Below are 121,896 nucleotides of genomic sequence, written 5' to 3'. Positions count from 1 at the left end.
CCCAGCCCCCATAAGCTGCACCCTCCCCCAGCCAGCTGTCACTCATTGCTTGCCCTTACCCATCCACTGCCCTCAAAGGGAGTTCCTGTTTTGCCTGCAAGGTGAACTCCTCACCATTTTCAAGCTGTGGGTCACACTCAGGTCGTCTGATTAATATTGGTTTCCCTCATTAGACTTTTTAAACTCCACAACAAGCAGGGGCCAGCTCTGCCGAGCCCAGTGCGTCCTCCCCAGTGTCTGAAAAGCAGGAAAGGACGGGCTCGGGAAGCTTCGTCAATACAGTAAGAACTTTTTATTGGTTCTAGAAGGCAGTGGCACCCGTTAAGAGATACATAACCGAAGAGGCTATGGGCAGTTGTGTTTTAGAAAATCATGCTTATTGCTGTGATTGCAGAAGGCAAGACTGGCCCTCAGAAATCCCTCAGAGTAAGCAGGAGTGAGGGGAGCCCGCTGTGAGGCGACATCAGTGAGGTTCACGGGGCACAGGAGGATCTGAGTTTGCAGGAAGTGGTGATCCACGCGGTGCTGTGACTGAGGGCACCTAACCATGACTTCCTCGTTCTGACCTCACTCAGCGGCTGGCGAAAGCTGGAATGAGCACACGCTTTTATACTGCTACGCTTCCCTGTGGATCGACCACCAACTAACCTTTGTTTTTCAATGTATTAGCAGTGCTACAAGAACACCTCGTACGTGGGAAGAGCAATGCACGCATGAATGAATGCAGCCAAAATCCTAATGGGCAATTCTGACCCAGTGAGCGCTGCTACGTAGGACAGCAGCGGACAGCCTACACGTCTCCCGCTCTACACGCTGCCGGGGAAAGCCAGAGGAAACTGGCTGGCCGGCTCCCGGCGGCCTTTTGTGCGACTAGGAAGCGGACAATAAAGTTAATTTGAGCGTCGACGTGCCCGGACGTGGCCCCGCCTCCTCACCCGGAACTCTCATTGGTAGGCACTTGCCGAAGGCCGCCGTTCTGAAGCTCCGATTGGCCAAGGCCGCCGTCACTCCGTAGCGTCGCCGCGCCCGCCCGCCCTCTCGCCGCGTCGCCGGTGCCTGCGCCGCCTGCTTCTCCTCGCTGCTCCTCTCCCGGCCGAGGCCCGGGGGGACCAGAGCGAGAAGCGGGGACCATGTTCCGACGCAAGCTGACGGCTCTGGACTACCACAACCCTGCTGGCTTCAACTGCAAAGGTGAGGCGGCGGCCCCTCCCTGAGCGGCCCCACCCTGCCTCCTCACCGGGACCCGCGGCGGCCTTGGCTGCCCCTGGGTGCCCCGGGCCGCTCCCCGGGCTAAGGAGCCCCCTCGCCCGGCCCGGCCCCGGCGCCGACACTTTCTGCTGCGCCACCCGGCCTTGGCACACCCAACGGGAGGCTTTCGTGTTTTCGCACTTAAGCGGGGGTCGTTAGGCTGTACCTGGGGCACCTGCTGGGGGCCCGCGGCGCGCTGAGTCCTGGGGAGGGTGCAGAGGGGTCCACGGGCTGCAGCGGCCGAGCGCCAAGGCTGGGAGCCCGGCCCAGCCGCAGAGAGAGGGCGCTGCGGCCCGGGCGGGGCGGGGGGCGCGGGCTGGGTGGGGGGTTTGCACGGGGCGTGCACGGAAGTGAGTAGCCCCTAAGCGGGGTGTTGGGGGATGTTGCTGCGTGGAAGTTTTTACAAAGTGGTGATCCTGCTGGCTTTGAAAGGGATCCCCGAGTCCAGCTTGCGGCCCGGTGCTCAGACCACCGCAGGAGGCCAGCTGAAACCGATTTCCAAGCCAACTACGTGCTGTTTTTTTCCGCCTTCCTTAGAAGCGTAGCAAACGGTAGTGGCGTGTTTTCCCACTTTGCATTTTACTTAGCGGACAAGGGTCCGTGGCGCTGTAGCTCAAATATGGGTTTGAACCTTTGCACCCCAGTTTGCTTGTCTGTGAAATGGGGCTATTACCCGTATCGTAAGGGTGTGTTGAAAGGGGGTGGGCTGAAATCGTGTGCGAGGTACACTTAATGTGTGAGTAACGTTACACCTGTTGTCTTCCCTAAGTTTTGTCATTTGATCTGTTATTCTTTATTTCATTTTTCCTTATTAATTCTGTGGCAAAAATTAAGCCTTGCGTAGTCTCCCCTCTTCCCTGAAAGGAACCGGAATATTAATAACATTAAAACAGCGCAGCTCTGTGCTAGACACTTTGTTCGTCTTCACATAAGCTTCCCGGCGATGCCAGATATGTGCTAATATTAGCCCGTGTAGTAGGTGGAAGACTCTGGAGCTTAGAGACTGTAGGTGGTGTCCCCAGATCCACATAACCATAGAACCCAGAATCTGAACCCAGGCTGGGACTTGAACAGTTGACTGTTAATGTGTGGCTCCCGTCTGTACTTCCAACTCGTACTTCTGTCAGCTCCGTGAACTTAGTATCTTGGGGTGGAGAAAAGTCCACGAGACCAGTTATCTGTGGAGGAGGAAGTGTTCTGGGGAGTGCGTGAAAGTATTCTGGTGAATATTTCTGGTGACTTGGTGACTTTTTGTTGCAGATGAAACAGAATTTAGAAACTTTATCGTTTGGCTTGAAGATCAGAAAATCAGACACTACAAGATTGAAGACAGAGGGAACTTAAGAAACATCCACAGCAGTGACTGGCCCAAGTTCTTTGAAAAGGTAATGAGTTAGGGAAGTGAGGAAAAATAGAGCTTTGTGAAAACTGTGTGAAAGCAAGCTTGAGATCACTTGTCCTTTGAAAGTAGTGATCGTTGTTGGAAAAGCTGACTTCAGTGGTTCCGTTTTTTTTCTTATTGTGTTTCTTTTTTTTTTTTTGACAGGCAGAGTGGACAGTGAGAGAGAGAGACAGAGAGAAAGGTCTTCCTTTTGCCGTTGGTTCACCCTCCAATGGCCGCCGCAGCCAGCGCGCTGCGGCCGGCGCACCGCGCTGATCCGATGGCAGGAGCCAGGTACTTATCCTGGTCTCCCATGGGGTGCAGGGCCCAAGCACTTGGGCCATCCTCCACTGCACTCCCTGGCCACAGCAGAGAGCTGGCCTGGAAGAGGGGCAACTGGGACAGGATCGGTGCCCCGACCGGGACTAGAACCCGGTGTGCCGGCGCCGCAAGGCGGAGGATTAGCCTATTGAGCTGCGGCGCCGGCCCTTTTTTTTTTTTTTTTTTTTTTAAGATTTTATTTATTTATTTGAGAGGTAGAGTTAGAGAGAGAGAGAGAGAAAGCTCTTTCATCCATTGATTCACCCCCCCCAAATGGATGCAACAGCCAGAGCTGCGCCGATCTGAAGGCAGGAGCCAGGAGCTTCCTCCTGGTCTCCCATATGGGTGCACGGCCCAAGGACCTGGGCCATCCTCCACTGCACTCCCAGGCCACAGCAGAGAGCTGGACGAGAAGAGGAGCAGCCAGGACTAGAACCTGGCGCTCAAATGGGATGCCAGCGCTGCAGGTGGAGGCTTAACCTACTATGCCACTGCACCAGCCCTGTCTGTGTTTCTTTTGATTCTAGAGAGAATGATATTATCCCTTCCTACCAAGCCTGAATACTACATAGAAATAGTTTCCTCTGGAAATATTGTGAAGCTTCTTAAACAGTGATATGTAGTCTTTGATTTAATGGCCAAAATCAGATTTTTTACATTAGACTAAAAGTGCAGCAATAATACACTTTTTTTTTTAAATTGACAGGTAGAGTTATAGACAGTGAGAGAGACAGAGAGAAAGGCCTTCTTTCCGTTGGTTCACTCCTCAAATGGCCGCTACGGCCAGTGCTGCGCCAGTCTGAAGCCAGGAGCCAGGAGCTTCCTCCTGGTCTCCCACGCAGGTGGAGAGGCCCAAACACTTGGGCCATCCTTCACTGCCTTTCCGGGCCACAGCGGAGAGCTGGACTGGAAGAGGAGCAGCTGGGACTAGAACCCAGCACCCATATGGGATGCCAGTGCCGCAGGTGGAGGATTAACCAAGTGAGCCACAGCGCCAGCCCCATAATACACTTTTAATACCAAATCTTTTGGAATAACAAAACATCATTGATAAACTTGAAAACTAAGACTGCCATGTTCATGCTTTTTTGTTTGTTTGTTTGTTTAAGATTTTATTTATTTGAGAGGCAGAGTACAGAGAGAGAGATGAGCTCTTCTGTTCCCTGGTTCACTTCCCAAATGGCTGCAATGGCCAGAGCTGGTCTGATACAAAGCCAGGAGCCAGGAGCTTCCTCTGGGTCTCCCACATAGGTACAGGGGCCCAAGCAATTGGACCATCTTCTACTGCTTTCCCAGGCCACCGCAGAGAGCTCCATAGAAAAGGAGCAGCCAAGACATGAACAGGCGCCTGCCTGGGATGCCGGCCCCTCAGGCAGAGGCTTAGCCTGCTATGCTGTGCTGCGGGCCATGCTTATTTGTAATGTACGCAGGTGTTCCTATGTGCAGTAGACGTAGTCCTAGGAAGGTCTGTGTGTATGTCATTTTTGTGGCTAAAATTTTTTTCCATTGACTTAGTTTAACATTGTGACATTTTAATAGAAATACTTGTTTTCAAAATAGAATAAAGATCACATTTTACGACTTTTTTTTTTTAAAGATTTATTTATTTATTTGAAAGAATCATAGAGAGGGAGAGACAGAGATCTTCCATCTGTTGGTTCACTCCCCAAATGGCCATAGCAGCCAGGGCTGGGCCAGGCCAAAGCCAGGAGCTTCTACCATGTCTCCCATGTGGGTGCAGGGGCCCACATGCTTGGGCCATCCTCCAGTGCCTTCGCAGGTGCATCAGCAGGGAGCTGGATTGGGAGTGGATCAGGTAGCGTTCGAACCAACCCCCATATGGGATGCTGGCACTGCAGATGGTGGCTTAACCGGCTACGGGGCACCCCATGTTTTACAGCGTCTACCTACATTCAAAAGTTTTCATCATCGGTATTCGATGTGAAAGAGCAAAGTGATTAAACACCCTTCTCCTTATATTCAGTGACTTTTTTGGCGAGTAGATGATAAACCCATGCTGTGAGCCTCAGGAGTGGCTCTGTTGGTGTTGTACCCACATTCTAGAGTGCTTCACAGAGTTCTTAGAAAAGGGAAATTAGAAGGTAATCTGTTTTGGTGGGAACAAATTGAAATCTGTGCCTAAAAGAGATCTGCAAAAAGGTCATAGAAATGTGTATTATGAAAAATAGTGCATGGATTTCAAAAGCATTTTGTGCCGAATATACTTTTAATTCCATTTTTCATGACCTTTTTGAAGTCCCCACTACCTGTTCATGGAAGTGCCTGGTGCGTAGCAAATACTGTGCACTTGTCATAGCTACTGCTGGATTATTTGTGCCTTTGCAAAATACTTTTGCAATTTTCATGGGCTTCTTAAGACTTTGAAATACGTTATCAAAATTTTATATTTCTGTATTTTGTACCTTGTAGCATATTCATGTGTATAAGGCAGTTTTAAGATTTCACATGTAGAAAAGTGTTGGAAGAATATAAAAATTTTTTTCTGATGTAAAACACCAAGAAGTGATAGTAAAGTAGGATAACCTCAAGGCGAATGTGTTAGAACTTTACCAAACAGAGACTTTCAGCTTGGTCTCTTTATTGAGTGGCACTGTCATTGTGTGAGTTTGTTTGGAACTTTTCTTCTAGATTTTTTTACATCATGTGTTACATCTTTTAAATATCCTTAATATAGATAGACCTTTTTTGTTTCTTTTTAAATACTCAGAAGTTTTTTGAGGAGATTAAAATGGTTAAAAATGAGTTATGGCTAAAAATTGATTCATTAATTATCCCTGAAAAGACTTCCAAAAGGGAGTTCCAAGAATTCTGCCTAAGATATTATTGCTGGAATTAATTGAAAGCTCATAAGAGACTTATTTGAAGCATGGCACTCATTTGGTTATACAGCTTCTTAGCTTTATTTAAAATGCATAGTTAGAGGAAGGTATTTGGCGTAGCAGTCAGGACTCCAGGACTCCTGCAGTCCATATCCAGAGTGCATTAGTTCCTGTGCTGGCTCTGCTTCCAATTCCAGCTTCCTGCCAATTCACATCTTTGGAAGCAGCAGGTGATGGCTCAAGCAGTGGCTTCCTGCCACCCACGTGGAAGCCCTGGACAGAGTCCCAGCCCCTGGCTACAACCTGGCCCAACTCTGGCTTTTGTGAGCATTTGTGAAGTGAACCAGTGGAGAAGAAATCTCTGCCTCTCTTTCTCTGTTTTTTAAACAAATAAAATGGATAAGAAACACAAAAAGTTTTTTAAAAGAATACTCAGTTGTGCTTTACATGTATATATTACGAGGCTTATTCTATACACAGGCGTTCCCATAGTATGAAAGTTGTGGTTTAGGTAATTTTTGTATATAAAAATTCTTTAAAGTTGTCTGTTCTATTGAGACCTGTAATCAGAAACTTTAGATTTGAGTCCCAGATCTAATTGTGCAATCATTGGCAAGTGGGAGTCTCTCAGGGCCTCTGTTTTTTCTCATCTGTTAAATGAAGAGCTTATTCTGGATTCCATGTCCTGCCTGAAATCTGCAAAGACAAATTTCAAAAAAGCATCATGAAAATTTTTTTTCTTTTAAAATTTATTTACTTTTTTTTTTGAAAGGCAGTGAAACAGATCACCCTGCTACCAGTTCCCTCAATAGCTAGGGCTGGGCCAGGCCAAAGCCAGGAGCCAGGAGCTCAGTCCAGCTCTCACACTTGGGTGGCAGGGACCTGATGACTGTGCCATCACCCACTGCCCTCCCAGGGTGTGCATTGATAGGAAGCTGAAATGAAGGGCGGAGCCAGAACTTGAATCACCCAAGGTGGCCGGGTAACCTCTGTGCTGAAGGCCTGCCTCCTGCCCCTGGTTTGTTTTTCATTGTTAAAGTGGTACACTTAAATGTTTAACTTCCTTTGGGTTACATAATTGCATTGAAAGTATAGTAACATAAATGTTATAAGAAATTGTTGGAGATCCAAAGTAAGATGTCTTTGAACTCCACAGTTCTTTTGGTTTTTTAACTTTATGGTAATAATGAAACTGGATTTCTTTTTTTTTCCCCTCAGTATCTTAGAGATGTTAACTGTCCTTTCAAGATTCAAGATCGACAGGAAGCAATTGACTGGCTTCTTGGTTTAGCTGTTAGACTTGAATATGGAGATAATGGTATGTTTTGTGGGAATTGTGTGTTTTAGAGAGGAAAGGTGGGAAAGGGAGTGTGAAAGCCCAAGAAACAGAAGTTTCAGCTGTGGTTCATTTTTATCACAAGATGTAAAAGCACTTTATATTGTCCTTCATTGATACTTAAATTGTTCTTTTAGAATTTGGAAATGGTGTTTTCAGGGAGACTAGTTTATTGTCTTTTGACAAAGTAACATTACACAGTAAATGTGCCACCTTTTGCAGTCTGCGCTGTAGTCTTTCCAGGACAATTGTGAGTGTTCCAGAATTGCTGGTGTTCTGGAGTGTTGCTAGCAGCAGGTGATTTCACAAGAGAATGAAACATGTCTTAATAATGTCCGTATGCATTAATATACTACAGGCCAAAATACACAGATACATATATTATTGGAGGCTTTTAAGTATTAGTACCCATAGCAAAAATTTCTATTCAAATTGAATTCTTCTTGTTAGACCATTTCTTTGTAAGGCCTGCCAGCATCTCAGCGCAAGGTGTACTCTTACCTGCATCGTCTGCGTTTTATGTTTTCTATGATACTATTGGTTCCAGTCTCTTAAGCATTCGCTTTTGACGCCTTTTTGGTACTTTGGCTTTTCCCTTTGCCTCTCCTCCTGCCCCCGTTGATCTTCTCTGGTGTCTGTGGTGTCTTGTCTGTTTCCCTGCCATCACTCTAATTCAGGCTCTTGGCACTTTCTGCAGGGATGATTATACTGTCTTCCCAGCTGGTCTCCTCTTAGGTGTCACCCCTGTTCTCAACTGGTTAGCCCATCAAGCTGACTTCCCAAAATGTAAATCTGTTTAAGAATGCTACTTAATCCGAGTTTCCAAAGAATAGCTCCAGTTACATATTCAGAAACATCACTAGTAACCCATTTTGTATTAAAAAGCAAACAAACAAACAAAAAACCTGTACATTCCTTAGCCTGGTATTTAAGACCTTTGATGAGTGTTGTCAGCCAGTATTCACCCACTGGACAGCCAAACAAGAGTAACACCGTTTACCTGCTTTACATCCTTATTTTCTCACTTGGCTGCTGTTACTATTTTATCTGCACAGGTCTAAATCCTGCCCATCCTTTTAGGATCCAGCTCCAGTGCTACCTTAGCAGTAATATTTCCTTCTGGTCTTTCATAGCTTAGAACTCTATTATAGCTTTTAAGTCATTTGCCACTTGGAATTTTGCTTCTCTTTCTTGTCCTAGCAACTTGTAAGCTGACACTCAGCTTTGTTTTCTGCCTAGCACTTTTGTTAGTCTCTCTTATTACTGCTATAACAAATCACCACAAACTTGATAACTTAAAACACAAGCTGTTATCTTATTTTGGATCAGAAGTCTGACATCAGTCTCATGGGCTAAAGTCAAGTTGTCAGCAGGACGGGTTTAGTTTGGGGAATGATGGGAAAATCCATTTCTTTGCTGTCATCTTAGTGCCTCCTGCGTCCTTGCCTCTGGCCCCTTCCTCCATCATCCACTGTGACAGCATACTATCTGCTCTCGTCTCTCTCAGACTCTGCTTCCATTGTCACTTGTTCTGTGGCTCTGATCCCATGCCTCCCTCTTAGGAGGACATTATGGTTACTTTGGGCCCACCTGGAGCATCCAGGATAATCCCCACATCTCCTTTATGTAACCATTAAGAAAAGGTCCCTTTTCTGGTGCGAAGTGACACCTGCACAGGTCCCGGGGATTGGAGGGTCTTGGTACCTGACATAGTTTCCTGCAGGCCAGAGACACCTAGCCATGTCAGTAACCGGCAGATGCAGGTGGTGATGTTTGTGTGTGCTGATTTGATTAGTTGTTATTTCATTCTTATCTCAGGCTTCCATTTCAGAAGCCAGATGGCAAAATATTTTAAGGAAATTTCTTAAACTGAGACTTCTTTACTTTCAGTTTACAAAGAAAATACGTGGGCTTTTCTTTAGAAAGTCAATGTCATAATCAAGCCTTGTGGCCTTGGCAGTATTGATTGTTAGGATGTTTAACATCAATTTACTCTGTTAAATCTTTGTTTATTCCAGTGGTTCCATTTCTGTAATCTTTCCACTTTGGCTAGTAGGTGCAACATGATCGTGTATCCTCACACTTGATAACAAGTACATATATTCTCAATAATAGCATTGTCTTTTTTTTTTTTTTTTTTTTGACAGAGTGGATAGTGAGAGAGACAGAGAGAAAGGTCTTCCTTTTGCCGTTGGTTTACCCTCCAATGGCCGCTGTGGCCGGCGCATCGTGCTGATCCGAAGCCAGGAGCTTCTCCTGGTCTCCCATGCGGGTGCAGGGCCCAAACACTTGGGCCATCCTCCACTGCCTTCCCGGGCCATAGCAGAGAGCTGGCCTGGAAGAGGGGCAACCGGGATAGAATCCGGCACCCCAACCGGGACTAGAACCTGGTGTGCCGGCGCCGCAAGGCGGAGGATTAGCCTATTAAGCCATGGCGCCGGCCAGCATTGTCTTTTATAATGAATTTAAAGAGCTTGTTAATTTTTTGATAACAATTAAATGAACACATATTTGAAACGTTATCAAAAGTGTATTAGAAGTATAACTAGGAAACGTGTTTTCTTTTTTTTATTTTATTTTATTTTTTTATTTTTGACAGGCAGAGTGGACAGTGAGAGAGAGACAGAGAAAAAGGTCTTCCTTTTGCTGTTGGTTCACCCTCCAATGGCCGCCACGGTAGCGCGCTGCGGCCGGCGCACTGCGCTGATCCGATGGCAGGAGCCAGGTGCTTCTCCTGGTCTCCCATGGGGTGCAGGGCCCAAGGACTTGGGCCATCCTCCACTGCACTCCCTGGCCACAGCAGAGAGCTGGCCTGGAAGAGGGGCAACTGGGACAGGATCGGTGCCCCGACCGGAACCCGGTGTGCCGGCGCCGCAAGGCGGAGGATTAGCCTAGTGAGCCGCGGCGCTGGCCACGTGTTTTCTTTTTTTTTTTTTTAAAAAAGATTTATTTGAAAGATTTACAGAGAAATTTTTTTTTAGATTTATTTTTATTTATCTGAAAGGCAGAGTGACAGAATCAAATTTTCTATCCTCTGGTTCACACCCCAGATGGCTACAATAGGCCGAGGCTGGGCCAGGCTGAAACCAGAAGCTTCTTCCTAGTCTCCCACGTGGATACAGGGACCCAAGGACTTGGGCCATCTTCTGCTGCTTCCCCAGGCACATTAGCAAGGAGCTGGATTGGAGGTGGAGCAGCCAGGACTTAAACTGGTGCCCGTATGGGATGCTGGCATTGCAGGTGGCAACTTAACCCCTTATGCCACAACACCGGCCCCTTCTACTATCTTAAAATTGAGAATTGTAAGAACAAAAACTTTTTGAGTTGGTTAAAGTAGTAATACTGTTCCTTATCAGTAGTCGGCGCTGGTGTACTTCTGTGGTTTTACATTAATAGGTTGCCTTCTAATTTTCTGCTACTTATTTTAAATTTGCCTATACTACGCTCACCAGGGCTTGGTCATCTCCTTGTGGTCCTGACCTGTCCTCCGTGAGCAAGAGAGACAGGACTGGTTTGGGGGTGCCCTGTCTGAGTGGACATGGGACACCATGGTTTTCAGTACGACAAGTGGCGTTAGGTCCGTGCGAGTCCTGCAGGAAGAGGGTGTGTTGCTGCTGGAATTGGCCACCGTGCGGTACGCCCGTCGGTGGGAAGCGCTCCAAGGTGTCTCTTGGTGGAAATGTTTTTGAAATCATACACATGAGTATAATGGAAATCCTATGCATGGTTTTCAAAAACTTTTGAAAGCAAAATAAACTTTTAATTCTATTGTCAAAAAAAAAAAAAATTGCCTATACCATTGTGCGTTTTAATTTGTGCCTTACCATTTTTCTTTCAATACTCATTAAAATTGGACTTGATTTTTTTTTTTTTTTACTTCAGCTTTTTTCTAAATCATTTTCTAGAATTGCAGGTGATTCTCTTTACTGTTGAATACTTCATGTGCATTTTCTGTGATACTGTCTTTTATAACCACAATACTTTGATCAAAATCAGGAAGTGAACTTTGATGCAGTACTATGATCTGTAGATGTTGCATTTCACCAGCCAGCCCAGTCATGTTCTTTAGTCTGCCCCTTCCCACCCTTAACAGGAGCAGAAGGCAGTCCCAGGGTATACACTGCTTTCAGGTGTTCTCTGGTTAGTTGCCTGTAATCCGGAACATTTCCTAGTTACTTATTTGCACTCAGTGACACTGACATTGATTTTGTAGAGAGAGTGTCCTTCAATCGGGGTTTGTAAGAAATTTCCTTTTGGTTCTCTTCATGGTTTATACTTTGCTTAAGAACACCACTGAGGTGATCTGACTAGTCCTGGGAACCTGGGGCACTTGGTGCAGGTTGCTGCGCTGGGAATATCCCCTCTGTCATCCGTGTGCTGTTCCGCGGGGAGATGCTCTGCGGCTGTGTCAGAGGTTCTGCTCGAACCTTCCCCTCCTTGGGGCGTCCTTCTGAGAGGGTCTTCTGAATCAAGTATTCTGTCGCCCGCTAACAGGTGGTTTTCCAGTTTTTCCACTTCACCGTTCCTTCTGCAATTACTTATTAGCTTTCTTGTGTAAGGAGAAGCTTTCCCTTCTCAATTCGTTTCTTCGTGTAAGGCAGTTTAGATGCTTGGATTCTTCCTTCATGTGGTGGGTCATAATCCTTTTTGTCAGTGTAATGTCTTTCCAGACTGGGCTAGTGGGAGCCCCTTTAACTCCTGTCTGACCTAAGTTTTAATGCTTTTATTTTTCCCTCTCGTTTCATGAGCAATCAAATAAGCATGATAAGATTTTGCGCATTTAGTTGAGTGAATCATTAAGTGTTTTTATTCATAACTTCTTGTTTTTGAAATGAAAGTTGTAAAATCTACCTTTGTAATTTTGAATATCAAGTTTCCATAAAAAAGTTTTAGGTTAGTATATGATGCTGTGTTTGTGAGTTGCTTCTCTTTTTAGAAAGCAGGGTTTTCAGACTTTACATACAGCATTCAGAAGGCTGGGGGAAGGCTCAGTTTTCAGTCATCTCTCCTTAGCTCCCTGTTACAGAGGAGGCTGTATAAGGACACTCTTCCTTCCTAAAATTCAGTATTAAAATCATTATCTTTAATCATTTTAGCTTAGCATATGTATAGACACATTATCTTTTGTTAGATATTCTGGGCAAAAAATTTTTATTTGATGAGTTGCCTTATGAATACTTTGGTTAAGTGATACAGCTGATAAGCATTGTTTACTTTTAAGAGTTAAAAGTCTACAAATTACATTTTTGCCTATTTTTTATAGCTGAAAAATACAAGGACTTAGTACCTGATAATACAAAAAATGCTGACAATGCAACTAAAAATGCAGAGCCACTGATCAATTTGGATGGTGAGTATATAAATATGTAAAATTGAACGTCAACATTTTTACTTCCTAAAGTATAGGTTTATATGGTTTTAGTAAATTAAGAATACTTTAGATAACATTTATGTTGCATAGTCCTTATACTGTTTTTCATTGTTTGATATAATATGCTTTCTCTTCCCCTTGCAGTTGAATACCATGTGTGAAAATGCCATTCCTTGATTTACTGCTAGTAATCTGGGGTTTTACTTTGTATTAATCATGGAGGTCCTTTTTATGCCTTCCTGGGTATATAGACTTTATTTTAAAAAAATATTTGAAAGGCAGTTATAGAGAGTCAGAAGCAGGGAGAGATCGATCTTCTATCTGCTGGTTCACTCCCCAAATGGCTGCAACGGCCAGAGCTGGGCCAGTCTGAAGCCAGGAGCTTCTACTGGGTCTCCCATATGGGTGCAGGGCCGCAAGGATTTGGGCCATCTACTGCCTTCCCAGGCCATAGCAGAGAGCTGGATAGGAAGAGGAGCAGGCAGGACTCGAACTGACGCCCATATGGGATGCCGGCACTGCAGGCAGCCGCTTTACCCACTGCACCGCAGCACCAGCCCCTAGAAATTTTTTAATTCAATGATACTGTAAGTCCTAACGTTTTTCATCGTTCTCAACTGTCTTCCAGTAATTCTTTCCCCTTTTAAAAGTGTGGCAGTTCTAATTACCTAGATTAAATTATGTTAAATACTTTTTTGCTGGCTGATTTCCTTGTGACCTATAATTGATGAGTTATGCTTACAAATGAGGAAGCTTCTTGGACACTCCAGGGCCACTGCCTAGAGAAAACTGCCCATTGAAGGGATCTGTGTGTGAAAATTAATAGCCTTGGGAAGAAATGTTAATTAAAAATGCTACATGAGTGGGCCTTGTAGAAAAAGTTTCAGAACAAACCTAATAGTTTAATTAGTCAGTTTGGCTGATAAAATATGAAATGATGAAATAGGAAGAACTAGCTCATAAATCTAATTGTTGATATTTAACTGCCTTATGTTTTATCTTTTTCAGTACTATTAAAAGTTAAAGAGAATTGTTACGGGGAAATTTTTAAACATTTTTGTAAGTGTGTATATTCACCGATTTGTCACTATTATGATTGTGGAGCTGAAAGGTGTTCTTTTGTTTGTTCACTTTTAATCTTTTATAGTAAATAATCCTGATTTTAAGGCTGGTGTAATGGCTTTGGCTAACCTGCTTCAGATTCAGCGTCATGACGATTACCTGGTAATGCTTAAGGTCAGTTTCATGTTCTTGATTCTTGGCGGAAACTCTGTATATAGAAAACAACTCTTCATCTTCTAAATATGAGCTGTTGATACTGAAACCTAGGGTTGAGTGACTAAACTACAGGGGAAGAATGTAGGGCATCAAGTAGTTCTCACTAGATTGCCCAGTACCTAATACCAAAGAGTTAACTCTGCTGTCACCGTGCTAAGTTTCTTACAAAGATCTCTGTCCATCCTCTCAACAATTGTGGAGGCAAGGCTACTCTCTTATTCAGAAAATAATGCATGTGAAGAAATGAGACTTGAAGGAGGATAAATGATGTCTAAGGTGACACAAAGTGATAGAGCCAGGGTTTAGTATAAAAACTCAGATCAATCCTGGGGCTCATCTTTTCCCTGCTTTTTAGGGACTTAAAGTTTGTATTCACCAAGAGAGTGGAAGATACAGAATCAGTAATGGTGAATTTGGTCAGAACCATAGACCCCAGAATGAATGAACTGAGAGATGACTGTGTTTGCCTTGTGAGCGCTGCATCCTGGGTGGGCCACACAGTCCGCACCTTCACTGTGGAGGGAGCCTGGTAGTCCGCAAGTGGTCCCTGTTTTCTGGGAGAAACCAGAGGCTCACACTTGAAGATTTATTCCCAGTGGTGGCGCAGGAACAGTGGCAGGAAGCAGGGTAGTGGACTTGGGATACCAGACTTAGGGGGGGTTGTTACTGCTTTTACAGGCGTGAAGAGCTTTGGGCTCTGTGCCTGTAAATTATTTTAAACTTTGCACTTTTTCACTAAGATGACCGATTAAATTTCACTCAGAAAAGATTAAGCCAGAATTTATACTTTTTAGGAGTGTAAATAGTAAATGTAAGTTTATACAAGGGAAAGATTGATTTCCTAGATTATTAAAATTCTCTACACTGAATCTGAATGTTATCTGGATTTTCTTAACCCAGATTGGATGCCACAAGACAAAAGTTGTTTTTTATTGAAATTTAGCTGTTTCAAAGTCTTATTCTTCCCTTATTATGTAAATCGCCTTGGAACAGTTCTGTGGTGACCTTGGCAGCTTTATTCATCAAACTGCGAGGAGCAACAGATATATATAGCATGTTTGGAGTTCTTTTTAGACTTTGAAAACCCAATGGGAAAAAGTATAAATCAACTATAGCAGAAAGTTTTAAAAAATTTCGGTTCTGGCTGCATGTTTATCTCCTGAGTTACCTTAAGAGGCTTTCAGACAATACGTGGTAATAAGGAAAACATCTTAGTAGGTTTGTCCATTGTAAACATCAGTATATTAACTATGGGACAACCAGTGTTTACTACATTTGCAACCACAAATATGTGTAAAAGGTCATAAGAGTAAGGAGATTGTTCTCTAGACAAAGAAAATACGGTACACAGTTTATCAAAAGTAAGCACACTATTTTGGGGTTTCTTAGGCAATTCGCATTTTGGTTCAGGAGCGCCTGACACAGGATGCAGTTGCTAAAGCAAATCAAACAAAAGAGGTACGTATGCTTTTATTAAATCTGTAAGTTATTAATGACTGTTTCTTCTTGCCACAAATTACATTTTGTGTGCTTAAGACAGATGTCAGTTCTGTGTAGGTCGGCCCTGACAAAGGATAGCTTGCTTCAGTGGTTTGGTTCTGAGGCAAAGTGAACGTGTCTAGTTTCTGGGCGTCACTTTTGAGTGAAAAGAAATCAGTGTGTGTATCTTACTCCGGGCACCTACCAGTAACCGTCTACAGCATACAAGCCCCGCGCCTTTGCCCAGCTGAAGGTGATCTGAGACGGTTTTACCCTTGTGAAATGATGATGATGATGATTCGTGCTGGAAAACGAAGGACATGGCTTTTCTTTGCTGCTATTTTTCATTTTTTTCTATCTAAATCCTGTCCCTCCCTGTTTTGTTTTTTCCTTCAGAATAAATTGTTTTGATCAGTTCTGGCATGAAACATGACGAGAAAGCAACTCTGCTAAAGCCACCTCGTAGATCGAGGTTGAGCTCAGGCCACGTGCGTCCAGAGCCTGGATGGTGGCTGAGGAGCAGTGGTCCACGTGGAGGCCTGCATGAGCCTGCTCGGCTGCCTCCTGAAAGGGAAGGCTGCAGAGCACGGATGCACTGAGAAGTCTGCCCCAAGATAACTCCCATGAAGGATAAAAAAAGTATTTCTGAGATATTTTTAATTTAACTATATCAGAAACTCCTAATAGAAGGGATTTTCAAAAAGGTTTTGAAAAAGTTTGCATCTAAATAAACTTAATTCCATTTTCCTATCAACTTCTTCACATACCTTCAAATTGCTCGTCTCACTGGCCGTGAGACAGCACTGAGAGTGTTGAAAGGGTTCGTGGCAGCAGGTGTCTGATCATGCCCCGCTCCCTGCTCCACAGAACTTAGAGTGAATGCCTCGGGCACAGCCACCATTCTGGGATTTGGTCCCTCTTTTGTCATCTTTCCTTTGACTCCCGTTAGCAGGGCCTAGCAGTGTGAAAGGTTCCTAATGTCAGGGCCGTGCCATCCCCCTGAAACTGAAATAGTTTTCTTCTCTTTAGAAGTATGCATGAGTTGGGCTAATGGAAATAGGTTAAAGATCAGCTTATTTCTTCCACTGTATAGAACAGACAGTATATTGTTCTAGTTGAACAAAGTCATTCATTCATTTAGCAAAACAAAGTCTGTGGTGTGGAAGGCAGTGCAAGTAAGAGCATAGCTGAATCTCTTCGCTCATTTGTGTAGAAAAATTGAGTTTCCTTTAATGTTCCAAGTCTTCGTGTTATGTCAGAAGACAACAGCCTGTAATGCGGTCGAGACGTCCTCACAGTGTACTGTTGCTGTTTGTGACTGTGCGTAGCTGGTATTTGGGGCACGTGCGAATGTTGAGAGGTGGCTATTGTGTGGTGGTCTCTTGACAGACAGTGGGGATGACTAACCTCAGCATCCACTCCTCAGTTTTGCTGTCATATCCTTTGGTGTCCTAGCTTGTGTAACTTACTAGCTACTTGAAAGCAGATGGAACCAAGGTAGATTTACATGAATAGATTAGGCAGGAATAAAGTGGTAACTAAAACATTTGTGTAGTGACAGCTCATATGTGGGTGTCCCCTAAGATTGTATCACCGTGTGCTGTGGTAGCCATCTGGGTTTATGTAAGTACACTGGAGTGTTTCCACCGCGACAAGGTCACCTAAAAACAGGGTAGGTTCTGAGAAAGGTGTTCAGCGGTGCCTGACTGGATATTTATGTATTTTGTTATACCATGTAAGCCACTTTGCCATCATCATAGTCACTCTCTGGGGTATGTCTCTGTGCAGGTGCTGACTGGTTAGCTAAATGGGCAAAGGCTCTTCTTTCTTAACCGGTTGTTATAGATGTAGTGTTACCACAAAGCAGATTTCAACAGTAGAGTTACCTGCTTTTCACAGTTTCAGCTGAAAACAATGTTACTAACTGTAGTCTCATTTTGTCCTTCCCCCCTTTTAAGGGCTTGCCTGTTGCTTTAGACAAACACATTCTTGGTTTTGACACAGGAGGTAAGTGATTTTAATTAACTTAGACTAGAGAGATGTAGAATGCAGAGGGTACTTCAGAAACTGTTGCGAAAGAAAAGTTGATCCGGGTGCTTCTGAAGGCCTCATTAATGCAACGTTTTTTCTTATGAAACAGATGCAGTTCTTAACGAAGCTGCGCAGATTCTGCGATTGCTGCATATAGAAGAGCTGAGAGAGCTCCAGACAAAAATCAACGAAGCCATAGTAGCTGTGCAGGCGATTATCGCCGACCCAAAGACAGACCACAGACTGGGCAAAGTGGGGAGATGAACACTCAGGTTCCACGTCTCCCCTCTTAGCACTTGGGAACCACGTACACTTCTGGCATGTGTTTGTCACGGGAGGCATCCCAGGAAATTGACTCTGTCCTAGAGATTTACCACCACTCTTTTCTTTAATAAAGTTGGGGAAAGTGGAATTTTTTTTTTTATAATCGGTTTCTTTTCATTTAAGGTACATGCATACAGACTATTAATATAGATCCTTAAGTCATAGGCAAATTTAGAATGCTTTATTGGAGTAATCTAGAAAATGAACTGTTACATCTTTGGCATTTATAGATGCAGCACTCTCTCGGGTGGGTCAACAGAGGCACTTAATTGAATTGTTGTAGCACCTTTTGATAGAAATGCACGGATGCAGAGGTAAGAAACCATAACTTGTTGGGAAACTGAGTCCTTCCCATGCATAACCTCTCTGTTCAAGGTTTATGATCTTTACGATACTATTTTTATTCTGATCACATGTGCTTTTAATTTCTTGGCCAGAAAGACTGTATAGCAGAAACCAGATATAAACTCTAATTCAAGTGAATTTGGCCTCTTAAATATTATATAAATGTTTATAAAAAGCTGCTTTACTAAGCAACAATTCTGTTACCTTTTTTAACTTGCAGTAACGACCTTTGTTCTTAAAAATACAGTAGTAAAGATTGAGGTATAAGCTTTTCACAAAATATACTTAGTCTTTGCAGTAAAAATGTTCATTTGTATGTCCAGGAACTTGTAACCGCGCCAATTCTTTTTTTTTTCTTTTTTTGCAGCAAATGTTCGTTAGGGTCAGGATTCAGTTTGTAAACTCCCCAAGTCCTCCTCTGTTGCAGTATTTACTTTGCTCCTGTGAGGGAAGTGGGGGGACCAAGGGTGAGTATCTTGTAACCAAGTCACAACAGCAGGTTCGTTACTTGGTTTATAGTTGGCAAACTGCAAAGGAGTAAAGACGAGCCTCCCTGTGTGAGAGTCTCGGCCTTAACTTTTCCAGTTCAGAGTAGCACCCACTAGTGGCAGGAATGGTGCTCTGGTGGTGGCAGCTGGGGTACCGCACCCGGCTTTACCTCAGGGGCAGTAGGGGAAGACGGCAGTGATCCCGTAGAGATGATCGCGCTGCTTGGGGAGATGCACGTCAGTGACCTCCCCAGCGTATGCATCCACCGATATGATGGCGTCCCTGGGGACAAAAAGCAAACGTGAACCCACTGCACCTCCGAAGTCGGACACACAAAGTCAGTTTCAGTGGAAACTGCCAGCTTTCTAGAATGTTTTTTAATCAACTGAGTTGTGAGTCATTTACCCATCAAAGAATTACTAGCAGTTAAGGTGGTTCCCAGAGCACTGTCACTCATGTATTTGTTAGAAATGCCACCACCAGGCCCACCAAGACCAATTCTGGGGCACTTCAGTGTGTCGCAGGCTATCAGGAGGACAATGATGCCACCATGAAGTTTGAGAACCTCTGGTCTCAGCTGAGCATGCCCAACCCTAGCTGCATGTTAAAATCACAGGATGATGTGTTAAAATACTGAAACCGGGGCCTGGGGCCAGACCAACTAAACCACAGCTGTAGTGGGTAGACTAAATGGGCTGAGCTGACAACTAGCGTAAGCTTTCCTATTTTTCATTCTCTCAGGTAGGCAACTGATGTCCACATTGTTATTCTTTTTAAAAAGTCAACTTGAGCCCTATACCTAATACACCTGCTGGGTCATCTTAATAGCTACAGTACAGGTTTGGACTAACGTGCTTCCTCTTCAGACAGCTTTGCTACTTTGAAAGCTACTTCTGAGTGTTAACATTAAGTTTCTGGGTGAAGTAAAAGCATTTCAAAGGCACTAACTCTTGACGAGTGTTACTATTGAGTGGACAATGAAAGGAAACTCAGCAGGGGACGGAACTGCTTGGGTCACTCGCTCAGTACAGCCTGCAAGAGGCCTTACTTCCTCCAGTCGGTGTAGTAGAAGTGGTCGATGTAGCTGATCACGCTGAAGGGATGGTTGAGGTTACTGTGAATGACCTGCCGTCCAGTTCCATCACGTAGTGTACACTCCAGTTTTCTGGTTCCTTTTAAAACATCAACAGGAGAGAATGAGGTGCTCCTGTCATGGAGCAGGGCAAAAAGCTGCTTTCCCAATCAATTGTTTGAGGAGTCTGCTACCAGGGCAGAGTAGGAACACATGCAAATTAGCAACTGTAAAATTTCCCACTATTACTAATTTATTGGGTACCATTCTAGTTTTTTTTTAAAGCTCAAACTTTAAAGTCCCTTTTTTGAAGGAAGAATTGCATGTTCAGAAATGTGCCAACAAGTTTTGTCATTTGTGCAATTTTATGCCATAGCTTATAAAGTACTATAGACACATCCTCTGGATAAAAACTTCCCCTTTGTAACCAGTCTGTTAATTGCCCAGGGGTTCTTATAAATATTCAGAGAATTTATTGGAGGGGAAAAAGCAACTAGAATGACAACATGGCTCATAGTTTTCAACGTAAAGGACTTGGTCTATTTGTGTTAAAAAAAAAAAAAATTCAAACATAGCAGATTTGACAGCTGGGTTGTAAAAGTGACCCATGTTGTAGAACCAGATACACAGAATCTTACTCATGCTTATACTGAAGAGCACACCACAGAAATATACCCGGGTGTTAGTGAGGGAGGCTTTCCTGCCACTTCACTTCTCAGGTGCTCTCGGTGTCACAGTGCTAACTGAAGTAACATGCTTACGCAGAAGCTACCATCCTGGCCAAAAACCAGTGACTAATCTTTCATTCTTAGGTAAACCAGGTGCTCATGCTGGGGCCAGGGAACAGTACGGAATTACTGCCCCGTTCAGCCTTCCCTTCTCTGTAAACCTCAGGACGTTCATGGAAAACCATTACAAAATTTGGGTCTATAAACCTTTCAACAGGAGTAATTATGTGTTGCGCTGTTATAAGTCTCAGTCCAAAGGAAAATTAGGGGATTTGGTTTGTTGTCTAACCTTCCAGTGCGTACACACACCAAAACGAAGGCGTAACTGTCTGCGCCATTAGTATTACCTGCATCTACCCAGCAGAGCCTTTCCGTGACAGGGTCAAAGTTTAAGCCATTAGGTAATCCAAGGTCGTTGCCAATCAGAATTCTTCTACCGGTTCCAGCTAAAGAACTTGTTTCAATTTTAGGAGCGTCTCTGTTCCAGTCTGTCCAGTACAAGTTACTGTAAATTTTAAAAAGATTGTAAAAGAAGAGCTTTGCATCCTGTGGCTGGTTCAGGTTTAAGTCTTGAATTTGGGCTGGATTTAGTGTCCTGCTTTGGGTGTGGGGCATATGACAGACACTATGCAATATCACCTTCAGTAGTAAGTTTCAGAAATCTAGCTGCTCTCCTGGGTGCCTCATCTATGGTTGCACTCTGCCTGTGAACTGGCTGGTAGGGTATGGTTTGAGGCAGTTTGTTCAGCAGCACTGGGTAATTACTCCACAGCCATATTCGACTTCCACCAGCCTCACAAGGTTTTCTGACTCTTACCTGCCTAGAGGGGGCGTTATCTTCAGAGTCCCATCACAGTCCTTGCCTGCCTGGCCCAACTAGCTGCCCTGAACTCTTGGATCTGTTCAAGTCTTGGATCGCACTCTGATGGAAACCCTTCACGTGAGGTGCTGCACCTTTTAAGTGGCCTTGTTAAAAATGTAAAGTAACAATAATACGGCCCTGTTCACTCGAAAAAGGTTTTAGGTAGGGAACTAGGCTTACAGTTAAAGCAGAAGGAAGTGTGAAACCACTTTTATAAAAGCTGCAGATGTTTGGAATGACTCGCGAGCAGCTGAGAAGGCGAGGAAGAGATCATGGAAACTTCATCCCCTTATGAAGGCGGGAGAGCCGAGAGCCAAGGCCAGAAAGGGTGTCCCCTCCCTGCTGAGGCCGAGGTGGTAGGAGGGCAGGGCCTGCACGTCGCTGCTTTGTCCCTTACAAGCCCAGAACAAGCTCCTGCAGAATCTCCACATCTCGTGTAAATTACTACTGAGCTGCTCACAGAAGAAACCTGTTAGGTATTCACGCTCTGGATTTTACCCTAAGAAAGTGTAACCACTCCACTATGCAGTGCAGGAAGCTTGGGTTACATGTGTCATAGCCAAACCTGGCTCAAGGTGTTTGAGGGTTATTAATTCTTGAGGCTAAGTCAACTGGAATAGAAAAAGATACACTTTGTCCAACATGGGGAACCCAAGGTTCAGAGCTGAGCTTCCATTACTCTGACCAGTCAAAGGTGGTCAGCCCTGCTGTGTCTTCACTCTGGTTCTGGACATGCTGCTCAAGAGGCCCACTTCACTTCCAAAAGTAGCCAAGCCCTTGTCACAAACGCTCTTTCTCTATCCCCTCACAGAGCATTTGTCTTCACTGTCTTGTTTCCTTCTGAGAGGATGTAGGCACTGGGAAAGAACAGACCCTAGCCTTTGCCTAGAACAGTCCCTGGAGTAAACTGGCTTAAATTATTGGACGACCCTTCCCCTGCTGTACTTATATCCAAGGGCTGCACGTCAGGATCTACAGGTAAGAGGAGAGGAGGGAACCCCAGCTGACCCGCCGACTGGATCCACAGTGATGGCGCGGGGATTCACCAGATCCACGTAGAAGAGGACAGTTTTCTCAGAGCCGTCCAGGTTGCTCCTAACTATCTGATTCAGGCCACTGTCCGTCCAGTACATTGTCCTGTGGATAAAGTCGACAGCAAGTCCTTCGGGTCTCAAGAGCCCTGGAATAGAGCAAGGGCAGCACTTGAGTATCTGCAGTTAAGAATGGTGAACCTGAAGCCGAGACGCCTGCTATGTCTCAACAGGGGGAAGAAACCAAAGCCCGAGAGGCTCTTAAGCCCCATGATAATAGCGAAAGATCCTTTTGTCATGTTTCCTACCATGATTTCCTGTAGACCAACAGACCTACCAGCCTGATGGTACCAGGCACCTGCAGTGCTGGGGCAAAGCAGAGTCAACCCTCTCCCACCTGTAAGTCACCCATTCAGTCTGTGGAACGTAACCTCCCCTGTTGGAATACAGGAGAGACTGCTTTGACAAGTGACTTGGGCGCAAACGAAATGCAAAGCCTGCAGGAGGCAGCTGCTGACCTGAACTGATGATGACCTCGGGCTCTGCTCCTGGCTGCACACCAATGCGGCCGATCACCCGTTGGTAGGCGTCTGTCCAGTACACCTTCCTCTCCCGGCAGTCATAGTCAAGCCCGACAATGATGGAGCCCTTTGTGGAACAAATCACAAAATTGCGAGAATCAGCAGCCCAACTCCAACTTGACATGCGCAGCTGCAGTGAACAGCCTTGCCCTGTGGTCTTGCCAGAGATGGGGCAGTGGGTGGACCTCGGGGCAGTGAGGCCTGCCTGGGGTCAGCGGCCAGGCCCCGCCACTGTCCAGCAGTGTAGCTTTGGTATTGAACCTCACTTTGCCTTGTTTTCTTCAGTTACAGTGATGGTAAACCACAGTCCCAACTGCACATGGCTGCTACCAAAAAAGTACTGTAAATGCTTGTGAAAATCACCCACTGGCACAGAGTCAACCCCCAGTAAGTGGTGCAACTGTTGGTAGCAAAAGAACAGTCACCTCCGGAGAAGCAGCCCTTGATCTGGGGACAGTATACAGTAAGCCTTATTTACATATTCTTGGGCACAACCTGAATCCTGTCCAGTGTTGTCCATACGTTTTGAAAGAGCCTCTCAAATTCACCAGCACGTACAGGCACAGCAGGCTGTCTACCCTGTGAGCACAGGAGCTTCCCGGCCCGAGGAGCCGCCGCCGTTCTGCCGGACTCGGGCCACAGGAAGCCGCTTGCTCTCTACAGCAAAGGCTAGGACAGGATGGGTAAGAAGCTGGGGGCTGATGGTCACACAGCTCTGGCTGGCGAGGGCCCCCTCCCTCCCGCCACACAAATGACAGTCTTCAAATGTTGCGACCGCCTCAGCCTGCAGCGCCTGCTCGCAGGGGTGTGGCAGCTGTGCCCTGGCCAGGCTTCACTGAGGCCCCGGGAAGAGAGGTCGGCAGAGACGCATGGAACCGGGCAGGACTTGGCCACCTGGGGAGAGCAGACGGCTGAGATGGGGGACCCACTGTCCACGGCACTCCCAGCCAGGAGTACACGTGCCCACGGGCGTCTGTCAGTCCCAGGTCACGGGGCTCCTAAGCCCGTGTGACGTCTGCCAGGTTTGGGAGGAAGTCCCAGTTCAATTTCCCTGAGAGGACCTAAGTGGGTAGGGAAGTCTTTTGGGCTCCAGGGCCATAGGCCGTCCATGCGGGCCTTGTGCCAGGGACCAAAGGGGATTCTGGGGGCAGGACTTCAGATCTGCCCTGTGCCCCTGGCTCATGAGGCTTCAGACACGTGGGAGGGGTCTTTCAGAGTTGAGAATACAGACACGAGGGAAAACACTCTGTTAGCCCCAGTCCCAGCCCAGAACCTAGAAGCCGAAGGGCCAAGCAGGCCTTGTCCCAGGGTGTAGCTCCTGGGACAGCCGCGGGCTGCCTCACTACCGCAGCCCCAACCCCTGCCAAACTTCTGACCCCTGGAACAGAGATGATCCGGGGAGCAAGGTGCTGGGGCAGGAGTGGCTGCTGCCTCCTGGGCTGTGGCCCCCCTACTGCCAAGGTAACCCCACTTTGGGGAGACCAATGCCCTGCGATGGGGAAAAGTGGTTCCCCAGCAAGGCGCCCCAACACACGGTGGGGAAGACTCCTCTGCCTCCAACTCTGAACTTGACACTCCGGGGCCGACACGGCCATGAGCACCAACAGCACGGGCTTCGTGCCAACACTCGCTCCTGCTAATCAATCAGCTTGGTGCTCCCCAAATAGCTCAGCAGCTGTGCTCAGGAAATCCCTTGTCAAAGCTGCCCCATGGGGGTCGAGGCTGGCAAGCAGCCATCGCTTCCTGCCAAGACTCTGCCCGCCTCCTCACCCTGATCAGTAGGCCAGGGCCTGGCCGATGTGGGGTGCTCGTGGGTGCCAGTGGGGAGCTGAAGGAGACACGAGACGAGGCTTCTCCAGGCCCGGCCCGCCCCGCCCCCTTCCCCAGGGGAAGTGCACCTTACTTTCATCGACCGCAGGGTCTTGTCCTGCTTCTTCAAAAGCTGGGTGCCCTTGAGGGGCAATTGGCCGAGGCGCTCCTTCTGGCCGTAGACCAGGAAGCTGCCCTCGAGAGGAGGAGGGTCCTCAGGCCGGGGCATGGCTCCAATCGGGGAAGGAACAGCCTCAGGGAGACCTGCGTGGAGAGAGGGGCAGTGAGGGGGTGGGTGAGGACGGCACAGTGGGCGCAGAGCGTCTGCACACAGCCCGCTGTGCCCCACATGGTATCCAAAGGACACACTCCTTTCCAGGGTTTGTATTTTTCAAGGATCGATTATGCAAATCACGGCCAAGGACCTGGAGGAAGTCAGCAAATCAATGCCCACAGAACATAGTAGCAGAAGGGGGGGTGGGGGTCGGGTGGCTTTTTTTTTTTTTTTTTTTTAAGAGAAAACCACAGGCTGGCGGTGGGGATAAACTGCCGTCTGTGGTGCTGACAAAGGTTCGAGTCCCAGCCACTCCACTACCTATCCAGCTCCTGCTAATGGCCTGGGAAAGCAGCAGCTGATGGCCGAAGTGCTTGGGCCCCTGTACCATGTGGGAGACCCAGAAGAAGCTCCTGGCTCCGGCCTAGCCCAGCCCTGGCCAAGGAGGCGTTTGGGGTGTGAACCAGCAGATCACCACGGGTGGGGAGTCATCCCCTGGGGCCCAGAGTCCCAGTTGCCTGCATTACGGACACTGCTAAGGACAAAGCCCAGACCAAGTCCCAACAGTCAGGGGCTGACCCAGCATCTCAGTGACTTCACTGGGCCTGGGGGAGCCCCTCCCCCTCCCTGGGAAAGCTCCCACTGGGCGTGCGCGAGGGTAGCCCCAGAGCTTACACGTGGGAGTGACGCCCGGCTGGGTGCGGGTGCCCACCACCTCTCGGCCGTCTTTGTCCACACACCAGCAGAAGTCGCTCTTCCCGTGACACTGCAGGGGCACGAAGCGGCCCAGGTCGTCGCACTGTGGCACGTACTGGTCGTCCCGCGCGGTGCCCCCGTAGTGCTCTAGCAGGCTTTCCTTCCAGCGCTCGCACATGGTGCGTGGCCTCTTAGTGGGCCCTGGGCAGGTGGGAAGAAGAGCCATTGAACGGGAGCTCAGGACAGCACGCGGTGGCTCCAGACCCCCACCCCGTGGCCTCCTGGCCTCCCTCCCCTCCTGTCTGGCACCAAGGTCTCAGCCAAACCAGGGAAGTCGTCTGTGGCTATCAGAAGACAGCACGGCGACAGTCCTGTCACCTCGAGCCAGGTCCATCTGTCACCAAGGCCCACATAAGATCAAGAAGGGGTAAGATGAGCAGTGGGGAGGGGAGCGGTGGCTGTTCCCGGAGAGGCCCAGGGCTCCCTGCTGACACGGAGCTTGTGGGTGCTCAGGGTCACCTTCCGAAGGCTTGGACTCAGCTGATCTTTCCCGCTTGTCCCAGCCCCGCCTCGCTGCTGCGGGCGTGATCACGGCCTGGCCACACCGCAGTGGCCTGTCAGACAGCCCCCGCCAAGGTGAGGGTGGCAGAGGGGCCAGCCCACAGCTGGAAACTGACCCCAGACAACCCATTCTGGAAGCCGGACAGCCTCCGTGCTGTGGCGCTGGGCCCCACGCACAGCCTTCCCGCCAGGATGCCCGGCCCCGCTCTCTGCTCCAGCACTCTCCTCCGTGCCCGTCCTCACCGCTCGCCACTGCGGTGGAGTTGGGCTGGCCTCGGGCACACAGCCATCTCCCGCCAGGCTGTTGCCACCCTGAGCGCTGTCCCGAACGCGGGAGGCTCGGCCGGAAGGGAGACTCTGTGGCAGGTGCAAAAATGAGTGGCGTTCACAGTAGGAGAACTGAGATGACCCAACGACAAGGAAGTGCTTCCTCCTCTTAACTCCTGCAATTCACAGCCTGTGGTCTGGGGAGTCCCACAGCCCAGTGCCTCCCGGCGCCCACCACCCCCGTGGCTGACAGAAACCTTAACCCGCTCCTCTCGCAGTCTTCTGGGTACCAGCATGCCCACTGCTCAGATGCCCCCAGCCACGACTCCTCACACAAGCTGGTGGGCTCCACCTTCAGTCTCTGCACTGTTTCCCACCTTCCCCTCCCCTCCCTGGGCCCAGCCCCCGCGGCTCGTGCTGAAGCTCCTGCACGAGGTCTCCCGCCTGCACCCTTCTCCACCCGCCTCCCAGAGCCAGCGTAAACCACACCAGCAGCCAGGATGCTCCCTTGACACCCAAAGGTGGTGCACGGTGGCCCCTGGCTCCAAACCCTCCAGCGACTCCAGAGACCAGAGGTGGAAGCACTGGGGCGGGGCTTCAGCACCTACAGTTCCTAGGACCAGCTGGAAGATGGTGGGTCCTGAGTGCTCAAAGCAGGCTGGTACAGCTCCAAGACGGAATGGGTTTGGAGGGAGCAGACACGAGGAAAGCCCAGGTCTTCCTAAGGCCTCACAGAGAAGCTGCAGGGACTGGGACTTCCTCAACCAAATGTGGCCCAAGGAACCAGGAGAGGGAACCACCCGCCTCAAGGCGGGGCTGCCCTGAGCAGCTCTGGAAGCCCCCCACCCCCATTCTGACCACACAGGATCCATCCTTGGTTCCCGGGACCACCCAACAGGGCGCCTCTCGCTGGAATGCGGATGCCCGGCCAAGTTCTGGGAAACAGGCGTCTCAGATCACCCGGCTGTGCCATCCTTCTCATTCCTTCCCATTTACAGCCGCTTTCCATCCAACTATGGCCATCTCTGCTTCTGGCTGGCAGCTCAGCCACAGAGCGTGCTCACCCGCCTTGAGCTGATGCCGTTGCACAGATGAAACTACTCAGAAATGACAGCCAAAGCAGAGCCAGAGAGAAGTCAGAGCGCGAGAGGTCTGCACAAACACCATCTCTGACTCCCGACTCCTGGCGCCTCCCTACACGGCCCCATCCTAGCACCTCGTCTTTAACTAACCAAGCTCCTCCCCTAACAGCACGATTTCTTCAAATCCCAGCCAGGGTTTAGAACCAAGGCCTGAGTGGAACGGAGTATCTCGGCACTCTTTTTGTACCTCCAGGAACTCATTCTAGAAGGAGGGATGGAGCAGGGCTGTGGATGAAGCCCTGGTTAAGTCGCCCCCCTTTATGAATCCTAGACCCACTGCAATCCTGGCCCTGAGAGCTAAGGTCACTGAAACAACCAAAATGATAAGTGGTTCTCTAGTTCTCATCACACTCACATTGAAAGCCCAGTCGGGGCAGGGGGGCTGGTGCAGTGGTGTAGCAGGTAAAGCTGCTGCCTGTGACATTGGCTTCCCATATGGGCACCGGTTCAAGTCCTGGCTGCTCCTCTTCTGACCCAGCTCTGTGCTAACGGCCAGGGAAAAGCCACGGAAGATGGTCCAAGTGCTTGGGCCCCTGCTACCCACATGGGAGACCCAGAAGAAACTCCTGGCTTCGGCTTGGCCTAGTCCTGGCCATTGCAGCCATCTGGGGAGTGATCCAACTCTAACTCTTTCAAATAATAAATCAAAAAAAAAAAAAAAAAAAAAAAGAAGAAAGAAAAGAAAGCCAAGGTTGGCACAACCACGAGCTGCCTAAGGACATGTCAGTCACTTGCCACATGTACGACAGTGGCCCCATCAGATTATACCAAGGCACCTGCTACATCATGTCCACTATAACATCCCGGCACACTGCATTACACATGTGTCTGTGGTGATGCTGGTATAACCAACTCTCCTGCACTGCCAGTTGCAGTAATAGTACAGGGTCGGCTGGCGATGTGGCTTAACAGGCTAATCCTCTGCCTTGCGGCGCCGGCACACCGGGTTCTAGTCCCGGTTGGGGCACCGGATTCTATCCCGGTTGCCCCTCTTCCAGGCCAGCTCTCTGCTATGGCCTGAGAAGGCAGTGGAGGATGGCCCAAGTGCTTGGGCCCTGCACCCGCATGGGAGACCAGGAGAAGCACCTGGCTCCTGGCTTCGGATGAGCGAGATGCGCCGGCTGCAGCGGCCATTGGAGGGTGAACCAACGGCAAAAAGGAAGACCTTTCTGTTTCTCTGTCTACTCTGCCTGTCCAAAAAAAAAAAAAATAGTACAGGGTGGCCAGTATTGTACCATAGTGGGTAGAGCTGCCACCTACAAGGCCAGTGTCCCATACAGGCGCTGGTTTGAGTCCCAGCTGCTCCACTTCCGACCCAAATCCCTGCTAATGTGCCTGGGAAAGAAGTGGAAGATGGCCCAGGTGCTTGGACCCCTGCACCTACATGGAAGACCCAGAAGCTCCTGGCTTCAGCCCAGCCCAGCCCTCGCCATTGCAGCCATTTGGGGAATGAACCAGTGGATGGAAGATCTGCCTCTTCCTCTTTATTTTTAAGTATAGTACATATAATTATGCACAGTGTGAACACTGAACACTACATAATAATACTAAATGCCTATGCTTCTGGTTTATGTATTTACTTTTCATCGTTTTAGACCAGGGGAGGGGAACATTTCTTCTGCCAAGGGACATTTAGATATTTGTGGGTTTTTTTTTTGCTCATTGCCTCTCAAGTATTCTATTTTTTATTTTTATTAATACACAGAAAACAGATTGCATGTATTTCACAGATACAACTCTAAAATGATAACCTATAACTCCTGCCCTCCCTCCACACCCCTCCTATGGATATTTCTAATACCATCCTTGGGCCATACAAAATTATCAACTTAAAAATGAGCCTGCTGGGGCTGGTGCCAGTTTGAGTCCCGGTTGCTCCACTTCCGATCCAGCTCCCTGCTAATGTACCTGGGAAAGCAGCAGAAGATGGCCTAAGCCCTTGGGCCCCTGTACCCATGTGGGAGATCTGGAAGAAGCTAATATCTCCTGATCCACACAGCTTTGGCCGTTGCGGCCACCTGGGGAGTGAACCAGCGGATGGAAGACCTCTCTCTCTGCCTCTCTGTGACTGCCTTTCAAATCAATCAATCAATCTTAAAAAAAAAAAAATGAGCCTGCTATAGATGTGTTGAATTTCAAGTCCCACCTGCAGGTACCTTGGCAGGGCCAGACCAAATGATTTTGCAGGCTGGATGTCCCCACCTGTTTTGCAGTGTTTTCCTCCGACTTACAGAGAAATTCACTGTAGGAACAATGCGCTGTGTGACACAGGCAGCCTCACAGAGCCTAAGTTTACCGTGTCTCTTAAGATTTATTTACTTGAAAGGTGGAGTTGCAGAGAGAGGGAGACACACAGAGATTGTCCATCCACTGGTTCACTCCCCAAATTGCCACAACAGCCAGGGCTGGGCCAGGCTGAAGCCAGGAGCTTCATCCAGGTCTCCCATGTGGGTTCAGGGGCCCACTGCTTTCCTAGGCCACAGCAGAGAGCTGGATCTGAAGAGCAGCAGCTGGGACTAGAACCAGCACCCATATGGGATGCCAGTGTCACAGGCAGTGGCCTTACCAGCTATGCCACCATGCCAGTCCCTTACCGTGTCTTGGCTGAACAAGAGAACATGTTGAGCGACTGACCTATGCCTCCCGGGTCTGCATATGGGCACTCCGCCACGTGGCACGAAGATGAAACTGGCTCATGGTGCATTTCTCAGAACTTGGCCCCGTCACCAAGTGAGGCATAGCCATGTTTACGAAAGCCTTCTCGGCTAAAGTGGGCCCGTGAATAGCGAGCTCCCAGACCTCACAGTGACTCGGAGGCAAACGGCAGCACACCAGTCCTGCTCTCCTACTGCAGCTCTCCTGTAACAATCACACAAACAGTCCTGCCCGTCTCTGAGGACTCAGCAAGCGGCACAAAGCTGCCTGGTTGCCTGCTCTCGGCATCCACTGCGCCCACTTGACAACCACGTCCCACGTGAACAGGGGGTCCCGACGATAACACGGCCATGCGCAGCAGCTACGGCTCAGATCACGTGGCTCAACAGAACAGATTCTAAAGGCAGCACAGGCAGGAATGGTGCCCCCCCCCCCCCCCCAGCATGTTGGTCACAGCTAGAGATCACTGGGATATCAGCCAAGAAGCAGCGAGCTGGATCCACTCGAAGGTGTCATATGACGGTACTTAAATTCACAGAGGGGCTGGCATTGTGGCATAGTAGGTTAGGCCTCCACCTGGGGTGCCAGCATCCTAGATGGATGCTGGTTCAAGTCCCAGCTGCTCTTCGTCCAATCCAGCTCCCTGCTAATGTGCCTGGGAAAGCAGCAGAAGATGGCCCAAGTGCTTGGGCCCCTGCACCCACATGGAAGACCGGGAAGAAGCTCCTGGCTTTTGATCAGCCCAGCTCCGGCTATTATGGCCACTCTGTCTCTCCCTCTATCTGAACTCTGCCTCTCAAATATAAATAAATCTTTGAAAAAATTTCACAGAAAAATGGAATTAAAAGGTAAGTTTAATTTGGTGCAAAAATTCTGAAACCAGTGCATAGTTTCTTCATAAGATACATCATATACAGAAATTTTTGTGACATGCACATGTTTTTTGCAACACATTTTCTTTCTTCTTCTTGCTTTTAAAGATCTATTTATTTGAGAGGCAGAGTTGGCGGGGGAGGGGAGAGAGATGGAGAGACAGAGGTCTCCCAAGTGCTGGTTCATTTCTCGACTGCAATGACGGGAGCTGGGCAGATCCGAAACAAGGAGCCAGGAGCTTCCTCCAGGTCTCTCACACATGTGCAGGGTCCAAGGACCCAGGCCATCCTCCACTGCTCTCCCAGGCACACTAGTAGGAAGCACCCAGGACTCGAACCTTAACCTCCTAAGCCACAGCACCAGCCTCACAATACACATTTTCTTAAGGCACATTTTCCATGAATATTTTCCAAGTCCCTTCATACTTCTTTTTCCTATTGCCACTCACACAGCCTTCAGGTTGCTTCCTGCGATCGGGATGGCCCAGTTACGTGAGACAGTTCCACAGGGAGTCAGTTCTCCTCTGGACAAGCACTGATCAGATGCCCCAGTTTGCCAAGGGCTCGCCCAGCGGCCACGGCCTGATCTACACACCCAGTCTCTACCTCTGGTCTAAGAGGCCCCGGCTCAAGGTGGAAAGGACATCCCACGTGCCACGTGAGCAAGTCTGCAGTCGCCATACCCGGATGTGTGCATGGGTGTGCACACATCACTCCAGTGTCCGGCCTGGTGGGTGCACAGCCTAAGCAGGGCGGTCATCCACCCGCACCCCAGCTGCATGGGCCTCCATTCTGGAGCTGGGGGCCCGAGCCGGCCCCCCTGGCGCACCTGGAGGTGGTCCGCAGTGCGGCGGGGTGGAGCCAGGCGGAGTCTGGGTGCCAGGCACCTCGTGACTGTCTGAGTTCACATACCAGCAGAAGCCAGTGCTGCCGTGACACTGCAGCGGCAGGAAATTGCCCTGCTCATCACACTGGGGGACGTGGAGCCTGGTCCCGGGGTGCGCGTGCTACGCCTGGGCGTAGAGCGGCTGCTGTTGGCAAGCTTTCCGCCCCGAGCCGGAGTCTGCCCCAGAGCAGAGGGAGACACAAGGCTGCAATCACGGGCTCGCAACCCATCCACTGCCACCAGCCACCCTCCGGGTCACCTGTGCCCAGACGCTTAAATTTTTTTTTTTTCCCCTAAGCAGGAAACAGCTTGACATGAGACAAACAGCAGCACGCCAGGCTGCAGAGTCCCGGGTCATTTTATCTCTGCCACTACCTACCTGGCTTGCCCTAATCCTCCCAGCTCAGCCTGTGAGGCCTGAGGCAGGGGCTCCTAGGCACCTGCTATGTCTCGGTGAAACCAGAAGCACCCCGAGGCACCTGTCCCACTTCCCCAGAGACCCTGGAGACGACAAGTCGAGCTGCAGCTGCCCCTCCCAGACCCAGAGTTCATGTGCGAGAAGCTCCAGCTCGAGGCTGTACTCAGTCCTGGCTCCCAGTGCAGGCGGCTCCTGTTTAATGCAAGTTTTGCTTCAGTCCTTCACGTAAATCGCCCTCATCAAGGCGAAGCAGGTCACTCGCTAGGGCAATTAACCAGAGCCGCTACCAGGTAGGAGGGTGGACGAGTCCGCAAGCGGCCAAGGTTAGCAACCAGTGAGCTCCCAGCAAATGAGGTGGCAAGAAGGAACCGAGGAAAAACTCCAGAACCCAGAAAACCCGCAAAGGAGCCCAGAGTGGGCAGAGCATCACAGGGAAGGCCACAGACAGACCCGAGACATGGATGTGCCACCCTCCGGCCCCCCCAGTCTCACCAGGTGTGCACTTGATTCCGTCCCCAAGATACCCAGGTTGGCAGCGGCAGGAGAAGGAACCAGGGGTGTTATGGCAGGTGGCTGCAGGGTGACAGCTCTTCTCGGAGCATTCGTCTACATCTGCAGAGGTCAGGAACAGAGGAAGGGGGTGGGGAGAGAGGGAGGGAGCCGGTGAGGAGGGGCACGACGTCACGGCACGCAAAGCCGTGCTTCCTCCTGGTCTCAGGACACACAGGTCAGCAGGGAATTGCCCACTGCGGCAGACCTCTGGGCATCAGCAGCAAAATGCTGACACCTACAGGTGAGTTTAATAGGAGGAAACACGTGGGAACAGGTGATTTAACGCAGGAGACCATCAACAGTCAGTGTGGAAATCAACTGTGTGGCCGCACACCGAACATATCCTGCCGTATATTGCTAGAGTGTCATTCGCGGCCAGTGAATTCCAGGAAGCTGTCACCTTCACACTTACCTCCTACCAGCGACACCACGATAAGGACAAGTAGATGAAACAATAGTTTCTTCCTGTAGCTGTTGGCACCAGCTCCCTAGTGCCCACGGACAGACGGGAGGCAGCCCGATGCGGCTCCCGACACTTGGTCAACTCAGAAGCACCCCCGGTCCTGCCTAAGCAGCGTCCTGCTACCTAGAACCCTCCCATAACCAGAGTTTCTTACCCCTTTTACAAGAGGGGGAAAAAAATGAGGAAGTTATCAGTGGTTTGATGCAAAACATAAAAGAAATCTATGTGTGTTAGGCATCTCAGTGCGGCATTTCAAAAAGTTCGTGGGAAATGTGTTTTATGAAAAAAACCACGTGCAGATCCCAAGGCTTCTGCACTAGGATGGAGTCATCTTCCCACTCCATTGTCCCACGAACATCGCGAGGCTTCCTTGTCTGCACAACCCAGGCCCCTCCCTTCCCTCTCCACGCTGGCGTGAGGATCTTTTCATCACGTTTCTCAAACTGAAAAACCCTGATGCTTTTTTTTTTTAAAAAAAAAAGCTATCTTATAGTCCTTTTGTTATGTTTACTAAACCCAGCACACAGGCCAACAGCAGGTCTTGCACCCCGGGGCCCAAAACCTTAGAGGTGAACGGTTATAGTTAACACACAGATGAGAGCGGCTCCTGACAGGCAGTGTCCCAGAGCAAAAGGAAGACAAAGACAGGGTGGAGGTCTGATCAAGGCTGGGCTGAAAATGAAGCAGAGCAGTACCCACAACCAGAAGCTATTCCTGGGGATGGCACGGTGGCACAAAGCTGCCTTCTGCAGCACTGGCATCCCATCTGGGCGCTGGTTCAAGTCCCGGCTGCTCCACTTCCGATCCAGCTGCCTGCTAATGCACCTGGGAAAAATCAGTAGAGGATGGCCAAGTGCTTGGGCCCCTGCACCACGTGGGAGACCTGGAAGAAGCTCCTGGCTTCGGATCAGCCCAGGTCTGGCCATTTTCTCCATCTGCAGAAGGAACCAGCAGATGGAAAATCTAATCCTGCCTTTCAAATAAATAAATCTTTGAAAAGCAAAAAAGTAGTAGTGGTTATTCTTAAAACCCGTGAATGGAGGAAACCTGGGGGTTGGATGCTCAGAGAGAACCCTGGGAAACAGGAATGAACTGTACCCACGTGGCTCAGCCTGTGGCAAACATCAGCCTGGGGATCTGGCCCGAGTTTTATGTGAATGGGCTGAGAACAGGGGTGGCTCCACACGCAGCCTCCCATGACCCAGGCCAACTCTTCGGGGATTTTTCCCATCCACCATTCATGCCAGACCCTCACCGAGCCCCCTTCTCGGTACCAACCACCAGGCAGATAAGCTGGGCATTAAACGTCCGTGTGCTGCTCGTTAGACAGGAATCTCAATTAGCTACAGGCTACAATTAGCAAATCCCTCTGCAGAGTTGAGTCAGCACACACAGTCTCCCAAAAGCTCATGGAAAATGCCCATGATGAAAACAAACACGGGCTTTTAAAAAACTACACCAAAACCACGCTAACCTTAAATTCCATTTTCCATGACCTTTTGAAGGGTCTCCATACAACATCTCTTCTGAGTCAGAAAAAAAAAAAAAAAAAAATGTTTGACGCAACCAAGTCCAAGTGCACCCGGAAAGGCTGTGCCGGGTAAGCTGCCGGCCTCCCTGCTGACCTTCACTGCACCTACAAAGGATGGAAGGTGGCTCGAAGTTCCCCTGCAAGACCAAAAGCCAAGTGTTGTCGCTTATCTCTCAGGTATTCAAAAAAAAAAAAAAAAATTGCCCAGCCAGCTGGGCAAAGCAGGCAGTCATCCAGCACCACGGGTCTACAGGAGGTTGTAACGCTGGCTGCGAGCCAAGGCTGCAAACGTGAACACGCAGCCCAGGGCAGGAAGCTCCAGCTACCGACAATACACGGGCTGAGAACAGCAACGCCAACAAGAGCCCCAAGCGATGACAGGAAGCAGGAATTCCTGAGACACGGAGCTCTTTCTGGACCCCGTGGGCAGTCTCTTGTGGTTATTTGTGAATTCACACAGAGGGGATTCCCCTACCATCTCACTTGCTGCAGCCTGTGACCTGGGAATTTTGGACACATCTGAGAAATCAGACCTCCTTTCCCCTACCCCCATTGTTGTGCCATCATCTGCGATGCTCAAGTCACAGGTGGACAGCGACAGTCACCAATGACCAAGGCGCAGGAGAAACCCCACAAGACGTGGAAGGCAGTACAAGTGAGGAATCTGCGTCTCCAGAAAGCCAGTGAAGGCTGAGGCTCCCTTCTCGTGGGGCCTCCGTCCACGGCAGACGACAGCCCCGTCTCCTGGGGAGCGCCCACAGCGGGGTCTGCGGGAGCCGGTGCCTGGGGACGAACCGGGAGCACCATTTCCTTTGGAGACAGAGAGAAGCCAGAGGTCTCAGGAACAGTGCTCAGGGTCTAACAGAGCACCTTTATCATCTAGGTAAAGGGAGGTGGGGCAGGCCCAGCGCAGCTCTCCACGCTATCACCTGCCACCCATGCAGCTGCGGGGTCTTCAAAAAGTTCGTGGAAGAGCCGGCACTGTGGTGCATTGGGTTAAGCCTACGCCTGTGGCATTGGCATCCCCTACAGGTGCTGGGTTCGAGCCCTGGCTGCTCCACTTCTGATCCAGCTCCCTGCTGATGGCCTGGAAAAGCAGAGGGGGATGGCACAAGTGCATTGACCCCTGTGCCCACCTAGGAGGCCAGGAAGAAATCTCCTAGCTTCAGATTGGCCCAGCTCCAGCCGTTGCAGACATTTGGGGAGTGAACCAGTAAAGGGAAGATCTCCCTCTCTCTGTCTGTAGCTCTCTCTGTAACTCGGCCTTTCAAATAAATCTTTTTAAAAATTGGGATGAAAACCCTCCGTTTGAGTTCATGCTTTGCTGTTGCAACATCCTTCTCACAGCCCGGATCCTGAAAACTGGCTAGAATTCTGTGTTAACAGTCCAACCATGGGACTCCACGGCCCTTATCATCGCTTCTTTTATTCAAATAAATTGCTTTAACAAAATTTATTTGAAAGACAGACAGGAAGAGAGTTCTATCAGCTGGTTCACTCCTCAAATGCTCACAGGAGCCAGGGTTGGGTCAGGCCAAAGCCAGGAGTCAGGAACTCAAACCAGGTCTCCCACACAGGCGGTAGGGACCTACCTACCTCCTGATGCTACCTCCCTGGAGATGAGTTTAACAGGAAGCCAAGGAGCTGGGGACAGGACTCGAACCCAGGCACTCTAATGTGAGACCAAGAGTCTTACCCACCAGGCCAGATGCCTGCCCCCTTCTATTTGCTGTTGAACCCAAACGGCCTGGCACTGACTCGCCTCCACTCACCAGGAACCCAGGACAAGAGCTTCTGGACACCAGAAACAGTAATGAAAGAGCATGGCTCAAACAATGCCAAACAGCCAGCCACATCTGGAGGGGGGCATAGGGCTGGGCTACCCTTCATATCCAGCTGTCCATAACGATGACGATGGCCTCAGCCTGCTGGTCCAGTCACCCGATCCCACGGAGACCATGTTGGGGTGGGGGACGGGAGCAGGACTGAAGCACACACCTGCTGAGGCGGTGGGGCACCCGCGCTGGTTGCACCCTGGGAAGCACCGGGGAGTTCAAGACGGCTGGGAGCTCAGAGTGCAGCAGTGATTCAGGGAGCAGGGACATGCCTGACTTCTAGGTTTACACCCCTGCACGTGCCCTCGGGCCCTTCTCCATGCCCGAGGTTCTCACCATTGTCTCAGCCCCAGAGCTTCCTCCTATCTGAACTGCGAGCCTGCGTGTGTGTTACCCATGTGAAACTGAGCTTCAGTCTGATCGCGTATCACCAGGTAGGGTCAGGGTACCCTGAACAACCTCTGAAGTACACAGTAACCGAGCTGCATCAATATTTATACCCAGAGGTTTCCTAAGTCTTCAACAACCTCCCACATTACTTCTGATTGCGGTAAACCTGAATGGTGCCCGCACTGTGGCGTAGCAGGTGGGGTGGCCACCTGCAGTGCCAGCATCCCATGTGGACGCTGGTTCAAGTCCTAACTGCTCTACTTCGCATCCAGCTCTCTGTTATGGCCTGGGAAGGCAGTAGAGGATGGCCCAAGTCTTTGGACCTCTGTACCTGTGTGGGAGACTCCAAGGAAGCTCCTGGCTCCTGGTTTTGGATCGGCACGGCTGTAGCCATTGCGCCCAACTGGGGAGTGAACTAGTGGATGGAAGACACCTCTCTCTCTGTGTGTAACTATGACTTTCAAGTAAATAAAAAAATTTTTCAAAAAACCTGAATGGTTAGCTATGCATTCTGGTTTAACACTTTTATAAAATATTGTGTGAAGTCCTAAAGATAGAATTCTGGGAGAAAAGTCTTACAAATTGGGTATGCATTAATATCCTGGAGAGTTATTTCTGTAGAGTTCTTGGGAAAGAACTGGATGTGAGTTTAGAGGTTGCTTAACCAGAAGAACAGCACAACTGCCAATGTGGAACGGAGCCATAGGCCACAGCGGCTGTAGGACGGGGACTTCTCAACAGGAGCACCGTGGCTGTGCCGGCTTCCCCTGTGGCCACTCCCAGCACCCCAAGGAAGACTTCTCCAACAACAACCATATAAGCTCCCCAGTGCAGTCCAGGGCCAAGTCACTCTAGGCCCAACTTCTACACAAAGCACACCTCTCTGTCATCCTCACCAACTGCAAGGCTGCTTCAGTCAGAGGGAGGGAGAGAGTCACGTGGGGCTGTGCGTCCCAGGGGATGCTCGAGATGCTGAGCCGACCTGCAGGTACTCACCGGAACACTGGTGCCCATCGCCGGCATACCCGGGCAGGCAGGCGCAGCTGAAGGTGCCGTCTCCGTGGGGGATGCACCGGGCCTGCTCAGCAGGTGCACAGGTATGAGTGCCATCCTCACAGGGGTTGGGAGGAGGGGCCGTCACTGAAAATAGAAGAAGGCAAGGGTGTCCATGCAGTCATGCCTCGCAAGGGGTAAACCTTGCTCCTCACAGCATCACCACAGGCCAACAGCACTGGTGCACCTGGGGCTGTACCCTAGGCCCTATGCAGGGGCATCAGAATCTGCATTTTAACAAGCTTCCTAGCTGGTCCATATGCATGTTAAAGTTTGAGAAGTGCTGATATGACTGATTTTGTGGCTAAATCATTAGGCATGAGGGGGCTAACATTGTGGCACAGTGGATTAAGCCATGGCCTGGGATGCCAGTATCCCATACAGGTGCCAGTTCAGGTCCTGGTTGCTCCACTTCTGATCCAGCTCTCTGCTAGTAAACCCGAGAAAGCAGTGGAAGGTGATCAAGTACTTGGAGCCCTGCCACCCGCGTGGGCAAACCAGATGGAGGTCCAGGCTCCTGGCTTCAGCCTGCCCCAGTCCCAGTCATTGAGGCAATTTGGTCAGTGAATCAGTAGATGGAAGATCTCTCTCTCTGCCACTCTGCCTTTCAAATAAAATTTTTAAAAGATTTTTTAAAAGATTTATTTATTTGAAAGGCAGAGTGATGCAGAGGCAGGGAGGGAGGGAGAGGAGGAAGAGAGAGAGAGAGAGAGAGAGAGAGAGAGAGAGAGAGAAAGAGAGAGAGAGAGAGAGAGAGAGAGAGAAAGAGAGAAGTCTTCCATCTGCTGGTTCACTCCCCAAATGGCCACAATGGCAGGAACTGAGCCAATCCAAAGCTAGGAGCTTCTTCCGGGTCTCCCATTGGGTACAGGTGCAGGAGCCCAAGCACTTGGGCCATCTGCTGCTTTCCCAGGCCATAGCAGAGAGCTGGATTGGGAATGGGGCAGCGGGACTCAACTGGCATCCACATGGGGTGCTGGCACTGCACACAGTGGCTTTACCCACTACACCACAGCACCGGCCCTAAATTTTTAAAAATAGGCATGAAAATCAGTTCCAAGCCATCTCTGATTGAAGCTTACAATGCTCCGAGCAATTTACACACACACATACACACACACTACATAGCAATCATGACTCAAGTATTTGGGTTCCTGACACCCACATGGGAGACCTGGATGGAGACCTAGGTCCTCAGGCTTTGTCCTGGCCCAGCTCCAGCTGTAGCAGGCATTTGGGGTATGAACTAGTGGATGGGTGATCTTTTACCACTTTTCTGCCTCCCAAATTTAATTTAATTAAAAACAACAACAACAACAAGAAACTGGGGCTGGCACCGTGGCGTAGTGGGTAAAGCTACTGCCTGCAGTGCCAGCATTCCTTATGGGTGCCGGTTCTAGTTCCGGCTGCTCCACTTCTGATCCAGCTCTCTGCTATGGCCTGGGAAAGCAGTAGAAGGTGGCCCAAGTCCTTGGGCCCCTGCACCCACATTGCAGACATAAAAGAAGCTCCTGGCTCCTGGCTTCAGATCAGTGTAGCTCCGGCTGTGGCAGCCAATTGGGGGGAGTGAACCAGTGGATGGAAGACCTCTGTCTCTCCACCTCTCCGTCTCTCTCTGTGTAACTGTGACTTTCAAACAAATACAGGGCAAGCATCGATGACTCAGTGGGGAAGCCGCCCTCCTCCTGCACCCCGAGCCCACGTCAGGTGCAGCAGCTGTGTGGTCATCCCCATGGTCCAAGCAGACAACAGCGCCCTCTGGAAAAGGGGAAAGGCTCTTAAGACGATGCCCAGATGGGAAAGAAAAGAGGCTTTGGTTTGGCTGGTTTTCTTCCTTACTGTTTTACTTTTTAGATATCTGAGACCCACACAGACATCTCCCATCCACTGGTTCACTCCCCAAATGCTCACAAGGGCTGGGCCAGGCCAAAGCCAAGAGCCAGGAACTCAGTGAGGATTTTCGACGTGGGTGGCTGGGAACCCTAGTACCTGAGCCATCACAGGCTGGCTTTGAGGGTGCGCACTGGAAAGGAGCCGGAATGGGAGGTGCAGCCCAGATTCGAATCCAGGCACTGCCATGGGAGAAGCTGGTGTCTTGAGCAGCACCCTAACCGCCAGGCCACCTGCTCGTCTCACTCGCCCACCCATTAACTTCTACTCAGGCAGAGGAACCCTCTCACCATGGATGAAACACAGCCTTTAAAGATAGGCACTTCCTCTTTCTAAAATTCACTCTAAATGACACCGAACAGCTCCAGCTGTTGCAGCCAATTGGAGAGTGAACCAGCGGATGGAAGACCCCCCCCCCCCCGCCTCTCCTTCTCTCTCTGTGTAACTCCAAAGCTTAAAAAAATAAATAAACAATGCCAAGCCCCATGTGGAGTGGCAGGGCAGTGGGGGGCTGGAACATGCGCCCTGAAACTGGTGCTCTGGCTTCAGCTCATCACTTCCCAGCTGAGACCAGACAAACCCCTTCACCCCTGTACCTCACCTATGCCCTATAAAATGGAATAGTAATTCTCTAATATGGTCAAGGTTGTGGGAATAAGTTAATTCATGGACAGGAGGTAGGACAGCCCTCAACACCCAGGGAAGCACCCTTTGCTGTTACTATTAATTACTACTGTTATTTGACGTGGTGGGATAAAATCATACACAATCCTGAAGACTTGGATTAGGAGCGTGGTGCTCCGTGGCGTGCTGGCTCTGTGGCTTTGTCTGATCTTCGATAGTCCCCTTTGGTGTGCCTCCAGGGCAAACACACACCGCTTCCCGAGATCGCTCTCTGGGTGGGGAGCTCGTTCTCGGACGGCTGCCTGTGCAGATCAGCCGTCTTGCACCCAGCCAAGGGCTGGCCTGAACACTCAACGGGGAAGCGTGCTTCCTCAGGGGTTGCAGTTTAAGTCTCTCCTCGAGAAGCCTGCACTGACGACTTTCCCTTCCTGGTGCTGCTTTGTACGGACTCCCTTCCTCCCAGCCTCGGCTCCGGACACCCAGGGCCTTACACCCCTAACCACGTGTCCTAAAGCCAAACCAGCCAACCAACCAAACTCAGACTCCTCACTTCCAGTGCACCCTAGACGGGAGCCCAGACACCTCAGCTTCACACGGCTGAAGTGACATCTCCATGATGAGCCGCAGAGGGTCTAGGAGCCCTCAGCTGAAGGGTGCGCACACAGAATCCCTCCTGATTACATGAGCACCCCAGAGATCAACCCAGAGACTTCCCCAGGGCAGTGCTCCTCTCCTGCAGGTCTCTGGGATCCCAAGATCCCATTTTCCACATTAAACTGTCCCCTTGATCGGACAAGGTCATTTCCCACCTACCGAGTTCCGTGACTTCACGGTTTTATCTTTTGGCTTGCCTAGACTATATTCTATCTATTTTCCCTAACAGATTTCTTTGTATGCAGAAGAAGTGAATGGAAAGCAGAGGTGTCACAGGCCCTCTCCACTCCTTCAGTCTCACCTGTCACTAACACCTGCACCAGCGTAGCACATTTTTCACAAGTGATGGAGCCACACTGATATGATATTGACCGATGCCCGTGGTCTGCACCAGGGCTCACCCTGTGTGGTCCAGTCCTGGAGGCTGACAAATGCATCACGGTTGTCCCCACGCTACAGCGGTGCGCAGGATAGGTGCGCGGTAGCTATTCACCCCTCCCTCCTCCTGAAGCTCCAACAGTCACTCATCTTTCTACTGCCTCTCGGCAGAGGCTCCTTGTCCGGAGTGTCACCTGGTTGGAATTACACACTGTGCGACCCTTTCAGAATGCTTCTTTCACGCAGCAGTACGCACCGAAGGTGCTGCCACGTCTTTCTGGCTGAGCACCGTTAGAGCTGCATTTTTAAACCCAGGTTCGCTGATGGCCAAGAATCGCTGCTTTAGACTTCTGCTGCTCTAATAGTTTTCTTAGAAATAAAAATCACATGCCACACAACCCACTCATTTTAAGGGTACAGCTAAATGGTTTTAGTATTTTCAGAGTTGTGCAACCATCACCACAATGAATTTTAGAGTATTTTTACTGTCTCCAAAAGAAACCTTGGACCCTTGAGCTATTAACTCATCCATTTACACCCCAGCCCCGAGTGACCACTAATATGGGCTCTCTGTATGTGCACTTGCCTTGTCTGGACATTTCAGACACGTGCAATCATACAAAATGCTGCTCTTTGTGACTGGCTACCTTTTTTCCTGTAAGATTTACTTATTTGAAGGGCAGAGAGAGAGAGAAAGAAAAATTTCCAACACCAAGATCTGGGCCAGGCCAGAGCCAGGAACTCCATCCACAAGAACATCAGCACCTTAACCCACTGCACTGCAACACTAGCCCTAGTGTAAATATTTTTAGGATTCATCCATGCTGCAGCATCCATCAGTACTACTTTGCTTTTTATGGCTAAATAATATCCCATGGTATGCCTTAAAGGGTATATGGGAAAGTTTATTTGGTGCAAAACCAAAGATATCCATGCACAGTCTTTTCATAGTAAGCATGCATTTCTATGACATCTTTGTATGCACTGACTTTTTTTCTTGACTCATCAGTAGCCAGACATTTACACTCCTTTGACCTTCAGTAGCCAGACATTTACACTCCTTTGACCTTTTGGCTACTGAGGCAGCTTTGACTATTTCTGTACTTAATATGGGGACCTGTTTTCATTTATTTTGAGCACAGAATTAGGAGTACAACTGCTTGCATGGCAACTTTGCATTGAATTTTTTTTTTTTTTTGAGAAGCTGCTATTCTGTTTTTCAGAGTGGCTGCACCATTGTACACCTGCACTCGTTCCATTTACCCCACATCCTCACCAACACTTGCTACTGTATTTTTTGGTTGCAATCATCCACATGATGAAAAGAAATATCTCTTGGCGGCTTGGATTTGCATTCTCCTGATGACGAAGGATGCTGACACTTTTGCTTATAGGATGTTTACAGATACATCTTAGAGAAAGGTCCACCCAGACCCTGAGCATATCATTTAATTCAAGTGCCCAACTGAGTTGTATGAGTATTTTTTCTATTCTAGAGCAAATATTTACTAAATATAATTTACAAATACTTTCTTTCATTACCAGCTGCATTTTCACTTTGTTAAGGTCCCTTGAAACACAACACATAATTTTTTTTTTACAACATGTCATCCTTCTGATACTCAATTTTTTTTGTCGTTGTCCTTAATTTTAGTGTGTTGTCTAAGAAATCAGCCCCAAATTCAAGCTCACGAAAATCTGCCCCAGTGTTTTCTTCTACAAGTTTTGGCTCTCACATCTGTGGTCCATTTCACGTTCATGTTCACAGATGCTGTGAGGTCGGGGTCTACCTTCATTCTTGTGCAGGTGCTACTCAGTTATCTCAGCACCATCCATTCAAGAAAGGACTATTCTCCCCCACTGAATTATTTTGGCATCCTTGTCTAAAAAGCCACTGACTCTACTTGTGACAAACTAGTCTTGTTTTTGACTTCTGTCACATTGATTTATATATCTTGAGGGCAGGATCACACTATTTTGATGACTCTAAGCTTTGAAATTGAGAAGGATGGGTTTTCCAAATTCATGATTTTTCAAGATTGTTTTGGCTGTCCTGGGTTCCTTGAATTTTCATGTGAATTTTAGATCAGCTTGCCAATTTCTGTAAAGAAGCCAGCCGGAATTCTGATAGAGGTTATGCCGTATTGACAGATGAATATAGGCAGTGTTGTCATATTAATAAGATTAAGTCTCAAGTCCAGTGTTGTGCTGCAGTGGGCTAAGCCTCCATCAGTGATGCCCACATCCTATATGGATACCAGTTTGAGCCTCAGCTGCTCCACTTCTGATTTAGCTCCCTGCTAATGGCCTGGGGAAGCAGTGGAAGATGGCCCAAGTACTTGGGGCCCCGTAGCCACATGGGAGACATGGATGAAGCTCCTGGCTTTGGCTTAGTCCAGCCCTGGCTGTTGCAGCCATTTGGGGAGTGAACCAGCAGATGGAAGATCTTTGGTCCTTCCCCCGCCCCATAACTCTCTGCCTTTCAAATAAATAAATCTTTAAATAATAAGTCTCTCAAGTCATGAACACAGAACCTCTTCCCACTGGTGAGAAGTCTACAGAAAGTTAATATAAAATCCACATTATCTTTTAATTCTATTTTTCCACAAACTTTTTGAGCTACCTTTGTATTTGGGTCTTTAAATTTGTAAATTCAAACCTACTTTTTTAAAATTTTTATTTGACAGGTAGAGTTATAGACAGTGATAGACAGAGAGAAAAGTCTTCCTTCCATTGGTTCACTCCTCTAATGGCCGCCTCGGCTGGCACTACGCTGATCTAAAGCCAGGAGCCGGGTGCTTCCTCCAGGTCTCCCTTGCGGGTGCAGGGACCCAAGCACTTGGGCCATCCTCCACTGCTTTCCCGGGCCACAGCAGAGAGCTGGACTGGAAGAGGAGCAGCCAGGACTAGAACCCAGTGCCCCAACTGGGACTAGAATCTGGGGTGTCAGCGCCGCAGGCGGAGGATTAGCCAAGTGAGCCACAGCATCAGCCACCTACAATACATTCTTTTTTGAACAAGTATTGCACTATTTAAAAGTTTTGTTCCTGAGTAAAGCCGCCAACTGAGATGCTAGCATTCCACACAGGCACCTTTTTGTGTCCCAGCTGCTCTACTTCCATCCAGCTCCCTGCTAATGCATCTGGAAAGTGTGGGAAGATGGTTCAAGTCTTTGAGCCCTTGCACCCACATGGGAGACCCAGATGAAGCTCCTGGCTTCAGCCTGACCCAACCCCAGCTATTGCCAACATCTGGGGAATGAACCAGCAAATGGGAGATCTCTCTTCTCTGTCTCTAACCCTGACTTTCAAATAACTAAATGAATATTTAAAAAGTTTTATTGCTGGGACCAGCACTGTGGTGAAGCTGCTGCCTGCAGTGTCGGCATCCCACGTGGATGCTGGTTTGAGTCCATGCAGCTCCACTTCCAATCCAGCTCTCTGCTATGGCCTGGGAAGCAGTGGAAGATGGCCCATTGGGCCCCTGCACCCATGTGGGAGACCTGGAAGACGCTCCTGGCTCCTGGCTTCAGATTGGTGCAGCTCTGGCCATTGTGGCCAACTGGGGAGTGAACCATTGGATGGAAGACCTCTATCTCCCTCTCTCTCTCTCTCTCTCTGCCTTTCCTTCTTTTTGTGTGTGGCTATGATTTTCAAATGAATAAATGAATCTTTTTAAAAAAAATTTATTGCTAAGCACTTTATTTTTAAAATGAACTTAATTTCATTTTCAGTTTACTCATTACAAAATGAAATATAATTTTTGTCTATTGAGTGTGTATCCTACAACACTGAAGTTAGTCATTAGTTCTAATAGTGTTTAGAAATTTCTGTAATTTGCTACATGAAAGATGGCAGGTGCTGGCTCAGCAGCTAAGATGCCCACAACCCACAGTGTGGTCCCTGGGTTCACTACCTACATCCAGTTCCAGTTCCATCTTCCAGATAATGCAGACCCTGGGAGGCAGCGTAATTGGGTCCCCGCCACCCAGGGGGGAGACCTGAATTGAGTGCTGGGCTCCCAGCTTCAGCCCAGCTCAGTCCCAGCTGTTGCAGGCACTTGGAGAGAGAACCAGTACATGGATTTTGCTTCCTGCTTTCTCTCTCCCTCTAGTTAAAAATATTTATTTGAAAAACAAACTGAAAAGTAAACAGAAATAGGAAAAAAAAATACTTTAAGAAAACACATCGTGATGCATGAGCATAAAGATAACTTTTCCTCTCGTTTGCAATCTGGATGCCTTTGTTCGACATTCTTGCCTAACGGCCCTGGCTAGAACTTCCAGTACCATGTTGAATGCAAGTAGCAAGAGCAGACATCCTTGGCTTGTTCCTGATCTTAATGGGAAAGCACCAGTGTTTAATCTCAGAGCACCGAGAGCTCTTCAGACAGGAACTTCTATTTTATTGTATTTATCCAGGCTGTGACCTTTTGCCCCACTGAGTTTGGTGGAATCTTTCTGGTCCTTTAAGTTTTAGCTCAAGCTTCCCTGCACCTCCACACTAGGCACACAGCACCCTGCGCTTATCCCAGTAGAAGCAAGGGCACAAATATCTGGTCCAGGTTGGCCCCGCCTTCTTCACAGGTGGATCCCGGATGCAGGCACAGTTGAGCGCCCCACATCCTGTGTTTATTTCCAGACTGCGGCACGGACACTTTACAAGAGGTTTGACATCTGCCTGTCTCCACCATGAGGACAGGGACAGTGTTCATTCCTCCTTACGGCCAGCATGTCACACGGAGCCTGGCACACACACATCCTCAACAGTCCTCCCCCACAGGTCGGCCTCTTTGTCCAACAGCAACATCGGCAGAAAACCTTACCTTCCACAGGGCCAATCTGACTGGTGACGGCGAATCTAAGCACGCCTTCTTCTTCATTGTACAAGGCAAAGACCCGGTCCACGGTCAGCTGCTGGGCGGCGGGGACGGCGCGGTGGCTCGGCGCGTGCCTACACCCCTGGTAAGTGATGTTCTTATGGATGCGGTAGGAGCCTGTCTGGTTGACTGTACCAAATGTGAGATAGTAGTCCCTGGAGCTTGTGGAGGTCACACCTGCAACAGACAGACACGTTACGTAGGCAAGCTAGCAAATTTGTAAACATCTGGAATGCTGAGACGTTTATGGGGGGCAGGTTTTCCCTACATGCCTTTCCACCTAATTCCTATAGCACACTCCCTTGGGAAGCCCCTGGGTTTATATGGGAAACATGTGAGGGAATTCCAAGAACCTGAGTGCATGGCGAGCCACAGGGCTGAGAGCGGGACTTGCTACACGTGCTACTGTCAGTGCCCGCCAGGTACAAACCTTACCACGTGCCAGCCAGGCACAGCCCGACACAACCCTCACAGCAGCCTGTGAGGTGGGCACTGCCGTCCTGCAGGTGGAGGCTAGCCAGCAGCCCGAGACACAGAGCTGGATTTTGAGTCTGACTTGATTCGATCCACCAGGGTTATAGTGGTTCCTTCCATCTCCCTCAGTCTGTCTGTGAGCCAAGCCCAAGCCAGTTAGCTGGCCCCTGGCCATTCTGGGCACAGGGCAGGTCTGCACTGCCTGCTCTCTTCCTTATGTCTCCTGCTAGTGCCCAGCTCTCTTGTCGCAGGAGAAGCAAAGGCCCAAGGCAAGGCACAACTCAAACCCCTCCTGGTGTGGCTGCAGGACAGCGGCTGAGACCGCGGCAGCATTTTACAGGACACATCGCACCTGACGGCATCCTCACCGTGTAAGGTGCACAGAAACATTACTCCCACCTTGAGCATGGGAAAAGAGGCCCACAGATGTTAAGGGAATCTTCCTCAGAGATATTAACACGCTTGTAGAGTTATTACTCACTTGAACTAGAGTCCATACTCCTATCTGCTGGTTCACTCCCCAATGCCCACAATGGCCAACACTGGACCAAGACAGAGCCAGGAGCCAGAATCAATCCCGGTCTCCCATGCGGGTGGCAGAGACCCAACTATTTGAGCCAGCACTGAGGCTTCCTGGGATCCGTGTTAACAGGAGGGTGGAATTGGGAGCCCGAGGCAGGTATCAAAATCCCACTCCAGTGAGGACCACAGGTGTCCTAACTGTGGTTTTACCAACAGGCCAAACACCGATCCCCACCCCAACCCACACGGATTTCAAACAGCCAGTCCTGAACGTGAAGTTTTATCAGGTTAACTTTACAACACTATGTAACATTGTCTATGATTTTAAAGCAGGCTGAAATCATCAGCTGAAACAATGTTCAAGACAAGTAGCCATTCTAATAATCAATACCCTTGTGTACTCCAGGGAGAATGGTTACAAACTGTAATTACACCACCCTTACTACCCCCAGAGACTACACCGGTACTGATACATTGTTCTCATCGCAAAGCAAGGACACTGATATTCTTGCACACAGCAGCCTCTGCTCACCATGGATTGCACAATGGGAGTAAAACTGAGCCGGTGTTCATTTTGCGCGTCACACACTGTTCCAAAACATTCCACCACATCCTCGTGACTATCTTGTGAGGCAGATACCACCCCATCCTGCAGATGACCAATACCTGAGTCGGAGTGATGGTAGATCTCCTTGTAGGGAGCCAGGTGGGCTATGGAGTTGGCTGGGACGTAAGGCACCTGGCCTTGAATGTTGATCTTCATGCTCAGGTAGTTCTCGGGGTCCAGGCCCTCGGCCGTCTGAATGATGCGAAGCCTCTCCTGTCCTGGGTAGAAAGTGACTTCCGTGTCTTGCACGAACGTGGCACCTGGAGGGAAAGCGATTGGGCACAGGATGGGAGGGGAGAGGCACCTCCAGGCCTCACCAGGACACACCTCCTCCTGTCCACTTCTGCGCACGAAAAAGCTGCCCAAGGAGACCAGGGACATCCCTGATGGAGCCCCATCAACTGTCAATTCCCTAAGGACCCCCCTAAGAGCGGGGTCCTGCTTCTCTGGGTAGAGGGTAGGGGCGGGCTGGAGTTCTTAGTTTCCTGAGAACAGTCTTGACTTTGCTCTAGGGCTGTCAGACTTAACCAAACAGAAACAGCAACAAAACCACCCCCACAAACCATGACACCCCATTAAATTTGAGTGTCAGATAAAAAAATGAACACATTTTTTCATCAGTGACCCACTATAATATGAAGGGCACACATTAAACAAATGATCTGAAATTCAAACCTAATGTGGTGTACTCTATTTTACCTCTTTAGAAAAAAACATTGAGGTGTTGGGGTGCGGGGGGAAGAGGGAGGGAGAGAGATATCTCCCATCTACTCGTTCACTAACCAAATACCCACAAATGTGGGAGCCAGAAATTTAATCCAAGTCTCCTAAGCGGGTGGCAGGCCCCCAGCTAGTCAAGCCCTCACTGCTGTGTGTATTAGCAGGAAGCTGGAATCAGGAGCAGAGCTGGGACTTGAACCCAGGCCCTGCAACAGGGAATGCAGGCGTCCCAAACAGCATCTTCAGAGCTGTGCCAAACACCCTCCCCGCTACCCACCTCTGCTCCTTAGTCCATCTTGATGAAAGGCAAGATCCTCCCTAAGGGTGTTTCCGTAAGTTCACAATGGCTTCCTAATAATACGCATATCCCATGAGCCTTCTGCTCTGCAGTGGGCAGGAGAGACAGCCTTTCCCCCTGCACTTGGTTTCCTGCCCACTGAGGGAAGCGGCCCCAAAGTAGCCTCCCCACCCTCGCCAACACAAGGCGGCCTTAGCTGAGAAGCACTGCCATGTGCTGGGAGCTTGTGACAAAAGCAGAGGGCCCAGGTCCACTCCACCAGAACCCAGTTCTCACAGGACATCTGGGTCACTTTGTGTCCTGGGGGTCAGAGAAGAGGAAAGGCACCCCCTCCTCTCCATGAAGGAAAAATCCTCCCCAGGCGTCTTCTGCACATGTGTGTATAATAACGCGAGTCATCAAACGCGCCTTAACAAATCAGGGGGCGAGGACACAACTGTTCCAAGGCAATCAGCCCTTTCCCCAGAGCAGCTGCAAGGGCGTTTAGATGACATCACTTTCAGAAACATCAGGTGTGCAAGATCCACACCCCCCCCCCCCAATACCCCCACCCGCTAAGTCTGGGCAGGAAGCTACACACCGCACCTAGGCTCTGGGGCACGCACATCCTCCTTCCCAGAACAGAGCCCCGAGGAGCAGCTCCGGCCCACCGCCCGCCTCACCTGTGAGGCTGAAGCCATTCTCCGAGCCTGGCTTTTCTAAAGCGAAGAGCCAGCCAAAGAGGCCTCCGAGGGGCGTGAGGGGAAGCAGGGCCTGGGCCGCGGGCGGCGGGATGTGGCTGATGGCCGTGTACGCTCTGCCGTCGTTGCCCACGATGTACGCGTGCAGGTCCACGTCGGTGAAATGCACGGGCGTGTGGCCCACGCGCAGGTGGCCGCTCACTTTTCCGTTGACTCGATGAGGCGCCCCTAAAACACAGCAAACGCTACCAGCCTGGGCCACCCCTTCAGGCTTGGGGACAGAGGCACGCGGACAGCACAACCCCACCCTCAGCTCCTCCTGCTCAGCAAGGCGTCTTAACCACTCCCTCACCAGCCACCTGGCCACTGAGAAAGGGTCCACGGGCGGGCAGGCAGGTGGGGCTGAGCCCCTTGCAACAGTGGCATCCCTTATCCCAGCGCTGGTTTGAGCCTAGCTGCCTCCCTTCTGAGCCAGCTCCCAAAAACGTGGGCCCACACCATCCAGGTGGGAGACCAGGGTGGAGCTCCAGGCTCCTGGCTTTGGTCTGGCCCAGCCCTAACCATTAAAGTCGTTTGGGGAGTGAACCAGTGAAGGGAAAATCTCTGTCTCTCCCTCACTCTGTCACTCTGCCTCTCAAGTAGAGATTTGGGGAAAAAAAATTTTTTTTTTAAATAATGGCTCACTCCTGACAATTTTTAGGAAAAAAAAGAGATCCTGAAGTTCTTTCCTCCCATCCGCCTTCCATCTTGTCCACTCTAATGAGCTGGCAAAAAATAAAAGGGGGGAAGGGAGGGCTATTTCGGAGTAATCCTTAAATTGGGAAACCAGCCCAAAACTGTTCATTCCTCATTTACGCAGCGCTGCAAGTTTCTGGCGCTGAGCCAAGCGGGGCGGATGCAAGGTCCACACAGCAGGGCTCCCAGCAGCCAGCGCGGGGCGGCCCCAGCCCCAGCAATCACCTTCCGGCAGGCAGTGCTTCCCGTCTCCGAAGAAGCTGGACTGGCAGTGGCAGCAGAAGCCGGCGGTGTAGTCCGTGCAGAAGGCGTGCGCCGAGCACTGGCCGTGGTTGCGCTCGCACGTTTCCTTGGGGGCCGCGTTGTATGTGAAGACTGAAAAGGAAAACACACTCGCACTGAAAGCCGCTTTACGTGAGGGGTCGCTCCCAGCTCCACCACGCACGCACGCACGTGGCATGCACGTGGCATGCACGCCGCACCCTCGGTTGAGGTTGTAAAACACGTGGGATTTGACGGGCAAGAGACAGGAGTAACATTCGGCTTGGAGAACCAACCGGCTTTGTCTTCGGGTGAGCGGCGCCTCGTGCTGCTCCCATCAGGGTCCGGCGGGCAGCGACAGGAATGCCAACCATGAACTACGCACTGGGTTGAACTTTACGAAATCCCCATTTTTATGGGTCCAGAAGGGCCCGACAGAAGCAGTTCTACAGGGTTCAGTCTCACAGTAATGGCCTCTTGGGTGGAAGACAAACGTGGCCTCTGTCTAACGCAGGTAGCCATGAACTGCAAACCAAGGAGCTACAGCTGGTCTCACCGGCCAGCACCCCCGCCCAGGACAGCAGGGCCTGGAAGAAGGAAAGTGTAGGGGGAGCGGTAGGAGAGGAGGAACGGAACTCGGCTGGGAACACGCTCTAGGTCCCTTTTTATGGTCTCCCGTGATGCACACGGCACAGCACAATACCCATTCAAGAGCCAAGAGCGTTTATGGAAAACCGTGATGGATCAGGGTGGGCTCCCTACCAGGAGCTGTATCTTCCATCTCCGACCTAGTCTGTGTTAGTAAAACGCTGTCATCTCATCTGCGGCGCCATTGCAGGCTCTGGCCTCCCTGGCCACCTGCCACCGTGAGCTTTGGTGCTAAGCCCCATGGCCCAGCCACAGGTGTCAGCTCCACCCCCACCCTAATGGGATTCGCTGCTCCTACTTCCCTGCCCCTCCCCCAAGGTATACCAGGACCTGCTTCCAGCACACGTGCTGTCTCTCTCCTGATCCCTCTCTCTACCAGCACAGGTGCTCTCTCTCTCCTGATCCCTCTCTCTACCAGCACACGTGCTCTCTCTCCTGATCCCTCTCTCTACCAGCACACGTGCTCTCTCTCTCCTGATCCCTCTCTCTACCCCCCCCCCCCATCTGTTGCGCTTCCCCTACCAGACAATAAACCTTTCCCTTAACTCCGGTGTTTGGTGTGTTTTGTGGCGGCCTTACACTCTGCCCATTAAAAAAGAAAAGAAAGGGGACTGTTTGTGCTACGCAGCAACGGGAGTGTGGACAATTGTCACTGTTCACTAGGGACGCAGCCCAGGGGGCAGGTGTGGCTGGCTGGGGTGGAGGGTGCCTTCCCCCAGGAACCCTGAGGAATATGCCAATGCAAACACAGCCAGCAGGAGGCAAAGGAACCATGCACACCTCTGCTTGCACATCCCCGGGGTAGGGAGCCAGATGGACAGGGCAGGGGCGGTGTGCAGCCCTCCTGTGAGGCGCTGGCGCCGAGGGTCAGCTCCGAGGAAGAGGGACACTCTAGGAGAAACTAGGCTGGAGTTGTGTTCCAGGTTTACGTCAGAAAAGGAGGAAACCAGAGGGGAAGGAAGCAACCCGATTTACTCAGGGTCTCAGGAGAGAACAGCAAACAAAGCATGGAGGGAGATAGAGCAGCATCTATGTAACAATAGAGCCCTACAGAGACCCGGAATAGCAAATACACAGCAACTCTGAATGATGCCTAACCCACGCCAGGTGCTACCCCACAAGCACTCAATACACAGCAACAGTGGATGATGCTTAACCCACGCCAGGTGCTACTCTACAAGCACTCGCGCAAGAGCCCCAGGTGGCAGGCACTGCCTTTAATCCCTGTTTTGCGGTCCAAGAAGCTGAGGTTCCCCTGGAGGGACACAGGCTCCAGGATCTTCACCAGGACTCTCCATCACTGCTCCAGGGGACCAAGTGCCTACATCCTGAGCACTAGCTTAGGGGTCTGATCAGGTGCTTGGGGTTCATCAGCACAGACCTCAGCAGCAAAGCATTGAGTCGGACTTCCCAAATGAGGCTCCGTGGCAGAGAGAGCACAGTACCTGCGAACACTGCCGCACGTGAGAAGGCAGAGCTGCCGCGGCACCGGCACCGGGGGTGAGTGCGGCTTACAGACAGGTGCTCCGGCAGCTGTAAGCCCCGGGTTGACAGGACAAACACACCACCAAGAACCGAGTGGAAAATCTGATAAGGACCATGGCGAGAATGGAGTCAGTGACTCGAGACTTGGCTGAGAGATTCTGGCTTGATAAAAATAGAAAGGCAGAACTCCTTTTTTTTTTAAAAAAAAAAAAAAAAAAAAAAAACCAGGAAAGTGAAAAAAGGCGAGACAGGAATAGAACGGCTTGTGACAAGTGTCATAGAGGTTGCAGCGGAGAACATGGTTTCCGTGTAAGGAACAAAGACACTTAGAGCAGGAAGAAATGAATGCCACGTGGTGTGTCAGTCTCCAGGGTCCCCAGTTCAGGAAGCCACAACCAGTGCAAAGGAGCAGTTCCTTGAGGGACCTGCGTACGGGACAGCAGCCTCACCCCCAGGACTCCCCAGAGCACGTGGGGTGAGGGATGACAGCTTCAGAAGGACCCAGGCGCCAAGGCACCCTCAGCCAGCATGCAGCCGGCCCTCAGGAAACACCCTTTGCCTGCCTCAGTTTCCCAGGGCAGCGCCCCATCCTCACACCTGCACGGCCTGAAGTCTCACGGTCTTCGACTGCTTCCCAGCACTAAGGTGAGAGGGTAACCTGCGGCAGGTGCACAGGGCCACAGTTCTCAGAAAATGCATGTATACATAAAGCCCAACTCTGCCCGGTCTTCTGCCCACAAATTAAGGAAAGGATGGGTGTGCACGTGCTCCCTCCATGGCAGCGGCTTTGCAAAACTACTCCCTACCCCAATCCCCATTCCAGGGCTGCATTGTGAAACAGGGGTTGCTGCATTGGAGCAGAGACTGTACACCTGGAGTGTGGCTCCTTTAAGGAAAGCACCAGGCGTGGCTACAGCTTTCGTGTAGATAAACTGGGAGAGGCAACACAGTTCAGCCAGCAACTACACAACTTTATAAGTTAATTGGAAACCAGACTGCATTGTTTTACAGAATAATAATGGCGGTTAGGCTCCCACAAAAGGATCACAAGATTCATACTATAATTATGATGGGTTAACTATTGGTAAGCTAGTCTGGGAATCTTTTCAAACAGCTTTTTTTTTTTTTAATGGAAAATTGTATTTTTAGGATGGAACTTATGGTCCAAGAACATTTTCTTCCTTCCCCAGGACAGCAAAGGAGAATTCACTCCTAGCCCTAGCTGGGGAATGTATCCGGGCCTTTACAAACCCTCCTCCACACCTGCCTTCATGCCCAAGGGCACACACAACACAGGCAACCTGTTAGCCGGAAGGTAAATGCCTCTTGCAGTTTTCCTTTATTTGCTCACTAATGCCACAAACATTGACTGGGCACTCACTCTAGGCCTGGCAGCGGAGACAGAGCTGGAAACGAGAGAGATAAGCAACCAAGAAAGTTCGTATTCTGACCTGGATTTTCCTGGGCAGCAGTCAATAGTTACTTGGTAGGAATGGATGTGGTAAGAATTGTGCAGAAAAAGAAAGCCTGGAAGAGGGGCCAGTGCTGTGGTGTGGTAGGTTAAGCCACCACCTGCAGTGCCAGCATCCCAAATGGGCACCAGTTCAAGTCTCTGCTGCTCTATTTTCTATCCAGCTCCTGCTAATGCAGTTGGCAAAGCAGCAGAAGATGGCCCAAGGGCTTGGGTCCCTGCCACCCATGTGGGAGACCCAGATGAAGCTTCTGGCTCCTTGCTTCAGCCTGACCCAGCCTTGGCCCATTGCAGCCATTCGGGGAGTGAACCAGCAAATGGAAGACTTTTCTCTCTCCCTGTAACTCTGCCTTTCAAATAAATAAATCAATCTTTAAAAAAAAGCAGCAAGCCAGCAAGCAAGCATGGAAGGACAAGCAGGTGAGAACAGACAGGTGCGTTGTGATATCTGAGGCCGTGTACCCAGGGACAAAGCCAGGAGATGAGTTTTGTGCAGAGGCCTAGAGCAGGTCAGGGAGGGAGCCGCATGGACAGGCAAGGCCAGGCTCTCGCTGTGCCCTGCAGGAGGGGCCTGAGGCCAGGTGGGAGGAGAGGGAGGGGAGGGCTTGGGCTGCACACTGAGATGAGGATACCCTGATCTGACTAAGGGTACACTGAGGGCAAGCTGGTGTCCTGGTGGTGGGACATGATGGTACAGAAGATAGGAAGGGATGGGATCTGAGAATATTCTGGAGATCTGCCCAAGGTGGGTTGGATACAGCAGGTACTGGGAAAGGGGGAGCTTCATTGCTGTGCAGAAGCAGGTGCACAGGTGAATAGGTGTTCAGCCAACAGCCAAGGGGCGTCCGAGAAGTTCAGCCTGGCCTTGACAGTGACTTATGGCTGCAGCCAAGCATCACTCGGGCTCACAGGGGCAGCAACATTTCTCCTCGGTCGATTCCAAGACCAGCTGGAGATGATGCTGAATGCCAGTTCTAAGCCCATCTCAGACCTGCCATCTGCAACTGCGTGAGGTTGGACCCCAGCCACCCCGTGGCCCTCTAGCCATGCCCCGTGACCTGGGGGTAACACATAAGAGTCACCAGCCTCCCATATCTGAGCTGGGGACTGTGCATCCATGTCACAAATGAGTTCAGTGGCCGCGGGGTAGGGAGAAGGCCAGAGGAGGCGCTTGAGTTCACTGCTGGCCATCAGAGAACCGGAGGTCAGTGCTTACGGCTCACAGGGCCTTGAGCCATGAGATGGCCACGTGAAGGCCCCTTGGGGCAGGGGTCAGGCAGAAGCCCAGCGGGAGGGCACCTGCCCTGACAGGGAGAAATAAGACGCCGCAGGCTTCCAGGGCAGGAAAACCCAGACTCCCTGCCAAGGTGACTTCTCCAATTTCTGCAGTGACTGCAGCTCCACTCAAAGACAGTCCACTACCTGAAGGCTGGAGGCTGGACAGGGTGGCAAGTGAGAACATCCAAAGAAAAGGTCGTCATCTCAGGGGTCATGTGTCCGCCCCTTTACCCCACTGTTCTCAGTGTATGAAGTGACTTCAAAAAGTTCATGGGAAATGGAATTCCAAGATAAGTTTATTTGGTACAATCTTGGAGTCCATGCATAGTTTTTTTTCATAATATGAATTTTCCATGAACTTTTTGAAGACTCATTGTATACATGGGTTTCAAAATTCTTTAGCACCAAAATCAACTTCTGTTTAATTCCGTTTTCCAAAGCTGTTTTTGAAGAATGCTCACATTTCCCCACAGGCTTCCTCATTCTGGCAAAAATATCATCCATCCATTTTATAGATAACAAAACTGAGGGTCACAGAGATGAAATGACCTTCCCATCAGACCGACAGTACTCAAGTTCGGTGGCTATCAGAATCACCATGGGATCTGGCTAAAAACAATGCAGATTACGGCTCAGAGTAAAGCTGGGGAGTCAGTGTGTTTAACCGGGGGCCCAGGTGTGTGAGACAAAGGTGGAATAGAGCTCACACCTGAAGAAGGTCAGTTTTCACCTATCTCTCTCCCAACCTTACTCCGGGTGGCTGTAGCTGGCCAGTCTGGGACCCACCATCTGCAGCAACAGAGAGACAGGTGTGCAGGCATCTCAGGGCACGGGGTGGGGTGAACGCTGGCCAGGGTCCAGTCAGCTCTACTGGTTGCTGTTCACTGAGGTTCGGAGTTGCTAAAGCAATCCTAACACAAGGATTTTAAAATACTCTCTTGTATTCCATGCAATGCATTTCTTTACTCCTCGCCTCTCCTTTAATAGAAAGCAAAATGGGGTGAGGACAGTGAAGATAAACAGCACCAGCAGCTGCCAAAGTTCTTGAGGCTTGGCCTAACAGGGAGTTTTTAACAAAGATGGAAACCCTGCTCTGCCCTCACCCTGAGCCATCCTCCCATCACCACTTTTCCAGAAACACTTGAGCACTCATCTCTGGTCCCTGGCCTGCCTACCCTCTCCACGGTGGGTTCTGGCCCAGCTACAGGAGCCGGCCCGGCCGCAGGGGAAGCCCACTGTCCCAGGAGGTACAGGGCTTTGTGCTGGGGCACTCTGTGAGCTGGAGCAACTTTTGCTTCTAACACCTTTTATTGCTACCTCAAGAAAAACAAGTGACCTTTTCTTCCCAGAAAGATGGACTGCTTAGAAAAACTAAGAAAGAAAGAAACTAAGAAAGAAAAAAAAAAAAACTAAGAAAGAAAAACTTAGAAAAAGCTAGGGGTGGACATTTGGGTGGTTAAGACGCTGCCTGGGACACCTGCATGCCACAGGGTGTACCTGGGGTTGAGTCCTGCCTCGGCTCCCTGATTTCAGCTTCCTGCAAATGCACACCTGGGAGGCAGCAGATGATGGCTCAAACAGCTGAGTCCCTGCCACCCATGAGAGAGACCAGGATTGCCTTCTGGGCTCCTGGCTTTGGCCTCGCCCAGCCCTGGCTCTTGCAAGTATCTGGGGACTGACCCAGCAGATGGAAGTTCTCTCTGGCCGTGTCTCTGCACCCCATTTCACAATGCCTGGGTTTAATATTCAGCTCTGCTCCTGATTCCAGCTTCCAGCTAATGCAGACCCTGGGAGGCAGCAGGGAAGGCTCAGTTAGTTGGGTCTCTGCCTCCTATACGGGAGACCTGGATAGAGATCTGGGCTCCTGGCTTCTACCTGGCCCACATCCAGCTATTGAGGGCATTTGGGAAGTGAATCACCAGATGGGACTGCTCTGTCTCTCCGTCACTCAAATAACCTAAAACACATACACACACGGCTGCTGGGGCTCCCTGGAAAAACAAGACACCCAAGAGAAATGATGCTTCTATGTCCACCGTGTCACTGCAGGGTCTACAGCGGATAGAAGCAGAACAAATGGTCAACATCCGTGAGGCCAAATAGAGTGTGACAGACTCTTGGCTGGTGTCGACGTGATCTGAAAAGAATCTAGAGTTCTGAAGGAAAAGTCCGTAAGCAGATCCCCTGGAAAGAGGAGGAGAGGAGAGATCTTTCTAGGACTTTCAGCGTTAATATCCTGGTTCAGCAAGACGTCTACTAGGAGGCTTAAAAGGGAAACTCGGCTGGGCTTGGTGCTTCCCGTGCCTGATGTAAGTTCTCCCAACTCCGCCCCCAGGTCTGCGCTGTCTGTGTTTTACAGCCGAGCCATGCACGGGTCAAACAGAGCACGTGTTTGGCATCCGGCACACGGCAGAGCTGGGAAGGAAGCCGAAGGGCACTTGGCACCAGAGCCCGCGTGCCTCCAGCTTCGTCAGCGGAGGGCCAGGCGGCGGCCTCACCGCTGCTTCTTAGGGTCTCGGCCAGCCCAGCACCCCCAGCTTCCCAGGGGGAATCCCTGACAGACCTCTGGGGCACCAATGTTCTATTTGAAAAAAGGATCGACTGGCCCCCAGTGTTACCTAACAATTCCATGCTCCCTAGACCCCCTACTTCAAAACGCTGCTCTGGCTTTTTCTCTGAGGTCCAAAGTCTGCTAGTTGGATTTTTTTTTTTTCCCTGAAGGTCTCAGTGGACTCAACAGCTTTCTTCAAACGCATTTTGCCATTTCTAAGGTGTCAGTGGCCGCCTCCCTCCAGCAGCTGGTCAGTGTCACAGCTCACAGCTGCCAGGGTGGACAGTGCTGTTTCCTAGTCGTTTGCATCCTCCGCACGCGCCTGGCACGCCAATTGCAGCGTCTCCCACCCCACGGCCCCAGCACCTCCTTCGTGGATGACCCCGGGGGGCTGCTTTTCTGTAGTCCCAACTCTTTCCAGTGCAGGAAACCTCAACTACTCCATGCAAAGGATGCTCAGAAATGCATTTTCCCCTCCAAGTCCCTTCATGAACATCTTGACTACCTGCCTTGAACGTTTCCTTAGCCATAGGAAACTCACCCTGAACATCCTTAAAATGATTATCGGGGGGACTGGCAGGTTGAGCAAGCTCAGCCTGTGCAGCCTGGCCCCGGGCTCGAGGGAAGGGAAGCTCCTGTGTAATAAGCACCACTGTTGTGATCCGCCCAAGCCTGGCCCACGCCCATGGCTTTAAAGCTTCTACAATCAGCAACCGTGGCCACCGTGAATTGAGACACAGATGTGCATCCCGCATAGCATGCCCCCAACACGGTCGTGAGAAATTGGAGGTTTTCGAGATCCAGAAACTGCCTCAGCTCAGAGTCCACAGTTAAACTGGACACCAGCGCTCTCCCTGATACACTTTAGGGGTTGCCACTTTGGTCACAAAGCACCTTCTCCAAGCAAACGCCTGCTGACCAACACCACGCCGGAAGCACCCAGAAGGCGCTCTCTGCTGGGTCAGCATGTGTTTGCCCTCCCCTCTCCCCCAACAGGGACAGGAAACAGAAAAGCTGGGGGGATGCAGGCTGGAGGGAGGGAATGTTGGCTCACAAGAAAGCCTGCACCTCTGACCTCTCTCAGAACCTGGAACAAATGCAACAGCCTTGTGGTCAGTTTTCCGTCCCGTCTTTCCCAGCCCTGGCTGGGAAGAAGGAGCAGCCAGGACCAGTGAGCCCCAGGAGGAAGCCACAGGGGCTCGTGGCCGGGCTCAGGAGTCCCTCGCTCCTCTCGCTTGGCTCCGCCAGTCTCAGAATGAGGACGCGGCCCCAGGGAGTTGAACGCCACAGCTGCAGAGCCATGAACCAGACACAACACACACAGGTGGTCCCGATCTGCTGCCCCCCCCCACCGGCTCTCCTCCCCCACACACCTCCCCCAGGTCTCTCTAACCACGGCGAGCACAGTACAGCTCTGTGTCTCTGCAGCTTGTGGCTGCCAACCAGGACCTGGGGCCCTGGGCCGCCGGACCGCGCAGGAAACCTCCGGCCGCGCTGCCCTTGCTGAACTCCCAGACCAAACTCCTCAATACCCTGCAGAGCCCAGCTGTCGCTGGCAGCCCGCTCTCCCAGGCTCACCTCACGAGGCCCGCTTACTTTAAAAAAAAAAAAAAAAAACCACATTATTAATGGTCAAGAGCCTCCAGGCGAATCTGCCTGCCAAGATTCCCTTGGCAAAGGAAACTGACTCCATCTCCTTAACAGTGAGTGAAAACCCATCCCAACCTTCCTCTTGCCAAACTTGGCACCCACGCTCCCGGGCGCCAGATGAGTCGCAGCTCCGGGCAACGTGAGCAGAACACACTCACCCTTGGCATTGGGAGTGATGTCCTCTTCCACTCCTGCCACAGAGCGCCCGCCACCCGAGAGGCTGGGGACAGAGTAACGAGCCCCCGCATCATCGGGGTGCCGCGTGGGGGCCTCCTGGGCTGGAGCCACCGAGTCTCCATCCACTGCTGGCACAACCACACTCCCGGCCCCTGGCTGGCCCAGCGGCTGAGCTCCGGGTCTCCATTCCGGGCTTGGTACCTCCTGGAGCTGGGCTTCCTGTTTGCTCGGAGGCTCCCCAGCGGTGGATTCCGAGTGTGGGTGGGATGGCTGTTCACTTGACGCTGGAGGAGGTAGTGGAGAGGCCAGATCAGAGTCTGGGGGAGAGAGTCCACCTGCTTCAGGCCCCGAGTCGGCGCTGGAGTGGAAGGCGATGTCCACGGTGGCCGCCTCGGCCTCAGCTGGCGGGTATTCAACCTCCTCTTCATTTTCATCATAGTAATCCAGACTGTCCTCAGGGTGGTCGGCCTTCAGGGCCACGGCGTGGCTGAAGGGATGTTTCAGGGGAGCCGATGAGTGGGCAGCGGACAGAGCTCCTCCCACGGCTGCAGGGCGGACATTGTCCAGCGAGGAGGCGCTGCCGATGTGAAAAGCCCACAGGCCTGGAATGCCCACGTTGCTCAACCTAAATAAGAAGGAAACAGGTCACTGTTACCAACATGACCAACACGTCCACTCGCCCGTGTTCCTGTAAAAGTCAGCCACTATTTCATTTTACGCTATCTTTTTAAATCTATTTGAAAAGCAGAGAGCCAAAGAGAGACACAGATCTCCCATCCTCTGCTTCACTCCCCCAATGCCTGAAATAGCTGGGGCTGGGCCAGGCCGAGGCAGGACCCTGGAACTCAATCTGTCTCCTACGTGCGTGCCACGGGGCCGAGAACTTGGGCCGTCACCTACTGCCTCCCAAGGTGCACATTGGTAGGAAGCTGGAATCAGAAGCAGAGCCGGGACTCGACCCCAGGCACTTCAATATGAGAGACAGGCATCACGGGCAGCATTTCAACTGCTGTGCCAGGCATTTCATTTGAACACTGAAAAGCTCTCAAGACCATGTTTGGAATTTTTACTAGTGCACAAACACCACCAAAGACAAGACTCACATAACCAAAAGGATTACATGGGAAATCTGATATAAATACCTTTTAACCTGATGTTTCAAATGTCTGACCATCACGTTATAAACCTGCTCTACCAACCAAATGTTGGATCTGAGGCCAGCAGGTTAAGCTGCATCTGGGGATGCCAGCATCCTATATCGGAGTGCTGGTTCGAGTCCCAGCTACTCTGCTTTCCATCTGGCTCCCTGCTAACATGCCCAGGAAAGCAACGGATGATGGCCCAAGTCCCTGGGCCCCTGCTACACATGTGGGAGACCCAGATGAAGTTCTGGGCTCCTTGCTTTGGCCTGGCCCACCCCTGCCTGTTGCAGTCATTTGGGGACTGAACTAGTAGATGGAAAATCTCTCTCTCTCTCTCTGTTGTTCTCCTTCTGTCACTTTGCCTTTCAAATAAATAAATCTTTAACAAATTAAAAAAAAAAAAATCTGGTTCTTTGAAAACCAGCAGGGAAGCTGGTGCTGTGACATAGCAGGTGAAGCTGCAGCCTGCAGTGCCGGCGTCCCGCACGAGACTGGTTCGGGTCCTGGCTGCTCCACTTCTGATCCAGATCACTCTATAGCCTGGGAAAGCAGTAAAGGACAGCCCAAATCCTTAGGCCCCTGCACCTGCGTGGGAGACCTGGAAGAAGTTCCTGGCTCCTGGCTTCAGACTGGCCCAGCTCTGGTCAATGCAGCCATTTGGGGAGTGAAACAGTGGATGGAAGATGTCTCTGTCTCTGTCTCTGTCTCTCTCTCTCTCTCTCTCTCTCTCTCTCTCTCTGCCTCTTTTTAACTATGCCTTTCAAATAAATAAAATCAAATATTTAAAAAAAAAAGAAATAAAACCAACAGGGGCTATGGGAATATTTTACCCTTCATCTACTTGTCTAAAAACATGTAACACACCCAATAAAATGTATGATTACAAATTTTTTCCAAATCCTCCAACAGTAAAAACTACCATATGCTTTTGGTCCTGTGCCAGCCCGCCCACCAAGGTGCAATATTTTTCATTGTGCAAGGTAGAGGTGGCAATCAGGCCTGATTTTAGAGGAAAACTTAGGTGTAGAGAAGTCAACTGTCTAGTTAGTCACATAACTAGTAATTGGCAGGGTCCAGACCGAATGCAATGCTAACAGTAAAGCCCATGTTCTGAACACGGCTCTGCATCATATTATGGTGGAAAACCAATGCACCAGAAACCTGAATTATTGGTGCCCGACAGAATATGAAAGATATTGTGCTATTCACTTGGATTATCAATGAATTCATCAGATAATGCTGAATTCATGTAAAAAAAAAATACCAAGGAACACAAAAGCCTAAGTCTAAAAAACTCACTGAGCAAACACATAACAGAGTTCAGGGGAAGATAAGAATACAGCTTAGTCACAATGCAAGGCGACCATCGGTGAGAAGTCTTTCCAGAAACATCTGGAAACAGATCACTCATTTTCTCCACTGGAGAAGAACATGCATTCCATTTGGTCTTCCAAATACTACAACAGTGCGCGATTTTAGTCAGCAATGTATTCTGAAGAGAACAATTTCTTGTAAGATTTCCAAAAATAAGGAAAAACTTGAGCAAACAAGGGTCTGGCTAGCTTGAATGCATCAGTTTTTGTCCTCTTCTGGTGTACATACCAAAGATCATGCTCCAATTTTCTCATGCTATGAGTTTCTTCAAAATCAACAACAAGGAATAACAGTGAATGACTAGTAAGATAATAAGAAATTCACCAAGGGGCTGGTGCTGTGGTGCAGTGGGTTAAAGCCCCAGCCTGCAGCGACAGCATCCCGTATCGGCACCGGTTCGAGTCCCAGCTGCTCCACTTCCAATCCAGCTGTCTGCTTATGACCTGGGAAATCAAGTTCTTGGGCCCCTACACACACGTGGGAGACCTGGAAGAAGCTCCGGGCTCCTAATTTGGGATCGGCTTGGCTCCAGCCATCGTGGCCATTTGGAGAGTGAACCAATAAATGGAAGACCTCTCTTTCTCTCTGTCTCTACCTCTCTGTAACTTTTTCAAGTAAATAAAATAAATCCTTAAAAAAATTCATTGAATTACTTAAGAACAAGAGACCTTTACTAATTTGTTGGTGTGGATATCTATAGCAATAATAGTTTTCAATACAATTTATGAATGTCTTTCTCTTTTATGCATGCGTATTTGGATGCATATGTACAAGGATATTTTTTAAAATTGGAAAATGGAATTAAAAGTTTATTTTAGTGTGAAGATTTAAAAATCCACACATTGTCTTCTCACCATACGCATTTTACATGAACTCTTATTTATTTTGGAAAGGCACAGAGACAGAGAGCGCTCCCATTTGCTAGTTCACTCCCCAAATGCTGCAGTGGGCTGGGCTGGAGCCAGGAAATCCCTGTCTCCCACACGGATGTCAGGGATCCACTACTGGAGCTGTCACTGCTGTTCCCAGGGTCTGCACAGGCAGAAGCAGGACTTGGGAGTCAGAGCTGGGATTCAAATACAGGCACTCCAGCATGGGGGACAGGCATCTGAACCACTGGGCCGGACGCCTGCCTCCTCCAGGAAGCTTGCAAAGACCTTTCATATATGCTGCTGCTGCTGCTGCTGCAGCTCATTTAGGGAAAGAGGAGCACAGAGGACAAAATTGTGATCCTGTGTGTAACACGCAGTAAGTTCCTAAGAATGGACAGTGGTGTTTTTTGGCAAGCAAACAAAGAAAACTAAAGAAGATAAGAGAAAAATCTTAGGGATCGGAGGCAATGGAGCTGATGACCACATCAGAGGTGTTACAGCTGTGAAGTGTCTGCTCGAAGTTAGAAAACTGAAGAGCTTCAAAGGGGAGGGAAACATAAATTAGAGCAGATAAAAGCTAAATAACTTTATAATTAAATATAAATTGCTACTCTGGCTTTTGTCACTGTGCATGATGGGAAATTAAGCAATCTGGGTTTATGCTAAAAATCCAAGGTCATTTGGAGAGCTCAGTGATAGAAAGAATTTATTTCCTCGAAAGGGAAACTGGGTCACAAAAAGGGAAAGTCAGTGCCTTCCTTCCGGGGCTGCTGTGTATTTAATAAGGAAGTCACACAACATGCTTAGCACGGGCCCTGCACATACAACTACTTAGTTACTGCTGTTCTCTTCCATGAGATAGAATATTACCATCTCAAAAATGCCAATGTGTGCATTCCTGTTTAGATTTGAAGAGTATGACATTAAGAATTCTATAATTTATGGCCTTTGCATTTACAATTTAAGATTTTTATTTATTTGAAAGGCAGAGTTACACACAGAGAGGCGAGAGAGAGAGAGAGAGAAACATCCTCCATCCACTGATTCACTCCCAAGATGGCTGCAATGGTGAGGGCTGGGCCAGGGTGAAGCCAGGAGTCTGGGGCTTTTTCTGGTTCTCTCATGTGACTGCGGGGGCTCAAGGATTTGGTCCATCTTCCGCTGCTTTCCCAGGCCATAGTAGAGAGCTAGATCGGAAGTGGAGCAGCTGGGACCTGAACTAGCGCCCATATGAGATGACGGTGTCACAGGCAGTGGCTTAACCCAATACACCACTACACCAGCCCCTACATTTACAATTTTAAGACAAGTTTGAAAAAGGGAAAGATTCCACTTACCAGGAAAAAAAAAACTTTACTGAAGTTTTAAGGAGTGAACTGGCATGATGCTTATGACTTACTTTAAAACAATTAAACCAGGGCCGGCACCGTGGCTCAACAGGCTAATCCTCTGTCTAGCGGCGCCAGCACACCAGTTTCTAGTCCCGGTTGCCCCTCTTCCAGGCCAGCTCTCTGCTATGGCCCAGGAGTGCAGTGGAGGATGGCCCAAGTGCTTGGGCCCCGCACCCCATGGGAGACCAGGAGAAGCACCTGGCTCCTGCCTTCGGATCAGCATGCTGCACCAGCCGCAGCATGCTGGCTGCAGCAGCCATTGGAGGGTGAACCCACGGCAAAAGGAAGACCTTTCTCTCTGTCTCTCTCTCACTGTCCACTCTGCCTGTCAAAAAAAAAAAAAAAGTACAATATATATATATAAAAAAAAAAAACAATTAAACCAAAAAATAAATAAGGAGGAATATGGCAAAATGCTTACAATTTATAAATCAAGGTAATGGGGATTTGAATGCTCATTTAGCTATTCCCTCCATATTTCTGTGTATGTAAAAATAAAATAGGACATTATATTGAGGGGCATTTATAGAATTTTGAAGTAGAGAAGGTCTTTCTAAAAATAGCATCAGAACCCAAAATCGTAAAAGAAAACATCAGTAACTTCAACAACCTGAAACTTACAACTTTTAACTCTTAAAGACAACTGGACAAACTATTCAGAGTATGAGATAAATATCCTTGCCATATTTTTCTTATCTATAAAAGTGCTTTCTAAACAATACAAAACAGCAAAGATATGGGTGTGTGTTTTATTAGTAATCAAAGATATTAGTGAAAATAAGAACTTTTTTATGTGTATGATTTGCGAAAATTAAGATGACAAAAAAGCTTACAGGGAGCAGACCTGTCAGTCACAGCTTGACACTGCTGGTGGCAATGTTCTGTGGTGCAGGAGCACACATTATTACCGTCCTGCAAACACTCCAGATGGGTACTTGGCCGCTATGCAGTGCAGTCAGATGTGGTTAGCATGCCTGCATTCCACCTGGAATGCCCACGTGTGAGGCCTGGCTCTGCTCTCAATCCCAGCCCTTCTAATGCCTGGGAGGCAGCAGGTGATGGCTCCAACAGCTGGCTCCCAGCTTGGGCCCAGCTCAGCCCTGGCCACTGCAGGCACATGGGGAAGAAGGCAGCACATAAGTAAACAGCTGTTTCTTTCTTTCTAAGATTTATTTACTTATTTGAAAGAATAGAATTCGAAAGAGAGACACGGGGAGATGGGGGGCGTGAGGGAGAGAGAGAGAGAGATCTTCCATTTACTGGTTCACTCCCCAAATGGCCCCAGTGGCTGGAGCTGGGCCAGTCCAAAGCCAGGAGCTTTTTCCGGGTCTCCACTGTGCGTGCCAGGCATCATTTTCTGCTGCTTTCCCAGGCACAATAGTAGGAAGCTGGATCAGAAGTGCAGCAGCCGAGACTTGAACCAGTGTCCATATGGGATGCCGGTGCTGCAGGTGGTAGCTTAACCTGCTGCACCACAGTGCTACCCCAAAAGCTCTCTGTTTCTCCCTCATCATCATCTCTCTCTCTCATTCTCAAATTAATAAAAATATTTTAAAGATGTATGTATTTATTGGAAAGAATTAGAAAGAAGGAGACAGAAAGAGACAAAGAGAGAGCAAGAAAGGGTGAGAGAGAGAATCTTCCATCTGCTGGTTTATTCCCCAAAGAGCCACAACAGCCAGGCCAACATAACTCTTAATTTTTGTTGTCTTTGTATGCAGTCTTTGCTTCACGTTAAGACGCCTTTGTTCTTTGTTCATTGTTAAGACGCCTTTGTTATTCCCCAGGACAAGAGCATGGGGCATCTCCTGCAGTAGTTAGGGAACTTAGAAGGCAGAGGCAACCCTTTAGTTGAATCGTCCCTGCTGACCACAGAACCAAGCTCGAAGCAGACTTAAGGGGCAAAGGAAACCAAGCAGGAGAAGGGAGGCGCCCTCTGCATCAACCTTCCGCTGCCATCGGCCCGGCCCGTGGTGATCACAGATGTGGGCTCTGCGTCTGGAAGGCTCAAGCAAAGCACAGGGGCTGCGTCTGAGTTTTTGTCTGCATCCCTAGCTGAGATGCCATGAGGTCACTGTCACTCAGATGCCTGGCCAGCCACACCCCTGCAGCAGGGTTCCAAACAGGGGCTCAAGTTCCTCCAGGAAGTGGCAAGGCCGTAGATGCCCCAAAGCCAGTCACTCGCCTTGTGGGGAATCTGGGGAGCTTCATCTGCAAAGCCAGCAGCGCATTCATGGGAACCCTGCTAGAAGCCGGAACAGCACCTCTGTGCTGGGCACTGGCCTCACACCCTGCTTTGATGTCACTTTAATAGCACCTCTTTGAAAGTCTCCATCAGGCACAAGCATGTAACCCAGTGTGGTTAGACCACCAGTCGGGACACTCACAGCCCACTGGGAGCGCCTGGGTTCAACTCCCAGCTCTTTCTCCTGATTCTAGCTTCCCACTAATGTGGACCCTGGGAGGCAGCAGTGACGGCTCAAATATTTGCATTCCTGCTACCCACATGGGAGACTCATACTGAGTTCCCACCTCCTGGCTTTGGCCAGGCCAAGCCTGACCACCGTGGGCATTTAGGGAACAGACCAGCGGATGCAAGCCTTCTCTCTCTCTCTCCCCTTTTCCCTTGCCTCCAACTCTCAAATAAATTTTTAAAAATTAAAAGTAAAAGATTAAATCTCAATGTTTCCTCCTATGAAATGATTAACTTAGGAAGCCTCAGCCCAGGCAGTTACATCACTGGATATTTTTATGTGGTTGCAAGAGCAATGTTTTTTATAGCAAGCCTCAGTAGTTCTGCAAACACACACACACACATGCTGTTGTATTTCTAGTATCTACACCCAACAGGGCAGGAAAAACAAGGGCCTTTTATATTCTGGAGAATTTGAACCTTCCAGGGTCCAATTTCATTCCTGGTTTTGCCCTGACACCTTGCTTAGAGGTCATCGTGGTATCCTTTAACGATCTCATGGCACCTGCGTTTGGGTACCTCCTAAGAGCCCCCCCCCCATTCGGTCAGGGAAGCCTTCCGCCCACATCACTTACTGGTAGAGGTTTTTCACAGACTGCTCGGTGCGGGTCAAGCTGAGATACTTTCCTTCTCTCTTGAGGTCATCGGCCTCCCCGCGGCAGAAGCCCACCCGAGCCGGCAGCTGGAGCTGGACGTTGTAAGACTCTTTGGGGCGAGTTCCAAAGAACTGAAGGCCATTGGCAGGATACAGAAAGAGGGCGTAGGCATCAGACTCATCAGACGCCAACACAGCCTGGAAAGTGTTCAACTGCAGGGAAAAAAAAAAATACAGGAAACCTCCTTAAAAAAATAAACAGAAGATGAAAAACCTGAAGGCAGGCAAAGCATCACCAAGTGCAAAGGATTCCTCCGTTCTCAGAATGTCTCCACACTGCTGCCAACACAGTCTTTTTAAAACGTCTTCCTCACTTTCCAGATAAGATTTTCTAAGCGGTATTATTTACTATGGCCAGCGCCTCCTACCAATTTAGGTCAACACTCGATCTGAAATATGTGTAGGTAAAACGCATGTTAAAGCAATACAACTATTTTTAAAAGGTTTTAAATCTCTCTCACGCAAACCACTCTCAGGGCTAAGAGCACCAAGCAGAATTAACTCATCCACCCTCAGAGTAACAGCCCTGGTTTCAGCGCTGGGTCCTCAGCTGCTCCCGTCTGGATCACTCACTAACCCGTATATTTAGCCATCTCTGACACGCCCACTATGGCCAGACTCTGTCTTAGGCACCGGCTGATCAAAAGCCCTTCCTCCTGTTCTCTCTCTTTCTTCCCAGCCACTGGGATTTCCATGGTTCCCGGGCAGGGGAACCAGAGGTCCAGGGGCCAGCAGATGTGCCCAAGGTCAGAAGGGACTTAAGGGGCAGGCCAGTCAGCCTCCACGCCCACGCCCCACACCACTAGGCCACCCTACCTACTCCTGAGCATTTCATCTCAAGGCATTTGTGATGTGGCCCAGGCTCATGCCGCATCTCCGTCCGACTATTTAACGGTCCCTATCTTCCCCACCTACTTCGACGCTTCTAGACTAGGGAACTTGGAAAAGCTTGTAGAAAAAAAAAAAAAAGTGGAATTAAACAATAGGTTTATTTGGGTGCAAAAAAAATTTTGAAATCCACGCATGGTTTTCTTCCTAATGTGCAATTACCGTGAATGTTTTGAGGAACCCTCGTTTTGCACTTTGCTCCCATTTCCTGGCCCCTGGGACCCCCCCCCCCCAGCCCTGCCAGGGCTGCCCCTCGAGAAGCTCCGTGACCGCCTGGCAAAGCCCATCAGTCCTCCAAAACAGCACTGCGGCCGGTTCCAGCCGGCATCAGCTCATCTTAATGGCTAGGTGTCGACTGCTTGTAACGCCATTCGTACATTCACTTGGACGCTAACCAGCCAATTCACCGAGCTGCCCTCCACATTGCACATGATGCTGCCGGTGCCAAGGAGCAAAGGCCAGGAGCTCTCCTCGCTGCAGGGGCAAGCTCAGGACCTCAGTGGGGTGGGGAGGTTCCCAGAGGTGGCCTGGGAATGTGGGAGCCAGATGAGGAGAGAGAAGGGGAGAGGGAGGGAGGGAGACAGACACCAGGAGCCTGGATCGGCTGCACATGCAACACCCAGGTCCTAGAGAATCATTCTTTAACATCCCACTCATTCTCATGTTTCCAGCCAGATGCTTGCCCCTGACCTCTGTCCAGTGCCCTGCAACCTGCCCCCCTCAGTGTGCTGGCAGTACCAGATCACCCTGAGAAGATGCTCTGCTGAGGACTCCAAGACGGCCTCTCTCGCTAACCACATTCCCTTCACGTTTAGCAGGGCCCTGGGGCCTCACAGAGAGCGTGCCTCTGTGAAGTGCTATTCCCAGACCTGCGCCATCGCCAGCCAGCCACAGGGAGGCTCAGGGAGGAACCCCCCCATGTCACCGAATACCTCGGCAAGGAAGGAGCGTCTTCCTCCTTGGGTTCTGTCCTAAGTCACCCCAAACGCTGCTCTAGCTCTCTTCTAAGGCTCATTTTTCCTTTCAGAATAGAGCTCTATGGATAGGACAAGAGAGACTCAGGCTTAACATGCTGTTCAAGGAAACACAACCACGTTTTTAGTTCTCTAACCTACAAAATGTCATCTTGCTTTGCTTTTTTTTTTTTTTTCTTTACCTTCACTCAGTTCACAAAGTGAGAGACAGTGGGTCAGAGAGGTCTGTTATTGTTTGCTTTGTTTTTTTAAGATGCATTTATTTGAAAGAATAGAGTGAGAGAGGAGGAGAGAGGGAGAAAGAGGGGGAAGGAGGGAGGGAGGGAGGGAGACTCCATCTGCTGGTTCACTCCCCAACTGGCCACAATGGCAGGAGCTGAGCCAATCCAGAGCCAGGAGCCAGGAGCTTCCTCCAGGTCTCCCACGTGGCTGCAGGGGCCCAAGGACTTGGGCCATCTTCTACTGCTTTCCCAGGCCATAGCAGAGCACTGGATTGGAAGTGGAGCAACCAGGACTCGAACCAGTGCCCAAATGGAATGCCAGCACTGCAGGGAGCAGCTTCACCTGCCACACCACAGCTCCAGCCCCGAGGTCTATTATTGTTGTAGGTATTTCATCAGCAAAGCTTGACTTTTCCACAAACCAAAGGCAAGGAATGCTGTCTTTCTTGTTTCCTTAAAGATTTATTTATTTATTTGAAAGGCAGAGATAATAAGAGAAAAAGGGAGAGACAGAGAGCGAGCCTCCATCTGCTAGTTCACTCCCCAGATGGCCTCAATGGCCAGGGCTGGGTCAGGCCCAGAAGCCAGGAGCTTCTTTAGGTCTCTCACAGGGCCCAAACACTTGGGCCATCTTCTGCTTTCCCAGGCCATTAGCAGGGAGCTGGATCAGAAGTGGAGCAGCTGGGAACTGAACGGGCATCCACATGGGATGGGGGCATTGCAGGCTGTGACTTTACCCATCGCGCCACAATGCTGGTCCCGAGGAATGTTTTCTAGAATTTGTTGAAGCTAGGCAGCCATAACTTACGCCAATGTAAACAGGGGCTACTTGTGTACTTGTGTAATATACACTACATCATCAATCAAGATGGATGTAATTGCTTCAGAGTTATACTTCAGTCATGATAAATGAAGTTCAGAAGTAGGCATTTGGCATGGTTGTTATGATGCCTGCATCCTGTATCTCAGTGTTTGGTTCAAGTCCTCGCTCCACTTCTGGTTCTAGCTTCCTGCTAACGCACACTGGGAGGCTAACGCACACACAACCTGGGGGTAACAGCTCAAGAGCTTGGGTTCCTGACATCAATCAAGAGCCCTGAATTGAGTTCCCAGCTCCTGGCTTCAGACTGGCCCAGCCGTGGGCTGGTGTGGGCATTTCACAGTGAATGTGATCTTTCTGTCTTTCAATTGAAAAAAAAAAAAAACAAAACACACATACACACACACAAAGTTCAACCAGACAAAGAAAAGCCATCAGGGAAAGAGAAAGACTCCTTAAAAGTGAAGCTTTCAAAGTTGCCAGTCTTGACCACCCAAAGTCAGGGCAAGAGGGGGGAAATCCTAGTTTTTTTTTTTTTTTAAGTTTTCATTTATTTGAAAGGGGTGTGTGTGTGTGTGTGTGTATCTATATCTATATCTCTCTATATATAGATATATCTATATATGGATATATCTATACATATCTATATATATAGATATATATATATATAGAGAGAGAGAGAGAGAATTTTCAGAATGGCTGCAACAGTGGGGCTGGCCAAGGCTGAAGCCAGGAGCCAGGAGCCTCTTCCAGGTCTCCTATGTGGGTGCAGGGGCCCAAGCACTTGGACCATCTTCTACTGCTTTCCCAGGTGCATTAGCAGGGAGCTGCATTGGAAGAGGAGCAGCCACGACTCCAACTGACGCCACCATGGGATGCCAGCGCTACAGGCGGAGGCTTAACCTACGCCACAGCCACAGCACCAGCCCTGAAATCCTAGTCCTAAATTAAGGGAGACTGCACCATAAGGGGTGTCCAGACCGTGAAGAGTTCCAAGGGCTGGGAGAAGCAAACAGACCCTGAGGGGGAAGGGTCTGGCTTTAACCCGCGGATCTCCATTTTCGTCTCTCCTGCAGGCAGCCAGTGAACAGATTCACTTCAGCTGAAATCGACTGGACACCTCCTTCACGCCGCCCTTGAGACAAGCCATCTCTCCCAGGGCGAGCATTTCATTTCCACATCTCTGCTGAAACCGGCAGCTATCAGAGGAAGAAAACCAGCTCCTTTCTCCTAGGATTTATGACCACGAAGGACACTCCTAGGATTTATGACCACGAAGGAGCTTAGCTGCTCAAAACCCACTCCCACACCCAATGAGCCCTGGCAAATGTCCCTGTCAGGTCTACCCCATTCTCCACCCACTTGCTAGGGAGCCCGCCTCACCCACCTGCTAGGGAGCCCGCCTCACACAGCCTTGAAGGACTCCTCCTCCCAAAGCCCCCCCTGACTGCCTTCCAGACTGGAAAGGTCCTTGCATTCCCAGATGCAGCCTCCGCCAGGGCCCCCGGGGCTCTGCCTTGGAAAGGAAACCCTCAGATGGGCTGCCAAGCCCTACACAGGGGTCATGCTTCCCAGCTTCCCCAGGACCCCAGGGTGGAGGGGAGGAGGCACCCCCAGGGAAGGGAGCAGCAGGCCAGCAGCTGCCGCACTTCAAGGTTCCCACCCGGCTGTTATCACAGAGAAAAGCCAGACTCCCAGCAGAGAGCCGGCAGGGGTCCACCTCTCCCCTCCCGGTAAATGGACATCACCAGTCGCACTGGCTTGATACTTGCCAGGGCCAGCACTGGCTTGATACTTGCCAGAGCCGGGCTGGTGGACACAAACCATGCCCCTCCAAGAGTTTCTCATATTTGCAATTCCTCTCATCAACTACGACCATCTGGCAAAAAAATCAGACCAAGGCCATCCCTCCCTGCAAGAGGTTTGTCCAAAAGGAAAAGGAAAATGAATAAGGAGAGTGACCCCCAGGGGGTCATGGGGTTCTCCTCCCTGCCTTCCGTCTGGCCACATGCTGTCCACACTGTGGATCACTGGCTCTGACCTCCTCTGACACCCCATTCCTTGGTGTCACTCTTCATCTGCCACTGTACACAAGACACTGGCCCATGCATAGTCCCCCCTCATTCATTTTCTACACAGAATCCCATAGATCCTGGGGCTGATGTTGGGGTGCGGTGGGTTAAGCTGCTGCCTGTGATGTTGGCATCCCACACTGGAACGCCAGCTGAGTCCTGGCTGCTCTGCTTCTGCTCCAGCTCCCTGCTAACACACCTAAGACAGCAGCAGATGAGAGCCCAAGTGCTTGGGCCCTTGCCATCCACAAGGGAGACCCAGATGGAATTCCTGGCTCCTGGCTTCAGTTGGGCCCAGCCCTGCTATTGCAGCCAAAAATTTGGGGAGTGAACCAGCAGATGGAAGATACCCCATCCATCTGCCTTTCAAATGAATAAAAAAATCTTAAAAAAAAAAAAAAAAATCCCATAGACCCTGCCAAAACTTCCATGACAAAGGCTCAGCACTATCACAAGCCTGAGAGCAGAGCCTCCCGTCACTCAGTCATCCACGAAGCCACAGTGCTGCTGGGCCATTTCCACACCATGTCTCTGTCCTCCGTGTCTTCACAGCTGAGCCTGAGACTCAGGGTGAACTCTCCCAGGCACGCAACAGATCTCTCACTGCCCCCGGTCAGCCCCGCAAGTCAGAAAGCTACACTCAAGTCCTGCTTTTCTCTCACTGCCCCTGTAGCACCCAGCCCGGGGTCTGCGGTCACCAGCCTTCAGACCAGGTCGCCAGCCCCCACCCCGAGGCCTCACCGGGGCAGCCTCCCCAGCCTCTGACTTACATCACTACCGTGACTCCTTGGCCTATTTCTTCAGCCTTCTCTCAGGACACTCCCTAGATTAGAACAATCTCTTGCTACTTGATTCTTCATGTCCTTTCTTCCAACTCAAGTTCATTCTCCACATCCACACGTCAACTCAAATTCCAGGTCAACAGAACACGCCCCACACTGACACAGATCTACGGAAGGCAGTTCACAACCTTCACCCACAAAGCAACAACAAAATACTCCTTCCCACAAAGAAAACACGGCTAAAGTAAACACCAGTCCTTGTCACGTCACCCAGCAATAAGCTCTCTGAAGATCAACACCATGATCTCTTGCTCTGTGATGCACCTCTGTTTGTTAAAAGAAAGAAAGAAAGAAAGAAAGAAAATCTCAGATTCACTGGGATGATAAACTCTACTTGTTCACATTTTTTGGAGACAATCACATCTTGACATTCCTGCAATATCAAAACATCCAGTCACACCCAATGCCAACACCCATGGACGCAAAAAGCACCACCTGAAATGATTTTAAATGGTAAAAACGTCACTCCTCTGCTATCTTCATGTTTCCAGTAACTGCAATACAAGATTAGCATGCCGAGATTAAGAAAGCCACGCAGAACTCACCCTGGCCTGCAAACGGGAGAGATGACTGCCAAAATCCATCCCCAAAGACCGACTAAAACAAGAACTCAAAGATTCAAAAGAACCTTTAACATGGGTAACTGGGAAAAAAAAGAAAAGGAAGAAACCAGCCTGAATCCAGAGTCCTCATCACCTTTCTAAAGGAAACAAGTTCTTAAGCCAATTCAGCATATGGCTGTGTCCGAAGAATGGCTTGAATTAGGAAGGTAGCATAGAGATGGCATCTACAAATCTTTCCCTGCCCTAACTCCTCTCCCACCACACACACACACACACACACCAGAAAAACACTGTAAATCAGAAAAAGTGTATTTAAAGTGTTTGATGCAAAGAACTGCAATCACAGCACCCTCTCAGGAGAGAAACACAGCGGCCAGAATCTGCTCCCGTCAAGCCAACTCGGGGAAGGCAGGCTGGCCGAGCACCTGCACGGGGTCGCGCTGGTTGATTTCCATTGCAGTCCTGTAAGGGAGGCATCACTACCCCATTTCCCAGGTCAGGGACTAAGACTGAGGCTTGGTCACTGTTTACAAAGCCACTGGAAATCACTCCAAAGCCACTTCTCCCTTCAAAATGTTTTTTTTATGATTGTCCTCATTAGTACCTTGAAAGTTTGATGACAGAAGCCTAACGCCCATGCCGCAGATGAAATTAGGAAAAGCAATTTAAAACGTCATCTTGTCCTAACTGTCACTTTCATTTCAAAGAAGCCCTCATAAACCGGGACCTCCGAGCTCCGGCACAAGTTCAGCACCCGCGAGCCTCCAGGGCCCTGCCGCTCTCCCCCATCCACCTCGCTCAACTTTGTCTTCTCTGTCGTGAAGAAGTTGAACAGCTACAGCTGAATCCTCCACAGAGGATCGGGATACGAACTTGGAAGGTCCGTTGGCATCAAAAGTGTCCTTCACAGCAGATTTCCTTCCAAGTTCATTCTTCCTTAGAATGAAATACAGTTCCAAGAATTCCCCTGATACTCAGATCACATTGAGATGATAAAAGCCAAGCCTTATTCATTAGGAGCTTCTGGAAAAGGTGCAACTCTCTACCAACATCCCTTAAGCCAAGGAAACGCACCTTGCCAGAAAAGTCCGAGTATAAGCAAAACACAATCAAGACCAAAAATCCAGGAATCAGTACTTCTCTATGTGAAACCTGCTCATGTCTCACTAAGGGTGAAATTCTGCACGAAGACTTTATCTTCTATTTGCTTGTGGGGTCTGGCACAGGTCATCCTTCTATTGGGAATGTACCTGCACTAAACTCAGATCCAGGGTCGCTTCCTCACTGCAGCCCCCTACACAGGCAGGGTTAGTAAGAAGCTCCCCAAGCCAGGAAACCACTACACTCACAGTGAAAACTACTCGAGGTGCCTACTAACGCAGGAAAGCCGTGGAGGGCCAGAGTGTGCTTCCACACCGGCTGTCCCCGGACTGACAGACAGGAAGTGACATGGACGGTCTCCTGGGTAAGTCGTCACTGTGTTTCCATACGAATTATTTACATATACATAAACAGTCCACAAATAAGGTTCTTTTAAACCAAACGCTGCAGGTAACACAGTAAAGTATGAGCCGTGGCAAGTTCTAGCTAGTGGGGTTATACACAGTTTTACCTATTTATTTTGTTTCCCAAATGTTCTTTTATAGGCGTGCGGTACCTAATTTGAAGTAAACTTTCTCAGACTTACAAACAAATAAACGAATGAATCAGTGAAGGGATGCAGCAGCACACATAGGGCCTCGCCTTACTTGTCCTGGTGTCCTCCCCAGCCTTCCGCCTGGCTCAGTGCCCCGCACAGACTGTGTTCAGTGCGTTCTGTGCAATCAGCGTTGAGTTGTCGAACTCGCGCACTTAAGAAGCCTTTCAACAGCGGGAAGCACTGGGACCAGTGGTTAAGGCGCAGCGTGGGACGCCCACACCGCGTATCAGAGGCCCTGGGCTGGAGTCTCAGCTCCACTCCCGATTCCAGCCTCCTGCTAATGCAGACCCTGGGAGGCAGCAGGTGATGGCTCAAGCAACTGGGTCCCTGCTACACATGAAAGAACTGGACGGAACTCCTGGCTTCCAGCTTCCTCCTGACCCATCCCTGACCATTGTAGGCATTTAGGGAATGAGCCAATGGTGGGGGGGGGGGGGGCTCTCTCTCCTTCTCACAAATTTTTTTTTTTTTTAAAGAAGCTATTTACAGGGTTGGCACTGCAGCGTAGCAGGTAAATACGATGCCTGCTGTGCTGACATCCCATATGGGCGCGAGTTCAAGTCCCGGCTGCTCCACTTCTGATCCAGCTCTCTGCTGTGGCCTGGGAAAGCAATAGAAGATGGCCCAAGTCCTTGGGCCCCGGCACCCATGTAGGAGACCCAGAAGAAGCTCCTGGCTCCTGGCTTCGGATCAGCACAGCTCTAGCTGTTGTGGCCAACTGAGGAGTGAACCAGCGGATGGAAGACCTCTCTCTTTCTGCCTTTCTTCTCTCTGTGTAACTCTGACTTCCAAATAAATCTTTTAAAAAGGAAGCTATTTACTTAACAAAACCAGATGTTGCTTGGCCAAAAAGCTGAAAGGTAAAAAGTAATGAATTCAAAAGATTTCTATTTCCACATCTTTGCTTAATACAGATTTTAGGAAATAATCCTCTTACCCTAGGAAAACTGACTAAGAATAGTCAGCACTGGGAGCAGGTGTTTGGCACAGTGGTGAGAAACCTCTTGGGATGGCTGCATCCTTTACTGGAGGGCTAGGCTTTGAGTCCTGGCTCCATTCCTGACTCTGGCTTCCCACTAACATGCACCCTGAGAGGCAACAGGTGATGGCTCTAACACTAGAGTCCCTGCCACCCATGTGGGAGACTGAGGGGGTCTCCAGCTACTGAGGGCACACGGGGAGTAAGCCAGCAGATGGGAAATTCTCTCTCTCCCTCCCTCCCTCCCTCCCTCCCCCCCCCTTCATTCCTTTCCCTCTCTCCCTCCCTCTCCCACTCTCTTTCAATTAAATAAAGTATATAAATAAAAAAGTGTTTAAAGAAGAATGGTCATCACCTTGAACTAGTTAGTGACAGCAGATAAGCTGCTTAACCTGTTAAGGGGATACGAGCTATCTTTCCACAGCAAAGCAACCTGTTAAGCGGTATGTGCTATCTTTCCACGCTGAGAAACTGAAGTAGAATGATTTCGGCACTAGGGGGATATTGGAAAGATTTTAGAGGATACAAAATTTCATTTAGACATAAGAAGTTCAAGAGATCTAGCTGGAGCTAACAATGCACTGGATACTTGAAAACTATTTTGTGTGCATGGATGGGGGTGGGGGGGAGAGAAGGGGTTAGCCTAGCAGTTAAGATGCCCACATCTCATAGCAGAGTCCCTGGATGCTACCTGTCTCCAATTCCTGACTCCAGTTTCCTGCTGACGCAGACCCTGGGAGCATCATTAAGGCTCATAAAAGTAGCCTGTTACCTATGTGAGAGACCTGGATTGTGTTCCTGGCTCCTAGCTTCAGCTTGTCCCAAATAGGAGCTAGACCTTATTCTCATATTTCTTTATCTTTCTCTCTCTTCCTCCCTCCCTCAAATATTAATAAAAATTTGTTTAAAAAGTTAATTTTAAGTATTCTCACCACAAAGAAGTGCTAAGTGGTATGGTATTGGTTAATTAGCTTGATTTCACCATTCTGCAATGTATACACACACCAAAACACCCTGTCGTGTACCATAAATGTCCACGATTTTTTCATTTCTCAGACTAGAGTTTCACTCCTTGAACTATGACAGATGAGACTAAAGTCCAGGTTCCCAGAAGGAAGCCCTTACCCACTCCAGGAACAGGGCTGCCATTTACCCAGATGCCCCACCTCATGTCCATCTGGAGTCTCCAAAGGCTGCTGCCAAGCCTACACACTGGGAACCTAATTGCTTCATTTTCTCCAAGTACAAACCATAAAACACACGTAGGACAGCCTCCTGTACACCACGGGGCATGGAAACCGGTACCTGGAGGGCTACCTGGCCAAAGCCATCAAGAACCTCACAAGAAACACATCCCCTCTGGCCTGCCCACTGCACCTCCTGGAATATCAACTAAACACATGTACAAAGGCTTAACTTTTTAGAAAGGTGATTCATGGCATCATCTGTAAGAATGAAAAAAAAAAAATGGGTAGAACCTTAATTACACTGACTCTAAGCCCACGGGATGGAATACTAGCACTCACCGTATATGATGTTGCAGAAATACATTTATCGACACTGAAACCTACTCACAGTGAAAAACAACGAGTTACAAAACAGCATGAACTCATCATTGGCAAACGAATACAATAGAGATATGCCTAAGAGAAAGGTCTGGAAACTCTGCCCGTAGAACTGTTTAACAGGGGTAGAAAAACGCCTGGCTGTTCTTTTCTAAGTTCCTCGTACTTTCTGATTCTCCCTGCAGCGAAAGTTTCACTAGAAATCCCTGCATGTGCCGGCGCCGTGGCTCAATAGGCTAATCCTCCGCCTTGCGGCGCCGGCACACCGGGTTCTAGTCCCGGTCCGGGCACCGATCCTGTCCTGGTTGCTCCTCTTCCTGGCCAGCTCTCTGCTGTGGCCCGGGAGTGCAGTGGAGGATGCCCCAAGTGCTTGGGCCCTGCACCTGCATGGGAGACCAGGAGAAGCACCTGGCTCCTGCCATCGCATCAGCGCGGTGCGCCGGCTGCAGCGCGCTACCGCGGCGGCCATTGGAGGGTGAACCAACGGCAAAGGAAGACCTTTCTCTCTGTCTCTCTCTCACTGTCCACTCTGCCTGTCAAAAATTAAAAAAAAAAAAAAAAAAAAAAGAAATCCCTGCATGTGTGGGGTCCTGGAAATAAGCAACCAAACAGTGCATCGGCATCCGCCCACCGGCCCTTGCCCTCTCCTCCCCCAGCTGCCAAGCAGTCTTCCCGGGTGAGTGACTCCTGGGCAGGGCCTTGGTTCCCCTTGGTTCCTTTCTTCACTTTCCAGCCACTCTGGCCCCACAAACACCAAAAGAGCAGTCAGGACCGGCGCACGTGCGCATTCAGGCAGTTCCGAGCCAAGCAAGCCCTGGCTTCCGGCCCACGATTCAGCCAGCCCCTGGGCGACTCAGCGGTCAGCACCCCGGGTCACCGTCACTCACCTCCTCCGAGGGCGCTGCCCTGTGTCCGACCTCCTCGTAGGCGCCCACCTGGTCCCAGGTGGCCACGAAGGCATGCGTGGGGGTGAAGGAAGCCGCGGCGTGCGGGAAGCCTGCACGCACGTAGCGGGCGGCCAGGCCCAGCACCGCCGGGGAGGAGTCCTGGCGGTACAGGACGCGGCCCCTGCCGCCGCTCGTGTCAATGTCGGCCAGGAAGGGGACGATGGCCGGGAAGTCTGTGGGCAGGTCGTTGTCCACGTACTGCGTCTCCTTGGGGAAGTCCTGGGTGGAGATGATGCCGTTGGTGCCCACCTGGGAGAGGAAAGAGGCGAGCGGTGAAGGTGGTCGCAAGCCGCGGCGACTCCCCGTGAAGAACGCCCACAGGTCCCAAGAGGGAGCCCTCAGCCCCGCAGGCGCGCACAGGCTCCTGGCGGGGCGCGCCCCAGACCCCGCCCCGGGCGGCCCCAGCTTCCTCCCGGACCCTAGTGGGCTGGCCGAGGGTCTTCGCTCCCCACGGCAGCGGGTCCGGCGGCCGCGTCGCGCCGCGGGAGCCAGAGGGGACCCGTTTCCCCACTTCTCAAGCCAGGGGTTCCACGAGACCCCGCACGCCGCGCGCACACCGCGGTGGGACTCACGTAGAGGCTGCGGAACTGGGCGTCGTAGAAGCGCAGCGGGACGGCCAGCTGCACGGCGGCCGAGCTCTGGTCGTCGCCCTCCCGCAGCCGCTGGTCCCCGTGCGCCTCCCCGTAGGGGAAGAGCTCGTCCGGGTGCAGCGCCGCGGCCCGCGACAGCAGCAGCAGCTGCAGCAGCAGCAAGAGCGGCGGCGGCGGCGGCGCCCGCCCGGCCGCACGGTGGTCCTGCATGCTCGCTTGGTCCGCGGGCAGCCCGGCCGCTCTGCGCGTCCCGCCGGTGCGCAGACCCTGGCTGTCGGCGGGCAGCCTTACAGTGGCGACTCAGCCCCGCCCAGCGCGCGGATTGGCTGAGGCCCTGGGCCAGGGACCAATCCCCAGCGCTGAGAAAGTCTGACCGCGGCCCCCGCATCTGGTTCTCATTAGACAGTGGTCCCGGGAGCGGTGGGCCGGGCCGGGGGAAGCCGCTGCTGGGCGGGGCTGCGCGCTCCCCTCTTCTGCTCCCATCGGGGGACCCAGGGGCCGTCCAGGTCCAGGGGCGGCGGCACGGGGGGAGGGGACCTCTGCGCCCTCGGGGCCAGATGCGCAGGGGGCATTTCCGCAGCCTTCTCGGGCGCGTCACTGCCCGCAGAGGTTGGGGGCGGCGGCGGGGGGGGGGGGGGGGCTCCCGAGTTCTGTCAGCCCCCGGGGACCCGAGCCACCCACACTTTGAAATACCCACGGGCGGCTTAGCCTCCCAGGGGACAGCCTGGGAGACGCAACCTGTGGGGTCCGCACTGTCTAGGGCACGGATGGTCCCCTCGCCGCCTCAGGCGCCGTCCCTGGAGGCGACAGTCCAAGGGCCTGGCCCCGGGGCAGATTCTGTTTATTCCCGATGGAATGTGTTTTCTCTCTCAAGTCCCTCTGTGGGGTCCTTAGCTGAGCTATCCAAAAAGAAATGCAGGAAAAGCTAAGCCTTGGAGCTGCGCCTGAGGGAATCCGGAGAGACAGATTGCTCTCTGGAGGTGTTCATTCCGACAAGGCAGGTCCGAACGAGCTAGCGGGAGACGGCCAGCTGTGAGACTGCACGAACGCAAAACGAAAAATTGGCCCAAAGCAGTTTGTTCCCTCGGACTCTAAAACCTTATCTACGTTCCCACGTAAATGGTGTTTTTCAAGGGTCAGGTGTTTACAGGTGACCGAGAAAACTTAGGTGACTTAACTTGCTCAAAGCCATCTAAATTTACTCCCTTGATTTAAAATTCTCCACGGGTCCCCTATGGTTTTTTCCAATCTCTCAATTCCACGTAGTAATAACAACTAATATTCCCTTTTTGGCTCTCAGCGACAAGCTGGTGAGACTGGTGGCTAAGGATGCCCACTGCCTGGTGTCACCCCCTTGCATAACTCCTGGCCCAGGGATGGGGACTGGCCTTGGGATTCCTCCCTCTCTTTCTTCCTTTATTTATTAGAGAGTCAGAGGGAGAGAGAGAGTCAGGTGAAGACAGAGTTCCCATGTGCTGATTCACTCCCCTGAAAACCTGCAATAGCCAAGCTGGGGACAGACTGAAGCTGAGAGCCTGGAACTCAATCCATTCTCCCAACAACTCGAGCCATGGCCACCTGCTGCCCACTCCCCCCCCCCCCCCCCCCGGTGTGTATCAATGAGAAGCTGAAAGCAGGAGTGGGTCTGGTATTGAGGTCAGGCCTTCCAATATGCCATGTGGGCATGCCAGTGTTAGGCCACATGCCCACCCCCTGGCCTTCTGACCAATAGAATGTGGCAAAAGAAAAAAAAAGTCAAGATTGTGATTTCTGTTTTGCTAGAAGATTATCTCAGTGACTGATGGTCCCAATTGTTACACTGGGGAGACTCCCATAGCAAGAAACAGGGCAATCCCGGCCAACAACCAGCAAGGACGTGAATTCCACCCACAGCCATGCTACATGAGCTTGGAAGTGGATCCTTCCCCAATCTGAGTCTTGAGATGACAACTCAGCCCCAGAAGACCCTTGGACTGCAGTCCTGTGAGAGGCCCTAAGGCAGGGGACCCCATTAAGCCAGAGCCCAGATACCAGACCCCCCAAAAACTGAGAACCAATAAACACACATTGCTTTAAGCCATTATATTTATGGATAATTTATCATGCAGCCACAGATAAATGATACAAGTTGGACACTGTGTTGAGGAAATTAAGTCTTAAAAATACTTTCCATTGATACTGACCCAAGGTCCTTTGGCTCCTTTGCAATAGAAATGGACAAGAGGCCAGGATGCCACCCACACAAGGTTGACTGGGGCTCATGCTTGGTGCACAAGGGAGACGGCACAGGGGAAGAGGTTCTTGGATGAAGGGAACACCTTTGGGAAGGTGTGGCCACACCTTCTCTGTCTCTGGTTCCCCAACTCTGCATAGAGCAGGGCACTTTGGTGTGCACCCGGCTCAGCGTTCAGGGCATCCCCAGTGCTTTGTTTTGCACAGGACACACTCAAAATTGCAGTGTTGCTCTCTACTGCCTCTGCAGGAAGTGAGCAAGTGAGGGTTGGGAAGTCTCCGATTTGGCAGCAGGGGGTCTGGATGCTCCTTGCTCCTGACTGGTTTAGAACTGGAACTGGATACTAATCAGATTAGGAGGGGTTCCTACATTCATCCTCTCTCATTATCCCGTGGCTGTTAAGTACCAGAGCTGAGATTTAAACTGTTCTGTCTGATCTCTAACCTACTCTGAACCGTGGAATCATACCAGTACCAACTGCCACAGTGCGCTTTGCAAAGTGCCTCTAACTTAGGTCACTAACTTCATCTCCTGCCACACAACCTTTCAGCTGACATTTCAGTTCTCAGATGCAACATCCACTTCTATGATTTAGTGCATCCTCACGTGCTAGGGCATTAACGACCTTGCAATTTCCCAGGCAGCCTCAAACCAACAGCAACTCTCCTTTCAAGGCTTGAGTAGGGGCTGGCGCTGTGGCGCAGTAGGTTAATCCTCCGGCTGCAGTGCCAGCATTCCATGTGGGCGCTGGTTCTAGTCCTGGCTGCCCCTCTTCTAATCCAGTTCTCTGCTACGGCCTGGGAAGGCAGTAAAAGATGGCCCAAGACCTTGGGTCCCTGCACCCGCATGGGAGACCCAGAAGAAGCTCCTGGCTTCGGATCGGCGCAGCTCCAGCCATCGCAGCCATTTGGGGAGTGAACCAGCGGACGGAGGACCTTTCTCTCTGTCTCTCCTTTTCACTGTAAGTAGCTCTAACTTTCAAATAAATAAAATCTTTGAAAAAAAAAAAGAGAAAGGCTTGAATGAAAGCTCTCCTGGAAACCACAGTAGAGCTGGAAGCATCTTCTGTGTCCCCTGTGCGTGCCACAGCCTATCTCCCGTCGCATAATTTTCACAACCCTGACTTCCACATGTCCGCCTCACCACCTCTGTCACACCTTCAAAGCAGGGATTTCATCTGACTCAGTGCCTGCCACAATGCCTGCCTGACTCATTAGGAAAAGTTTAAGAAGTGTGTGTTGCAGGCCAGCCTGGAGAGGATGACTTCTGTTTGCTGGCTCAGAAAGCAACATTCTTTCCCCTACATCACCTTTCCTGCTACCCTGACCTGACTCTGTAATCTGCTTTCCCAGGCTGCCTAGCAACTCTCCTACCACTGCTCTCCAGTTTTTGTCATTCATTCATTCAACAACTATTTCCTGCAAACTGACCCTGACAAGCCCAACTCTGCAGGAAATAAAGGAGTACAAGATGTGGCCGCTGACCCTAGAGAGCTCACAGTCTGTGTGGGAAAACAAGGCATCAAACTTTGACAAGAAATAAGGGATGCTAACATGTAGTGTGAATTAAACAGCAAAACGGGCCAAGGGGACCCTGGAACCAAGAGGCTGTCACTAGTTTTGAACGCGATACTGAGTACAAAGCAGTAAATCCAATAGACAAGAGGCCAAAGTGAACGGTCTTGCTTCTCTGTCCCCTTACATTGGCTGAAGTCTCCTTCCAACATGAGGCTCTGGACAGCTGTGTTACTTAAGCAGACGCTCCTTTGAGCATTTATTATATTTTATTATTATAATATTTTTTAAAGACTTTATGGCACCACAGAGTAATTTCTGCTTTAGAATGTCACTTAGTTCCTCGGGGAAAAGAAAGAAAAATCTGTCATAGCAATTTCACCCGTGCAGGTGAATAGTGAATTAGTACTTCTCTCGTATCCACATCTCCCTTTCCAAGGTAGAATTTCCATGACCTGCCAGACTGGCAGGGAGGCAGGGCCTCCATTCAGGCTGGGGCTTAAAGAGAATTTCTTTGGTAGAAGTTTCTAGTCGCCCTGGATTGGGTCCTCACAGTGGACTGAGCACTGCTTGAGAAGCAATATTATTTACATGCAGGACTTCATCCCAAGCCAGGATGGCACCAGAGGCTTTGCCAATAGACCTCCCCAAAGTCTCCACAGTATGTGTGAGTGTGTGTGTGTGTGTGTGTATTTATATTTCAGTTATAAATACCATGACTTCCAGAATGATGCCACCTCTTTTGAATTTAACCGAGAGAATGAAAACACATTTGTTCCCCAGGGTGGCAAATAGAGGTTGGCATTCAAGAGCAAGTTCTATGTATAGCACTGACGGCTCCCTGTGCATGTTGGTATTAGAGGTGGCCTTGGCACAGACTGCCCCTGTTCTTGTTGCACGTGGTGATTCTTTGCATAACTTTACTAGCCATCAAATTCCAGGATGGGCGGGCTCACGTGTGGAAAAATAGACAAGCAAATTAGCACGTCTTCACAGACTCAGGTTCAATGGCAATTGTGCTATGCTCAAGAAAAATCTTTGAGTGAGGAAGTGTCTGAATTAAAACGTGCACTGTGGGAGACTCTGGGACTTTGAGTCTTTTGGTATAAATCATGGCACATGCGATTTTTTTTCCATGACATTTTTAAACATAGAGACAGCTGGGGTGGCAGACAGTACTGGATGCTTTCCCGACAGCCATCTGCTTTTGTTCCTTGGTTTCAGGGATCCCATATTGTCAGGTAACGGGTGCAGTAATCCCAGGAATGAGTAAGCTCTCGGGCCTGGCAATGAGCTACACTTGGCTGAAGATGATCATGATTGCAGGTGGCTCTGTTTATCCCTGGTGGATATGTTCGAAGATATTCACTGGATGCCTGAAACCATGGCTAGTACCAAACCATATACATAGGAATCTGCAAAGACATGCTAACATATATATACATATATATATATATATGTATGTATTAACCTTCATTACAGGTATATATGTTTTTCCCTGTACAAATATACCTATAATGAAGGTTAATTCATAAATAAGGCACAGTAAGAGATTAATGATAACAACTGTGACAATATACTGTAATAAGAGCTATTTAAAGGTTTTACATTTTTATTTCTGGAATTTTCCATGTTATCATTTAAGACTGTGTATCACTGAAACCACAGAGAGCAAACCACCAGTCAGGAGCTGTGCTGCATGCCGTCTGTCCCCTCTGCAGGGAGCCAGTCTCCTGTCGAGTCAGTGCCTCCAGCCATTTCTTTGTGGTATCTCCCACGAGTTCCTCCTCCTCTGCCTCCACTGTCTCAAAACCCATTCCCAAGGCTGACGCTCTTCTCTGCCCACGTTGTCCATGAGTGCCTGATGTCTCCAATGGCCTCCCCTCCCACCCACGGTCTAAGAACCCCCACAGACATCCCTAGCCCAGAGCCCTCACTTGACTTTTGAATTTGCGCCAAGTCTCTGCTGCACATCCCCTAAGATTACTCCTCAGACCCCCAAATCAGAGAATGGAGCCACCACTCAGAATTTCGGCGTTTTCAGTTTCAGTTAATGCCAGCAGTGTCTGCTCCTTCTGTGTTACCAATGCCCTGTCCTATCTCTCACCTGCCAGCTTCTGGGGCAGAAATGAATTCTTGGCTTTCCCAGTGCTTATTCTAATCTCCTACTCCCTTGCCCACAACTTCTCTTGAAATAAGATTTTCGCTTTCTCAGCTTCTGTTGTTGTCAAAAGTGGCCATCTGGTATCATCCCATCCTAACTGCCAGAAATCTGCTCAAAGTCTGGTGCCTCTGGGAGGACTTTCGATTGGTGATGAAGGGAATAGCTGTTTTCTCCTCTTCTGCCCATCTTTTTTTTTTTTTGACAGGCAGAGTGGATAGTGAGAGAGAGAGAGACAGAGAGAAAGGTCTTCCTTTTTGCCATTGGTTCACCCTCCAATGGCTGCTGCGGCCGGTGCGCCGATCCGAAGCCAGGAGCCAGGTGCTTCTCCTGGTCTCCCATGGGGTGCAGGGCCCAAACACTTGGGCCATCCTCCACTGCCTTCCCGGGCCATAGCAGAGAGCTGGCCTGGAAGAGGGGCAACCGGGATAGAATCTGGCACCCCAACCGGGACTAGAACCCGGTGTGCCGGCGCCGCAAAGCAGAGGATTAGCCTGTTAAGCCACGGTGCCGGCCCCTTCTGCCCACCTTAAACATGGATGTGGTGTTTGGGGTTTGGCCAGCTGTCTTCTGATCATGCCAACTCTGAGGACAAAAGCAGGGCAAAGCAAAACGACACAGAACAGAGCTATCTAAGGCAGTCAGTGATTGTCACCAGTTTCCTTGCTATTTGGGGAGACCCTGTGAGTGGCATTCAAAAAGTCCTGAGGTACCAGCATTGAGCATGGCGATTGGGATGCTACTCGGAAAACTCACGTCCCATATTGGATGTCTGGGTTCAAGTCCCAGCTCCACTCCTAATTCCAGCTCTGCCCACCCTGGGAGGCAGCAAATGATGGCTCCAGCCTTTGTGCCCCTGCCACCCACGTGAGAGCCCCAGATTGAGGTCCTGGCTCCTGGCTTCTACCTGGTCCAGCATTTGAGGACTAAAGCAACAGATGGGAGAGCTCTCTATCTGTCTCAGTCTCTGTCTCTCTGTATTTCAAATAAATAAATAAGTACATAAATAAAATTTTGAAGTTCACGGAAAGTGTTATGAAAAGACTACAGATGCATTTCAAGTATTTTTTCACAAAATAAACATCTTTAATTCCATTTTCCACAAACTTTTTGAAGCTGCCTCACATGTGCTAAAGCCATTGTTACATGCAGCAGTTCCCAGCCCTAAATGATAGTCTTTCCCGAGAGCCTTTCTCCACATGCATCTAAAAACCGATCTGACCTGCACACATCTCTCCCTACAATCTTTCGGTGGATCCCCCTCACCTTCGTGGCAAAGCTACAGGTGTCCAGCAGGGACACCTGCTCCTGTCCATCATCTCCTGCCATTTCCTGCCTTCCATCTTCAGGAATGCCGAGCTGCTGTTGGCTGCCCATCTGCACAAGCAGCTTGGCCTCTGTGTGTGCTGTTCCTTGTCTGGAACACTTTCCTGTCTTCCAACGAGCTCTCATTCAATATTCAGTTTAGACGTCACAGCACATAGGCAGCCTCCTGTGGTTTCCACCTGCCACAGGAAACCTCTCCTCTGAGCATGTCTAACACCTGGGCACACCTGTCTTAGCTCCTCACCTACAATACTGAGATGATCCAGTGATGCCCAGCCCTCCAGCTGGCTAACAACCTCCAGGGTCATGTTCATGACGTTCATGGTCATGTTCATGGAATGGTATTCTTTTGTCTTCCTGTTTTCTGGTGTCCTCCTAGCTACTCGGTATCTCCATTTCACATTATTTCTTACCTTAAGTGTAGGAAAATAAAAGGATCTTTGCAGAGTGCTCCTTGGTAGTTCAACGTGGCCCTGGAAGGTGAACTCACCCTTGAAGACAGGATGTAGTTTTCACACTCTATATCTCACAGTCTAGCCCCGTACCTGCTACACAAGGGCTGTTCAGTAAACCCATGCCAAGTTGAACTGCAAAAACCACAATTAAAAACACTCTATGGGGCTGGCGCTGTGGCACAGTGGGTAAAGCTGCTGTCTACAGTGTCTGCATCCCATATGGGTGCTTGTAAAAAGTCCCAGCTGCTCTACTTCTGATCCAGCTCCCTACTAATCCACCTGGAAAAGCAGTAGAGGGTAACCCAAGTCTATGGGCCCCTGCACCCACATGGGAGACCCAGAAGAAGCTCCTGGCTCCTGGCTTCAGACCAGCCCAGCTCTGGCCATTGCAGCTATTCGGGGAGTGAACCAGCAGACAAAAGACTTCTCTCTCTGTCTCTCTCTCTCTGCCTCTGCCTCTCTGTAACTTTGCCTTTCAAATAAATAAATAAATCAAAAAAAAAAAAACACTTTACAAGTCCTGTGCTTTTTCCTGAATAATCCACTCCCTGATTCCTCACATATTTGTTACATCTGGCTTCTTGCTGGGGGAAAAAAAAAGATTTTGGCAAACAAGATACTTCCATCGCTCACTCATCACATTTGAAGATGCTATTGCCAAAGGCATTCTTTGCCTCTGAAAGCGTGATGCAGAAAAGCCAGTACTGCTGTCTCCCCTCTTGCAACTCCTAGCTATGGGACAGGATGAACCGAACCATGGAGCACTCCCTTATATAACATCAGTATCCCTCTGCTTCACAAAGACTTCCCTCCCCACCCAGACTCTAAATGCCTCAAAGGTTCTACTCCTATGAAGACAAGGTTGAGTACACAGGGTTGGTCAACTTCTCATGAGAAGTGCCGGCGTGTGCCATCTCCATTGGGTGGTGGTTATGGCTTTGTCCCCAAAGCCTGTTGCTCTTGGCTTCATCTGCACATCTTTTCTAGGAGTCCTGTGCTCCTTACCCAACTGAGTCACCTCATTTCTGCTGCATGTGACCTGCTAGCCACTGCTTCCTGGAGAAGTTGATGCATGAGTCAAACCAGTGCTAATGAAGCCAATAATAAGAATACCAAGACTTCACTGAACTTTTATAACGTATTGGACTCTGGCAGAGGACTATTTGGGAGAGCATTTCAGAAAATTCATGGGAAAACAGAACTAAAACGTTATTTTAATTTATTTTGGTATAAAAGATTTTTGAAACCTGCAAGTAATTTTTTTTCATCATATGCAGTTCTACAAACTTTTTAAAAACTCCCATGCATGGAATGCAAAATATTTTGCACCACGAACCATTAAGCTTATTTTAATTCCATTTCCCATGAACCTTTTGAAGTATCCTTGGAAACATTTCATTCATCCAACAAGCACACTGTCTGTTGATAAAGAAAATGACCCGAGAGAGGGGTTAAGCAACTTGATCAAAAATCTAATGAGTGAGGGCTGAAACCAGATGAAACCCTGGCAATATAATTCAAGACCCAAGCTTTTTACCACCCAAGACTGTGGAACTGATTCTTTGGTAGACCACTAGACTAGTCACCTTGCTCAGTAATGTGATGATATGATGGACTTGTAATTCTGCCAATTTGATAAGACAATTCCTCCTAATACATTCTATTTCTAAAGGATTTATTTCTTTGAGAGAGTTTTAGAGAGGGAGAGGGAGAAGGAGAGAGAGAGAGAGAGAGAGAGAGAGAGAGAGAGAGAGAGATCTTCCATCTGCAGGTCCACTCCCCAAATGACTACAACAGCCAGGGCTGGGCCAGATTGAAACCAGGAGCCAGAAGCTTCTTCCCAGTCTCCTATGTGGGTAGCAGGGGCTCAAGCATCTGAGCCATCTTCCCCTCCTTTCCTGGGTGCACTAGTAGGGAGCTGGATCAGAAGCGGAGTACCTGGGACATGAACCACCACCCATATGGGATGCCAGTATCATAGACAGAGGCTTAAACCACTGTGCCACAAGGCCAGCCCCTATGCTATCATTTGTAAAGTTGGACTTGTATTACTTTATTGAGTATCATCTCAAAAATGCTCAGAGAATTATAAACATCTAAACTTCATAGAGGGAGCATGACTCACACGCTTAGGGAACTTGCAACCTAGATTTAGACATAATCCTAGCCATTTCTCGAGTATTTATTATGCAGTAGACACTGTAATATATTATTTGCAATTGTCTGACAACCTACATGATAAAGAAAATGAGATTCTGAGAATTTAATGGGCTCACATAGGGCACCACAGCCAGAGGCAGCTGAGCTGTGATCTGAATATCACACATACTGCTGTGCTTCATTAATCTGGTGACAGGAGCCCAGCTTGTGAGCCATCCATCCAAAGTGACCGTGAACTCCAGGATGAATCAGAAATCCTCTAAGTGTGAACATCAGAAATGACACCAAAAGAATATAACAAACAAACAAAGATATGTGAAGGCTCCAAAATCTCTTCATTTTTAAAATTTAGTTATTTATAGTTTGGAAAGGCTGAGAAAAAGAGGGAGAGGGAAGGGGAGGGGGAGGGTGGAGAGAGGGAGGAGATGTGGGGGAAGGATGTTTTCTATCCACTCATTGACTCTCCAGATGCCAGCAACAGCCAGGGCTGGGCCAGGCCAAAGCCAGGAGCTTGGAATTCAACCCAGGTCCCACTTGGCTGGTAGGGACTCAAGCACTAGAGTCACTAGTGCTGCCTCCTTGGTACGAATCAGGAGCAGGCTGGATCAGAGGCAGAGGGTCTGGGATGGGGACCTAGGAGCTCTTACATGAGATGCCGGTGTCCCAAGTGGCAACTTAACTGCTGTGCCAAACACTCACCCCTCCTTATTTTTGATTCCACTGACTAGATCCGTCCTAACCAGTATGAGGCCCACACAGCCACTAGTCCTGCTTCTTCCTGCTGTACAGCTTCTGTTGAGATCAGCATGGAGAGGAACCAACTCTCACATCTTACATGACGGAAAGGAGGCTATGGCCCCAAACCACGCTTCCTTTTCCTTTTCACATGACGGGCAACCTGATAACCACTCCATGGGCTGCACAGGGGCATCCCCACTGCCGAAGTGCAGTGGGAAAGAGCCCACTCCTCTGCAGGCAGCCTGCTTTTAGTACTAGGAGGTTGGAGCAGGCTTCAGAAACAGCCATGGTTCTCAACAAGAGCCCAACATGACCCTCGCCTGGGAAGCTTTGTCTAATCCCAGAAACCAGACTATATCCCAGATGATACAAAACTTAGCCAATGCTGAGAACCACGATTCTGCAAAAGTCTTATGATTTTTCTTTGTTTTTTTTTTTCAAGATAAAATAATCTCTTTTACAGTGTACAGAACAAAGCAGTATGATTTATATAAATTCTTTAAAAGTCTGAACAGATTCCACATGAAGGAAAAAAAATCTCTTACTCTGTGGCCTACTTTTTTTTTTTAAAGATAGAGTTACAGATTGAGAGAGAAAGAGAGAGAGAGAGGTCTTCCATTTGCTAGTTTACTCCCCAATTGGCCTCAATGGTCGGAGCTGTACCAATCTGAAGCCAGGAGCCGGGAGCTTCTTCTGGGTCTCCCATGTGGGTGCAGGGGCCCAAGGACTTGGGCCATCTCCAACCACTTTCTCAGGTGCATTAGCAGGGAGCTGGATCAGAAGTGGAGCAGCCTGGACTCGACCTGGTGTCTATGTGTTGTGTCGGAGGGAACTGCAGGCTGTGGCTTTACCTGCTACGCCACAGCACCAGGGTGGCCCACTTTTGTGTGGAACTAGAGTGAGCTTCACCTGACCCCACTTCTGGAGGAGCAAGACGGAAAGTGAGGCATCCTAATGTTTCCCAAGACTGTGGCAGGGGCTGGTGCCGCACAGCTTGGCCATGCAGCTTCCTGAGAGGAACCACGCCCAGTATCACTGTGCACCGGGCAGAGAAGTTGCTCAGGAATTAACCAAAATCCAGCTTTTGGTAATAGTTTCCTGCACACTTCACAGCCTAGGAAACATGGCATTTTCTACATTCCACCCCTATAGTAAGTTGAATCACTAAAAAATAATGCACTTGGATTATGCTGTTTCACCACATCCCTCAAAATACCTTGACTAAGTCAAGATTTAATTACATATTTTTAACTTTTATAGGAAATCTTTATGCAAAAAACCAACCTGACATCCATTTGAGAATCTTTTTTTTTAATAAAAGGGTATTTGCAGACACTGTCTACTATTTTAATGAATCTCTTATAAAAGGTTTACTAAAAAGGAAAAAGGTCTCCTAAGCTTTGAGACCCACAGTAAACGGGTATCCAGCAAACCGGATGCCTCCTTCATGAGATTTTGCGAAGCTTGTAATTATGCACAGGCCACTTGGCATCAACCACTAAACACAAGCATTTAATTTCAGAGCTTACTTAATTTTAGAAAGGCATTTTAATTAAGCACCCATTGTTCATATTCACTTTGTCACCTATCCCACCGACCAAGCCCCGCTCTGTCTCCCATCGTTTCCCGATACCCCGAGCTGCAAATGGCCAGCTGATGGCCCACCTTTCCTCTCACTGCTAAGGCACACTAGCAAAGATTAGTATCTTGTCTGTTTTACTTACCGATGTTTTCCACAATACCTGACACCTGGCAAAAGCTCAGTCAATACAGAATGAATGGAGCTCTTCCTGCAAAGACTTTGCCTCTCTCCCATTCTTACTTCCCACAACAGGCACAGGCCCTGCCGCCTTTGCCATCACCGTGCCATGGGTCTATCTCACTGTAATGCATTCCCCATTCCGGTCCCCAAGCTCCAGTCTGTGAGAATGCAACTGCTGCCAATTAAATGTTCTAAAAGAACTCAATATGTCCCTTTATTGCTCAAGGACGCCCCTTGACCTGGCATTTGAAGCGAGTGTTTAATATCAGTCTTGCATCTGCTTCCAATAATAACTACACGGTATGAGTGAAGAGAAGTGGGGAAGTGGGAGTGGAGGCCAAACCACAGCGGATATAAAGGGAGAGCTAAGACTCCAACCAGCAGTCAGGGGTCAGGGTGCAGACGAACAGCCCCTGCACCCTTCAGGTTGTGGGAAGGAAAGGATACCATGAACGTTGGGACTTCAAACAGTTTGAGGGGAAAGCGAGTGGATAGGTAAGCTTATTATGCTACCAAAAACCCCAACCAAACAAAAGAACTTTGGAACCATAGCTTTTTCATAGCTTCTGAGGATGCCTCATATGCACAGAATTCAAATTTTAGGGTACCAAAATAAATTTATATAATTTAAAAAACATTTTATTTATTTATTTGAAAGAGTTACAGAGAGAGAGAGAGAGAGAGAGAGAGAGAGAGAGAGAGAGAGAGAATTTTACATCCACTGGTTCACACACCCCTCCTCCCCGCCAGATAGCTGAAATGGCCAGGAGCTTCTTCCAGGTCTCCCATGTGGGTGGCAGGGGCCCAAACATGTGGGCCATCTTCCACTGCTTTCCCAGGGGCATTAGCAGGGAGCTGGGTCAGAGGTGGAGCAGCCAGGACATGAACTGGCCCCCATATGGGATGCCAGTGTTGCAGGTAGTGGCTTTACTTGCTGTGCCATAACACCAGACCATATATATATATATATATATATATATAATTTTTTTAAATAAAGTCTAACTTCTTTATTTGAGAGAGAGAGAGAGAGAAAGAGCTCACACTCATAGGTTCATTCCCCAAATGCCTACAAATGCTAGTACTGGGCTGGCCTTAATCCCAGAGCCAGGAATTCAATCCAGATCTATTGTGAGGGTGTCAGGAATGCAATTATTGGAGCCATCACCAGCTGCCTTCAAGGGTATGCAATTAGGAGGAAGCTGGAGCCAGGAATCGAACAGGCACTCTGATGTGGATGTGAGCATCTTTTTTTTTTTTAAAGATTTTTATTTATTTATTTATTTGAGAGAGAGAGAGAGTTATAGACAGTGAGAGGGAGAAACAGAGAGAAAGGTCTTCCATCCACTGGTTCACTCTCCAGGTGGCCAAAACAGCTGATTTCCTGATCAGAAGCCAGGAGCTAGGTGCTTCTTCCTAGTCTCCCATGAGGGTACAGGGGCCCAAGGACTTGGGCCATCTTCTACTGCTTTCCCAGGCCACAGCAGAGAGCTGGATTGGAAGAGGAGCTGCTGGGATTAGAACTGGCATCCCATATGGGATGCCGGAGCCGCAGGCAGAGGATTAACCTACTGTGCCACGGCGCTGGCCCTACATCTTTTTTTTTTTTTAATTATCTTTATTTATTTGAAAGACAGTGTTACAGAGAGAGGTATAGCCAGATAGAGAGGTCTTCCATTCTGCTGGTTCACTCCCCAAATGATCGCAATGGCCAGAGCTGAGCTGATCAGAAGCCAGGAGCCAAAAGCTTCCTCTGGGTCTCTCATGTGTGTGCAGGGGCCCAAGGACTTGGGCCATCTTCTACTGCTTTCCCAGACCATAGCAGAGAGCTGGATCGGAAGAGGAGCAGCTGAGACTCGAACTGGTGTCCATACTGGGATGTGAGCATCTTAACCATTGTCTTATCCACTAGACTAAATGCAACTTCTACACTTAGTTTCTAATGCTCCATGATCTTTTTGAAGTACTGTTACATCTGGAGACAAGTTAAAACAGTAAAGCACCACAGATGGCAACATTGTGTTTCTCAGTAATAGATGTTCAGGAAGATAACCCCAAGGTATCAGGGGGAAGAAAAAATCAAGCCACATGGTTCAGCATGACAGAGCAAGAGCTGTCCTCTTTTAGAAAGACTTCTGCTTTAGCTTTTACATCATACCTTGCTAGGGTATAGTAAGCCTCACACAGGTAGAAGAATTTGTGATTTCAAATGCATAGTTTCACAGGAGCCATCTCATGTAACTCATTCCAATATGTGTGAAAGCAAAGCATTGGTACCTTCACAGAGAAGCCGGGGAAAATTCTCAGACCCCCACTAGGGGCCAGAGCTGTGGTATAGTGGGCTAAGTTTCCACCTGTAGTGCCAGCATCCCATATGGACTCCAGTTCATATCTTAGCTGCTCCTTCCAATCCAGCTCTCTGCTATAGCCTGGGAAAGAAGTAGAAGATGGCCAAAGTGCTTGGGCTCCTGCACCTACATGGGAGATCTGTAGGAATCTCAGGGCTCCTGGCTTCGGATCAGCAGTGGTCCAGCTATTGCAGCTATTTGGGGAGTGAACCAGAGGATGGAAGACCTCTCTCTCTGTCTCTCCCTCTCTGCCTGTAACTGTGCCTCTCAAGTAAATAAAATATTAAAAAAAAAAGATCTCCACTAATAAGTGGCAGTATTTGATGACATTTGCACTGTGGAATTTTGTTTGCAGTCACATTCTGTATCTCTGTGTGATTTTGAACTAAAACCCATAACTTTGGATGCCAAGTGTGGTGCCTCTGTCTCTCCACCACTCCTGTCCCTTCCCCAGCACCATCCATTGCTAGATGGAGTTCTGGGGGAGTCAGCCACCGTACCCCATCAGTAGCAGTAGTAGTTATACTAGTAATAGGAATAATATATAACATTAACAAATGTTTCATGATCCAGATATACATGCGTGATTTAATGCAATGCTTTCAGAAACTCGAGGAGAATATATCCCCTTTTATATCGATTTAACATTAGAATATAGATGTTACAGATATCATAGATAGATAGATAGGAATTATCCCCTTTTATATCTCTGTACTGGGGTCTTGTAGCTGGTGACGCTGAGATCAGAACCTTAGTGGATTGCCTCAGAAGCCCAAGTCCTAAACACCAAATGCCTTGTGCCCCACGTTAGGCTTACCTCTACCCTTCTGAGTTACCCTTTGGGAGTGTCATGTGTCTCCCTTTGCCATCTCCTTACCTTTTACTCTGTGCACTGAATGAACAGGCTGCGGTCACCCAGGGACATTTTCCAGTGAATGGCCCTGGAAGCATCTTGGGTTCCACTTGGGATTTCAGATACTCCCCCCATTTCATAGACTGTGGGACATGCCGTAATCTAACCCCCCACTGTAGTGTGATGAAACTGACTCAGGAGGACACAGTCACTTGTTAAGATGTCACAGCACCAACAGGAATGGAGCCTGGTCTCCAAGTCTCCCAGCTTGCAGTCAGGGAGTCCCCATCCCAACCCTTTGTGTCCCACTCAAGCCAGGGATAAAGGGAGACGAGAAGAACAGTGCACCCTCCTTTAGCTCAGTGCAGAGTATTAGTGTCGCTCTCCTTGGGGTCTTCTGGCTGCCTTCTCTTCAATGACAAGGCACACAGGAGGGCACGTGATGGATGTGCAGGCACTAACTCCATAGCTGGGGTGGAGAAGACCTCCTTCAGCCCCTGCTTGAGGTAGCCACAGCAAACAGAAACAGAATCACATCAGCACAATGCCGGCTTCCTTGTGGGCTTTTCCGGCAGGAGGGGAAAGGCAAACCTTTATGAGAAAGGGAATCAAATGACCACCAGGCACTGGGACAGGGCCCGGCCATGAGCTGAGACCCTCGGGCACGCAGCCAGGTGAAGCGGTCTCCTCACTAGGATCATTGGTGCTCCACAGCCTGACGTTACGTAGGCTGACAATCCGGAGACTTCTTTACACAGAACACTGTCTGAGACTCTCCTATTTACAATCCTAAATTTGTCAGACCTGAATCATCCATTAGCCAAGAGAATCGGGTAGGCCTCTTTTGTAGGCTGAACTGGAAAGTGGTTGTGCTAAACACAAAAAACAAAACAAAACAACTTTGCAGATTCTTGCTGTGTTATTTTTGAATGTTTTTTCCCCTTCTCCTCCTCCTCTTTCTCTCTTGCTTTTGCTTTGTTTTTAGTGCCCCTTCACACAACATCCAAACTTGAAACACCATTGGAAACAGCGCTATTACTTTGCGCTGTTACCAGTACTGTGTTGGTAACTAGTAAAGAGATGATGCTGCTACTGCCCCTCCATTAGACAATCTGTACTGCGAGATTCCTGGGGGGGGGGGGGGGGGGGCTAAGCTTATCAGAGAAAGGGTTTATGCAGCAAGGGTTCGCAATGCAAGACCAGGTGGCCCCAGAGGTTGTGCCGCCTGCTGGGTGTGGAGGATGGGAATGGAGGCACGTGGGCCATGGGAAGGCTCACAGGTGAGCCAAGAAGAGGGAACAGCCTGGTCCTGCTCAGGCTTCTGTAACCAGGCCCCTCGTGAAGATCACCTGCCAAGGGCACGGCCCCAGTAACCAAAAGACCCTACACACACTAGGTCTACCTCCCACATACTATAATCGGATTAAGTCCCTCCTTGTTAATATCATCCATTTATGACCTGGGGAATGAACCACCTATTTGCATAGGGGAGCCAAATCTTGTTCAAACCATGGTCCCACCTAAGCAATTTACATTCCAGGGTCCAATCAGGTATCACAGAATTCAGATCTGCAAAGCTCTCATAGGAGGGAGAATCTTGCTCTGCCTCTCAAGTGTCTTTTTTATTCATCGTTTTGATGGAAAGAATGGCCTTGAAGAATTTAAGAGGGACATGGTCAAGCCATCTCTCACATCTGTTTCACACCAGCTGCCTGGTGTTCAACCCTAACTGGCATCATCCACAGTCCATATAGCACTCACCTCAGGAACTGTGTGTTGGTGCCACTGCTTTCTGTTTGCTTTTCTATAGTTTCCAAGCTGTGGTGCTGATCTAATCTTTCAAGGAGCAAGAGTATTAGCCAATCTCCACTTGACAACTCTCCTAGGCCATCTAAAAGCAGTTTCTTTTAACTATATCTAGAAAATTTCTAGGATGAACCAAAACTTAGATACTTTTTTTTTACATAAAAGATTAATTAGATCTGTTTATAATTGTATGACTTTGAAGTTATTTTTAAATTAACATGCAGTAAAATTCATTTTTGATGTACAATTCTGAGTTTTCACAAAAGCTTAGCGATGTGTAATCACCAACACAATTACAGAACAGCTCCCTGCCCCATCCCCCCAACAGTCCCCAGCACTCCCACTTTCTTCATCTCCCAGCCCTGGTTACCACGAACCTTATAGAGCAGTGCCTTTGCTGGAATGTCACTTAACAGGAAAAGGATAATCTTTAGAGTCTGGGTTTTTTTGGTTTAGCAAAATGAATTGAGATTCTTCCATGTGGTTGCCTATATCAGTGGCTTGTTGCTTTTATTGCCAAGTAGTAATCCATTTTATGGGTGCAAGTTTATCTGTTCACTTGAGGAGGATTCAACGGTTTCCCTGTGTTGATGGTTATGAATATGTCATCTACAAATACTCATGTACAGATTTTTATGTGAAAATACATTTTTCTTTCCTTTTTTTTTAAAAGGAGAATTGCTGGATTATATACCAGGTGTATGTTTAACTTTATAAGGAGCTACCAAACTATTTTCAAGAGTAGCTAAGCCAGTTCACATTCCCACCAGTAATAAATGACATGGTTTTTCTACATCTGCTCCAGTCTTTGATGTTGTCATTATTTTTAATTTTAGCCATTACGATACAAGTGGCCCTCAAAAAGTTCACAGGCATGTAGGGGCTGGTGCTGTGGGGTAGCAAGTGAAGTAGCACAATGCCAGCATCCCACATGGTGGCTGGTTCGAGTCCTGGCTGCTCTACTGCCGATCCACCTCCCTGCTACTGTGCCTGGGAAAGCAGCAGAGGATGGCCCAAGTGCTTGGGCCTCTGTGGCTATGTGGGAGACCCTGGTGAAGTTTCTAGTTCCTGGTTTCAGTCTGGCCCAGTTCCAACTGCTGCAGCCACTTGGGGAGTGAAACAAAGATTTGTTTCTTTCTGTGTCTTCCCCCCTCTCTAACTCTGCCTTTCATTAAACAAATAAAATACACCTTTAAAATAAAATTTCATGGGAAATGTATGCTATGAAAAAAGCTATACATAAATTTCAATTTTATTGCACCAAAATAAACTTATCTTTTAATTTCATTTTTCATAAGCTTTTTGAAGTACGCTTTTTAGATGGATAGTGATCTTTCATTTGGCTTTCATTTTTATTTTTTAATTCTTAATGATGTTGAGCATCTTTTCATATCTTTTCATATCATTTGCTATCTGTATATCCAGATTTTAAAGTAGTCTTTATGTCACACTCATAGGTGCATGTTATCAAAAATTAAAATGTTACAGAAATTTACATAGCATACAGAAGTCTCCTATAATAAATTGTTTCTAGTTGTAACTATTGTCAAAAGCTTAGTGTATCATTTTTCCATATTTCCCACATATATGCTAGCATATATTACTTATATAAAAATTTTTTGCAAATTTAATATATACCACTGCATGTGCTTTAATTACTTAACAATCATTTCATTTAGCCTTCTGTCTCAGTATATATGGATTTAGCTCATGTTTTCTTATTACTTTGAGGTATTCAGTTTATGCCTTATTCCACTGTCTATTGCATTATATATTCTAGGAAACAAAAATTTTCTGTCTTTAGGTAAAAACATCGCACTTGGACAATTCCTTATGTTTCAACATAACAGCAATTTTGTTTCTGATATATTTTAGTGCTATGTTGAACAAATCTTATGAAATCATACGCTGCACTCTTCCCCACTTTGAAAGGGAGATTTGTTGCAGCAATAAGGACTATTTTACAAAGACACGAGCAGCTGAATTACGCAGGAATATGAAAAAAATTACAGTTAATCTCACGTGAATATCTTAAGAAACTTGAAGCGAAGGTAGCTGCTGTGTCATAAGAAACAGCCAGACTATCAAGAAATACATCACACTGTACTCCCGCTCCCTAGGGTTTTCCATGTTAAACAAATTCAGGAATGCACTTCCAATTATTTCATTAAAACACAATTCCTTCCTGCATCAATCACTCCTGCTAACTCTCATAAGATTTTTCACAGGGGTTCAAAGTACTACCAGTATCCTCTCTTTGATTTATGTCATGTATTTCTAGTCACTTAACCTTAGGCCCCCATGCGTGCTTAGCTTTCGAGAGTTAAAGGGAAAACTGGCAATACGTTCATTCCTAAGTAGAAAATTCTTTTGGTCTTTCCAGCCACAGATATTTAATCCTAGAGGTAGAAAGCAGAGGTAGAAAAGAAAAAGGAAAGAAAAAGGAAATATTGGAGACCTTAGAAGCTATTTCCTCTCTCTCTCTCCTCTCCTAAGAGTATTTAATCTTTTGGTTCTCTAAGCAAATCCCTTGCAGCTGCTTAGTTCTCCGTTCGTGCCAAGGACCCTTTGTTTATACTAACTGCACTCAAAGAATTCTTTTTATACAAGTTGTACTACTGAAGCTCTTTTGCAAGTCCCGGACTTTATCACATCCATGGGGAAACAGAACCACACTCTCCTGTCTCAACACTCCTTCTGGTCGAAGGAGAATGTAGGGGATTCAGATCCCTAATCAGCAGTCTTAAACTGAGAGTTCTCGTGCTCCACACGCATCAGTGCCTGAGAAAACTTTCTTAAGCCGGTGGCAAGATGTGTCTGCCGCGTCCATGCAGAGCAAATTTGGATTGACAGCCCACAGAAGAGACCCAGGGAAATACTGTGTATTTGGAGTTAGGTGGTGGTCTACCATGATCATAAAATCAGCCAAAAATGTTAAGAAACAGAATAAAACAACCTGATCAAGTTCTCTGGAAGAAGACTGGTTCTAGGTATCTATCGATACATTCACGAGTTCTCAGTTCCATAGAAAACAACTATTTGGTGCACATTTTTAAGTCCTTAAAGTTTTTTTTTTTTTTTTTTTTTTTTTTTTTTTTTAATGTGGTAGACATTGGGTGCAGCACTTAAGACAACAGTTGGGACACCTACCTCCCACATTGCAGTGCCTTGGCTCAACTCACAACTCTGCTTCTGATTCAAGCTTCCTACAAATGCTTACCCTGGGAGGCAGCGAGGTGATGGCTCAAGTCCTTGGGTCCCTGCTACGCTTATGGAAGACCCAGATTGAGTTCTGGGCTCCTGGTTCAGTCTGGCCCAGCCCCAGCTGCTGTGAGCATTTGGGAAGTGAACCACTAAATGGAAGATTTCTGTACCTTTCTGTGTTTCCTTCCTCTCTTTGCCCTTTAAAAAAATGAACATAAATTCTAAAAATAATAAAATTTAGTTTAATTAGATATTTTGTGAGATTGCCAAGCCAAAATGTGCAGCAAAATGAGCTAATTCTCAACTCTTACAATTTTGCTTGCAATATCAATGACTGTGCCCCCAAAGAAGTTCAGCTACGTCTGTTCAGGCCCCTGCACTTAATGTTATAGAACCATCTGGTCCATAAACACCTTTCCCTTGCATTGTCTCAGTTGACACTGGTTCAACCATTTTAAGACGAGATTGTCAGAGCTGGGAAGGGTCAAGTGACGTCACGTAGCTCAGCCAGTGGCAGAGGGTAGAAGCAAATGCCTACCCTTTAACCCTTCCATCTTCTTTCCATGGACCTCAGTTGCTTTCCCCCAATCTTACTTGACTAGCGTTAGTTCTCACCTGCCTCTTATCTATTTCTCAGGCCCTCTGCAGAAGTTTATCATCGACAGAGTTTTTAGTCTCAGGCATAGCCTCAATCTATCTTTATCTCACTGGCTTCTGCTCTGTGATCTCCGTGAAATCACTTAAAACTCTCTGAGCTGCTCTTCCCTCATTTTGTGAAATAAGGAAAACAATAATAATCTCTAGAGATGAAAATCAAAGCCAGAGAATGCATGAGAAGCCTTGAGGGCCAGTGCCTGGCTGGGGTAATTACTCCACAGAAGCGCTCCAAGAAAGTACCCTGTAGGAACAAGAGCAGAGAGGAGAGGCACTGTGGACCTTGCCACCAGACTAGTGCATGACACATGTTTGTTCCAAGTTCCAAAATCCACCTGCTGACATTGTAACACACAAGGTAAGCGGGGGCACGCGGGAGACTGCTGATGAAAGCAGGAGTGAGTTGTCTTCCTGCTTGGGGAAAATCAACCTCTGGGAACCAGCAGGACTCCTCTTTGCTACTGGAGAGCTGGTCATTAACCTTAACCAGACCATCGCTAAGAAAGACCAGATTTGAAGACATACAAAACTAGGTTGCATCCATGCTCTGACCTTTAAGAGTTTACTGTAGGGGATGCACACTTGGTGCAGTTAAGACATCACTTGGGGACACCCACATCTCCTATTAGAGTGCATGGGTTCAAGTCCCAGCTCCTCTTCTGATCCAGCTTCGTGATAGTGCACACCCTGGGAGGTAGTGGGTAGTGGCTCCAGTACTTGAGTCCCTGCCACCCACATGGGTGACCTGGATGGAGTTCCAGGCTCCTGGCTTCAACCCAACCCAACCACAGCTGTTGAAGGCATTTGAGGAATGAACCTACAGATACAAGAACTTTCTCTTTCAAATAATAAAAAAAAAAAAAGTAGTTTACCCTACTTAAGCTCCTTCACTCGTCTGAGTCTTACCTATAAAACAGGGAGTAGAATACTTAGTTTAAAGGACTATTTAAAAGATTAAGTGAGATGTGGATGTGAAAAAGAACAAGACCTCGTAAGACCAAACAGCAGATTAACTGTAGCTGTTATCGCTGTTATCAAAACTTCTGGATTATTTGAAATCTCAGCTGCGTCCTGTGGATTTCACTTCCTTTTAGTGATGCTTAATAAAAAAGTGAGCGGGATTTTAAGCGATCAGCCTAGGTTGGGAAAGAATTTGTTTTGGGGTGGGGTGGGGGAATCCTATTCGAGTTCTTGGATTGTTTCTGTTCAAATTGGAACATCTAAACAAAGACAGTTTGAAAGCCAAACGTCCAAGCACCCTGGGTCTGCTCAGAGCATTTTTCAACAATGTTGGGCCCGAAGCCAGAGTGGGTTACAGACTTGTGAACCCACCCCGCCCTGGCTCCACAGAGATCCTCCCCCAGGGAGAAGTTGATCCAGTGCCAGCGAGAGGATCTTCCTCCTGAGAATATCCTAACGCTTTCATCCGCTTCCTTGTGTGTTTTTTGTCTTTGCTTTTTTTTCAAAGCAGCCAACAATTTACAAAAAGACTTCAAAACATCCAAAGGCAAGAATCCGGGGAAAGAAATAACCAAACGTAAAAGTCTGTACTTCAGGGGCACATGGGTAAAGGGTCCAGGCTGAGGCCCCTCCTTGCTAGGACAGGAAGAATCGGGACAATCCTGGAATGATTCCTTGTCCAGTCCCATTTCCCCTTCAGTTCCCCTAGGTTTAAGGGAGTGGCCCTTCACCCTCCCATTGACATCCGGGCCCCTTGCAGAAGCTCAAGGCAGCCCAGTTGGGCAGCTGGGGGGCAGGGCCACCCATTCACTTCTCTCTGTTGTCAGCACATGCAGAGGGTGGGGCAGGAAAAGGAGGAAGCAGACAGGAATTTAAGGGTGCTGGTGGAGCCCTGGAAGCCAGAGCCCACAGGCTGGTGAAGGGAGGATGTGGGAAGGGCGCAGGGGGAGCGGAAGTTCTACCCCTTCCTCTTTATCCCCAACATCTGTCTGTCTCCTCTTGCTGGGGGGGCCTGCCAAGAGCACAGAGCACATCCCGCACACCCTTGCCCAGGGTCAAGTACAAGTCTCCATGGCAACTGCCTCTTTATTCATAGGTAGAGTTTCTCCTGCACATTCATACCATAAGCTGTCCCATGGCTGTCCCTTTACCACAGAAGCTAAAAGACAGGCGGGGGCTTAGAAACACATCTTGTTCCACCGATAGGACTCCAGGAGGAGAAATCCTTTTTCTCTGAGGCCACACAGCTTACTGATTGCATGTCTAGAGCTCACTTTTTTTGTTTATACTTCCTTGCACGCACACTTTCCCCCAATCCACACCATGAGTGAGTGGAACATTTCCCTTCGGAGATCTTGAACTTCAAGTCTCCTTTTCTGAATTGACTTTGAGAATCCTACTTCTTCACGCTAACCTTGAACCTAACTCTCACGCCACAACACTTCTCCCTCTCTTTTCCATCTGCCCCAGCCTCATCTGGATCCGCGTGGGCTGGGTCCCAAGCTCTGGCTGTGCGGGTTCTGGGTCTCCTTGGCTTTCCCTGGGACTCTGCATTTGTAGCCTCCGGCGGTAGGACCCAGTGGGGCTTCTGTGCTCTGAACTGGCTGTGAACGTTCTTCAAGCCCTCCTGACCCGCTCTGAGCGCCATCTCAGCTGTGGACCAGGCTGCTTCCACACACCTGTTGTTTCCGCATAAGCCCAGAGACCTCCTGAATCACAGAACGTTAAGAGCTCCCAGGTCCACAAAAGATTACACGTTCAGTGCTCCCAGGCCACACAGCGGGACTCCTCAGATCACGGGCTGCGGAAATGCTCATGGACTTCAAGGCAGAGATGTGATGTTGTTGGCTCAAGATCACAGATCCAGGCACTGGTGTCATGGCACAGCAGGTTAGGCCGACACTGGCACCCCACGTGGGAGCTCAGGTTCGAGTCTTGGCTCCCTTCCTGACCCAGCCACCTGCTAACGTACCTGGGAAACCATCAGAAGATGACCCAAGTGCTTGGGCCCCTGCCACCCATGGGGGAGACCCTGGTGGAGTTCCAGCCTCCTGGCCTGGCCTGGCCTAGTTGTCAGGGAGTGAAGCAGTGGATAAAAGATCCTCCCCCCGCCCCCCTCTCTCTTTCTCTCTCTCTCTTTGTGTCATGCTGCTTTTCAAAGAAATAAATAAATCTTACAAAAAAAAAAAAAAAAGAGACTGGATCCAATGAGACAGATTTTATAGCAAAACCATCTTCTTTTTAAAAAAATATTTATTTATTATTTATTTGAAAGTCAGAGTTACAGAGAGAAGGAAAGGCAGAGAGAGAGAGAGAGAAAGAGAGAGAGGTCTTCCATCCGCTGGTTCACTCCCCAGATGGCTGCAATGGCTGGAGATGCACTGATACAAAGCCAGGAGCCAGGAGCTTCCTCCAGGTCTCCCATGTGGGTGCAGGGGCCCAAGGACTTGGGCCACCTTCTACTGCTTTCCCAGGCCATAGCAGAGAGCTGGATTGGAAGTGGAGCAGCCAGGACTCGAATCAGTGCCCACATGGGATGCCAGCACTGTAGGCAGTGGTTTTACCTGCTATGGCACAGGGCTGGCCCCACCTGGGCTTCTTAAATGCCTGCTTTATACAAGGAGTGGGTAGATTTCAGGTCAACCACTCGTGTGTCCCAGCAGAGAAAGCACAGCCTGAAGTTGCATCCTGTCTTCCTGCTCAGCCAGGGAGTGTTGCCCTGGAAGCCAGGGACAGGAGAGGGAGGCAGGGACGGACGGAGTCATGGACACTCTGTGGAATGTTCTGCCATGAAATTCAACCATTGGCTTGATCTTGTGGTTGGCCTTTAAAGAAGCCTTGGTATAAACCGAGCCTCGGGTGGGGACAAAGGGTGAAGACCTTACTTGTCACTTTCTGTCTTCCTTGACTGAAAGTCATGCTCCCGGGCAGCCCGTGCCTTCTTCACTTCCAGGCTGTGTTTGAGGTTCAAGGAGGAGTCCAGCCAGGCCTCAGCCTCAGTTGGGAATCTACGGGTCTGGAAGCCCCAAGCGGGACTTGGCAGGGAGAAGGTGAGGCCACATCACAGCACAGCTGCACGAAGTCGAAGTCCAAGTCCTCGCCGGCGCTGGCTCTGCAGTGCACCGGTGGGGAACGCCTGGCCGTGGGCCACCTGAGACCCGCAACACCATCTGGTCCAGCCCGGCCAAGGCAGCCACAAATGATGCAACAAATATCCAAATGGCCGTGGCAGAACAAGTGTTCCCAGAGTGGGACTCGAGCAAGACCAGATACGGCATTGGTGTGGGTGTCTGGTGTACCTGCCATCGACTTCCCCTCTCTCTCTGATGTCTTGTGAGATGGGACGGATAAAATCTGTTGGCAGCTGGTGGTGCCTTGTCTTCAGTCCGCGATTCCCTGATAACAAACGGGATTGGCTTAGCCAGATGAGCTCAATACTGAATGCCTCCCCTCCGCAGGGATTCACCCAGCACTGATTCCTTAGTCGACTCCTGAGCATCAGGTTGACAGAATTGATCTTGAATTGAGCAGATAATTGATCTTGAATTGAGCACTGCGAAACAGAGGTACTTTAGGCCTCCTTCCTCTGAACTTGAATGTTAACGACCACACGCCTGCTCTCAAGAACTGAAACATCTATTCTCTATGCAAGCAATATGGTTTCACTGCAATGAACTAGGAGCGGTCTTTATAACCTACTAATACATTTTTTTTTTTTTTTTTGCCAGAAGAATAGCTTATGTATGAATCCAGGAAATCATCACCTTGGGCATGTTTTCAATATTCAATCAGATTATTCCCGTGAGTCTGCACAGCAGACGTGACTGCTCTTCCTTCTTCGTTGTTGGCAGAAGCCTGATTTTGTTCCAACAGCCGCCTCTCCCCTAGCAGCTAGCACCAGGCCCTGACTAGTTTCAGTCCATCATGGTGGTCTCCTTCATCTTGCTGGTAATTCATTTGAACATGGAGACCTGACCTCATTCTAGACAGTGAGAAATGAAGGAGAACTGGCTGAGGGGTTTTGGGGAAAGATTATACCTGATCTCAAGGCAAACAAGGATGAGGAATGGCTTTGTTATGACTGGAGTGAGACTAGGATGCTTGGAGCTTCTGCAGCCATCTTGTAACCAAGAGGAAAGTCTGCCGATGATGAGATTGTTATCCTAATGAGACATGGTGGAAATCTAGAAGGACCCTGGGCTCCAGATGGTCTCTTTAGTCCTAAACAAGACATTCCTAGAGATGCCCAAGCTGTGCCTTTGTTATTCAGGGCAATAAATCTTTCCTTGTTTGAAGCAGTTGAGTCAGGGTCTCTGTTCCTAGCAGTTGAAAGGAACCTGGTATAGGAGGCCAAACTAAGTGGTTTACCTGGGGATACATTGATAATTCATTTGCACCAGAGAAGTAAACTGCTTAAAATCAGAAGTTGTATGTGAATTTTATTTAGATTTTTCTCTGACTTTGGTGGGAAATTAATATCTTCTTCAAAAATTTGCAGTCTCAAACCGGCCTGTTTTGTGCCACAGAATGTTGGAGTGGCAGAATATTGATTGCTTACATATCTGTAAGTTAGAGTAGACTCAGAAACGTGTCCTGAGGTTGAACTTGAACCTGTTGTGCAAAGGACGGGTAGCCTTCCCTTCAGACCATCATCCTGCTCAGCTCCTTACTCTCAGTAAAGAGATGCATAACATTTCCCTCCGCTCTGCCGACTGCCAAAGTGTGTGTGTCTGGACTTCATTAGCCACCCAGAATACCCCTCTCCAAGTCTGTGTTACACATTACAACTTCCAACTCTCTGGCGTCCAAGACTTACCAAGGCTCGGCTGCAGGAGTGGAGCTGGCCAGAAGGCATCATCCATCATTTTGCTGGGGGCTGGACACTCTGCTCTTGGCTCAAGCCAACCAACTAGCAACCCTGGCTTTAACATTGCGCCTCCTTCTCCCTCCCAAGCCATGCATCAACCATGCAATTACATCCTGAGGCTCTATTTTCAATTAAAGAATGTGAGAGAGACAGCCATCTAAGTTCTGTAGTGCAAGGTAACCCTGCTGAAGCAATGGCCCAGAATTTGAATGAAGTCTTCATCCAAGGAACAAACCAGAAAGTGATTTTGAAATAATCCCAGCTATTCACTTGTGTTTCCTAAACATGGTGAATATACAACATATTCCACAGGAATGTTTCTTTCTTCTTTTTTGACAGGCAGAGTTAGACAGTGAGAGAGAAGAGAGGTAGAGAGAAAGGTCTTCCTTCCATTGGTTCATCCTCCAAATGGCTGCTGCCGGCTGGCACACTGCGCCAATCCGAAGCCTGGAGCCAGGTGCTTCCTCTTGGTCTCCCATGGGGTGCAGGGCCCAAGCACTTGGGCCATCCTCCACTGCCCTCCCGGGCCACAGCAGAGAGCTGGGCTGGAAGAGAAGCAACTGGGACAGAATCCGGTGCCCCGATGGACTAGAACCTGGTGTGCTGGCACCGCAGGTGGAGGATTAGCCAAGTGAGCCACGACGCTGGCCAGGAATGTTTCTTAAAATCTCATCTGTGAGGTCACTATCTTGATCCCAGTGATGATTTCCTTGTAGGTCTACCTATCCCCAAACCCATCCATGTGTGTGGTTCACTGTTTGTCAGTTACCCATCGATAGAATTGTAAACAATAATAAATAAAAGCACAAGAAGATATGCCGTGTGTTTCACCATCACACCCCACAGTGCTTACACAGTCTATATACTCCCAAGTCTCTAGGAAAACCCCTGACTTGTCCTAGCCCTACCCACTCACCACCCTGACTGTCCTCGCCCTACCCACTCACCACCCTGACTGTCCTAGCCCTACCCACTCACCACCCTGACTGTCCTAGCCCTACCCACTCACCACCCTGACTGTCCTAGCCCTACCCAACTCACCACCCTGACTTCTCCTAGCCCTACCCACTCACCACCCTGACTGTCCTAGCCCTACCCACTCACCACCCTCAATTTCCTGTATCCATCAGTGTCCAGCAGAGAAACAGAAGCAATCAGACGAGCAGAGATCAGTAAGAGGAGATTTATTGGGGGATTGGCTCCTGTGATGACAGATTACGGAGGCTGAGAAGTCCCACACCTGCACGTGCAAGCTAAGAACTGGGAAGGCCTGGTTGTGTCACTCAGTCCCAGTCCACAGCCTTGAGAAACAAGAGCCCTGTATCCCAGGACAGGAGAAGACAGACGTCGCGGCTCAGAGAGCAGACTCGCCCTGCCACTGCCTCTCGTTGCAAGCAGGCCCTCAGTGGATCGGAGGATGCCTGCCTCCATTGCGGAAACCTCTCCTTTTCGCATTCTCTGGGTTCAAACACCGATCTCACAGACACACCCAGAAATAACGCTTGTCCAGCTGGGGGGCCTCCCTTAGCCCAGTCAAGTGGACTCACCATCATCCCACCACCTGCCCTATCTGTGCTTCATGATCCTTAGGGAGAACTGGTCTACCAACCCCAGGACCCCACTTAGCACACAAGGGAGGAGGAAAGAACTCATCAGGCTGAGCTGAAACCTCTCTGGTGGAGGCATCAAGGCAGGGGAGAGAGGCTAGAAACACTCATTTTTTGCAGCCCTCACACAGAGGGCTCAAATGAAAGAGATGTCCTATAATTAAAATGCTGCTTAGGACAATCCTGAACTTGCAGAGTGTAGACCTGGCCCGTGCCTCCTTCTGGGGTTTTCTTAAGGAAGTCGGCATTCTTTGGCATGGAAAATGGGCATTTCCACTGACATGGAAACCAATTTCAAGTTAGTCGATTTTTGAGAGTTCTTGTTTGTTGTTGTGGCTGCTTTGTGTTGCTGCTAATGGAACAATCTCTATCGAATGAAGACACAACAGAGCACGCATGATCCCTTCATCTGCAGTTCCCAGAAGATCAAGCCTTAGGTGTGATTGGTTCTGGTCCCAAAGTTTCAAGACCAACTGTGCACTTGGCCTGACTACTTAAGTGAAGCTGTGTTCCCTGCTCGCATCTTCAGTATGATTGAAGTCTGGCTCACAGCCAAAGCATGGCATGAGAGGCCCACTTCCCGGCTGCCAGCCTGCTCACCAACCCCATGCGAAGCCATGCTGCACATCCCCCAATCCCAGGGGTGTGTGTGCATACAAGGGGAAAACACCCTGTGCTATGCTTTGAACATGAAATGACCCCCCCACCCTCATGCAGACACTGAACCCCAAAGCCTTAAGCTAACAGTACCATGGGGCTAGTGTTGTGGCCCAGTGGGTTAGGCTGCCGCTTGCATCACTGGCAACACATACGGGAGTGCCAGTTCAAGACCCAGCTACACTGCTTCTGATCCAGCTTCCTGCTAATGCACCTGACAAGACAGGGGAAGATGGCTGAAGTCCTGCGAACCCTGCAGCCCATGTGGGAGACCAGGATGGAGTTCCTGGCTCCTGGCCCAGACTTGGCTGTTGAGGCCATTTGGGGAGTGAACCAAGGAACAGAAGACATCTCTCTTTCTCCCTCTCTTTGTTTGTCTCTCTCCCTCTGTATCTCAAGTAAATGAACACATAAATCTTTTTTTTTTTTTTTAAAGTCTCATCGGGGCCTCTGCCTACAGTGCTGGCATCCCATATGGGTGCCCGTTTGAGTCCCAGCTGCTCCTCTTCTGATCCAGCTCTCTGCTATGGCCTGGGAAAGCAGTAGAAGATGGCGCAAGTGCTTGGGCCCCTGCACCCATGCGGGAGACTTGGAAGAAGCTCCTGACTCCTGGCTTCAGATCAGCATAGCTCTGGCTGTTGCAGCCATCCGGGGAGTGAACTAGTGGATGGAAGGCCTCTCCGTCCCTCTCTCTGTAACTCTGCCTCTCAAATAAATAAAATCTAAAAAAAAAAAAAAAAGGCTAATGGCACTAAGAGGGTGGAAACTTCATCCAATTATGGCATTTAGGACTAGGGCCTGATTGGAGGTCTTCAGGTCATTGGGAGCACATCCTTGAAAGGCAGTGCTCACGTGACCTCTTGAGTTCTCATGGGAGGGCTGTTTAAGAGCCCGAGTGTGGGCCCAACTGCTTTCTCTCCCTGGCTTGCCATGTAACCCTTCCTTTGCTCACGCTCTGCCATTTCCATCCATAACCATTCTTACAGTCCAAACCAAGGGGGCCACTCGACCATGGACTTGATCCTCCAAAACTGTGACCAAAAACTCTGTCAAGTGAATTGGCTCAGGTACTTTGCCATAGTAGCAAAAAGCTAACACATCCATCCTGCAGCCAGCTAACATTTCAAAATAAAGCAATCCCTGGCTGGTATTTCTCAAACACAATCAACAATACCAAAGCCATTTGGTTCTTTTTGTTCTTCTTTCATTTCTCACGGCTCCTCTGAGCAATCCCCTCCCCACTAAAACTCCTCAATGGGCTCTTCCCCAACCTCAGTCACACACACCTCAGTGTGTCATCCCACTCCCTTTCCTCCCTGTGAGTCATCCATAAAATCCAGGAAAGCAAAGTTTTCAGATGCAGAACAGCCTTCCATTAGGTAAGGAGAAGGAGACACCAAGCGAGCAAAGCCAAAATACTCCTAAGGCATAGGAGGGAAGGAAAGTCAGGAGACATTCATTTATTAAGACGTGTTCTCCATCCCGAGTCCCTGTGGGATGGGAGCAGCCGGCACCTAGGCACTCCGGCCTCTGTCCTCTTCTGTGACGAGAGGAAAATACGCATGCGTCAGTACTGCACAGAGTGAGAGTACTGAGCTCCTACTGAACAGCAGGTTCATGTTCATCGTAGAGTCCTCTACTTCCAGTGCCTCTGCTGCACGGGTCATGGGGGAGTCCAGAGGCAATGCCTCACCTGAACTATGCAGTACAGTATCAATCACGTGCAAATCTGTGGGCTAATCCCACATTTCCGGTGCTTATTTTTCTCATGTACCAACCACCTCATCTATTTATATCCTAGGTGATTTCCACGTGGTTTCAGATCCAGTGTGGAATGTGATGGTACTGAATGAGTGAATGAATGAATGAGCAGAAATGTGCCTTCTACTTCTCTTTTGCAAGGTAACACCTGCCTTCTCCCTTTGGTTTTTCCACTTCATCTCCACAGTGCTGCCTTCTCTGTTTGTCTGAGGTTCCCCGCTTTCTCTCCATGCCCTGGGATTGTAAGCCAGAAGTCGTTTCCGGCTTCTCCTGTGCCCTGCCTCTGAGGGAGCCACCGCCTCGCTGGATCTGTGGCTGAACGTCCGTCCCTTCCTTCGCATTCTCAGTGTCAGATTCTAGTTCAGGCCCTCCTCACCCCACGCCAGGCCGCTGACGTCTCTCCCTCATGAACTCCCTGAGTGCTGCATCGTTATTCCCAAGGCACCACTTGGTGCAAAGAAACTATTTTTTCAATCTTTCCTACATTGAAGCCTAAAACTTGAAGATCTTTGTTTTAATACTCCCACCTTATGAAAGAAGAGATAATAAAATAATAAGTAATGTTTTGACTTATTCATACTTTAATAAGCCTACCAACTTTGACAAATGACTCAAGTACATATGAGGGATCTTCAGAAAGTTCACAGAAAATGTGTATTTTGCAAAAAAATTATGCATGCATGGGTTTCAAATCTTTTACACCAAGATAAACTTAACTTTTTTTTTTTTAAATTTATTTGACAGGTAGAGTTATAGACAGAGAGAAAGGTCTTCCTTCCGTTGGTTCACGTCCTAAGTGGCCACTATAGCTGGCGCTGCACTGATCCGAAGCCAGGAACCAGGAGCTTCCTCCTGGTCTCCCATGTGGGTGCAGGACCCAAGCACTTGGGCCATCCTCCACTGCCCTCCTGGGCCACAGCAGAGAGCTGGACTGGAAGAGGAACAGCCAGGACTAGAACCTGGCACCCATATGGGATGCTGGCACCATAGGCAGAGGATTAACCAAGTGAGCCGCGGCGCTGGCCTCGATAAACTTAACTTTTAATTCCATTTTCCATGAATGTTTTGAAGTCCCCTCTTACATCAATGACTGCATTGGGGATCCAAATGGCAAAGGAGCCTTTTCTTTTCTTAAGCAAAGGCTAGCCTGATGCTCTACTCCGGACCTGTCTAGCGATACCAAACCCTTCTCAGGGTTTATACATATAAGCCAATGTTAATGTTAAGGGCATTGCGATAGTTAGATATTGGTTTCAGTGTCCCCCACAGGCCTGTGTGTTAGAAGCTTGGCCTCATTGTGGTTCCATTGGGAGAGGGTGGAGACTGCTTCCAGTTATGGAGGTGGGTCTTGTGAGAGGTCCCTGGGTCACTGGGGATATGCCCTTGGAAGGTGGTTCTTGGGTGGTTATTTAAGCCCAAGTCAGGCCCTGTTGCACTCTCTCTGCTCTCTAGCTCACCACATGATCCTCCCCCTGCGTGCATTCTGCCATACATCACTCTCGTCAGACACCAGACCAGTGGGGCCATCCCATCTTGGACTGTGAACCTCCAAAACTGTGAGCCACAATAAACCTTTCTCCTTCATAGGTACCTTCTCTCGGGAATTCCTTACAGTGGTGAAAAACTGATCAACACAGGACTTGTGAGCAACTAGAAACTTATCATAAACCCATTGCCATCTTCCTCTTGACCCCTCACCTCAGGCTCATCTACCTCATTTACCGACAGTAGCAGTCCAACCAGAGCCAGCACTTATAGGCCAGTTGACTGTCCCCTATATAATTCTTGTGCTCTGCTGGCTGAGTACTGGCGAGCTGCTGCTCTGATCTATGCTCAGTAACCCCACCTTCCTTTCCTAACATAACTGACTCTTGTGATGTCCAAGAGCAGCTCAAAGCATACGCTGTTCTGATCAACTGATGCTCATCCCTGACAACAACCCCAATATGATATTATTTTGTAACTGCTCACATCTTAAGAATAATCAGTGTGCATTTTGTGCTGTAGGAATAACAAATTCTGAATATTCTGCTTTCAATGGCATGATCTCAGAGAGCTCTGACTCAAGGCTGTCATAACCAAGACAGATGGGAGTTAAGGTCAATGAATTTGACATATAATTAGAGTTTTTCTAACTTACTTGGGAATCCCAATTTAAATTTTAAAAGAAAATCAATATCTAGTTTTTGAAGACAATTTAATGCCTTAAAAAAAAAAGCTCAATAATTAAGACTAAAGCCCACTGTAAAAGAAAATACACTGACCAAGTATTATACAAAACGAACAGGCACGATGGTGTTACTACCAACAAAAGGCAATTGTTCAATCTAATTTCATAATAGAATGGACGTCAATAAAATAGTTTAATCTACTGGAAAGAAAATATGCTATTTCAAAATTTTCTCATTCCACTTGATTTTTTTCGAAACTATATCTCTAGGCCTCTAGATTTATATGTCCAAAAATAACACAAGCAACAGAGTCAAAGTTTGACTTTACATTCTCTGGGTAAGAAAAACATTCACCCAAGATATTCATAGACGACCAAATCTTGCCTTATCTACAATAATCATAAGCCGGGAAAAACTGAGTGTTTTTTAAAAATACCTTATTGTACAGTTAAAATATTTCAGCAGATATGTCATTGACATATCATTCCCGAAGCTCTAAGAATGTAAAATGGCCCAGGGGTATTTTATAATCAAAACTGCTCCAGTTTTCCATTTCAGTGGGAGCTGTCAAATTGTTATGAATTATCCCTGTATAAAGTTGTTATCTAAAACCCCATGAGACTCAACCTGGCTCCTCCTCTGACAGATCCCATTTGGAACATTCTGGTCTTTTCAGATGTAATCAGATAAGGAGTCTTAAGTCCAACAGATGGGAGCTGTGATTTCAAAAGGTCCACTGCTGGATTTACCACATGCTAGGGATTTAGGAGAGCAAATATATTTAGAAGTCAGCCTGAAAACTATAGGGGCCATGTCAAGCACTCTCCATAGAAAACTGTTCTTAAGGTCCCAGACACAGCATAAACCCAGCTTCCGAGTCAACCTCCTGAGAGTACTCCATCCAAGTCCTTCTCTCTGTCCCACTCTGTGGCTGCCCAAAGACTCCCTAAAATTCCTGTGAAAACAAACAACTTCTGAAAGTCCTTGACCTCCTTCCCCATACTCTAGAAATGACAAAGATGGCAGCAGACACAGACAATTCAATACCTTTGGATCAACATCTATGATCTGGTCAATATTTTTAATGTCTTCTTTTTTTTTTTTTTTTGACAGGCAGAGTTAGAAAGTGAGAGAGAGAGAGAGACAGAAAGAAAGGTCTTCCTTCCGTTGGTTCACTCCCCAAATGGCTGCTACGGCCAGTGTGCTGTGGCCAGTGTGCTGCGCTGATCCGAAGCCAGGAGCCAGGTGCTTCTTCCTGGTCTCCCACGCGGGTGCAGGGCCCAAGCACTTGGGCCATCCTCCACTGCCTTCCTGGGCCACAGCAGGGAGCTGGACTGGAAGAGGAGCAACCAGGATAGAGTCCAGCACCGCAGCTGGGATTAGAACCCAGGGTGCCGGCACCACAGGCGGAGGATTAGCCAAGTTAGCTGAGGTGTTGGCCGCCTTCAATTTTTTTTTTAAAAGATTTATGTATTTATTTGAAAGTCAGAGTTACACAAAGAGAGGAGAGGCAGAGAGAGAGAAGTCTTCCATCCTCTGGTTCACTCCCCAATTGGCCACAACAGCCAGAGCTGCGCCCATCCAAAGCCAGGAGCCAGGAGCTTCTTCTGGGTCTCCAGGTGGGTGCAGGGGCCTAAGGACTTGGGCCATCTTCTACTGCTTTCCCAGGCTATAGCAGAGAGCTGGATTGGAAGAGGAGCAGCCGGGACTAGAACCGGTGCCCATATGGGATGGTGGTGCTTCAGGCCAGGGCGTTAACCCACTGCGCCACAGCGCCAGCCCCTAATGCCTTCACTTTTATTATTTCTTCTTTCATTTTATGTCAACCCTTTTTGTTCTCTTCTTAATTGCTTCTTTTCCTATGAAATTCTCTGAACCAAATTAGTCTTTCTCAAAGAACTGCAGGGGCCACCAATAGTTTCAAATATTAGATTTGATACACAGTCTCAAAACTCACTCAAATACCAATTTTTAACTCTGACAGTTCTCTGTACTTTAATGGAATCACAGGCTGTCACCAATTAGCTGCTGTTACTGACATTTCTAAATGGCTCAGAGGCGTCCAAGGACATGAGAAAATAAGCGGACATGGAAGTAATTATGCAAAGTCTCATTCAATTATTTTCCCATAAAGCCATGTAGGAACCACCCAGTGGGGGCTTTGTGCCCTAGAATTAAGATCAGACTGTGATTAGTTCCCGTTCCCACTACGTAACTTCAGTGGGTCTCCCCGAGTCCGTTTCTCTGGAGTAAACACACCGACTTCTCGTCCTTGCTGTCTCAAAGTGTGTGTTCTTTGGGTCTGGGAATCTAATTTTTCCAAGAATTCAAAGTCACTCATTTGCTCACATTTCATGGAGAGCTCGACATGACAACTTAACAAGAGTGATCTACTAGGCCCGTGGTGGACCCCACTGGTTTCTACAGAGATTCCTGTACTACAAGGAAGAATCCACACTTTACCTATGACAATGACCCCAAAATCAAAAAATAGCTTCAACTTCAGTTGCCTAAGGAGATAGTATAAACTTGGTGGCTAAAATAACCTAAACAATAAAATTGCCTTAACCTGTCTGGATGGAATTTGATCATTTTTGGTGAGTTTTATTGTACCCTAGTAAATATACTAAAAACCATCAATTAATTAAGGGGATAAAAGGTACTCACTCAATTAAAAATGATCAAGCCAATCTCAAGACTTATTTTTCTGATTAGACCTAAGCTAATGAAAAACTCAATGTAAAATAGGTTCCAGTGTTCTTTTGATATCTGTAATTATCATGACACATGTGGGTTCTTCTCTACCTTTTACTGAAGATACTACACAAAAAGAGACTGAGGCCCTCATGGTAAATTCTACTTTTTTAGGATCTTATTTTGACAGGCACAAGAAGACAGCATGAGAGAGGGCAAGAGAAGGGCCAAAAAGTAGGTGGCCAAAAATGACTGCTTTTGTGTCCATCAGTACTCTCTATAGGGTAGGGTGAGGTGCCCTAATTGATACACAATTGGGGTGGAGTTTGAACAGGGTCTAGTATGCACGAGGTTTTCTGGGAGCTTTATGGTGTCTCTATGTTGAGTTTAGTGTCCATTACAGCATCTCCTCTTCCCAGTCCTGGATGAGCAACAAGGGCATGATGAGAAAGTGGCTACTAGATTAGCATGGAAGGGGGTGGAGTCAAAATGAAGGGCTATAGATAGAAACTGTGGGAAAATCTTGCAGCTCATTTTTCCCTAGCTAATTTCCCTGCCTAATTTGCCCATATCGGTAATACAGCTTGCTACAGAAACACTAAAATTTGAATTTCATGTAATTTTCACATGTCACAAAATGTTATTTTCCTCGCTATTTGAATGATCTTTTTTTTTTTAAAAGATTTATTTGAAAGTCAGAGTTACACAGAGAGGGAAGGAGAGGCAGAGAGAGAGAGAGAGAGAGAGAGAGAGAGAGAGAGAGAGAGAGGTCTTCCATCTGCTGGTTCACTCCCCAATTGGCTGCAACGGCCAGAGCTATGCTGATCCGAAGCCAGGAGCCAGGAGCTTCCTCCAGGTCTCCCACGTGGGTACAGGGGCCCAAGGGCTTCATCCATCTTCCACTGCTTTCCCAGGCCATAGCAGAGGGCTGGATTGGACGTGGAGTAGCTGGGACTAGAACTGGCGCCATATGGGAGGCCGGCACTGTAGCAGCTTTACCTGCTACGCCACAGCGCAGGCCCCCTGTATGACCTTTTAAACATCTTACAACCACGATTAGCTCACAGGCTGTACATAAGCAGGCTGGGATGCAATTAGTTTTGCTAAGCATGAAGTAAAGATCCCTACCTATGGCAAGGATTCTGAGTTAGGGCAACGGTAACTTTCATTCTCTTCCTCTTAGCTTCCCAGGCACCCATATTCAGTCTAGAAACAACCGGTGCCTGCAATTCTGATCCCAGATTGCTGGCGCTAAGTATACTTATGCAGACCCGGCGTCTAATTTCCGTGTTCCCTTTCCAACTTTGGCTTCGTGAAGCGCCCACTGAGAAGGCAAAGAAGATGCTTTCTCCAGGTTCATGATAAATAGCTCCGGGCAGTGAGCAGCACTGGGGGTCCCAGTGAGTCTCTTGGCTTTGTGGCTCACTGGCCCTGCGACATCTGCTTCCTGTCTTGGGAGATTTTAACTCGGGCCCCACAGCCTGGGTCTGGGGCACTCAGGGTCGAAGCCGGATGCATGTTCCTGTGAGTTGAACACCTGATTTGGGTTCAGGACAGTGGGTTTGGCACATACCCCTTTTTCAAGGGGGACTTTCAGGCTGATGGGATGCACTGGGAGAGCAAAAGACGACAGAGAACGCATCTGAGGCAGGAAATATCAAGTGGCCCTGCAGACCGCAGCCCTCCCCAGGATCTTGCACCTGAAAACACTGCATGATAGAAGAGGGAAAATCCCGCGCCACGGGGAGGTAGCCATGCGGGGCTTTAGCGATTTGACCCGCACCACGGACTCCGGTGGGAAACTTCGGTGTTTGCAGGGCAGGCTCCTGTGTCCCTCCTGGCCCTGCCTCACTCAGGTGGGGACTTGTGGGTTTCTGCCCCTCGCGCCCAGCTCCCCTCCATTGCTATGCCTAACCTTTTGAATTAACCATTGGGGTCTCCTCTTTTCACAGGGCAAAAGTTGGCTTCCTGGGAAGGAGTTTGGGTTCAGTTCAGAAGGTGCCATGTTTTTACATCAGTGTAAGGATGCTTCCAACAGCTCACAGAAGACAGAACTGAAAGAGAAGCTTATTTTATTGCAACCAACTTGGAAATCCATGCATAATTTTCCCACGATGAACATTTTTCTGTGAGCTTCTTGAAGATCCTTTCAATATAATTAATTTTGTTCAGTGTGTCATGAAATATATTGTCACACAATGTAAAAGGGTGTGCAAATCAGAATGAGGATATAACTTCACATCAGACACACAAACAATTCAAATTGCTGGCATCCTTCAATTGCATAGGCTGTGTCTAGGAATATATCCTAGGAGACAAATTCCTAACGGAGAAAAAATATTTCAGCACCAATATATTAACCATAATAAAATTATATTCAGAAGGATACTAGCCAACCATGGGGAAAAGATTCAACCATGTTGTATACCCCAGATGCATTGCCTGTTTATGACACAAAGAAGAGCAAAGAAGGCTGGATTCAAGCTTCTGTGTACCGGATCCCTCCCACCTTTTAAAAGGGTATTTGCTTATAAACACATGAAAAAAATTCCAAATAATAGTTCCTGTCCTGCTTGTACTTCTGCCCCCTTGAGAGTTGCTTCTGCACGCTCATGTGCTCTGGCCTCATTGAGAGGAAGCGTGTGGAAAGTTCATAATCTCTCGCTTAGAGAAAGCCACTGTACACCAAGATGCATCTGTAAAGTAAGCACGTGGCTAACAACAAAACTAAACTCTACGTCAAGGGCTTCAAACTCAAATACCTCCGGGAGCCAAGCAGGCAGCACAGACAGATGACAGACGCTTCAGTGGGACAAGGCAAAGTGGCAAGCGTGTGCCTACTCTGAGGGTGGCTAGCTCGCCCTAGCTCCTGCCACTGGGAAACGCAGGTTCTATTTTTCAAGAAAAATCTGAAATCTGAATTTAAAGTGACAGCTCTTAATTTTTGCATAAGACCAAATTTAAATTAAAAGCATATTGCATGGGTCAAATAAAACATGCCAACTTTTTTTTTTCTTTAGCCTAAAGGCTGTCCATTTGCACCCTCTACTCTATATTCAAATAAAGATATAAATGCACAGGTAGTCCTCAGAATCAGATCAAAGTGGAACCATCCATCGTGATGGGAGTCCAGAGAGTCCTATTATGTTTGAGCCTTCCATATATGAGGGTGCTTTAAAAGTTTTGTGGAAAGTGGAATTAAAAATGTGAAGTTACTTTGGTGCAAACTTTTTTTGGTGCAAATGTTTTTCATATATGTGAAATATGTATTATAAAAAAAACTATGCATAAATTTCAAAAATGTTGTTACCAAAAACAAAAAAAGTACCCTCATATTCTAACTCTTCTTTAATCTGCGAGGGTGCTTTTGCCAGGGAACTGTTCTCAGCAAAGTCCAGAGATTCTATTTTTGAAGAGTTCTCAGAATCTAGAGCTTCTTATTTCTGTCTCTATAAGACAGCCATTAAACCAAACATTTCATTGTTCTTCAAGCCCGTGTGCTGCAGACATCATGGGCAGAGGTAGAGCTACAAGATGCAAACCAGGACAACCCGGTGGACAGGACAAGGAAAGAGGCTGTCATTTCGTCCCAGCTGTCCATGCAGTAGCTCCATGATTGCTCCCATCCCCTTGTTTCTTTCTACCAAATCGCAATCAAACACAGGAAATGCATCCTGAGTCTACCTTTTCATGCGAGTGCAGTTGAGGAAGACAAAGACGTGGATCGGCTCACGGAATTTATGAAAATGCAGGAAGAGATGATGTCTTGGAAAAAGTAAAGCAGTTCACATCCTACCCAGAATTATTTTAATAATTCTACTTTGAAAGCTGCGCTGTTTTCCTGGACATTTTTTTTTTTTTAAAGGAACAAAAGACCATCTGCAATACTACTCAAGGCAGAGCTGCAGATGTTAGAGAAAAACTATCAAGGAAGTTCAAGCTGTTGTTTTCCCCAAGTTCAAGTGCCCATTAAGGGCTCCTTTTAATTTCCTTTTATATTTTCCTTGTAAGTTCAAAGGGAGAGTTCAAGTTTCATTTTGTGCGTAGAGGGGGCATGGCCTGTGTGGGGCAGCAGTCACATTCTCATTCATTCTTTCGTTCCTTCTTGCGAACTCCGTTGTTTTCACACCTGCCTCAGGTCCCCTGGGGTCACCAGGATGTGGTCAGGTGGGCTTGGGTGGAGTCTCAGATGCTGCAGTGGGCAGCGGGTCCCCTTCTGATGGCCCCAGTTTATAATAGCTCCACTTGTGATTTCTCTTTTTGAAAATATTTGTTTATTGGGGCTGGCACAGTGGCGCAGTAGGTTAATCCTCTGCCTGCGGCACTGGTATCTCACATGGGCTCTGGTTCTAGTCTTGGCTGCTCCTCTTCCATCCAGCTCTCTGCTATGGCCTGGGAAAGCAGTAGAAGATGGCTCAAGTCCTTGGGCCCCTGCACCCACATGGGAGACCCGGAAGAAGCACCTGGCTCCTGGCTTCAGATCAGCACAGCTCTGGCTGTTGCAGCCATTTGGGGAGTAAACCAATGGACAGAAGACCTTTCTCGCTGTCTCTCCCCCTCTGCCTCTCACTGTCTGTAACTCTACCTCTCAAATAAATAAATAAAAATCTTAAAAAGAGAAAATATTTATTTATTTACTATTTATTTATTTATTTATGTGTTTGAGAGAGAAAAAAAAGAGGGAGAGAGATCACTCATCCTCTGGTTCACTCTCCAAATGCCCACAGCTGGGGCAGGAGCCAGGAACTCAATCCAGGTCTCTTATGAGATGAGCAGGGACCCAACTATTTGAGCCATACTACTGCCTCCCAGGGTGCATTAGCAAGGTGCTGGAGTCAGGAGCCAGAGCCAGATATCAATCAAAGCCAGGCACTCAGATGTGGCGTATGGGCATACCCAGCGGTGTCTTAACTGCTGTACCGACTGCACCCCACTCCACTTCTAATGTTGCCGAGTGAATGTTCATTATGTTGCTATGCATTAATTTGCTTAGCAAATCCTCTAAAGTTTTACAAATTCTCTACAGACATTTAGGTCATTTCTTATGCTGCCTTGTATATATACTTTTATGTATTTGCATGAGAATTCCCTTAGGCAAAATTCCAAGTGCAACTCCCTGATCAAAGGGCCTCCATGTTGTTTTATACTTTTTATTGGGTTGCTAAATTAAAATAAGAAGGTTGGGGAAGTATAGTGGGCTGCACCTGGAAGGAGTTTGAAGTGACAGAACTGCTACTTAAAAGGTAGAAACAGTGTAATACCATGTACTTAAAATTATGGCTCCAGCCAGTGCTGTGGCACAGCAGTAGGTTAATCCTCCACCTGTGGCTTGGCATCCCACATGGGTGCCAGTTCTAATCCCGGCTGCTACTCTTTTGATCCATCTCTCTGCTATGGCCTGAGATAGCAGTGGAAGATGGCCTAAGTATTAGGCCCTTGCACCATGTGGGAGACCTGGAGGAAGCACATGGCCCTTGACTTCGGATCAACTCAGTTCCAGCTGTTGAGCCACTTGAGGAGTGAATTAGCGGCTGGAAGACCTTTCTCTCTCTCTCTCTCTCTCTCTCTCTCTCTCTCTGTAGCTCTGCCTTTCAAATAAATAAATAAATCTTAAAAAAAAAAAAAAGATGTCCACTAAGACACCTGAATCCCACATCCTCAGGATGCCTTGGTTGAGTTCCAATTCTGTCTCAGGACTGTATTTTCCTGCTAATGTAAAACCTGGAAGGCGGTAGGTGATGACTGAGATAATTAGGTTCCTGTCACCCATGTGGGAGACCTATTTTGGGTTCCTTGGCC

The 121,896-nt window shown here is 48.8% G+C and overlaps 2 protein-coding genes, 1 non-coding gene and 1 pseudogene across 3 annotated transcripts; 2 read left to right on the top strand and 2 right to left on the bottom strand.

The window, feature by feature from the left end:
• Positions 1–1,036: 1,036 nt before the first annotated feature.
• On the top strand, positions 1,037–17,697 carry RTRAF (RNA transcription, translation and transport factor). The gene is made up of 8 exons (XM_062205131.1): positions 1,037–1,191; positions 2,509–2,633; positions 7,009–7,108; positions 12,390–12,476; positions 13,645–13,733; positions 15,165–15,233; positions 17,213–17,261; positions 17,395–17,697. The coding sequence occupies exons 1-8, from the start codon at positions 1,131–1,133 to the stop codon at positions 17,547–17,549; spliced, it is 735 nt and encodes a 244-aa protein (XP_062061115.1). The 5' UTR covers positions 1,037–1,130; the 3' UTR covers positions 17,550–17,697.
• LOC133770830 (small Cajal body-specific RNA 23) lies at positions 10,568–10,692 on the top strand. The gene has a single exon (XR_009867512.1). It is a non-coding gene; the product is annotated as a small Cajal body-specific RNA 23 (non-coding RNA).
• A 78-nt stretch (positions 17,698–17,775) lies between the features above and the next one.
• NID2 (nidogen 2) lies at positions 17,776–80,409 on the bottom strand. Its single transcript, XM_062205130.1, has 18 exons — positions 80,152–80,409; positions 79,520–79,828; positions 67,930–68,162; positions 60,084–60,727; positions 50,807–50,956; positions 49,829–50,074; positions 48,208–48,408; positions 46,492–46,722; positions 38,065–38,208; positions 32,790–32,909; positions 25,476–25,697; positions 24,621–24,790; positions 22,655–22,784; positions 22,114–22,285; positions 20,591–20,748; positions 19,492–19,615; positions 18,613–18,725; positions 17,776–18,395 (listed from the first exon to the last, which is right to left on the bottom strand). Exons 1-17 carry the CDS (start codon positions 80,377–80,379, stop codon positions 18,614–18,616), a joined length of 3,594 nt encoding a protein of 1,197 aa, XP_062061114.1. The 5' UTR covers positions 80,380–80,409; the 3' UTR covers positions 17,776–18,395; position 18,613.
• On the bottom strand, positions 66,889–67,830 carry LOC133769705 (mitochondrial import receptor subunit TOM6 homolog; annotated as a pseudogene).
• Positions 80,410–121,896: the final 41,487 nt, after the last annotated feature.

The sequence above is a fragment of the Lepus europaeus genome, chromosome 11, assembly GCF_033115175.1.
Source record: "Lepus europaeus isolate LE1 chromosome 11, mLepTim1.pri, whole genome shotgun sequence".
Classification (NCBI taxonomy): domain Eukaryota; kingdom Metazoa; phylum Chordata; class Mammalia; order Lagomorpha; family Leporidae; genus Lepus; species Lepus europaeus.
Note: the sequence above shows the minus strand (reverse complement) of the source record. Positions and strands in the feature narration are given on the sequence as shown.

Coding starts and splice junctions, on each gene's coding strand:
- NID2 (XM_062205130.1), bottom strand. CDS start 80,379: ATGCAGGACCACCGTGCGGCCGGGCGGGCGCCGCCGCCGCCGCCGCTC. Junction 22,286..22,654: donor CGAGGTCATCATCAGTTCAG/GTCAGCAGCTGC, acceptor GCTCTATTCCAG/GGCTCTTGAGACCCGAAGGA. Junction 18,726..19,491: donor TACTACACCGACTGGAGGAA/GTAAGGCCTCTT, acceptor TTTTGTCCCCAG/GGACGCCATCATATCGGTGG.
- RTRAF (XM_062205131.1), top strand. CDS start 1,131: ATGTTCCGACGCAAGCTGACGGCTCTGGACTACCACAACCCTGCTGGC. Junction 7,109..12,389: donor ACTTGAATATGGAGATAATG/GTATGTTTTGTG, acceptor TATTTTTTATAG/CTGAAAAATACAAGGACTTA. Junction 15,234..17,212: donor AAGCAAATCAAACAAAAGAG/GTACGTATGCTT, acceptor CCCCCTTTTAAG/GGCTTGCCTGTTGCTTTAGA.